The sequence below is a fragment of the Manihot esculenta genome, chromosome 18 (assembly GCF_001659605.2).
Source record: "Manihot esculenta cultivar AM560-2 chromosome 18, M.esculenta_v8, whole genome shotgun sequence".
Lineage (NCBI taxonomy): Eukaryota > Viridiplantae > Streptophyta > Magnoliopsida > Malpighiales > Euphorbiaceae > Manihot > Manihot esculenta.
The window spans coordinates 3,672,278-3,816,456 of NC_035178.2; the positions used below are offsets into that span (position 1 = coordinate 3,672,278).

Here is a 144,179-nt window from a genome sequence, read left to right on the forward strand (position 1 = left end):
GGATGAAATTATTATTTATATAATAAATTTATTATAATGATTGAAATTATTATGTGAAATTTATTAAGTATGATTGACTTATATTGTCTAAATAATTTAACATTGCATCTAACGGTGAAGGTGCATCAGAGGGCTGTGCAAGTGCAACGCAGCCATCCATCCATCTAACCCGCGTCGCGCCTGCCTCTCCCTGAAAAAAGTTTTAGAGTACCCCGCCAAAATAATTTACAAAGAAAATAAAACAAATTAAAAAAAAAAAAAAAAGAATATCTGGCGTATGGTCCGCTCACACAAGAAAAGCCAAGGCGAGTACTTATATTACTCTCCCTTCCTTCTCGACATATTTTAATTTCCTCAATCTTAACGGTTCAAGGTAATTATGTTGAGAAGCGAAACAGAGATCCCCCGTTGAAATTCAATTGTGGGGTCCTGAAAATCCCTCGTACAAATGTCACGTGTTCAGTTATTGAGCTGCATGGCCCATGATTCACCCTCTGCGACGAGCGATAGACCCTTCTTTTCTTTCTTTTCTTTTTTTTTTTCTTTTTTCTTTAACTAAAAAAAATAGACCCACCACCTCCAATCCCACAAATAAAAACACATCACATTCCTTGAGTTACTGGTCATTGCCTCTCTTCCTACTCTTTTCTTTCTTTCAGACAGAAGGAGCGAGCAACAGAGTGATGGCTCAGGTTGAGTTTTTAGGTCTCTCTTTATTGTTTATCTTCTTCTCTGGCCTGTAATGCAACAAGATCTGAACCTGATCTTCTTCTTAGAAGAAGATGGCGAAACATTATCTTCACTCAAATGCACTGCAAGACCCACAATATCAACCAACCTCGACATTTCTTAACGATGTTCTCTACTGCTCGGAGGAGAATTGGGAGGAAGAAATTTCAGAGGACTATTTTCAAGAGGAAGAAAATGATAGGGATAGCTATTGCTGTAGTAACAATAAGAAACAAGACTGTTCTGTGGTCCTTTTAGAACAAGACTTGTACTGGGAAGACGAGGAGCTTTCCTCTTTGTTTTCCAAGCAAGAGCAAAACCAACTATACAGTAAACTAGAAAACAACCCATCTCTAGCTGAGACTCGCCGTGAGGCCGTCAACTGGATGCTCAACGTCAATGCACAATACTCTTTCACTGCTCTAACTGCAGTGTTGGCCGTTAACTATCTAGATAGGTTCCTGTGTAGCTTCCACTTTCAGTCAGAGAAGCCATGGATGACCCAACTCGCTGCCGTGGCTTGTCTTTCCCTTGCCGCCAAGGTGGAAGAGACCAAGGTGCCTCTTTTATTGGACCTTCAGGTACATAAATATCCATTTATTAAATATCGACCTTAATAATTGGCTCTTTGTTAGATTCTTATGACTAATTATGCTCGTCCGATTTGTTCATGAATGTTGGGTTCTTTGATTTGTCTAGGTGGAGGACAGTAGGTATGTGTTTGAGGCCAAAACCATACAGAGAATGGAGATTTTGGTGCTCTCTACTCTTCAATGGAGAATGAATCCTATAACTCCATTATCATTTCTTGATTTCATGACAAGAAGACTTGGATTAAAGGACTATCTTCGTTCTGAATTTGTCCGGAGATGTGAACGCATAGTTCTGTCTATCATCACAGGCAAGAAGATAATCAGCACCTTTTACATCCCTGGTTGACAAATTAGGCATTTTTTTTTCCATTCCAAATGATAAAATTAGAATTCTTACTATTTTGTTTTGGTGTTTGACCATTATGTTTCTTTAATGCATGCAGATTCTAGTTGTATGCCTTATCTCCCTTCTGTAATTGCTACTGCTACAATGCTGCACGTAATTAATGGTGTAGAGCCCTGTCTTGGAGCTGAATACGAAAGCCAGTTACTGGGTATTCTTGGAATAGACAAGGTGAGTTCCCCTTCCCATTCATTGAATTGAATTGCACTTTATCTGTGCATTTTGAACAAGAAAACCTCATTATATACTGGATCTTGAATTCGGACAACGTCCAAACAGGACAAGGTGGATGATTGCAGTCAGCTCATAATGGAAATTGCATCAAGAGACCCTGGCAGCCAATCAAACAAACGCAAGTTTAGTTCCATTCCAGGCAGCCCAAACGGCGTAATGGATGTGTCGTTTAGCTCAGATAGTTCAAACGATTCATGGGCAGTGGCACCATCAGTGTCTTCTTCACCAGAGCCTCTGTCCAAGAAGAGCAGGGCACTGCAGAGTTTAAACCATGCAACTGCAGATTCGCTGAGCATTCCTCGCTAATTCTAATCATAATTTCTCTCTTTTTCCTCCCTTTTATGGACTAGCTTTGTACGGTTAATAATTTTATGTTCCTTCTCATCATGTGGCAAGTTAAATTGCCTTCCATCTCTGCTTCACTCCACTCCCATATTCAAATTCGCAGAACCTGAACCACTCTTTTGAGTAATGGGAACTGGACGCAGAGATAGTTGGCAGTTTATCCGGAAGTAAAGACCATAAAAATTTCAAAAAAAACAAAGCGAAGGAGAGTCCTCTTGCAGTTATATTAGCTCTCATCCTCCTCCCCCACTCACTCCTCTAGGCCCCTCTTCTCTCGTATGCAGAAAAAAGAAAATATTTTGTATGATATTATATATTCTATGCTATACATAAAAGATCATATATGACCTTATTCTTTAAAATAATTCACATAGACCTACGGGGGTATGCATCTATAGAAGTGTTTGTCTGGTGTTTGGTTGCAAGAGTCCGATTCATGAGAAAAAAGAGAAGAAAATTAATGGGGTTATGGAAGGACAGATCCATCAGCAAGAACAAGACCATAGAAGAGGGAAAACGAAAATGAAAACACGAGCATATTTTTTGTTTGCATGTGAAGCGAGGAATGAGTTGTCGGCCACTGAAAAATATCGGGTCTTTTCTTTTTAATTTTTTGGGGACGAGAGATTTATTATTTTGGCGACATGGTTGGGAGAGGAAAAGACCATAGTAGTAAGTAGAAACCTACCTTTCTTGGGCTACGCCGTCCATTTTGATATATTTTATACTTGGCATATTTGCATTTTCATATATTATTCTATTACAAGGTTTTTAAATATGGTCTGATCTAAAAAGACATGAACTTAAAGTTTAATTATGTTTGAATTCAAATTTATTTGATATATAACTAATCAAATTTTAAATATTAAAAAATAACAAAATCTTAAAGTTTGAACGCAGAAGGTGAAGTACTTGAGCAACATGTTGAGATACTCAACAAATACATAAAAAAATTTCCAACATATTTATAAACTAAGTATATATGAAGAAGAAGAAGAAGAGAGCGATGGAATTTTTATGAAAAGTAAAAGATAGGTTTGCATGTGCTTTCTACTACTTTAAACTAAAGGGAATCATGAGCTGGCTTTATTCTTTCATCTTCAATATTTAACTGAGCCCCCCCTTTGATTCAGATTGATTTGTTACTAAATTTCATTAACCTAGCAAATAGCTATACTATGATTAAGTAAATTAATTATTCATTCCAAGTCTTTTTATTATATACCGTGAATGTCGGAGTCGGTATTTTTTATGTTTATAAATTTTTAGCATATTTTTGCTCATATTGACCAAATCTTGGATAGCTCTTCATTTGATAATTAAATTATATACATACATGAATCGATGAGAACTGCAAAAAACAAAAAAAAAAAGTGAAGGCCAAAAGAAAGTAGAATAATGGATTAAGCAGGTATAGGGAGAAGATCAGAAAGGGGATTTAGGTGGAATTACATCCACTAAAAACACAGCCACCAAAAGGGTAAAAGGATGAAAGTAAGAAAGAATGTTGAAATTGGGAGACGAAATCTTTTCTTTGCTTTTGGTAGTTGCTTCATCCAGCCATGGTTTGATTCAAAAAGAAACCAAATCAGTCCAATTTGCCATTAATTATAGTTCAATTGTTGAATTAACTAATCTAATTTGAAAATCCGATCAAGTTATTTCATAAAAGGAAAAGAAAACAAAGAACCAAATAATTTATTACAAAGTTCAAGTAGTTGGGAAAATTGTAGCGTATTTCAACAGATAAAGGGAGGAGAAGAAAAGGAAAGAAAATAAAAGAAAAGAAAATTTGAGGATGAGTTTTCTTTCTTTTCTTTTTGTGAGTAGTGTACCATCTTTAAACGCCTCAAAGGCAAAGTTTCATCCTTTTGACCTATTCAGCTGTGAGAGTGAGAGACTGTCAACATTAAACAAAGACCAATAGCTAAATAAAATCACATTGAAAATTCACTCACGTGACCAGGCATGTGAATGCGATCTGCATCATCCTGAATTTCAATGAACATTTTTTCAGGACTGGAATGGTAGATGATTGCTAAATTCATAAGTCGTAGTCCTTGCAAAATTGATTATGTATATTAATTTATATTTGATAATATAGCATCCTCAGTTACAAATTGACGGCCCATTAACAACTGCACTTTCAGTAATTTCCAACGGAATTATAATATCGACAGTGCCATACTAATTACCTGTTTTGTATAGGGTTAATAAAATATCGACAGTGCCTATTTGAAAATTGATTCAACCTTAAATTACAAACCCGAATCATCTTAACAAACGATGAAAGATACAACAATGAAATAATAAATAAAATTTTATATATTTTGACAGAGAGGACGATTTTTTTTTTTTCTTTTCGGCATCACAGGATGAGTATCCAATGGGCTGTGTGTTGGGCTGGGCTGGGTGTCAATATCTCTAAGATAATGCCAAAAATAGTATTGAGCCCCCTGCAGTGTGAAGACAGGTTCGCATTTAAGTTTGCTTTTTTTTTCTTTTTCTTTCATCCCATTTGGTTCATGTCAATGATGAGAGATGAGCTATGCGTTTCTATGGGGTCTATTATTATTTCTAGCAAAACCCAGATTCACGTGGTCCAATTGAGGACATCATTTGAAGCCATGGTCCTAAAGTTATAGGTGTAAATTTTAATAAAAATGAGAAGGGAATATCTTCAAACACATTACATAAAGGTAAAGAAAAGAAAAATAAAAGAGAGAGGTTGAATTAATGAGAGAAGAAACAGAAGCAGGAAACGAGCAAGAGAAAAGCCAAAAGAGGGCAGTTAATTGCAGAAACAACTGCAGTGCAATGGCCGAAGGGGAGGAGCAGAGTGGTCCAGAGCAGAGTGGGGACACTAACAGCTAATGTTATGCAGTTCAAATGATTTTCTAATTTTAGACCTCAAGTGTCCCTATTAACGGACAGTGAGAAAGGGACAATGCTAGAATTTTTGTGTTCCCAGGCAGGGATTGGCCGCAAACCATTTAAAATTGGCGGCAACTAACCCCTCCCATCTCATCTGTAGATATCTGGGTCTATTTGTTTTTTCAGCCTAGGACGTCCAACCCTATCAAATTTTCAGAGATTTTGTTTCTCTTCTTTTTGGACTTTAGGCCTTACTCAGATGATAAGGTTTTTACTCTAGTTAGATTTCAACCATATACGTGGGAGTGTGGAAGATAGACTTGGATAAGAGAGCTTCTATGGATCCCACCTTGAGCCATTAAATGGCTGGGCTAACAAGTTCCTAACCACACCCAGAAGATTAGAACCCGCCTGCCCCCTGGCTAATTGTTAGTATAGGCTGGGATGGGCTTGCATTTTAGCACTAGAATCACTAACCCATTTAGATCAGTTCCAAGCACATCAGTTCAAGAGCACAACGCCCATCTCTGGGTTCCAAATAAGACCAAATGTTTAACCCAATTGCGCCTTCTTCCAATTCACAGGCGTGAAGCAAATAGTCCCAAGTGGCTGAAAGTTATTAGTTATTAGTTATTAGTGATCAATATAAAATAGTAATTAAAATTTTAAAAATTTGAATTTATATCAGTAGAATACAATTTTAAAAATATTAAAATTATTTTAATATTTTATTTACAAATGGCTCAAAATTTAAGAGTTAAAAGCTTAAAATTGAAAAGGAAAAAAAAATCTCCTACCACTTTATTTAAATTTATAAACTGATGAAGCTAGTTTATGAGCTCTAAAAATATCTTTAATCAAATCATATTCTGACTAAATTTGCAAATAGTAGAAAATAAAAAATAATAATTTAAAAATAATTTCTCCAAAAAGAAATTTTATATATATATGGAGAGAGATACACAAAATAGTGTGATAGTGTAAAAGTTTTTCTAACATGTGATTTATCCTAAATGAAACCAATAAAATATAAAAAAATATATTATACCATCACATACCCAAATTTTTTGGAATAAAATGTGAATAATATGAATTTATTTTGTTTTAACATTTAAATTCTATTGATAAAAAACGGATGAAGAATTCAAATTTAAAATTTTTTTTCGATTTAAAAATTTTAACATCATATTTAAAAATCATTGTAAACCATGTATGTCAGGCATGCATCTCCACATCTTGGCCCTTGGCCCTTGGTGCCACTGAAGAGCTTCGCAATGGCAACCAGGCAGCCATGGCCCCAATATCATGCCCATGTTCGTTGTATTATAAATTGTTTTTAATTTAAAATTAATAAAAAATTCGGCACGTATAGTTGCTAATTAAATAAATATTTTGTACTCACATGCTTACATTAATAATAAATATATTTAAATAAATTTAAAAAAATTTAAATTTTATTCCTCCATTCTTAATTTTTAATTGAAAAAAATTAAATAAGTATTCTTGAAGCTTCGTTTTAATTAAAAAAAAAAAAAAGCAAAAGAAAAAGAGGCCGCAGACAGTGACCGATTTGATGGGGTTATCATTTCCTCGAAATTAAGAGAAAAGTTGATTTTACTTATAAATATTAATATTCATTCATTATTGGCCACAATAAAAGGCTTTATTATAATGATAACCATGTAGTATTGAATTTATAATTCTCAAATTAAAATATCCAAATAATTTGAATTATCGTTAGGCTTGTTGTGGGATGTGATATCAAACCAAATGGAAGTGGGCCTTTGAAATCTCACCACCATAATTAATCCTTCATAAATTATACACAAAAAGTAATGGGTTAATTTGTATAAACCAAAACCATGTGTTAGTTTATAGTTTTATTTAAAAATTAAAACATCATTTTGTAATTTTATAATTACTTATTTCAATAATAATGGTTTAAATAATATGGAAAAGAGAAAAACACTTGTTTATCAATTTAATTGAATACATAGTGCTATTACATTTTTTTTAAACTAAGCTTCTTATACAATAGGCAACTTGTGGGTTCATATGACGTTTGCATCATATAATATATGTATATAAATCATTGTTATTTCATTTTGGGAGAATAATCGGTTAATTTGATTTAAAGTTAAAATGAAATATGAATCTAATAAATTCAAAAATAATATTTTAATATTTATAAAAATTAAATTAAATTGAGTTTTAATATAAATTGATTTAAATCAAATCAATTTAATTCAATTCAATTTAATCAATTAAATTTTTTATATAATATTTTTAATATTATAAAATTTAATTAAAATATTTTTTTATATTATTAAAAATAATATATTATTAATATTAGTCGATTTGATAATGCTCAGCTGTAATTTTATATTGTCATAATTAATTATAATTAAATTATATATAAGTTTAAAACAAATACCCTAACACATCAAATTTTTTAATGGTATTTGATATGTTAAGCAACTAATTTGTAATTTTAATCGATAACTATAGAGGTAATTTATTATTAGTAGATGTAATTTTTTTTAAATAAAATTAAAAAAATTAAAATTAAAATCTCTTAAATTTAATAAAATATATTTCGTGTTTAAATGTTAGTAGGTGTATTTTAAAATTGAAATAAATAATAAAATATAATCTACTAATGCATTTTGCTTAATATTGGATGCAAGAAGACAAGAAACAAGCGGGAGATACGTAGTGATAACGGCGCGTGATGCGAATCCTGAGATGCTCCAGACAAAAGTGTCGTTATATATGGAGAGAAATAAAAAATATATAGAGAGAGAGAGAAATAAACAGAAAGAGAGAGTATCTTCAAAGATTCCACCCAATTTGTGGGGAGGGGGATGTGTGATAGATACCCTTCCTTTTCTCACTTTCCCAGAATATGATTGGATTGTTTGAAGACGTTAGCTGCATCATCATCCATTTCAACTCCACTTCCTTTTCCCCTTACTTTCCTTCTCTTCTTGACGACCTAAATTATATATATAATTTTCAAAAATTGATAATTTAGTATTTATATTTTGTTTCAACACAGATAAAAGTAACTTCATTTAATTCATTTCTTTACAAAAAAATTATTAAATTAATTATAATTTATTATTTAATTTCTATATTATAGAAAAAAATTATTTTTTAATTTTAAAAAATATTTTAAAAACTATTAATTAATTTTTCTTTTAATTTTATCTATTAAATATTTTATTATTTAATTTTTATAATTTATTAATTAATCTCTTAATTTTATAAAAAAATTTACTAATTAATTTCTTTATATTAAATAGATTTTAAATTTTTTTATAATATTTAACAGAAAAAATTAATAAATAAACTAATTAGTATATTTTTAAAATATTAAAAATATTTTAATATATTTTTTAAAAATTGATGAATTAATTAATAATTTTTTTATATTATAAAAATTAAATAATAATTTTTTATATATTAATTATTTTATCTGCTTCATAATTTTATCTATTTTATTTTTATATATATTAATAACTTATAGTTATTTTAATTAAAGATAATTTTTTTAATTACTTTTTAATTATATTTATTTTTAATATAAAATGATAATATTAAATTTTATTAAATATTAAAAATGAGAATACTTATTTATAATAATAAATAATTAATAAAATATTATATTAAAAATAAACTAAATTTATATAAAATTATAATAATTAATTTGTGTGTTAAATATACAATAGAACTAAAAAATAAATAATATTTTTAAGATAAAATAAAAATTTTTAATATATTTTTTCTATCGTATAATTTTATTTACCTTACTTTATCAGATATATAATTTATTTATTAATTTTTAAGTATATATGTTTTAAATATATTAAATTTTATTAAATATTAAGAGTTTTTAAATATAAAATAAATATAATTATAATAATTAATTTATATGTTATTATAATAAAAATAAATAATAATTATGAGATAATTTAAAAAATATAAAAATTATAAATCGATGAGTATTAAATAAAAATATTTATTTTTTTGAGATGGAATGAATATTTATTAATTATCGGTTATAGTCCTGTTGGGACCCACTCTAAGCCGCCACTTGATCGGCAAGCAGTGTCATACTCTTCAAACGCACTAAGCCCCGGGCCCCCAACCTTTTCTTGCTTTGGTTTTGCTGCTGGAATCCATTAGATTTCCTCAATGCAACCACCAATGGGATCCATTCCTTTTTCTAGCAACATTTTTATATTCCTCAATCACCCTTGAGTGAAATTCTCCGAAATAACTCAAATTCCACACCAAAAACATTTTGTTCTTTAATCTCAATCCACTCAACATAAATAAAATAATACCTATAATTACTATCTTATTAATTTCTTTTTGATAATACACTAACTTATTATACATATATTTATATATTTTATATATGTATATACACATTTAATCATAATATTTTATTTTTCTAAATAAAGCTTATATTATTAACGAATAAGAAAATCGAAACAACTTTCCTATCAATCTCAACAGGATTAGAAATAGTTGCTCATACATAAATTAAATTTACATTCGATCAGGTAATATTAGTATATATTATTATATATTGTTATAACTTAAAAGAAAAAAAGCAATTTTCTTTTTTATGTTTTTTTTTTTGAAAAAAAAAGAAAAGAAAAAAGCCAATAAATTAGATTTATTACTCCAGAACTTATCTAATTCAATTATGACTATAAGATATTCAATTAAAATCTTTTAACACCATAATCAATCCTTCAAATCAACATAAATTTAATCCAAGAGGTAGTGGTTTACTTGTATTGTATAAGCCCAGTGGTCATCATCATATTACGCTGTTAAGACTCTGCTATGACCTTGGAGTTGGACCACATGGTGATAGGACCTTGAAAAGCCTTTATTCATAAGTGTTATATAAAAAATATTAATTGATCCTTATTCAAGTTTTTCTCCTCTTTTAAACTATTTTTCATTAGCTGCTTTACAAATTTATAAAATTTTATTAATTTGTTTTAAAAAAATATCATTATTGGGTTAAATAAATGTGATGTTGATTTAAACATTATTAATGAATATTTTAAAAAAAATTCCTTATTCTACTTTAAATTATAGTTTTCATAGCTCAAAGAAAAATTAGTAAAACAGAAAATTATAAATAAAAATGCAGAGAGAGAGAGGGTTTCCAAATTCTTCCAGAAGTGGGTAGAAAAGTAGATGCATAAAGACTGATCATAAGTGCACGTTTATAAATTCACTTTAATAAATTATAAATCTCACTAATCCAACTCACGCAGATTAAAATATTTTGACATTACAAACAATAAATTTTCAAGTGTATTAAGCTATTTAAAATTTAATTGATAATAAAATTTATAAAAAATTAATAGAAAATTTAAAATTTATAAATACTTTTATTTAATTTTAAAATGCGTAAATTTTAAAAAAAATTTATAACATAAAAAAAATTTACATTATAAGAAAATATATATAAATAAATTTTAGAAATTTCAAATTTTACATTTCAATTTTCATTTAAAATGTGTAAATTTTAAAAATTTTTTATAACGCAAAAGAAAAATTGACGTTGCAAGCAAGTGCTCGAAGTAATTAATGGAATGCGAAGAGGTGAGCTGTGTAATTTTGAACTATGAAATAAATAAAAAATAAAAAAAATTACAAATGCATGTTGCTTGATAGTGGACGCAAGAAAACAACAAAGCGGGAGAGGTGGAGATACCTCGTGGAAGTGGCACGTGACGCGAATCTTTTGGAAATAAGACAAAAAATGTGTTGCCATTAATAGAGAGAGAGAGATGAAGAGTATCTTCAAAGATTCCACCCGATTTGTGGGGAGAGAGATTGATTGCTACAGTTCCTTTTCCTTTCCTCACTTCCCCAGAAGCTAATCGGATTGTTTGGAAATGCTGTCTCCGTTATCATCATCTTAACTCCCTTTCTCTCCCCCCTACCATCCTTTTCTTCTAAAGCCTCATTTTTAAAAAAAAAAAAATTATTTAGTAGTTAATGTAATATAAAAAAAATTTATTAATTAATTTTTAAATTTAAAAAATTATTATAATATTTATAAGTTTTTAAAAATTATATTAATTAGTTATTCTTTTTAATTTTAATTATTAAATATAGTGTAAAAATTTTATAATATCTTTAATACTAAAAAATTAAATAATAAATAATTTTATAAAAATAGAGGATCAACCATCTAATTTTATTGTATCATTAAAATTATCAAAATTATTAATTATTAAATTTTTTAAATATTAAAAATATTTTAATATATTTTTTAAAATAATAAATTAATTTTAAAATAAAAATTAAATAATGAGTTTCTTTATATTATATTAATTAAATATATATATATTTTTTTACAGATGAACTCAAAATATCACTCACCTCCAAAAGTGAGGTAATATTTAATAAGAATCAAATAATTACATAATTCAAAAACAGGTATGAAAAAAAACTTAACATACAAATTCAACCAAATTCACTAATTTGACTATGTCTACTGCAATTAAAGTTTTCGTATTTTTTTATGAGTTTTTAATAAAATATAGTAGGAGAATATTACATATTTATATATTTAAAAAAATATAAAAAAAATAAAATAACACTTAAAAAAATTCATCTCGGAGGCTTTCACCTTCACATCCCAGCCAACTCAGCACGGAATTGGATCTGCGACCGTGGAGTATGATGTACGGTCCATAATATATTATTAGGCTCTATATCTTAACAATTCTCCCACTTTGAGACTAATCCAGTCAACTCAACTATTTTCATTCTTCATATAGCCACAAACATCTTCCATACTACTGTAGAAGACCAACTGAGACCTTGCACAACCCTCAACACCTTTAGTCAATATGTTTGTTGAATTCTTAATACTTTCAATTTTCTTCAAACACATCTCACCTTCTTTCACCAGACTGCGAGTGAAGTGGTACCTACATCAGATGTGTTTTATTCTGAAGTGATACACTGAGTTATTCACCAACTGTATAGCACTCTGACTATCAATGAAAAGAACCTTGTCAAGCTGCTTCTTGCCCAATTATTCCAAGTAATCAGTCAACCATATTATCTCCATATCAGTTTTAGCAATTGCAACACATCAGTCTCTGTAGATGACATAAAGACACACTTCTAAAATTTAGATATCTAGCTCATTGTTGTTCCATCTATAGTATAGACATACCTAGATGTGCTTTTGCTTGTATTCACACCTCCATTAAGATCAGCATCAACAAAACTTTCAAATACTATATTGTCATTCCCATAACAAAGTAATGTACTAGCTGTTCCTTTCAAGTATCTCAGAAGCCACTTCACAGCTTTCCAATGCTCTTTCCCTTGATCTGACATATATCTGCTTACAGCTTCTACTGCATATGCTACATCAGGTCTAGTACAGACCATAGCATACATCAAACTCCCAATTGCAAAAGTATAAGGTACTTTTGCCATGTGATCACGCTTCATAGCTATCTTGGGTGATTGCTCATTTGATAATTTGATATGGTTAGCCAAAGGCGTGCTCCTGGGCTTAGCATCATCAACTCTGAACCTGGACAACACCTTCTTAACGTATTGCTCTCGGACAAATTTAGAATTCCTGCAAACCTATCCCGGAAAATCTTCATCCCTAGAATCTACTTTGCTGCACTCAAATCTTTCATCTCAAACTCTAAGGACAATCTCCCCTTAAGATTATTGATCTCGTCCATACTTGACTCTGCAATTAACATATTATCCATATACAGGAGTAAAATAACAAAGAAGTGAGTAGACTTCTTAATATAACAACACTGATCCTTTTCACTATTGTGAAAATCATTTATGCATATGAAATAGTCAAACTTCTTATACCACTGTCTTGGATCCTGCTTCAACCCATGCAAACTCCTCTTGAGCTTGCACACCATGTGTTCCTTACCAGGAACCTCATATCCCTATGGTTGCTGCATGTAGATCTCTTCCTCCATATCCTCATGTAAAAATGTTATTTTTACATCCATCTCCTCAAGGTGCAAGTTTTCTGCTACAGTAATACTCAGTAAAATTCTGATTATGGTTAGCTTCACAGCAAGAGAGAATATTTCAATGTAATCAATACATTTTCTTTGTAAATACCCCTTAACCACCAATAGAGCCTTAAACCTAATTTTACTACAGTTTCATTCTTGATCCTATAAACCCACTTATTCAACAAAGCTTTCTTCCATGCAGGCAACTCAGTTAATCCCCAAGTGTCATTCTTCTCAAGTGACCATATCTCATCACCCATAGTTTGCTCCCACTTGATTGATTCTTTCACCTGTAAAACATCATCAAAGGATTCTAGTTCTCTCAATCAGTCAATAACAAATAATATAAGGAAGGTGAATACATTTCTGGTGACTTGGTAGCCCTGGTAGATCTTCTCAATACTGGTGCAGGTGTGACTGGCTGCTATTCTGGTTCTGCAACAATATTCTATGGATTTTCCTGTGATCTTACTGCAATATTACTAGGTGAAATTTTTTGCAACTCAACCTCAGCTCCCATTTCTTCTATATTTCAGATTGCACCGCCAAACTTATCCTTATACAGGACATTCTCATCAAATGTTACATTACAATGTCTCAAGATCTTTTTGTTCCTGTCATCCAAAAATCTGTACCCAAAATCGATGCAAACCATATCCAATAAAATAACACTTCAAAGTCTTTGCAAACCTCAACTCCCATTTTTTAAGTATCTTCAGATTGCACCCCAGACTTGTCCTTATACAGGATATTCTCATCAAATGTCACATTATAATGTCTCAAGATCTTTTTGTTCTTATCATCCAAAAATCTGTACCCAAACCGATCCAAACCATACCCAATGAAATAACACTTCAAAACCTTCACATTAAGCTTATCTCTCTTTTATGGATCAATGTGAACATAGGCAACACACCCAAAAGTCCGCACGTGAGTAAACTTGACCTCCTTATCCAACCAAACTTCTTTTGGAATCTTGAAATCCAAAGGAACTGAAGGTCCTCTATCTATCAAATATGCTGTTGTGCTCACTGCATGGGCCCAAAACATTTTTGGTAGCCCAACATGTAGCCTCATGCTTCTTGCTCGCTCATTCAACATTCTGTTCATCCTTTCAGCAATCACATTCTGTCTTTCCTTGCCAGGAATTGTCCTGGTGCAAATGACTCCCTCATCAACACAAAACTTCTCAAATTCTGTAGAATCATACTCTCCTCCATTATCAGACCTTAGGCATTTGATCTTCAACCCAGTTTGATTTTCAACTTTAGCCTTCCATCTCTTAGAAGTGGCAAACACATTTGATTTGTATTTCAGAAAGTAAACTCATACCCTCCTACTAAAGTCATCAATGAAGGTAATATAGTATCTCGAATCAATAAGAGAGGAAACTCGGGATCACCCTCACACGTCTGTATGTACTAGTCCTAACCGTTCTGCCTTTGGTTCTCTGATAGCCTTTGTGAAATTGACACATTTCTGCTTTCCTATAATACAACTCTCACGTAAACCCATATCAACATATTTCAACCATTGCAAACACCCTTTCGAAGTTGACATTTTCATCCCCTTCTCGCTCATATGTCCAAACATGTTGTGCCATAAACTTGAATTTGATGTACTGTCAATCATAATAATCATGTCCGAACACTCTACAATAGTGTATAATTTTCTTGGGACATGCAAAGGTTTTACTGGTTTCGTTATGTTGATTTGATTGTTACTGTGGTCTTATCGTTGGCGGCGTTCGGCGGTGGTTGGAGATACATCAGGTCTTCCAAATTTTTCTAATTTGCATGGATTTTTTTGCTACCTTGTGGATAGGTGTTGGTTTTTTTTTTTTTTTTTTTTGTATTTTGTTTGAACTTATATTCTTAATCTAATGGGATTTATAGAAATGCAATCTTTCTTGCCTTAATAAAAAAAAAGGTCATGTAAATTATTTTTTCATTTTTAAATTTTAAAAAATTAAATAACTTGATGTTATATTGTAATTTTATCAACATGAAGGTCACTTTACATGATTTTATTATTGATAAAACTCTCAAAATAAATATTATTTATTTTTTAAATTACATTAAAACTAAAATATATATTTACCAACTTTAAAAAAAATAATTAAATTAAAAAATTACGTAACTTAAACAAAATATTATTTCTAAATATACATATATAAAAGAATTTTATTTTATTAAAATAAAAATATATAAATTAAATCGTTAATAATTTACTCTTCGATGATTGCACGCAAATACGTTCTTGCAAATTTTCTTTCCAATTGATAACTCTTTCAATGAGTTTGTTTTGGAATTGGATAGGTTATTGACATTGACAATAACTTAGCATCTAATCTTTCCCCTGCATTATTGTGGTAAAAATATAACCGGTAAAAATATTGGATCCAACCAGACAACAATCAGTATCTGATGGGAAAGGATGCAATGTACACAATCCACACGTTTAAAAAAACAAAAAAAAGAAAGTTTCCTGTTTCGTCTTGGGGCGGCACTGAACGTAAAAGAATAGCTGTGTGTCCATGTTTATTGATTATTTTGCAAGTTTGAATAATTTTATGCAAATCCAGTGGCTAGCGCATCGCTTGCTCATCATCCTAACCAATCACCAATCCTTATCAGTTATCACTTCCAATTGCTTTGGGACCCACCCCATGCCGCCTACCTTCATATTTTCAAACCCACCACGCCTCTGCTTTCCTGCTGGATCCCATTAGATTCCTCAGTCTTCTAAAAACTTCATTTTCAAGCAGCAGTTCTCAGATTCTTCATGTATCTCTTTGTCAATTGCTCATTTAAACCAAATTACCAAACACAGTCTTACTAAACAACTAATTGTATTCTATTTTTATATACTTATTTTTTTGATTTCCTGTTGCAGCTTTCAAGGGATAGAAAATGGGAACTCATAAAACAATATTATCAGGATGAAGGGGCGTCCCATTTTTTTATACACATGGGAGAGCGGCGGATTCTTCATTCTTGAAGGTTGAACCAGCCAGGGCTTCGAAAAAAAATTAAAATAGAAACAACTAGGGAGGGCGAGGGCTTGAGAAATATTGGCCTCACGCTGGATTCAATAGCTGCTTTGTTTTGGTTTGGAAGTATTAAATTGGCTTTCTATTTTAAAAATAAATAATTATTTCAATTTGCATGTAATTTTTTTTACTTAGTAAAAATAACTTTTTATAATATTAATATTTTCAAGATATTTTTTTGGGTACCAAAAAAAATCATAATAACATTAGGATGGCATAATAATTTAAATAGTTTTTGTTTTATAAATTTAAATAGTTTAAGCCATCATACTAAAAACCATATTTGTTCAATATTAAATTTTCTTTTTCTAAATTTAAATAGTGGAACCCATAACTCATTTAAAATTATATTTTTCTAATTTAAAATTTATTTTTTTCTATATTTAAATAACTTTACATTATCCATGAAATCCATATTTTTCTACAACTAAAACTTTTTTTCTAATTTAAACAATATAATCATGAGATAGGAAAGTCGTTTCTTAAATTTAAAGTTTATTTTTCTTACATCTAAATAATAAAAACGATATTTTAAATTAAATATCTTAAATAGATTTTCAATAAAATGAAAAAAAAAATCTTTTAAGATAACGAGAAAATAAAACATAGAAGTTGTTTATTATAATTATATTATAACAGATTATTAACTTTTTGTAAGAGGTTCTTTTAATATATATTATTTTCATAAATCATATATTAAATTTAGATTATCCAAGTTAAATTGTTGCGTCCGCTAACAAGTGGAACACTGCTTTTTTTTTTATATATTTATATATACTTTGATTTTTATTCTGAATGTGTAACCGGCGGAATTGAAACTTGATATGCCTGCATCGTCATGTCCTGTTCATCGTGGTTACCTCCCAAATATTATTTCATTTTGTTTGAAACCCAACAGTAAGGGTAAGACCGTAACTTCCTGTCTTTCAATTTCATTCTGAAATTAGAGAGCAAGTTCATGTAACGCAGGGAAAATTATAGGATACCATACCCCTGCTGTGTCCGCCAAGCTAATAAAAAATTAATCTGCAAGTAAATACAATTATTTAAAAAATCAATGTCAAATAATTATTTTTTATTTTTAAATATATTTTATTTACATTTTTTTAATAAATTGTGTAGAACTTTTTAATCTATTTTAAAATTGTCCAGAACCCAGACCCAAAACCGAATTTGTTGTCCATTTTTTTTTTCCTAAAATAATAATCCTGAAACTGAAATTATAAAATCCAACTCAAAGACATGTGGAGTCCGCAAACTGCCTATATAAAGTGGCAACCAAATCCTCTGCGGGCATAGAGGCCTCAACGCATACACTTTCGAAAGCAATCCAGAGAAGGAGAGAGCCAAAGGGATAAATGGGGAGGTGGGCGATAGCGGTGCATGGTGGCGCTGGTGTGGACCCAAATCTCCCACAGCAGCGTCAGGAGGAGGCTAAACAACTCCTCACTCGCTGCCTCAATCTAGGCATCTCCGCTCTTCGCTCTAATCTTCCTGCCATTGATGTCGTTGAACTCGTTGTACGCTTCTCCCCTATTTTCATTCTTTCTTCAGGCATTTCTTTCATTGCGAATCCGTTATCCCGAACCATTTTAATTATCAACTTATTCCATATATAAAAGAGATATCTTTTACCTTTACCACCTTACAAGGTTTTCGTTTATTTTCTTATGATTTTACGATAAAGAAACGGGCATGAATGAAAATTTCATGATCGGTACCTCTTATGTGCTTTGTTTTGGGGTCCATCTGATGTCCCTGTTTAGCCTGAAACGTCTTCTATCTCGATCGGTCTTGTAATGAGGCTTTTTCGATCTACTCGTTGAATAAATAAACTTTTGTGTTGGTTTGGTTTGTGATAAAGATACCGTTTATGCGTCTAATAAATTTTCCTTCTGTTGTTCGTTGTTAAAGGTCAGAGAACTGGAAAGCGATCCTCTGTTTAATTCTGGGCGAGGATCTGCCCTAACTGAAAAAGGAACGGTGGAGATGGAAGCCAGCATTATGGATGGACCCAATAGAAGATGCGGTGCCGTATCTGGCTTAACCACTGTTAAAAACCCAATTTCCCTTGCCAGACTTGTGATGGAGAAATCTCCCCATTCGTATCTCGCCTTCTCTGGTGCAGAGGAATTCGCCAGAAAACAGGTTTACATGTCTTCTCCAATTTCTACTTCTCTGGTTTAAGTTATCTAACGTGTCAAAAAGAAAAACAACGAAACAGTTTTTAATTCAATGAAGGGAGAGATTTCATTCTCTGGACCTTGTTTTGCCATGTCAAAAGAGAATTAGTGACGAATCAGATTATTACACGTGCAAATGATTACGTTCAAACGCGTCCAACTGGTCATATACTTAATAGTAATAAAATATTAAATATGGTCTAATTCGTATATAATATGCAACTGAGAACAGGGCGTGGAATTGGAGCAAAATGATTACTTCATCACCGAGGATAACGTGGGGATGCTGAAATTGGCAAAGGAGGCCAATTCCATCCTGGTATGTCCAATCTGCCACTTGGAGTATTTATATGCATATTAAAACCAAAAAATGGTGGACCCCAATAATTAATTCGTCCTCTTGCCCGAATCTAGTTTGATTACAGGATTCCTCTGAAGACATGCAGCGCCGGCGCTGCTGCGGCCATGGAGAGTCCCTTGCAAATGAACGGTCTTCCAATCAGCGTGTACGCACCGGAGACTGTTGGTTGTGTGGCCGTGGACATGGAGGGCCGTTGTGCTGCTGCGACCTCAACAGGTGGGCTAATGAACAAAATGACCGGTCGCATAGGTGACTCGCCCCTGATTGGGTCTGGGACCTACGCGTGTGATCTCTGCGGGGTTTCATGCACAGGGGAGGGTGAAGCCATCATCCGTGCGACTCTAGCCCGAGATGTAGCGGCTGTGATGGAGTACAAAGGGTTGGGGTTGCAAGAGGCAGTGAATTTTGTGATAAATGAGAGGCTTGATGGAGGGAAGGCAGGGTTAATAGCGGTGTCTAGAAATGGAGAGGTGGCTTGTAGGTTTAACACTAATGGGATGTTCAGGGGATGTGCTACTGAAGATGGGTTCATGGAGGTTGGCATCTGGGACTAAGTTTAAGTTTGCTTTTTGCTTTTTGCTTTTTGCTTTTGCTTTTGTTTTGGCGTGTGTTTGTGGGGGTAAAGCACTCTTCTGTGCTCATTTAGCGAAACCACAAATAAAATTAGCAGTAACCAGAAAAGAAGCTTTTTGAAATAAGTTTGTCCTGTATCACACTTGATCCAATCGAAGATATTCATATCTTGCTTTGGTTATTAATATTTGGTCAAACTCAGAGAGACAAAGCTCCACATACTTGAAATACCTCCCTTATATTAGTCTAAAATACCTCACTCGGAAATTGTCTTAAATTTGGGCAAATGTTGCAACCATAAGAAGATTATAATTTTCAGCTGATCGATCTTCAGATGGGAACTTAAACAGAAGCACATAAATTTATTTTTTGATTATTGCTCTGTCAATATTTCACATACGTATAAAGAAAATATACTATCGGCTACCCTAGATTTAGTTGGAGGTGTTACTCTTGCCCCGGCCCACGATGGCATCCTTAGCAGACTTGATGGTATTTGTCACAGCAGCAGCTGTTCTAGCCATGATTCCATCTCCGGTACCAGACTCTTTGTTCTTGCGAGTCAGATGAACCACCCCAACATGCTCCTTCGTGGGTTCTTCATGCCCTGCTGGTGATCGGAAATCTGCTGTCTCCACCTTTGTTTCTATTGCTCCTCCGTTTACCCTTTCAGTTCCCTGCGCAATAAGATAAAATCAAACCAGCGAACGAATACAAAGCAAATTTAGAAAATGAACCAAGTTAAATACTTGTGTGTCCATGTTGTTGGAGTTTCAGATGCTGTTGAACACAAGTCTCGATTCTGTACTCTTTTGAGACCAAAATAATACAGTAATAAGTATCATTCGCTTCATTTCGGTTGTAACAGGAGGTAAGGACACGTACTAATGTGTGGTGGCTGCTTTTCGGGTTGCTTCATGGTTGAGAGTCTCAGGCAGACGGACACGTGATCGATTGAGTTCCAAAACTGCCAAATAATGAGAAGTCATTGATTTTTTTTTAAGAGAAAAACCCATTTCATTTCACTGGAAACAGTTCAGAATACATGCTCAAATTTAAGACTACATATCCAACCCAATAACCAAGCCCAAGCGTAAAATCAAGCCATTACCGTCCGCAGAGTCGCCTCTATGTTCTCTGTTCACCGCTTGCCAATAAAAAATAAAAATAGTTTATTTTGTATTAATAAAAATGAAATAAAACAATTGCATTACAGGTAATCCAGATATGCCAAAAAATTTATTTTTATCTGTCGCAAATAATAAAGTTAGGTTTGAAAGTTTTAATATTATTGATTAATAATGCTAAACTTTGTAATCTAATTTTAATATAACATTTCCTTACCAAATATATGACATTTTACACTAAAAATAAAATATTAGCATTAGCATAAGTCAATATACTAATACACAATATAAAGTAATGAATGTGAAAAAATAATGCAAAATTAGTACAATAGCAAAATTAAAATTTTCAAATAAACATATTAATAAAATATTAAATAATTTGAATTAATTATTTTTAAATAAGTAAAAAATTTATTTAATTTAATTTTAATGAGATAATTACATAAATAAGATGGGGAAAAAAGTTACCTTACTTTTTAAACAATTAAATTTTATTTTATCCTTAATTGGTAAATAATTTAGATCATTAACCCCTTCTTTCTCAACCATTGTTCAATGTTTTCTTTCAAAATGAAATGAAGATGAAATGCAAATAGCGATATATCTGTTTTATGATGTGCATCACAACTTCATCTACATGGGACCGTTTTAATTCTTTTTTATTAAAAATATAACATAAAACCTTATAATTTACTAAGCTATTCATTGATCTTCCTTTTAATTGACTATCAATTTCTTTTCCGTTTCTTAGTAAAATATAAACATTTAATTATGTATGAATTCATTACAACTAATGCTTTTTCTTTTTTTCACAAATGAATAAGAGCAACTCTAGGCAATCAAAATGCAACTCATTATGCAGCTTTTTACTGCTGGATTTACAACTCCATTCTTTTCTTGCAGTAAAGCCGTCCTGTTGCTCTTGAATTGATTTACAGTTTTATACATCATGCTAACATGGTACATTAATGGGTCTGAGGACATAATGAACGAGCTTGCTTCTGAAAAGTTTGATTTCGACTCCATAAGCCTTGTGTATCATTGGAGCATATAACCAAAAGAAGTAATATAGGCATTAGCAAACTTGAGACCAAGTTGAACCTCAGCCATGGTAGTAAGATGGAGGTGATCTTTTTTGAGTGCCAATCCCTTGGCATCTATGCATTTCACATTTGGTAGCTTGATTGCTAGCTGAGCTTCTCTCACCAATTCTACGAATTTGCCTTCTCCTGAAGCAAGCGCCACCTATGCACAAGAACACCGAGTCTCTTTATATCAATCAATCAATTGAACTGACTCACTTTTAACTTCCATATTCTAATCTTTCCCTCTGTCTTATGTTTGTTTGGCGTTGCTGTTAAAACTGCAGTGAGAATCAAAAATACCAACCTGGATTACGGGAATATCTGAAATGTTAAGATCATAACGCAAGCTCCGAATGAGACTTTCCATGTTCCCCTTGTAAGCCTCAGCATCCTTTTTGCGACCCGTATCACTCTCTCCCTGAAACCACAAAATCGCTCTAATTATTCCACCATACCTCACTGACTCTTTAGCTCGATTCACCAACTCCTTATACAACCTCGTTCCTCGAGCCCACTCGCTTATTGCAGTCCCACCAATGGCACATGGGACCAGACCCACCACGCCAATCCTCGACTCATTAGCTTTGACCGCATTGGCAAATGCCATCCCAGGACCAATCCCGCAAGTTTTTTCCAAATCGATGTCTACATGGAGTGGCTCCCGCGCCTCTTCCCATTTGAGTTGAGCACTAAGCCTAAGTATGGAGGGATTGGAGCTGCATTGAGTCGGGATAAAGCCATTCCATGTGACGTTATCGACACCGCCTCGGCCGGCCATGTTGCTTTGGCCTGCTAAAATAAAGATATCCGTAGGATGAAGATCGGCAGCTAAACTGGAATGGAATATTTGCGATGCGAGGACTAACCATAACAGCTTGGAAGTAACCATGATTTTTATTGAGCAATTACAGAAAAAAACAACAACAAAAAAAAAAAAAAATTCTTATTTGTTGATTGCTGGGTGATATGCAAAGGCTCCGGTGCGCTGCTTTGCAGGTTTTTGCGGTGAATGATGTGATAGAAGAAATATGAATGTGCATAAAGGTTGGAGGGGTTGTTAAATAAGAGCTTATTTTATCATTTACTAAACACAGATAAGATTGATTTTACCTTCAAAATCAGCTTTGAGCTGAAATAGGCCATGCCAGTTTTCTTCCTTTTTACAGACTTTTTTTAACTCCAATTTTAGTTTAAAGCTGTCACGACTAGTCAATTTCTTCCCTTTTTTTTTAAAAATATATATATATATATATATATATATATATATATATATATATATATACTTTTAATATATTCAAATATGACTCTAAAATATCTACTTTTCGTTTTAGTTCTCTTATTTTGTATTTTTTTTCTTTATTCAAATATTAATTTTCAAAAGTTATTGATTAATTAAAAGAGTAACAATTATATTTATATTTTTATTAAAAAATATTGAAAAAATTAAAAATCATTGCGGAGTGAATCTTATAAGATATTTATCTTATTTTATGATATATAATTATAATTTTCTTAATATGAATATCACAATACATATAGATTAAATAATCACAATTCAAAATAGATTTCCTTAATATATTATAGATTAAATACTAAATTATCTAAATTTGAAAGCAACACAAAATAAAAATTAATGATCACTACCATCAGCCATTCCTTAATTATCCTTTCAAGAAGAACCCAACTGGCTTTTATTTATTTATTTTTTTTCTTCCCTCCCTTAAAAGGAGCCTTGGACTATTCAAAGACGAAGTGCTTGCCACAAAAAAAGAAGAAGAAATTGATAATGGTTTGGAGTTTGGAAAGAAGGAATCCTATCCATATGCCCAATAAATACAAGCCAGTTTCTTTTAGGCCCATCAGGATTCAGGAATCATTTTGCTTTGGCTGGAGCTTTTTCTTTTGGGCCACAATTTTAGACCAACTGCAATTTCCTCCACAGTGTCCAAGTTTCAAAATTTAATTCAAGTGTTGATAATTCCAAACTATTCCAATACAGAGATGTTATGAAAAGCTTATGAGATGCTTGAGTTTGTGATATCAAACTTGTCCTGCTTTGATTCTTCAACTTCACACCAAAATTCTTTCCCCACTTTGAAAAATAAATAGCTTGATGGATATGGTTAAGTTTACACTATTCTATGCAGTTCCGTAATTATTTTAAATACTAAAAAGATGTACCTTTATTTAGAATAAACTTTTTTTTTATAAAAATTCAATGTAATTTATTTATTTTTAACTTGAAAAGTTTTTTTTTCATATTATAACCTATGATGTTCAATTTTGATTCTAGTCCTGATATAGGTCTAGCTAATAACCACAAACAAATCAAATTTTGATTCCAATTATTATACAAGAAATTCTTTACTAATTTTTTTTCTTTTGCTTTTGTAATTTGAATATTGGTTGTGATGGAGACCCATTAGACTTTTGTAGTTGATTTCAGCAAATCATTAACTAAATTAAACGTATACTGAGAAATGAAAGTAACATCAAGCATGTTAGTTGTAATCCACTTTGCCGAATTAATATAATAGTACGTAATAAAGTTGTTCTTCCAATAAGACAAAAAACATAATAATCATGATTATCTCTAATAATAATAATAATAATAATTAGTGGAGACAAATTAGGGTTTCACATCAACAACTTGGATAGGACCCATTGGTTTTGCATCAGTCCATTCAGAGATAGGTCTCTTGACTTTATTTAGCTAGTCAATTCCTCAATGGGCCCCCCCCCCCTCCTCCTTTCCTCTAATTGGATTAAAAATTCAAGCACGAGAACCATGATCTGTAATTCTTCTTTTTCTTTTTCTTCCGCTAACTGATTGTGCCATGCTCTCAATTCTAATCTTATCATATAAGTAGGCACTAACTAGCGCCGATGAAAACTATTACAATTTTCTGGATTTTTTAGTGTAAAAAATTTAGCTTAATTATTTTTTAAAATTAATTTAATTATTCAAATTGAATAGTTAAAGATTTCTATTTCATTAATGCATATTCATTTTTACCTATTATTTGAAATTGTGTTTTTTTAAATAATAAAATTTATTGATCCGAGTAAGGATTACAAGGCCCAAGATTTCATCCATTAGTGTTAAAAAAAAATTCATTAGTGTATCATTTTTACTTATTATTTGAAATGGTGTCTTTTTTAAATAATAAAATTTCAAATCAAAGTTCCACACCGGTACCTGCCATAGAAGTATTAAAAAAAAAAATGGATATAACCCTAAAGTCTCAAAATTCTATATTTTAGTAGCTGAGTCTCTAACTCAAAGAGAATAAGACTCTCAATTGGAAAAGGACGATGGAGCGCAGCTTTTGATATAGCGAAATATTTGATACATCAAAATACAATCATCATATAAAGATAGTCGATTCAACCATTAAAACATAAAAATATAAATAATTAAAATCTTGCATGATTTCAAAAATTCAACCAGCCTAAATATTATCTCTTCACAAAATAAACACCTTTACAATTATGTCTTCAATTAGAAAAGAAGAAAATCGAAATAGAAGAGACAGAGGTCAAAAGTGAAAAAGGCTCATCGACGACTCTTTCACGTCTTATGGATGGCAATTTTTGACTCTATCTAGTGATTTCACACATTTTTTACTATCAAAATAATTTTTGATATTACAAATATACAAATTAAGCATTCAGAAAAATGACAACCGCTTATCAAAAAATCATTCATGCACTCCCATATTCAATAGAAAAGGTAGAACAACCATAAAAATCTTAAAAACATAAAATAAAACTAAAACTGAAAATTGAAAATACATTAAGTAGCTCTAAGAGAAACACACTCACAAGTAATGCTTTAGCTATCAAAACAATAGGATAAAAAGATATTCACATCCCAACTAAGTGGTGGAAAGGAGAACCACAGCTGAGCTAGGGGAAGAATAAGGCATGAGAAGCAGATGGAAAGTAACAGAAAAGAGGGTTTTAGAACTCCACAGAAAGGGGCACTAAATGAGACAAAAATATCTTTCTATGCGCGAAGAGATTTTTTAATTTACTACCTTAATACTCTATTCTTCTAAATTTGAATTATTTTAAAAAAATTTCACAAGAATTAAAGAATATTAAATAACATAATTAATTTTCAAAGTTTGACTCCATGGAATGAGAATTAATTTTCTCCTCTATTCTCAAAGTTGTGAGGACGTGTCAATGTTTTTTGTTTGGGTTATGAAGTGAAGGATGAAAATGGATTTTGTTGTTATTTGCTTCAATGGAATTATATAGGGAAAAAGTGGCATAACCCTAGAGATTACCCATTACATAAATACTATTGAATTACAGTTGGCTGAGCTTCCTCTATGTTCAATTGTTTTAAGTGGGAGGTTGAATCTCTTGACTCCTCCATTATTGCTTTGAAATATCTCTCCCAAATATTAGTTGGTAGTTGGAGAGTTGAGTATTTTGGACACAGCAGTACCCTTGCCCATTAAACTCAATCACTAGACTTCTTGTTTGGGTTTATAACCAACTACAAAAGCCAGTCAGGTAAATTGGACTTTTTTCCCCTTATTATTAGCATTGACCTTTGGGACAGTCAGCCTTTCAGTTATATTATTGTTGAAATTGTTATTGGAAATACTTATTTAATTCTATAAATAAATTTATTTATTATATTATTGTTGAAATTGTTATTGGAAATACTTATTTAATTCTATAAATAAATTTATTTATTAAATTTGATATCATATTTTGGTTCTGAAAATTTTGATAATGCATAAAATTATATCTTTTTAACAACTACTTTTTATATTACAGTCTCAACTGATCTTATGTAATGTAACTGAAAATTGCATGCTTTATTATTGGGTGGTTGGCATCCCACACCGACAGGGCACCGTCCCCCAAACGCACCCCGGTCTTGCGTATCATGGGAATTTTCTTCTTTGTTTTTTTTTTAACAAAAAAAAACTTGAAATTTTGATGAAAAACTTGAAAATGATCCGTACGATAAATCCGCATGCTTTATGAAACGTCAGGTGCTCACGATACGCATCGTAAGATGGAGAGTGCAGCAGCAGCGGAAAATCATGGTAAGCGGACCCCACTCTACGGACAAATAATTGAATGCTTCCCACACTACACTCTCACCTTTGCGAATCCCGAGAGTATGATTCTCTTGGAACTCGGGGAATGGATTAAGTGGGTTCTAGCTGGCTTGCTATTGACGTGGCAACAGTTTTTCTTGTACTGCGGTTAGGTCCGTTACAGTCTTTGGCCCCACCACTCTCCAACTCACTCACATACGACAAATTAGCCACCGCCCCTCGTCTCTAACAGTTCACACTTACATATACATGGCAGTTCAAGCTACATGATTTAAGGATATAACATGTCGGACGTTTGGTTATCATTGATTTGTCTACGTGGTCTGCGCTGGGTTCCACTCAACTACGCAATTTATTTTGCACAGCTGTGGACGAAAACTATAGGACTTGACTACGGACACAGCTTCCTTTGGTTTTACTACGTGTGCCAATCTAGGCCAAATTTAACCCACCAACTCAAAATTTCTCAGCTCCCAATCTTCAAAAGATATTTTGTGTGGAGATGCTTTATGCACCAATGAGTGTGCGGGTCTATGTTTTGGGCCATGACCAATGAACCTGGTGAGCGCGGCGTTTGTTTATTTTATAATCCGATGGTCCCATTCTTCGCATATATTGTGATATATGCGTTCAAGAATCTAAGCATTTTATTGTCTATTGTGGTTAACTAGTAATTAAAACGAAGCAGCGCCTACAGTTTGTTTATATATTATTCTCTGCTCACATGGTTTCGATCTGGTGGGGATCTTTTTCTTCCAAGTGTTTTGTTAATTTAAGCAAATTGCTGGTGTGGATTCAAGCAACGCAGCAGCTTCCACTTGCACTAAATTAATAATATCCAAATTTCCGTTTATTGGGACTAGGAATGGGAACTTTGATTTACATTGGGTATACAAATGTTTAAATTAAGCCCCATAAGGAATACTTAATCAATAAACTTCAGTGAAAAGGAAACATCCTCCCTCTTTCTTAGACCATGTGGGTGATTCACCTACCCAACCCCTTAAATCATATTCTCTAATTGGGAATTAATCCGTATTTTTGTAGTACTTAAAGTTACCACTTTCTAATGGACTGACACCATCCCCCTTTGTCCCTTGAGAAAAAAAAAAAAAAAAATTCTGTTGCATATGGAAGCATGAGAGAATCCAAGGCATTATAGTTGTTGCAAAAAGGCAAGCCACAGGCATGCCCACCTTTGGGACCAATCTCTGCCCTCTAACCAATCCTAATAATGTTGCAGTGCAATGTGACTAATTTTAATGTCCCCCAGACCTTACTTAATTTCATTTATATATATATATATAATTAATTTATGGCGCCCTTCATAAATAATACAAGGCAGATATTTTCCAGTTCAAACTTTGTCTTGGATTTCACTCGTTGCCAAATTACCATTTTCAAAAAGAATCTTTTTTTTTTTTAACAATGGAATACAAGATATGAAAATATAATGATGGAGTTATTTTCTTTAAAAAATAGGGAAACTTATATATATATTAGTTAACATAAGTTTTTATTTTGTAAATGGATATCATAAGAAAGGAATTTAAATTGAGGAATAAATAAAAGAAAATTTATTATTTAATTTTTATAATATGCAAAAAATTTATTAATTAATTTTTTAATTTTAAAAAATATAAGAAATGTCTGTAATATTTTAAAAATACTATTAATTAATTTATTCATTAATTTTGCTATTTTTATATTTAATATTTAATTTTTGTAATCTTAAAAAAATTATCAATTTCTTAAATTTCTAAAAATTTATTAATTATTTTTTATTGTCAAAATTATTTTAAAATTTTTATAATACTTTACTGTTAAAATTAATTAAAAAAATAATTAATAGAATTTTTAAAATATTAAAGATATATTAATGTATTTTATAAAATTAAAATATTAAATAATCAATTTTTTCTTATGGAGATTATATAATTTTTTTTTTAAATAAAATGAGAGGCAGGCAAGTGAGTTAAAGGAGCGTGAAAATCACTCGTGTGGAAGGGAGTCACGTGGAAGTAGGGGTAGTGGAAAGGGTTAGGTAGAGGATGGGTGCGCGTGGAAAGTGAGAGTGGTTGTGTATGGCAGGGAGGTGTTATAGGCAGCTGTCTGCCGCGTAACGACTGCATGTTTTTTTTGAGAGGCAACGTAACGATTGCATGTTGAAGACACTCTCTTTCTCTGCTTTCAGTTTTTGTTGCTGTTTCTCACCCCTTCTCTCCCCCACCCCCCCCCCCCTCTTCCGTTATTTTCTTTGTTTGTTTGTTTTTTTTTTAAAAAAAATCTCTATACCCATAAGACCGTTTCCAAATATAATTAAAACTAACAAATTAGAAGTAGGTTTAGATGATATAAAAACTATTAATTAAATTTATTCTGATTCCTATATATATTTTTTATTCTAAAGAATAAAATTAAAAACTTTAATTATTTAATTTAATAAAAATCCAATCAAATTAATATTGATTTTATTTTTTTAGCGAATATATGATTTTAATTAATTCATACCATATGTGTGACTATTTATTGCTATACACACGGTGCAGAGTCAGATTTTTTTTTTTTAAAGAATTTAATACTATGTAATGAAATTAATTTCAAATTTATTAATTACAGGAGTTAATATTATACATCGAAAAATATCAAAATAGGATATATTTAAGTTCAAAATCTTTTTGAGGATGTCAATAATATGAAAAATTATTAATATATAATAAGAAATAAATAATCCTCATATTCACATTATTGTATAATAATAAAACTGTAAAAATTATTTTTAGAGGGCTAATTACTAAAATAAATATTTCCTTATATATATATATGTAAGAAGGGATTTTTAATAATAAAATAGTAGGACAACAATAAAAGAAGAATAACTTTATAAAAGATGCAACATCATACTGAGGCAGCGGTTTGTCTCTTAATTTGAATTCAAAGCAAAATGAAGCAACCCACGAAGCTTCACAAAAGTAAAACCATGAGGGAGAGAGAGAGAGAGAGTGGTGCATTTTAATTTAAAAACTTTTAAATCATGCAAGTAAGACGGTGGAGTCGGTTTTGGCAGTTCAGAAAGAGGATGGGAGCGTGACCGGCACGTGGAGGTGTTGTGTGGTGAGTAGTAGTAGGCCGTTAAGAGGGTGGGTAATTCAGTGGGGCTCACTTAACAGCCTGGACTGACATAATTGTAGTACCGTTTTCCCCGATTCTGCTTCTCAACTTTTGTCGTTTTCTTTGCCAGCTCATCACCATCCGTGCGTCCTTTTCTCTCATCCCTCTTTTCATTTCTTTTTTTTATTATTAGTATTATTTAAATAAAAATCCCTCACGTAAATGCTCTCCAGCCTGGCTCGGTCAAAGTCATCCCCGCTCCCATCCACCTCCACCCGTACACTTGTTTTTGAACTTTGGATAAGAACCTCATTTTTCATAATTTATTTATGTATTTATTTATTAATCTCCATGTTTTTGTTTGAATTTTGAAAACCAAATAACTAAAACTTAAAACCCAACCATGCCCTTTATAACTTCCAAAAACGGTCGTTTAACTTTTAATTACCGATATTTTCTACATGAGTTGGCTTCCGTTCCATTCCTTTTTAAGTTTTAACCGCCTCACTTGGGTTAATTAATTGGACACGTGCCATGTCATTCAATCAAGACCGTCCATCACTGGTAATGGCTTCCGTGATGCAGTGTGAACCTGACAAGTCGTATTGCAGAAAACTGCAGATAAAAATCCATTATTTTTTAGAGTGGGGAGCGAGTGATTATGCGTGTAAGCTGGAGGTACCATTAGTCGACGCGTGTCAATTTGACAGCTGTTTACTGGTAACTGTCTTGCCTGGAAGAATCCCCCACCATAACGGATAGACCGGTTACTATAACCGGCTTAACAAGTCATCCTTATCCCTTCCATATATATACCAATCTCTACTCTAATCACTCCGTTCTTTAATAAAAACCGAAGGAGGCTTCCCTTCACCCCCGCCCCTACCACCACCATCAAGAAACTCTCCCCCACACAAAATAGCAAATTGATTTTCAGTTCCTATTTTATTTAGATTCAAATCTTTTTCCTTATTAATTTTGAATAGGGATACAATCCATCCATGGCTTCTACGGCGAGAAAAGACGTTGATCGGATCAAAGGTCCATGGAGTCCCGAAGAAGACGAGGCGTTACAGAGATTGGTCCAAAACTATGGCCCCAGAAACTGGTCTTTGATAAGCAAATCGATTCCTGGTCGATCTGGCAAGTCGTGCCGGTTACGATGGTGTAACCAGCTCTCCCCTGAGGTCGAGCACAGGCCCTTTTCTCCTGAAGAAGATGAGACCATTGTCAAGGCCCATGCTCGTTTTGGTAACAAGTGGGCCACCATAGCTCGCCTCCTCAATGGCCGCACCGATAACGCCATAAAAAACCACTGGAACTCCACCCTCAAGCGGAAATGCTCTTCCCTGAGTGACGATTTAAGCGACGATGGAAATGCCCAGCAACCTCTAAAAAGATCCGCCAGTGTTGGTGCGGGCACAAACATTTCGGGTCTTCAACTGAATCCGAACAGCCCATCCGGATCCGACGTCAGTGATTCAAGCCTGCCTGGCATGCCTTCTTCTCCAGTTTACAGACCCATTGCGAAAGCGGGCTCCCTTGTCTCTCCCGGCCTTTTAATAGATGCTGTCTCATCCACTACGGATCCGCCAACATCTTTGAGCCTCTCCCTTCCTGGATCCGATTCTTGCGAAGCCTCAAATCCAATATCTATTTCCGGGTCAGGATCCGGATTCAATCAAGCAGTAAACCCGATACAAGATGTACATACACCGGTGGCACAGCCAGCTGCTGGGGCAGTGCAGCAAGCTCCAGCTGGACAATATAAGGGAATTGGGTATGAGAAGCAGTTTTTCAGTCCTGAGTTTTTGGCAGTGATGCAAGAAATGATACGGAAGGAAGTGAGAAATTATATGTCTGGTATTGAGCAGAATGGGCTGTGCTTGCAAACTGAAGCCATAAGAAATGCCGTTGTTAAGCGTATTGGGATTAGTAGAATCGAGTAGACAAACAGAGTAGTGTCTAGTGATCAATCAAAGATTATCCAGCTGAGCCGACTCAGCAAGAATCGGATAGAGAGAGAGAGAGAGAGAGGATTAAAAAAAAAAAAGAAGGAAGATCTGGAAGGGGAAAACGATCTTTGTTTACTTAAGTTGCTTTAATCGTTTCTTTATACAGAAGTAATAATTTTGGTAGTGTACAGAAGAAAAAATTGGTATCTTAGAGTGCTCTGTTTATGGCAGAAGCAGAGGATGTATGATAAGGGAATGGTGGAGGAAAAGAGAAATTCTTGAATATGAACTTCAAAAAAGGAGAGAAAAATCTATCAATGTTTTTAATATACATTATTTCTTTCTCCTTTTATGACCCTAGATATTTAAGGAATTTTTTTTTTTTTCCAAACAAAAAAAATCAAAGGCAAGGATTCTTATTATTTCGAAAAGGGCTCATATGCCCATAAACACAGCCTAAATACAAAATGTCCACAGCTCAAAGCAATAGAAACTCTAAACTCCAGTTAGAGATGGATGTGCCACATAACGTCAGTGGGGAGGCTTCCAAGCCGCCGAACTACAGAATGAAGGCAGCTGAAAACTTCAACAACCTTTCGCATGAATAATTTTAGGAAACAACAGGTCTTAAATGAATAATTTTAGGTATTGTCTAGTTAGGTAACGTGTTAACTTTAAATTAAATGAGTATATATACTCTGTTACATAGAAAAAATTCATATGGAGTGGGTATTGCAAAATTTGAGGCATGTGCCAAAAAAACTGATGATGTAACTTGGAAGTTTCCTTTCGGACTGTTTCAGCGTCTGAACCATACCGTTCTCCATATGGTCCCAACTGCTTCTTTTCCGTTCCGACAAGGGATAAGGTGATGGCCAGTTATTTTAGATCAAAACAGTTATACGGGACTATAATTGTGTTGATGATGGTAATTATGCCAAAGATTATAAATCCATAAAAAATCATTTCGAATTATTCATTTGAAAATACTTTATAATACAATAAATATTTACTCCGATATTGTAGATAAAATAGATAATATAGTTAATTACAATTTCATGCACAGTTCCAAGAGGATTACACTTTATTTGATTAGGGTTAAGTTAACTCATTAATTTTAAAAACTCCCAAAATTGATATATATAACTTATTTAGTTAACTTTTTTTTTTTTCAATTTTCTATAAATTTAAAAAACTATAATTCCGTTTCAAGGCAAATAACTTTGCACCATATATATATGTATATATATAGTGAAAAGGTTTATTTGGTTAATTTATTTTAAACAATTTGAATGATTTAATTAAATTTCTTAGAAAATAAAATTGATATTTGAAGGGCAATTTGGCTTGGAGAAGAAAAGGAAATGATAAAAAGACAAAAGAAGTGTGACAACCCTAGGAAGGACAGCTGGGAGAGACTATAAATACGAGAGTGGTGGCCCTATTCAGCCTAGCCTACTCCACTCTTTTACTTTTTATTGATTGCGTTGCCTTTAAATGTTTGCATATATATTAGCCATTTTTTGTCAAGCATTAATTTCACCTATATTCACGTAAATGGGACCCAAAAAACTTAAAAAAAAAAACAAAAAGAGCAAAGCTCAAAAGTTATCCGGTGCTAACATGGAACGTCCAACAACATCTTTAACAAGTAATGGAATAAGATCTATCAGCGGAATGCTCAGCGCCTGCAATCTTGGAGCACTTGTAAATTCTACAGAGGCCAGCCCACTGATTAACTTTCCTTGTAATATGCGTGGATTTAAGATAAAAATGCATTTAAAACATATTGAACTTGGATTAAAATTTCATTTTATCCCTATATTTATATTTATCGGAGAACTTAAAATTGATCATATTTTCAATTCTTTTTTTATCTAAATTAGTTTAAAAAATTTCAAATTAACCAAAAATTAAAGACTTTCTTAACTTTTGATATAAGTCAATAAATAAAAAATACTGGACAAAAAAGTTTCATTTTTTAAATTAAATTGAACCTAAATTGAAACTTTCAGTAGATAAAAAAGTTAAAATGGGTGGAATTTAACTTTTCCAACAAGTACAGGTGGGAAATTGAGCATTTAGCGGATGAAACTCTGGCAACACCTAAACAGAAATGTGATGCACACTTCAGCATGATTGCCAGAAGCAAGCCCAGCCCAGCTAGCTAGCTGCTTCGCCAATTGGTTCTGGTCCAAACACTGTAACTTGTATTGCCAGAATCATGGCCTCTCCTGGGCTTCTGGCCTCCGATGGGAATGTATACATGATATACAACTATAAAATAGAAATGGAATTGTAATTGAATTTTGCAGTTACAAAATCAAATATCTTCTTAGCTTAGAAGCATTTCAACTACTCAGCCATGGGCGAATTAACATTGAGGGCAACTGGTCACTTGCCCTACTTTCTCAATAAAATTTCGATAAGGACATTTTTCTAAATTTTCTTTTTACCCGTATTCAAAAAGAGAATCTCAGCTATTATCTTTCACAGTAACTTTTTTCAAGTAGTTTTCTTACTCAAATAATATTTTAATTACTACACTATAATTTTATAACTAATTTCATGATTGTTTTATAATAAAATTCTCTCCCAATTTTCAAATTATATCCAAATAATTACATCCAAACAAATTACTCAAATTACATCCAAACATTTACTCAAATTATATCCAAATCAATAAAATTCTTTAGATTGATTTAATTTATCATGGATCAAATTAGTTTTAAGGGATAAATATGTGAATTTTATTTTATTTTATTTTATTTTATTTTATTTTATTTTATAGAAATCCACTTGTACTTTATAAATTCATAGTGGAATACAATGATTGGCATTATTGTTTAATCGAAAAATTTATTAAACTGAATTAATTTAAAATTATAATTTATTTGATTTTTAATTTTAAAAATTTTAGTTATTTTAATTCGATTTAATTTTATTTAATAAATATTTAAAAAATTGAACCGACTCAATTAATTATAATAATATATTATTTTTGATAATATAGAAAAATTTCTATTTAAAAAAGAAGATAATAGAGAGAAATTAGTTGAAATATTTCAATTAAATTTTAGAATATTAAAAATAAAAAATTTATTAAAAGGTTTAAAAAATCAAATTGAATTGAATCAAATCAAATCGATTTGATTTAGTTTAATTTCTACTCAAAATCAATTTAATTATTCGATTTTAATTTTTTAAAACTATAATTTTAATTTTTAAAATTAAAAATCTAAATATGTGAAGTTCATATTCTGCATCGTTGAATATAAAAAAAAAAAATAATGAATTTATATAAAAGTTATTGAATAATTTAGATGAATTATTTTAGATAGTTTAAAAAATTATTTAGGTTAATTTATTTTTAAAAGAAATAAATTCGTACCATGAGTATGGCCGTTAGGAACTTAATTGAGCATTTATTGAAGTACTCTATTATAAATCTAAAGTCACCCTATGTAAGCTCTACTTTTTTATTAATATATTTTATTTGTCAATTATTTCCTATATGATTATGGATTTAATAAGTATTAAATTAAAATTTATGTAAAAAGTAATTAAAGTGTACATAACAAATATACATATAAATATTAATTTAATGATTATTAAATTTAATTTTGTATGAATTCAAGCTTTCTACTCCTTTAATAAATTTTATTATTTTAAAATTATTCTAAACATTTGAATTTTTATTATAAAAAGGAAAAGCATTCATAAAACCAATCATTTAATGTACATCTGAGATACATTGGCCACTGTTGCTTCATATACAGATACTGCATCATCCAGGCAAAAGAGACGGCAAACTATGTTTAAGATAGGCCGACACTAGAGAAACTAGCAGAAGGAAGGCCTTCGTAATTACAAGCTAAGGATGATTTTCATCACGCAAAAGCATCTCAACTACTTGGCCCATGGTGGGTCTTGCATCTCTGTCTTCCTCCACGCACTGCAGAGCTACTTCAGCTAGAATTTCTAATTTATCCATCTCATAATCATTTCCCATTACGGGATCTATTATCTCTCTAACCCAATGTCCTTTTGCAGCAGTTCCAGATTTTTTCTCCCTCACCCATGATACTAATGTCTTTTGTTCTAAGTTCTGGCCATCGTCAACATGTTGAACATCCGTTGCTGGGCTCTTTCCTGTAACCATTTCCAGAACAACAATCCCATAGCTATAGACATCCACTTTAGAGGTGATGGGCAGATTGAAAATCCACTCAGGGGCCATGTAACCTCTCGTTCCTCTCAATTTTGAGAATCCTGATGAATTCTCACTTTTAACTCTGCTCAACAACCGAGATAGACCGAAGTCTGACACCTTTGGCTGGTAATCAGAGCCCAAAAGAATGTTTTGTGGCTTTACATCACAGTGCAGTACCCACTCTAAGCATTCTTCATGCAAATAAGCCAATCCTTTAGCAGTGCTTACGGCAATTTCAAATATCTTCTTCCAATCAAGTGCTTTGGTAGAGAGATTTTCTGCCAAGGATCCATGCTCCATATACTCGTAAACCAAAAGCCTATGCTTCCCGTCGGCACAATATCCCCACAAGTCTATTAGGTTCATGTGATTAAGCTTCCCAATGGTGCTTACTTCTGCTAGAAATTCAGCTTCTCCTTGGTGAGCTTCATTTAATCGCTTAATTGCTGCAACTCGATTATCGGATAATTTGCCTTTATACACGATTCCTCCTGCTCCTCTTCCAATTTCTTCTTTGAAATTTCGCGTTGCCTTCTTCATTTCTGCATAGCTAAACCTTTTGAAACCAGTCGCAGCTTGAATGTAGCCTTGCGAGAATGCGCCTCTGTTCTGCGGGTTTTTTAGCAACAAAGCCCACACCAAAATTACGCCAAAAATCTCGAAAAATCCAGCTCCAATTGTAAACCAAAGCAAGAACTTCACAGACCAAACCCCATGATTTATCACATACTTTCTTCCCAGCTCGATAGCATTTTGGGTACTGTTACTACAAGTATCCCAGCTGAATTCGTCAACGGTCCAGTCGCCGGAGAGCTGTCTTTCCTTAGGCACTCTCAAATATAGATCTCCTTGAAAGTTGGGCGAACGCTGTCCATTTAGCAACAGCGTCTTGGCGAAACAATATGGAACATCACTAGGATGGTCGTGCTTGATAAATTTAAATTGGAAACCTTTGCAATCGCATCTCTGCAAGCATTTGTTTTTACAATCGTCGAAGGTTGTATTAGGATAGAAACCAAAATCATACCCATAAAATTCAACATGACGGAGTTTAAGGAAAGTAGCCTCGCTACTGGAACATGAGAGGCTAAAATCTCGTTCACAACCATAAGACCAGTCCGAATGGTTTGCCATTTTATGCCCTGGAATGCAAGAACACGTCCTACCAAAACGATGATCATGGGAACAAACACTATTGGGTCCGCAGATTCCATGAACAGTGCATGGCTGAGAAGTGAGCTGCCATGAAACAACCCAAGATCCATTTTCCTCTTCTCGACTGTACAAGCGAAAATTACCGTCGAAATCAAGCTTAAGCCTTCTCTGGAGCTTCTTTCCGTAATCAGCAGAGAAAAAAGTGAAATTATCAGTAGAAGAAAATTGACCCAATGCATCGAGTATGGCAATTCTACTGCTGTTGTACGTAGACCTCTGCTCTTCCCAGGGCAAAGACCCAGGATCCGGCCAAAAAACGCTTGATATCTCAGGCCCATCATAAAGAAGACGGAGAACATTATCGTTGTCGAAATAAAACTTGTAGAACCCAGTAGACAAGTTCCAACCGCTTCTTGAAGAAACAAGCTGAGTGTTTTTGGTGAAGTTTTGTTCTGGAAGCAGAGTATCAGTAGGTGAATCAAAGCTTTGCCATGAAATCTTACCTTTCAAGTCATGTAGAACAAGATTGCCAGTGTCGTATAGGCTCAACTGCAATGAAGAGAGCGAAGCAGTATTGGTGACGATCCAAACGGGTGATCGACCAGCATCAGTGAGGACAAGATTACCATTTTTTAGAAGGGAGAGCTTTGAACGTCTTCCATTAACTGGGACGTCACGGTTCGCCATCCAAATTAGAGTACAATCACTATTCCTATAGCACGAAGGTTGGGTGAACCATATGGCAAAGCAGTAAGCATTTTTTCCAACAGGATAAAAGCCGGCAGAGAATTTTCCTTGTGGTGAAATCAACAAGTGATCTGAATCCTCCACAGAGAGGGACGAGCCTATGCTCAAAGTGTTTTGAGATGTTGGTGAACATGGAAGTGGAGGAGACATAGTCAGCATCAGAAGAAGCAAGGATAAAATGGAAACCATTTGCAACTCTTCAAAGCTCAGAGCCTCAAACAGAGACTTTATGAATGGTCGGCTATGAGCACTGCAGAATTTAGATCCAACTTACACATACTTATGCAAACATTGATATACGGATACAAGACACAATACATATGACCAGAGGAACTATTAAATACACAAGTCTTCGTATATTTATATATTAAATTTATAATATTATACATTTTCTCCCAATTATAATATTTTTTTATATATATATGTTAAAAAATATATTTTTATTAATTTTTTAATTATATTCATATCAAATTTATTTTTTAAAAATAAAATAAAATAATAATAATTAATTTCTATATTATTATAGTTTTTTTTAAAAATAATTTTAGAAAATTAAAATAAAAAGATAAAACGGAAAAAGTAATATAACCACTGTTATAAAAAAGTAATTAAAATATAATTTGCTTTATTTTTTATGCTACCCTTAATTTCCTATCTCTATTTTTTTTTCTCGAAACAAAACAACGGTAAAAAGTTTGTACTAAAATAAATAAATGAAACTCTATTTATCTTTTCTTTATTTTTTAATTCTCAGTTTCTTTCTTTACTTGTTTTTTTAACTCTTAAGAGATTTTTTCCCAAAATAAATAAATAATCAAACATAGTTAGGAATGAAAAATTATGAATGCTTTCGGATAAAAGAATTTAATTTAATTAATTCTAACAAGATAAATTTAGATGATATATATATTATTTTATAAAATTAATAAGTGAATTAATAAATTTTTTCATAAGTAAATTTATTATTAATTGATGATTTTTCCACATTTTCACCCGTGGAAAAATTTATATCACGTCGTGTTCAACCTCAAATCTGTGGCGACTCACGAGAAAGAAAATATCCATTAAGAGTCTCTCCTGGTCTTTCTCCCTTGGAATTTTTCCACCTCCTCCCCTCTCTTAATTTTTTCTTTATTAATTTAAATCAATGCAGTCGCATGTAATTTTCTTTTACTGATCATTAACCTTAAAAATAATTTAAAATTATATTTATTACACATTGTATATTAGTGATTGGAGTCCAAGTACTTATAAATAAGCAATTACCCTGCTTTTGGGTAAAAAAATTTAAAATTAGCAATTTAAATTTCATAAAACTATAGTTTTTTTTCCAACTAATTCGAGTTATTATTTTATATTAACTAGACTGATAAATGTAAAGAACATTTTATTTAAGGGTGAATTTTCATTAATTTTATAAAATAATGTTGTTTGAAATACATTCTGAGAAAACAATTTTAAGTGATATAATTTTATAAATAATTAAATAATCCATTCATCTCTAAATTAAAGTATTCATTTTAAAACAATTTCTGAAATTATAAATTCAAAAGCTGAAATTTAATTAAATGTTAATCAGTAGCTTTTTTTTTTGTTTTACAAAAATCCATCAATCTTATTTAAAAAAATCCATTAATTTTTGTAAATGGATAAATATTCAATTTCACTTTTTTTTTTATTTACGGTAAAATTTTAATTTAGTTTATTTTCATAGCTCAAAAAATTCAATTTAAACTTAATTTAGTCTAAAATTAAAAATTTATACTCTACATTGATTTATTGACTCAAATTAAAAAAAAAAAACTAATTTCATAATTTTTAAATTTAATTTTTTTATTAAGTTCAAAAGTGGAAAAGGTCTATTTATAGATTTTATTGAATTTTGAGCTAAATTAAGATTAAATTGCAAGTTTGAAATTAATTTTTAAAAAAAAGTTAAAAATAAACTACATTAAACTTTCTTAATGCATAAATGAAATTTGATCCGCATGTTAAATATTGAATTTTAAAAGTCTGTTTAATATTTAGTTTGATGCTCATAAAAAAAAGATGAAGCAATTTTAAAGAAAAATTATTTTATTATTTTTATTTTGATTTTTGATATTTTATGTCTAAATTATATTAAAAATAAATTTAAATTACTTTTTAATAAAATATTTTTCTCGTCAATAATTTTAATAGTAATGCGAAATAGTCACAAGTTGTTTTCGGATGGAGAGGGGTTCCTCTTTTCCTTGAGCACATGTATGGTGGGTCCATCTTGTGTTGCCCACTACAAAGACAAAACCCTCAATGGTCAACAAGTCAACACGCAACAGGACGCGGACAAATTTACCTCATGAAAAAGCCACTGATGTTTTCTTCCTTTTTTAATTTTAACTGGGGAAATTTTAGTCGGCTATTTTGAAATTATTATAACTAAATATTTAATTTTTTATTTTACTGAAAATAACTTGAATTTGTATTTTTTTTAAATAAATTTTTTTAAAAAAATATAAAATTAGTTTTATAAAAATGATATAATTTTCTTTTATTAAAAAAGTACTTTGTAATATTTTGAATGAAAATAATAATAATAATAATTAAAATCTTACTGTTTTACAGTAGTGTTATAAAAAACAAAAAGGCACAATATGTATTATTAAAATAAAGAGATAATTATTAAAATAATATTTTTTTCAAAAATTATTTATCAATTTAATGTGAAATCAAAATAATTTATAAAAGTAATATTTGCTCTAGAAAATGTCAATCAAATTTATGTTTTTGAGAAATATTAAAAACTTCAATTATATTGGCATTTTCACAAGTCCTATTTTTTATTATTTTATAAATAAAAAATTTAATATTTATAAAAATATCAATAAAAGCGTTTTTCAATGGCACTGAAAATAGCAGTGATCTCAGCGTTTTAGTGAGGAATAATTTTGTTAAAAAATTATTATTAGGTTATTGTATATATTAAAATTAATTGAATATTTCTTATTTATTTAAATGTCAATCAAAATTTTTAGTATTTTATAAAATTAAAAATTTTAATTATTGTAATTCTCGAACGGTAATAGTATTAAATTGAAATAATATTGAAAATTAATTTTATAAAATTATATAAAATTAATTGTAATATTTTAAATTGTAATTGAACTAAATTGAAATGATACTAAAAATTAATTTTATATAATTATATAAAATTAATTATAATTCTTTAAACTATAATTATATAAAACTGAAATGGTATAAAAAATTAATTTTATAAAATTATATTAAATTAATTGTAGTTTTTAATTTTATTAAAATAAAATGGTATCGAAAATTAATTTTATAAAATTATATAAAATTAATTATAATTTTTCTAAACTGAAATGGTATGGAAAATTAATTTTATATATACTTATTTTTAGTTCTGCAAACTATAATTGTTTTAAATGGGAGCGATACTAAAAAATTAATTTTATATAATAACTAAATTAGAATTGTATTAAAAAATTAATTTTTATAAATTATATATAATTAATTTTATTTCTCTTAACTGCAATTGTACGAAATTAGAATGGTATTCAAAAATTATTTTTATATAATTGTATAAAATTAATTGTAGTTCTCTAAAGTGTAATTGTACTAAATTGAAACAATATTAATTGTAATTTTCTAAACTGTAATTGTACTACATTTTAATGGTACCAAAAATTAATTTTGTACTACACTATAATAGTATCAAAAATTAATTTTATATAATTATATATAATTAATTGTAATTCTCCAAACTGTAATGGTACTAAAAATTAATTTTATATAATTATATAAAATTAATTAAACTGTAAATAAGGTTTAAATAAATAAGGACTAGTAAAATAATTTTAGTGCTTTTTTCAAATAACCGTTGATAATTTTTAGTGCCATTGAAAACGGGTCTTCATGAGCATTAATTTTTTTTTTTAATTATAAAATAGTAGTGGATGGGAAGTGCATGTGAAAACGGCGACTTGAATTGCGTTTTCAATGTGTTTTAAAAAAGCCAACTTAATTTACGTTTTCTAGAGCAAAATATTACTTTTACAAATTGTTTTGATTTTACACTAGGTTGATAAATAATTTTTTATTTTAATAATTATTCTTAAAATAAATTCATGATTTTTATTATTGATATTGTTTGCCTCGTAATAAGATGAGATTTAATATTTTTACTCATATAAAATAAAATCACATTAGGTATAGTTAACAAAAAGAATATTATTTAATACAAAATTAATTAATTTATAGTTAAATAAATTATATCAATTAAAAAAAAACTAAAAAATACTAAATAAGAGCATGGAGCATATGAGAATATCCTACCAACTCATTTTGGACCGAATCTAACTCCAAGCATCCACTCAGAAAATTACCGATCATTCTTGCAGTGCTTCTTCAGCGGGAAGGCCAAAACCTTGAACTCAAAAGAAATCTAATTTCTTCAAAGATCAATTCAGGAGGTCAATTTCTAACCAGAAGAAAGATTGTTATGTACAGTATATGCCGTACACTGCAAAACTAAGTTGACATCAAATTCATATTTGAATTAGAATACAAGTAGATTGGTACCTTTATTCGAGACGGTGAAATTTCATACTTAGCCATTTTGTAAAATTAGAATTGGGACTATTTTTATTTTTGAATTTAGGGTTGAAAAGATTTTATTTGTGATTTTGGAGTTAGCTACCACACTGGCGCCTCACAGGCGCCAGAGCCTGCGCCTGACAATTTTTTTTTTTAATTTTTTTTATTTTTAATTATTAATATATTATAATAAAATATTTATATTATATTAATTTTTTTATTTATATTATATTTTTATAATAATAAATATTTTTTATAATTTTAATATATTAATATTTAAAAAATTTTATTATTAATATTTAAATAAAAAATTACTGAAATTATATTTCAGAATTATAAAATTAATATTATGTTGCATTTAGATGGATAATTTTTTTATTATTTTAATATATTAATACAGTAATTATGTAATTAAATAATATCAATATTTTTATACACGTTTAATATTATTTCATAATTTTATAAAATACTAAGATTAGTTATAAATAATTATTATATTTTATAAAAATATTTTTAATATGTAAGAATACTATAAAAATTAATAGTAAAGTGATTCCACACAAAAATATTTAGAATTATAATATTATACTACTATTAAATCTGTATAAGATAGTTTTATTGAATTAATTACTTAATTTAGTTATTTTTTATTTTTAATAAATTATAAACAATTCGTATAAAATATTAAAAATTATTATATTATCTTATTATTAAATGTTATATGAGAACTGAGTTGTTTATAATTTATAAAAAAATAAATTATTTAATTAATTTAATCGTAAAATAAATTAATTAGATATATTATATTTAATAAATTATAAATAATCAAGTGATCGTATATAATATTTAATTATTATTTTTTATTAATTATTTAAATTACATTATTGTTTATAATTATAAAAATAAATAAATAAATATTAATATTTAAAATTATAAAAATTAAATTTACTTTTTATTAACTGCTCTTTAGAATTATAGAATATTATTATAGGCCACTTAAATGTTGCATGCCATCACCTGATTGTTTATAATTTATCAAATATAATAAATTTAATTAATTTACTTTGAATTAGATTAATTAATTATTTTTTTAATAAATTATAAATAACTCAATTCTCATATAACATCTAATCGTAAGATAATATAATAATTATTTATAACTACGCTTAGTATTTTGTAAAGTTATAAAATAACATTAAACGTTTATACTATTTAATTGCAGAATTAATGTATTAATATATTAAAATAATAAAAAAATTTATCTCTCGATAAATGTATACGATATAATTAAATTATTTTTATACATCTAATCGCACATAATATCAATTTTATAATCTTAAAATATAATTTCAGTAATTTTTTATTTAAATATTAATAATAAAATTTTTTAAATATTAATATATTAAAATTATAAAAAATATTTATTATTATAAAAATATAATATAAATAAAAAATTAATATAATATAAATATTTTATTATAATATATTAATAATTAAAAAATAAAAAAAAAACAATTTAAAAAAAAATGTCTGGCGCTACTTAAAATGGCGCGAGACCACAAAGCTTGACACCACTTAAAGCGGCGCCAAACTCTAGTGTCTGTCAAAGAGGCGCTAGGCGTCTTTTTCGGCTTTCACGTGGCAGTCAAACCCCAAAATCATAAATAAAATCTTTCCAACTATAAATTCAGAAATAAAAGTAGCACGCACTTAATTTTGCAAAAAGCCCTCCATACTTTGGATATAACAGTTCTATAGTTTTTAGGAGAAAAAAGCTTCCCAACCAAAATTTTCTTCTGAAGCTGTTGACCCTTGTATAAAATTTTCTTTATTTTACTACAGTAAAACAACAATTTATGAGAGGATAGAGTGGGTCCCGTCCTGACATGCGAAAGAGTGGTCATCATGTAATTATCAATTCCATAAACTGACGTCATTATCCAAGTGGAATATGAGGTCGTGCTTTCCGAATGGAACGTATGACGAAGGGAATGGTCAAATTTCCACAAGAAGATAAACCCAAGTGCATCATGACGTCGTTTTTGACGAAGGAACGACACAAATCACAAATCCGTAAATACTAGCAAAATAGAATAACTAAAAAAAATCAAACTTTATCAATTCTAATAATTTTATTTTATTTCTTTTAATAATTACATCTATGTTTTTTTATCAACAGTATAGCATAATTATATAAAAGAAGACGTTCAAAAAAAAATAAAATTTAAAATATTTTGTTGATTGTTCCTTAAAATTATATATTCATCTTTATTTTCTTATCATTATCCCTTAAAATTATAAATTTATTTTAATTTTTATGCTATTTATTTTGAGTTCATGGTTGTATTTATTTATTTTTTAAATAACAATTCATACGTGTATAAAAAATTCGTTAATAAGTTTTTATTTTATCCTTATATTTTTCCTTCTTTCGTAAATAAGAAAATCGTGTTCATTTTTAAGCTAATTTTCACAACATTGAAATGCCTTTTTAAATATAATAATTTTTAAAATTTCAAAGTAAAAGTTTTAATTTTGTTTAAGGAAAAAATGAAATAAATGAAAAGATGTATATAATATTTTTCTTATTTTTGTTTAGATAAATAATAATAATAGGGGTGAAAAAAAAGAGAGTAAAAAAAGATTGCGATGAATTTACACTTTCAAAAAAATTGAAAAAAAAAAATCAAACTTTCATAAATTTAGAACTTTTATGCTTTGTTTAGTTTAATTTCTTTTTTTTTTGAAAGTAATTTTTTAAGAAGTAATTTATCTCTAAATAAATAAATTACTTTAAAAAATAAATTTTTTAAATTTTTAAAAATTAAAAAAATGATAATAAAACAAACTAAATATATCAATTTTTCAAAAACTTGAAGTTTCTTAATTAATTTAACCCCAATCAAATAAAATCTTAATTCAAATCACATTGCAATTAAAAGAAAATAAAATTTCCACAATTTAAAAAATATATACAATTTTAAGAAAAATTCAAAAAGGTATTATTAAAAATATTTTATATAAAAAAAAATTTCTATAGAATATACTGTTTTATATACAAATTATTTTACCAAAAAAATTTTAAATATATTTTATTTTAAATAATTTATTTCAGATGAAGTCTAAAGATATTTCTTTATTTTGATCTGATGTGACATTGGAGAGACTGGCGTTTGGCCCAAATGACAAAAGATCCCAACCGAAAGTTTTATTGCAGAATTTTGCCCACATCATATAAGATGTTAGGACTATGCCTAACTCAATCAAGAATTAAAGGAAAGGGGAAAAGGAAATAGAGGAAAGAGGAGAGGTATAGAAGGAAGCCAGAATAGAGAAAAAGAAGAAGGAAGAAGAAGAGAGAGGATTGAGTGAGAGACAAAATGGTTGTATTATTTGATTGATATCCCATTTACAGTTCAATTCGGTATTTATACCAACTATAACAACCCTAACATTTCTCACTTCTTTGAGAACATCCTTGTCCTTGAGGATGAAGCTGCAGATGCTCACAAACTATTGAGGATCTATGTATCTAATTGTTATACTAATCACAAGTGGAGACAATTGCTAAGATAAGATCGTACATAGAATTCCCTATAGCTAATTCTATGCAAACTTGGACGATTTTCTTCAATTGATTCATTGGTGTTGGGTGATGAAAGCATGTAAATGTGGAGCCAACATTTGAATAAAATCCTTCTCAACTATTATAAAGTTCTCTTTAAGGCATTTCCACAAACATGTGTTGTGCACCACGACATTATTGAAAAAAAGAATATATTCATTTTATTTTTTTCCTTCTCCACATCTCAAATCCATTTTCTTTGAGAATATTGGTACCTGATGTCTAAGATCCAGTAAAGGGTAGACTTAAAGTGTATTTTGATAAATTTAGTCTAATTTGTTTTACGGTACTTCCTTATTTTCTTTTTTTTTTTCTTTATTCTCTAGTAACGAGTAACCGTCGTCCTGTACCTGTACTTCCTGCCATAGTCACGCTTAGCCATACATATGGACGTACTGCACTCTTTTCTATCGTCAGACGATCATTTAATTCTATTCGGCACTGTGTACATAACCCCAGATGTTACGGGGTTTATTGCCCTACAGGTTTAGCAGGTTAATCGAGTTGGGCCTCCCATATGTAGGTACGAGCCCAGTCCGATCCGTTAAAGCAAGTCCTTGGCTTATATGTGAAGCAGACCTATGTATTGGACCTTAATAGAGTAAAGGCCTTATCTTTCCAGCACGAGCTCAGCCATGGCCAGGGTGTTTAGGACTCGGTTATCATCAAGTGTTCTTTTACTCACTCATTAAGTATTCCATGATTAATGAGGGGTAAATTCTGAAACTCTAATTATTACTACGCGGCTCTAAGAGAGTTATTGTCAAAACGTATCCTCTTCGTCTTTACCCATTTCAAACTTATGCTTTTGATTTCACTTGCTGCTCTGCCTCTTGCACTGCTTCTGCTATCTTGCCCTTTCTTTTCTCTGTGATTCCTGCCTTTCTAATCTGAAGTACGCCCTACACTTCTTATGGCTTCTGTTAGGATTCTCGATAGTGGGTTTGGTGTTCTCTATCACCTCTTCCTCCTTTTCTCGTTATTTTTTCAACGACTATTCTGACACCACCATTTATAAGATTAGAGCACTCTTACCTAATGAGAGGATTGTTCTCCTCTATCCACTGCCAGCGTGTCTGATAGACACCCAATAAACGTGTAACATGGTTTTTTTTTGGTTAAATAACATGATTTTGGACTGACCTTCCCTTTTACCCATTTTTTCACTAAATTCGGCAATGCATTATTCTACTCTTTCTTATTCGAGCTGAAGGAGCATTCAGTTATAAAGTCGGCTAAGGCTTGAATTTGATTGCTATCCGAGATTGATAAATGAGACAGTATGGGCTGATTTCTATCGACCATACTAGCATCCGTCCTGAAGTTTTATGCCTGTGTAAGATTTTTGGGTGAAATGAGGATAAGAACTCCGGTGATGAAAAGATCTTTTTCATTCCTACAGACGGTGCTAATTGATGTTTGATATCCAGTAAAGGGTAGGCTTAAGGTGTATTTTGGTAAGTTTGGTCTGCTTTGTCTCTCCTCTGATTCCTTTATTCCTTTTTCTCTTTATCCTCTAGTGATGCATAACCGTCATTCTGTATCCGTACCTTATGCCATAGTCACGCTTGGTCGTATGTATGGACGTACTGCGCTCTTTTCCATCGTTACTGTTTACTTTCATCTGGCACCATGTAGACACGATTCCAGATATTATAGGGTCTGTTGCCCCATGGGTTCAATAGTAAGTCCTCAATTTATATGTGAAGCAGACCTATATATTGGATTTTAATAGAGTTAAGTGCTGACCTTTCCAGCACGACTCAGCCATGACCAGCATATTCAGGATGCATATTCAGGATCCGGTTACCATCATTACCTTTAGATTCCACTAGACAATCAAAGCACCCATAAAACTTGAACCTTCCGATAAGAGCCACATCTTTTATAAACTCTGTATCTTCTTCCTTCAATTTGGAATATTCAAAAGGCTTCAAGTTTAGTTGGCACTTACGTTGCACATTCTTGTCAACCGAAGGAACAATTTCTTGGATCGGATTATTAAATCTTTCATGATGTCTTGTTATATTATCATCTTGATTTGAAAATTCTATTTCTTTAGAATACTTCTGAAAAGAAGAATTCAATTTGAGGCTAAGAACTTAATCCTCATTGCCTTCACATTCTTGATCTTCTTTTTTAAGATGGAAACAACCAAAATTTTTGGCACCTTCTTTGTTAACCACGGGACCATTATCACCATGAAAATTTTGATATTCTTCTTCAAGATTGGAAAAATCTAAATGCTTACACCTTTCTTTATCGGGCAGCAATGGTCATGCCCAATTCTTGAGCTAGTAATTCTAATAATTGATCCAGTTTCTGTATTAAGGTTTGATGAGTTTGTTCCATTCTATGTTGAATCTGCATGAAATTTCTGTTTCCCAAAGGTTTGATTACCTTGAAGCTTCTAATTTCCACCCATGGCTTTCGAAGTACAAAGAGAAGAAAAAAGAAAAAGAATTCAGAATCAAAGAAGAGTAAGAAATAGGAAGCTGTCCTAGAATTATGCTGCTCTGATACCAATTCTTAGGATTCTGCCTAACTCAATCAAAAAATAGAGGAAAGGGAAAAACGAAATAGAGGAAAGGGGAGAGGTATAGAAAGGTAGAATAGAAAAAAAAGTAAGAAAAAAGAAGAGAGATCGAGAGGGAGAGGGAGAAGAAGAGAAAGAGAGAGAGAAAATGATTATATTATTTGATTGATATCCCATTTACAGCTTAATTCAGTATTTATACCAACTATAACAACCCTAACAGAACAAAATCAGACATCAGAGGGAGTTGTAAGTTCATGGGCTACGAATTATGAAAAAGGCATCTCCAGAGTTGTAAGCTCTTTGAAACCGACTGCGTTTTATTTAAAGGTGCAAGTTTAAATAAAAAAGAACAACAATTACAGACATGTTTTTGTGTAATCTCATTAATTTTAGAAAAGTAAAATTAACTAATTATTTCTTATATTTTAAAAAATATATTATAAATTTTTTATAATTTTAAAAATTTAAATTCAATAAATTTTAATTTTATTATCGTTTCCTTATATAGTAAAAGATAAGAGATAAATTAATCGTAACAGTGTTAATCTAATACTGCAAAATAAGAAAAACTAACAAATATAGTGCATGTCAAAATCCATGAAGACTAATCAATGAAAAACTCAAATTAAGAAAACTCAATTCGTCTGATCGATTTAATTTCTTTAAATTCCCTTGTTTTGACATTAAATAAATGAGGAACAAAATTGAAAAATGCTATTCCCAAATTTTTATAATTACCTCGAAATATTTATCTAATAAGTTATTCATATAAAAATACTCATATTTTAAAATCATATCCATTTTAATTTTTAGAGTATAATAGTTATTTTATATATTATTATTTTCTTTCTATTTTAGTAATCTATCCAAATATTCAATATTCTCCGAATTCCAGAGTGTGGATTGTAAAATTGTAAAAACTTAATGCACCATTAATATCGTTATGATTGGCTCTGGATCAAAGGTTATATTCTTATTTTCCAAAGAAAAATATTTGATTGCTACAAACATTAAATACCAATTAATTAGTAGGAAGATGATATATATATATATATTATAGAAGTATGGAAAATATCTATGTGCTGATGGCATTGGCATTTTCCAAGTTTTAGTTCCAAAAGAGGTTAGGCATGCTGGCTGCTGGCTGCTGGCTGCTGGCTGCTGGCTGCTGGCTGCTGGCTGCATCTTCCAAAGTCATTAAGTCTAAATTCAATCATGCTTAGAATATTAGCATACGTTAATAACAAGTTTAATTACCACTTAATTACAATCATATAAAACAAATAACAAAAACCAATAGAAAATCTTGTAATCAACCTTAAGAATCCTACTGTTTTAAAATTGTCGATTGAATTAATTAATTCCTTAAACTTGCTGGTTAATTACGTGGTACCTACACAAACTGAATCATAATTGGTCCAAGAAAAGAAAATACTTAGACGGAAGTGGAAAATTTATATCATAGCGATTATTAAAAAACCCTAGGCCCCACGCCCAAAACGGTCAAAGGAAAAGGTTAAAATTTCCAGTTGTCACTTTTTTGTTGACGTTGTATGGAAAAACCTCCTGTTTCCTTGTTATTTAGACGCCATTTTTATGGACAAAATATGAATATAATGATATAATATTAATAATCAGACAAGTAGAAGCTTCTCAACCACGGTGCTCATGGTAGGTCTGGCATCTTTGTCTTCCTCCACACATTGCAGGGCTACTGAAACCAAAGCTTCCATCTTTGCTTGGTCATAGTTACCTTTCAACTTAGGGTCTATGATCTCTTTAATCCATGATGTTACTCCATTATTAGCTATGATCATCTCGTCCCTCGCCAGTTTCACCAAACTTTTGTGCTCATCTATTGCTCCATTTGTTTCTATGCCATCACTTCCTGCTGCTGCTGCACTTTTCCCGGTCACCATCTCCAACACCACTACCCCGTAGCTGTAAACATCTACTTTGGATGTGATGGGCATATTAAAAAGCCACTCCGGAGCCATGTACCCTCTAGTTCCTCTTATCTTTGAGAAGCTTGAGTGATTCAAATCGCCTCTACTTAGTAGCTTGGATAAGCCAAAATCCGATACCTTTGGCTGGTAGTTTGAGTCCAGGAGTATATTTTGAGGTTTTACGTCGCAGTGCAAGACCCACTCTAAGCACTCTTCATGCAGATAGGCAAGTCCTCTTGCAGTGCCTAGTGCGATCTCAAACCGCTTTTGCCAATCAAGGGTGTCTGCAGAGAGGTTTTTCGACAAGGAACCATGCTCCATGTACTGGTACACCAAAAGCCTGTGCTTTCCTTCTGCACAATAGCCCCATATTTCTATCAAGTTCATGTGATTAAGCTTTCCAATGGTGCTGATTTCTGCTAAAAATTCCGCTTCTCCTTGGTTAGCTACATTGAGGCGCTTGATTGCTGCAATTCGATTGTCAGAAAGCGTTCCTTTGTATACGATTCCTCCTGCTCCTCTTCCAATTTCCAGGCTGAAGTTTTGGGCTGCCTTTTTAAGCTCAGAATAAGTGAATCTTTTAAATCCAGTTGCTGCAGGGTGGTAGTTCTGTGTAGCTTCATTGGAATCCTTCTGCGACTTGTTCAAGAAACACCAGACGAGAAGGATGGCTACAATCTCAACCCCCCCAAGCCCATAGGTGAACAAAAGCATGAACTTCAAGGTCCCATTTTCAGGGCTTCTTGCGTAAACTCTGTTCAAGGCCCAAGTCTTAGAATGTTCGGAGGAGCATATATTTAATCCAGATCCTGATGCAACCTGATTACCCGATAATAGGCTTGTTTTAGGAACTTTGAGATAGAAGTCTCCACCGAAGCTTGGTGTATATTGCCCATTTAACAATAACATCTTAGGGTAACAGTAAGGGACTATAGTGTCCCCAATATACCTGTACTGGAATCCTTCACAATCACACGATTCTAAACATAATTTCTTGCACATCTCTAAGCTGACATTTGGATAGAAATTGCCATCATTGCCATAAAACTCAACATGTCTGAGTTGAATGAAATCGATCTCCGCATGGTTGCTACACGAGAGGTCGAATTCCGGTTCACAACCATAAGACCAATCACCAATTTCCTTCATCTTATATCCCGGAAGGCAAGAGCATTTGCTACCAGAAAGTGGATTGTAGCTGCATGTACTGTTAGGACCGCAAATTCCATGTATCTCACATACTTGAGATTTCGCTTGCCATGTAACAACCCACGTCGCGCTCCCCTCTTCTCGGCTATACAGTCGAGCATTACCATCAAAATCTAGTGTTAGTCTTCGCTGGAGGCTCACTCCATAATCCGATGATATGAAAGCAAAATTATCTGATGAGGTAAATTTTCCCAACGAATCAAGTGAAGCAATTCTACTACTGTTGTACGGGAACCTCCCTCCTTCCCAGTCTTTAAGCCATGGATATGGCCAGTAAACACTTGAAACCTCATCAGGACCCTCATAGAGAAGACGAAGAAGATTTTTATCATCGAAAATTAGCCTGTAGAAACCGCTAGAAAAATTAGTGTGGCTTCTTGATGAGACAAGCTGCGTATGTTTTGTGAGAGGTTGCAAAGGAAGAAGGGTATCAGTTGGCGAACCAAAGCTTTGCCATAGAACATCACCCTCCATATTCTGCAGAACAAGATTACCAGTATCACGAAGGCGTAATTCTACTGGGTTTGGAAGAGCATCTGTTGACCAAACAGTGGTCTTACCGGCATCTGTTAAGACAAGATTTCCGGTTTTCAGCAGCAAGAGCTCTGAGCGTTTTCCATTAACCGGGAAATCACGGTTTGCCATCCAAACAGCAGTGCAGTTGTTACTGCAAGATGGTATGCTGAACCATATAGCAAAGCAATAAGCATTATCGCCAACGGGGTAAAAGCCGGCAGAGAAACCTCCCCTTGGTGAAATCAGAACGTCCCCCTGATTCTCCACAGAGAGATACGAACCTCCTCTTAGAACAGAATAAGCTGCAGAAAAAAGAGGTGATATAATCAAAGCAAACACAAGGAAGAAAAAATAGGTATGCATATTGGAGTTGTTCATAGCGAATAAGGTTGTTCCGAGTTAGCCTGGAGTGGGGCACTTAAATATACGATTAGTCGAATAAGGTTTTTCCATGAAACTAATAAATATGAATCCAAAGAAGACACCTTCCGAATCTACCAATGGAAAATTCAAACTTGATACAGAAGACTCTTGGCCGTGGTTATTTGTGTTTATGGTTTTTTTTTTCTCTGTGTTGTTTTCTACTAACATGGTAAGCAAAGCGAAATAGAACTTGTGTTCTGGTTTGCTCTGCAAAGTCTCGTTGGTTTGGACTTTGCTTAAAAATTAGTGAAGCACGACGGGTAAGTCAAAGTCAAAGTCTCTATTGAGGGAAAATTTTGGCATAAATTTAATCTATCGCACATTTCATCACATGATACTCCAAACCAATATAATTAATTATTGGACTTTTTTTTTTTTTAAGTGAATCTAAATAGCATACATAATTTGAAAAGTTCTTTCTCACTCTTAATTCTCTCCTTTCAAATGCAACCTAACCATTCCTAAGCCTATAAAGGCAGCGTACTCTTCTCGCCGGCTACAAGAAGATGCACCTTAGTTTCATTATTGAAGGTCTTTGAAAAAGTCCAAATTCTTATAATTCAACATGGAAATTCTGATTTAAAGTGGGTCCATGTGAATATAATGTAAAATAGCATAAAACCCACATAAAAACCGATATATTTACATATCATCCATCCAAAAACGACAACACTTTTAAGCTTAACTTTCTTTAAGAGAAGAGCAATATTGCAATAGCTTTGGACAGTTTTTTCGTTTACATGGAAATTCTCAATTACAAATGGAGAGTATTGCAACCTCCTTTAAGCCTATCAAGCTTTCATACTAGTGAGTCGAGATGGCTATCCTACGATATTTAAATTTTTATCTTTTTCTTTTTTTGCATATTAATTTATATATTTAGGTAATAGTTTTTAATTAATTAATTAATTTCAACTTTCTTCCTAATCCTCCCAAAAATTAAAAGGCAGTTTAATTCAATAATATTAAACTCATTTATTAAAATTTTTATAACTTTAATTGAATCTCAATTAAAAGTAGAAAAAACCCATGTTACAAGAATGCTTCACCTTGGAATTCCTCAAAATACCATTTTCAGCCATCAAATTAAAATTGGAATTTACTTGTTTTAAGATTGGGCTTTAATTGTACCAAGATCAAAAAGATTGAGCTATTTATAAGATCTTATTGGGCCAATTAGACTTGAAAGTCCAATTAATATCTAAGGGGAAAAAATATTCTAAATTCAATTTTTATCTATGGCTAAAGCAAAGAATAATACAACAGTCAGCATGTAAAACTCTTAACTAATTAAGCTACCTGCAGAAAAGAGGAGACAAAAATACAGAAAATGTTGAGCTGATCATGGTTAGAAAGTTAATGGTCAGTTGTGAACAATCCCGGTGTGAGTGTGGGCAGAATACGGTAGAGATACGTGGCCGATTCCTCCTCTACTGGGACCAGAATAATCTAGAGCGATCTTCTGTGAGTTGGTAGAAGGAAGCCGATACCCGAGAGGCCTGGAGCCCTCCACCTTGGCGGTACCCGAGAGAAGAAGAAGAAGCAACATAATAATGGAGCTGATCAGTAAAAGTAAAATATGAGGAATACGCTTCATTGTTGCTTTGGTACCTCAGGGGTGGTGGTGGGAAAGATGCAGTGAGAAGAATGGGCTGTTTTGGTGGGTATATATATGGGAGGAGATGAAGCAGCGAGAGACATATGTGTTGTTGACCTTGCAGAAGGAAGAATTTTAAGATTCATGGACTCTCATGGCACAGATTTTACAATAAAAAACTCGGGGAAGGATTACCTTCAAGCAGATGCTAATATTAAAACCAAGTTGTTTAGCATTAAGCTTTATTTATTTTGCATCAGTTTGAGTTTGATTCACGCGTCTTATTGGTGTTCATCATTAGAGTCGCCGTGCAGTTCTAGGCTAAATCGGTGTATTATTTAAAAAAAATATATTTAATTTAAAATTCAATCGTAATTAGCTAGAAATAGAATTATTAATTTACAACTATAACCCATGAGGTTAGGCTATATATATTGCGGAATGTATGGTTCATACACCATTTGGGCTACAGAATCAAGGTCAAAATGATAATACAAGTGGAATTAATGTGCCAAAATTCACAATTCCTAAAGCAGATTTCCTTTGAAAAATTGGCTACTGCTAGTGTTTTTCCAGCCCGTGAATAATATCAACCCCCATGCACAGGTCCCAGCTGCGAATTTGAAACCATAATACGAGTGAGGATGTTTGTCAAACTGACAAGTTTCGGCTTCGTTGGGATCCTGCCGCCCACACGGTGGCCCAGATTTTCTCACCAAATCTCCTTTAAAATTGCGGGAAAGAATGATTGCTGTCATGGAGTGCCTTATAGGAATGTTGAGCATAATATTTTAGACAAAACTGCAGCCTTCCTTGTCTGTTTTCGTCCTTTTCAGTTTTCTTTGTTGAAGTGTATTAATCTCTGGTGTCATTTTTTAGATTTGTACATTGAAGAATATACTATCTTATTTAATTTTAAAAAAAATTGATGTGTTTACAATTTACGTTAATTTTTCTGCTCATGATCCACAAGGGTCTTGGGATAGAATTTTATAAGCTATGAAGACTAATCAATATCACGTATTATACCATCATATGTCTCACGAGGCACTGGCCATTGCCCAATTGAAATTAAATTGTTTGGTATATGGTAATCCGATAAAATTAAATAAATATGGAGTAGTCGCCTGTAATTAAACTACTCGGAATTTAAATATAAATTTGTGTGGAATTGGATTTCGTAGTTGGAATTATTAATAAATGCCATCGCATGTGATAGAAAAAAAAAATTAAATTAATTTTTCAAACTTTATTCTTTGTCTGTATTATTCTTTATGCATTTGTCTCTTCTCGTATTAACAATAAATATAATTATAAGGACACTTAGCTCGCTCACTCAATTATCATTTGAAGTTTTCATACGATTAATTAAGAATATAATTAAATTATATATTAATTTTTATTTTCACTAAATTACTCTTTAGTTTTCTTAATTATTCAAATTTCAGTAGTTTTCTATAGCTTGTAATTGTAGAAATAGTTGTTGTATTTTAGTAAAGATATGGGTAAAATTAGGAAAACATAATTAATCATTTCTCAAGCCTATTTTAAACAAAATAACTTATAAAAGATAATAAAAATTATTATCTAATCATTTTTTTTAATTTTTATAAAAAATTAAGTAACGTTGGGATTTATAAAAAAAATAATAAAAATTATTATTTTCATCACATATTTTTTTATCTATTTTACTTTTTTACGTATATTAATTAAAAATTATTTTTTTTATTAATTTTTCAATTATATTTTTTAAAAAAAATAAAATATTCTTAAATACTAAAAGATATTTTAAAAAAATTTTAAAAATAAAATAAAATAAATTAGAGTTATAATAATCTATTTATATTTATATGTTATTATAATTTTTATATAATAATTTCAGCCTAATGTTTTTTTTTATGACTTCTTACTAATATTTCAATCTCTTGAAATGAAACTGATATTATTCATATATAAGACTTTTACAAGATATTTTTTTTTCATAATTTTTATTTATTTTTTTAATTATTCTAAAATAATTAATGGATAAGAAAAGTAATGAAATCGAAGACATGTATTGTGGAGGGGATTAAGGTATATAAACATAATCAAATCGAGATTCGAGGGGATTTTTCTACGAAATTAATATATATGCTTGTAAACTACACACGAGCGTATGGATTCATGTGAATAAGGGGCGACGACTTCTTGAAACAATTGCAAGCTTGCACATATCACCCAAAAAGGTAAAAATAAAGCAAATGGCTTAGTGAATGTAAGGTAAAAACCTGCATGAATGCAATTTTGCTTGGAAATGGATTGGGTTTCATGCGAATATTAGTTTGCAAATCCAGTTTTGGTCATTAATATAGATATAATAATTGAATCCATGAAGTGGGTCAGTTGCATTTACTCAGAAGAGATAGTGTATTGAAAATGTTGAGCATATAGGCATGCTCCTTCCTTTGACAAATATAACTTCCATCTGCATTTCAACCAGATGTATACTGTATATGCCTTCAATTTTCAAAAGTCTCTAACAGCGACAGCTAATCTATCTTTGGGCTTTTTTGCAGCAATTGTAAACGTTAGAATGCGGTCTAGCTAGCTTTATCCTCCTCCTCCCTTTTTTTAAATAGTACTAATAATATATAAGATTCAAAGCCAACGCATGCATAATCATACATCCCGTACTACGTCCTTTTTGTATCCCTTCCCCACCACCCACCGTCACCGTCTTGTGGTCGGAGAGGTGGTCAGGATAATCAGGAAAACAGTTTAACAAAACAAAATTTCCCTTTTCAAAATGAAACCCAAATTCAAATTGACGCGTGGCATCTCCATAAATATATGTCACCTTCTGAGTGGTGGTGATCAAATTTTCCCAAAAATAAAAGGAGGAAAAAGGGGCACCGCATCATACATATACAGATGTAAACACGCTTTTAAACCGTGTGAAACCATGCAAGAATAAGATACGTAGATTAGTGAGGCTTCTTCCTGACGAGTTATGACTTCCGTAAAGAGGCTGTTTATACAAAGTCAAATTGTAACAGCACAACCAACCATTTCAAAATAATACCATTCCTCTCTCTATTCCTCTTCTCAACTGCTAATTTTGTCGCCACAACAGGAAAAATGAGAAACGAGAGAAACATGCCAAGTCAAATAATCTTGTAATGGCCCCCACCCCCTCTTCCTACAAAGCCCTTCACATCACCGTCCTCAACCAACAAATTCCTTATATAAATGTTGCTTTGGCTTAGCCACCCCATCACCAACCTTGATTACAATATTCTTGCATTGTTGCTATTGCTATACCTCTATTGCGCCTTCTGCGACTAACATCTTCGGTTTCTGAAACTTACTCCAATTTAATTTACATTTCAATGACGACAGCAGCATCTATGAAGCGTCACTGCTTTGTTTCATCAGGTTTATTGCTACTTGTGGTACTACTGTTATTCACACAGATCAGCGTTGTCCATTGCAGAGCTCTTCGTTCACCAACCAGTGGATCGACTCAGCAGCGAGAAGATGTAGCTCATCAATCAGCTGGTGGAGCAGCTTCATTGCCTGTTTCTTCGAATAACTCCAGCGTTGGTGACACTGGCACTTCTGTGAGAAGCTTGGTGTTTACATTGGCTTCTGGACCAAGCAAAAAAGGCCCCGGCCACTAAATATACACTACTCTCTCAGAAGATTAACTCATTTCTATACTCTTCTACATATATCATTTTTTTATCTTGAATGTCTACTAGAGACAGTTGTGAATCTTGTTTACTTTCAATTTTGTCTTCTAGGAATCATGAATCTCGTAGATATATACATGTAATTTGTTAGTCCAAATGAAAATGGACAGTAGCGATACAGTTTTGATGCAATTTGGCCAATTTTCGCGTGTCCTTCGTCATCTCTAAATTGAGGACATCAGTTTCTTGTAAATTCCAGCCACGAACATCTTGTCAATATTCAAATAAATCAATATCATAGTCTCCCTTCCAAAAAAAAAACAAAGAAAAAGTTCCATAGGCTCTCTACCTAACATCTGAATTCCCTGGCCTTTCTCCTTTTTACTATTTATTATTTATATAACGTCATACGTTTGAACTTTAAACTAAATGATTATGAATTAAATTAAGTAATAATGCATGCATACTCAAAATGAAATGCTTCTAATTAGGTTTTTTTCCTTGTGTTGCAATTTTGCATCTGTCAATAATAGAACAGAATTGCAGGAGAGACAAAAAGAAAAGTGTCGGATCTTTTAAACACAGCATGGTATGAACTTGACTAAGAATAGTAGATCGTACAGAACATACAAGCAGCGACTCTTCTTTTGTCCTTTTTCAGGGATCAACTTCTATTTTCCACCCATCAAAACATCAGACACCTAAAATTTCATCTAGCCTTAACCACATGTGTACATATTTTACTTGTGTACTTGTATCCGCTTTAAGAAAATGACTATTAAGAATTCATAATGGAAGACTAATGCAACAAATGATTAATTACAGTGTCGAATTCAAAGAAATATGGGATAATTAAGCAGCAATACTTGGTAAAAACTTCTGGTCAAAGATACTGGTGCGGTGCGGACTTTAGATGAAAAGGCCATGTGCCCAAATTACAACTTTAAGAAGTTGATGGGATTCCTCAGAGTTGACATCTCAGCTTGTCACGGGTTTTCCTCTCCGAACTCTGCTTTGCACTGTAAAGGCAGCACCCAGATTAAAATCCAAAATTATTTCACCATGCTGTTATATTCATGTTGTAGCAATGGTATTCTAAAAATATTGAATGATTTTTTTTAAATATAATATTTAAAATTAAATTAATCAAAAAGTCTATATAAAAATCGCATTTTTATATAATAAGCCTTAGATGGATTGCATGGTTAAACCTAACAATTTGTTCTCAAATCAATAACCTTATTAATTTTCACTATTCATCCTACCTAGATCGATTTTGGGTAGTTCTTCTCTTAATACGCCTGATATTTATTTATTACAAAAATTAATTTAATTTTTATATACAATTTGAACAAAAATGACATCTATATTATTATAATTACTTTTAAATTTATATTTCTAATATATAATTTATTATTTTTAATAAATAAATTTATATTTTTATATTGATAAGTAAAATTAAAAAAAAAAATTATGGAAAAGCTATCCTTGCCCCACAGCTCTCCCAAATCTCAACGAGGCAGGTATAAAGTGAGAGTGATCCTCGCCCCCACACTGTTGTCATTCCTAATTGAAATAGTGAACAACGTGACGTCCTCCAAATAAAAGGTGGAACTTAAAAAAGGTGTACCCATTCATATGATAAAAATTCAAATATATACTACGCTTGCTATGATGCACCGTCTACAGATATGTCCATTGGAGCTGCGATCATTAACTAGAAAGAAAATGAATCAAAAGCGAATCTATGTCAAACACTTTTAAGATGGTCCAGACCCTAATTTTATTGCTTTAAGCTAAAGATTTGAAGTTATTTAATCAAGTTTGTCAGCAGTCTGATTTAGTTCGGTCCGCATCGAGTTCCATAATTCAAATTAATGGGGTAAATTGTTTCATAACCTTTCACTAAGCTAAGGCTAAGTTTGAATTTGAGCTGGACAAAGCCGGTTTGATTTAGAACCTGAACCAATCCCATGTCGAACCTGACAGTCTATAAGCAGCGTCCTCACAAGCCTTAATGGCGCATGAAGAATACTCTCGAACAGTGCAATCTCTGTCTCCTTTCTTCCCGCCGAGATTTTACATTAAAAGGGCATTTTCTAATTAGAAAAGGGTAATCCAGGGTCAACACTGGTTTTGAACCAAAATTACTGTTCAATTCGAACAATCAAATTAACAAACAACTTTTACAGGATTTTAACATTTTAACCATGAAACATGCAGCACCAATAACTACTCATCGTATTGTATATTCCTCGTAAAAGCCATTGATACGTCCAATGAATCAGGCCTAACTCTCCCAAATTTCATCAAGGAAAACAAAATGTCATACAAATAAAATAGTTATCCGAATACCTTTTAGCTCCCCAATTATATATAGCTTCTACAACGTGAGACTGAATTTTAAGGAAACTTCATCCGGATAATTTTCAATAAATTTATCTAAACACCTGGATATTGAGGCACAACAATTATTTCCGTGTTAAAAGTAATTCTTTAGGAGGGATCAGATATGAGAATTAAATGCTTCTTCCTCCGCCCCTTCCAACCAACAAAATGTACACGTCTGTTTTCTTACATGCCACAAACCTATTTTAATTTAAGGGCAAAATGGTTCCTCCTCCACCCCTTCCAACTAACAAAATTTATATGTTTGTTCTTACTTGCCACAAACCTATTTTAATTTAAGGACAAGAAATAGTTACTTTGATGATGATGATGCATCAACGGATGCTTAGAAATACCAATAACATGTCTGCATATGGAAATTTCATCATTCAAGAACAACAATATTCACATGTAATGAATGTAACAAGATCCAAGCATTTAACCAGACTTTCATTTCCCAAAATATAATTGTAAGAAGAGTAATATTTGTTATCTATATTACAATAGATTACAACATGTATGAAAAACCTTATTTAGAAAAGAAAAAGAATTATTTTATCAAGACTATAATCATTTAATCCCTAAGATTAAGGGACTAACACATCTATTAATATTTACTTCTTACAACACTCCCTTCAAGTTCGAAATATAGATATTAATCATGTCCAATTTATTATGTGTAATCAACCCGAATCTCATTTAGAATTTTAGTGAAAATATTTCCTAATTGTTCTCTAATTCTGATATGTCCCATTAAGATTATTTTTTGTTAGATATTTTCACTCTTAATTAGATATTTTCACAAATAAAATGACAGTAAATCTCAATATGTTTAGTCATCTCATAAAATACTGAATTAGAGGTAATATGGATAGCTGCTTGATTATCACACTACAACTTAGAGAGGCATTAAATTTGTGAACCCAACATCTTCCAACAGTTGACGCACTTGCAAGACTTCACATACGGCTTGTTAGGGGTGAGCATTCGGTCGGTTCGGTTCAAAACCGAACCGAACCGAATAAACCGAAAATCAAAATTTTAGTGTTTATGAAAACCGAACCGAACCGATTTTGATCAGACACCGAATCGAACCAAACCGATCTGATTCAGTTCGATTCGGTTTGGTTTGATCGGTTTCGATTTTTAATAATTTTTTTATTTTTTACACTTTATTTTTAATATTTTAAAATTTAATTAAAATATTTTAATTTTAATATGATTTAATTTCTATATATTATTGAAAAAATATATTATTATCACTAATCGGTTCGGTTTGGTTTTTTCAGTTTTTTTCTGATCAAAACCGAACCGAACCGAAATAACCAAAATTTCTGAAATTAAAAATCGAACCAAACCGAAATGTATAAAAAACCGAATCAAAATTTTAAATCGGTTCGGTTCGGTCGGTTTTTTCGGTTTGAACCGAATACTGCTCACGCCTACGGCTTGTGTCATGGCTCTATATACAGATTCAGTATGAGAACGAGAGACTACATTTTGCTTCTTATTTCTCCATGAGACCATGTTATCTCCCATAAAAACACAATATTCAGTGGTTGACCTCCTAACCTTCGAACCTGCCTAATCAACATTACAAAAACATTCAATGTTTGAATGTCCATGGTTAGCATAGCAGAGGCCACGTCCTGGAGTCCCTCTCGAGTAGCAAAAAATATGTCCCACAACATCCCACTAAGCAATAGTAGGAAAAGTCATAAACTAACTAACCACGCTCACTGAATATACAATATCAAGAGATGAAGAAACTGGTAGTAGAGTGGAATCAAAGTTCTCTAAGCGTCTGGAATAAACATGAAAAATGGGAGGGCAACCTGCCACATTAGTGGAAGGTGCAAGAATATTCTGAGGATGAGACAAAGAGTGAACAGTGTATGCCAAAAGGTCATCTTCCTCCCTCTGTATGTCATAAACAGATGACGGTGGAAATAATATAATGGACTAAAAAAATATTACATCAATAGACATAAGGTACCGAATAAAATCAGGAGAAAAACAATGATACCTTTTTTGAAATCGAGAGTAGCAAAAAAAGACACATTTGAGTAATTTGAGATCCATTTTAGTAATTTGTGGACGAACATTACAAACAAAATAAGTATAATTAAAAATACGTGGTTCAATAGAAAACAAAGATTTAGTGGAAAATAAAATGTTTTAAAAGATATCACTATGAAAAACAGAGGTCATACGATTGATAAAAATACAAGCAATGGACACAGTATTAGCCCAAAAGCATTTAGAGATTTTCATTTGGAATAAGACAACTCTGACTACTTTGAAAAGATGTCGATTTTTTCATTCAGCAACTCCACTTTATGAAGGAGCGTCAACCCATGAAAACCGCTGAAATTCTCATAAAAAATATTTTTTAACATTATCACTCTACAATATTCAAATAGTAATATTAAATTGAGTTTGAATTTCTGCACTAGAACTAGAGACCATGATTAGGAACTGCTTCCCCAGAACGCTGCGATTCTTTATCACCATTAACACTGCCCATGTTTCCACTTCTGTTATTCTGTCTGTCACTGTCATTGTGGTTAATAAGATCACTAGTGGTGTATGAAGAAAATGGAGAAGAAGATTCTGTACGCAACACCCTAGTAAAAACATCATGTGTAACGATAATATTTCAGAGTCAGAAAGAATCTGAAATTTAACTATCTCAAACTCTGGAAAGAGACTTGCAAGGAAGCTCATAACGACCATTTACTCTCGTTGAACTTGTTGAGTTTTCACATCTGTGCTAAAAAGCATCAACACATTAAGTTCCTCATACACTCTTTTAAAATTCATAAAATATGAGGTCTGAGTTTTATCATATTTCTAAACTCGATAAAATGCCTTACACACATCATAAATGCAAGAAATATTTCCTCTTCCAAAATATAAAAACTCCAAATAATCCATTAATTTTTTAACAAGTTCACAGTGATTAATAAAATTGATTATCTCCCTATGAATTGAATTTTGGATCCGCAAAAAATCGAGCGTTATCCCTTAACCAATCTTTCTTAATGTCATCAGTTGGAGGATCCTTGACAAGATGATCATCCGTTCCAATACTTCGTAAATAAATACGGGTAGTCTTATTTCAATCTAGAAAATTAGATCCATTTAATTTGTGTTCCATGATTTTAGTCATCACAAGAATCACATCAGCTATAGTGTTTTTAATTTCAGCAATGAAAACAATCCGCCCAAAGCAATGGCATTGGAAGGCACAAGAAAAAAAAGTGAACACCACCAAAATACGTGAATAGTAACAAAAAATGCAATAAAAAAAAAACCACCACAAAACACTCAAACGACAAACTGACCACATAACTGAAGAGTACTTCAAAGCGACTCCGACAATGGTGATCAGAGCAAAAACGAACACGCGACGCACCTCCACGCACTGGCGAGAAGGACGACGTCAAAAGCTTGTTGTAGTGCGTGAAGGCCACTCACCGATCGGACAACCATCGGCTCTTCAGGGCAGTGTCGTCGGCTCTCCAACGTCCTTCCTAGGTGGGCGCTGAGAAATAAATATCACCCTATATGGTAATCTAAAAAAAACAACATAAATGGAGCACTAAGTCTCCAAACATAACAAAAGAAAGAGAAAAAAAAATTCAAATCTTTTGTATAGAGGATCGATACTATGTAGAAGAGTAATCTTTCTTGTGTATATTAAAATAGATATTACAACATATTTATACATGAAAAACCTTACTTTCCTTTTATCAAGCCTATGATCATTCAATCTATAAGATTAAGCCACTAACGATAACAAAATGACTGAATTTCTAATGCTTGAAAAGGGGAAGTAAAAAAGCTAACATAGCACTGCAAAGAATGCCAATCATATTCATCTCCATAGATGCCATTACAGTTGCAATCCTGTAAAAACTGTCATGCAACCTAATGAAATCAGTCCTCACTCCTAAAAAAAAACATTGGAAGAGAGAGAAAACAAGCTGGAACATGGTATTCATGAATATTCATGTACTTGAAAGTTAATATTCAAGATGATACATGCCTGAAACCTATAATACGAAGGTTCATGTTAATGATATGGCTCACAATACAGAATGCCCACATAATTATGCATTTGTGATGTTGAATACCATTACAAAGCATATGAAAGACGATTTCAACCTGATGATTAAGCTTGACTACAGACATATGCTAAATCCATATGCATTACAGCAGGCAAAATTTAATGCTGCATGTAAAGGTTGGAATTGCATCAAACTGCAAAACACAAGGCTACCATGATAGAGCACTTCAGTTAAGCATCCTGTTATAGAAACACATACAGGACAAGCAGAAAAAAGGAGAAAAAAAAAACATCCACCCAAGTAAAATGAATTGTGAATATTTTTTCTTTTTTTGGAAAAAGAACATATATCAACAAAAGGGCTGCAGGCATGCCCCAGCTTTCACTAACCCTTTATGAGCTAGGGAATATTTAGCTTAAAATGGTTGGGCAAAATTGTTATCAAACAGTTTACACAGTAGTATCAACAAATTAAACTGTCAAACAAATGCAAAGAGATCATATGACAGTAACATGCACTTGCCTTCACATAAATGATGGTAGTTGTTGACTTGTTGCTCAGTTTGTGCTGAAACAAATGTCAAATTCATATTGCTTACATGGAATGGTAGAAGCTGCAGGAATCAGAATAATACGAGTCAACCAAGGAGATAGAAAGCTACCGCATTCTAAATGCTACCACTACTCTATATAACTTCTAAGATTCTACTAATAGTTAGCACAGGCTAGGAAATGCCATAAACGCCACAAGGAGCTCCACAGTTGTGTCCATCAATCCAAGCCTGGATATTGGAATCAGAAAAGGAAAAAAAAAAACAAAGATCTGACAGTGTACTAAATCTAAAAGCATAGATTGGAGAGAGGACAACTCTGTGTTGGTTGAATGCAAGTATAGATCTTGGGGTACGTTGAAATATATGAGGACTTAATTAGCAATAAACATGCCATCCCACTTGGGAGGAAAGGAAACAACTTTCCTTTGGTATCCCATAATTAGTAATGATCAATAGAGCATGTGCCTTTCATCAAGTAGTGAGCTACAATGGAGCGTCCATAACTTTTACTGGTGAAATCAACAAATACTTTTCTTTATACATGGAAAAGAGAATAACATACATGAATATTCAAGAATGCATTTTCACATAATAAATTCTTTTTGTACTTCTTGATGCAATCAGACAGCTTTCACATTATATTCTACCTCAAACTAAGCATAGCATGATGAGAGAAATTCAATTTATGTACCACTCTCCTGGTGATCTGGTGCTTTAGGAAAGCAGTGCCCAGTTTAAATTCATCTATACTCCTGAAAGGATTTTGTAGAGAAATGGGGGGAAGTGCCCCATTGCGACCCTGCCCCTCTATAGATCTGCCATAGGGATCTCAAGACTTGAGAATACAGGATCTCCCACAGATGATCTGAAGACTCAGGAGTACAGGATGTATATAGGTGATCTCAAGACTCATGAGGACAAGGCAACTTAATTTCAAATTTAGGACAATCAATAATATGTCCAGTAGCAAATTGTTGACTACCAAATACTCAGGCTTAATGACCTTGTGTTCCAGCACTTTCCTCCAACCCTTGTTTTCTCTCATACTAATCCAATTACCCAAGTTCTCAATCACATTCAACTTCCCATTTTAGCAGAGTGACTATCACAATATATTACAATGATCAATTTTAATTCAAGCAAGTGATTGAGAGCAAAACAGAATTACCATCAACGGAAGAGAGTGAACGATAAAGAAACCAAATTACATGCAGAAAAATAACAACAGGCCAGGTTCAAATAAAAACCGAAGAAAACAGACGAAATACTCGCAGATATACAGGTTAAAAAGATAAAAACTTGCTCGAATAAAACTCATCAATAAAATAGGAGACCACAAGTCGCAAAACAAAGATTCCCGGATATTATATAATATTACCAAATAGATAAGGAAGACGAAACAAATGCTGAAACAGTTCCCGCAGTAATATAAGAGTCAGAATAGAAACAAACCCTAGATAATAATGTGACAAAATTATTATCATGTAATCATGTCCATAATTTAGTACAAACGGTAATCGAGATAATAAAAACGAAAAAGAAAATCCTAAAACATACCAATATGAAGCTAAAAAAACCTAATAATATCAGGCCGCAGTCCCAATGGAACTCGAAATTTCCTCACTGGGCGCCTCCACCGATGCCACATCAGTATTGACAGCAGAATCCGACCTGGGCCGACCCTTGACAGTCTCTAGCATACGCTTGCTGATCTCTTTGGAATAAAGCTGGAGGATCTCAAGGCCATCGTCCTCGGCAGAAGTAGCTTGGTTAGCCACGGAGAAGGCCTCGTCCTCAATTCGGCGGGCAGCGGCATCTGCCTCATCGTGGGGTATCGTACCGTAGCGCTTGGAAAGAACAGAAGGAGTAGACAAGGTCTCGATTAAACGGGCGATGACGGCATCTCGAGTGCGCTGAGTCGGAGGCCAAATACTCAGCGAAATACCGCTGCTGCTGAGCTTCTTGGGCTCTTCTTGCTGTTGCTGAGATTCAGCAGAAGCTGACTTGTTTTCCGGCGGTGGGGGAGTGGTGGCGGAGGTGTTGTCGGAGTCGGTCATTATCGCGAAAGAAGTGGGGAGTCTTTTAGATTTGGAAGGGTCTGAGGAGATCGAGAGTATTGAATGGCTGTTTTAAGCGTTAACTAAGAAGTGAGAAGAGCGTTATGGTGGGGTCCTCCGTGGGTGAGGTATAATGACCGGTTACCTTAGATCTAATTCTCTTTCTTCTGTGGTTTTACCCCTCGTTTTTTAAAATTCATATATTTTACCTTTTCAGTTTTGTAATTATCCCCAAAATTTATAAACAATAGAATAATTAATCCTTAAAAATTAAGTTAATTACACTATGGAATTTTTCCAATATCGGAGATCATTACAATATTAATTACCTAAATTCTATTAATAGAAGAGTTATAGTATCATAATATATTATTTTTTTAATAGATTTGTTTCTTATAAATATTTTATTTATGTTTTTTAAGGCATTAGTAGTTAGCTGCCACGACTTGCTATATTAGTCATTGTAAATGTGGAAATTATGGATAACTCAATCCATATCAATATAGAGAAAAAGGAATTTGTCAGTTAAAACGTGAAATAATAATGTTTTAAGTGATAAAATATATTTTGACATGTGTAATGGAAATTATTTAAATCCACATGGTTGGAAAATCTTAAAAAAAAAAAGAAACATTTTTATTAGTAAAGAGATTTAACTTGTTAAAAAATGGGATAAAGTTAACTTGGCGTTCAAGCGTTGCTATTTGACTATTTTTGTTTTATTAAATTTGAAGTTTTAACACAAATTCACCAAAGTCCCCATGTTTTAGTCTTCATTTTGTTTAAAATCCTAATTTCACCATCAGAATCAATTCTCTGAAATGCCTATGCTTCGTAGATTTACCAAATTCATTTATAAAAAAATTTTACTTTTTTTTTTCACTTATTTCTATTCAACTTAAGAAAGCCTCATAAATGAATCCAACTAGAGAGATAGGGATACTTGACTTGAAAGAAAATATAACACCCCACAATCTAGAATTTGCATAGATCATGGTTGTGTGTCCACAAATAACCATGTCCAAATATTGGTGGTGTTACATCTATAAAGATTCAAGCAAAGATTTCTAACCAAAATCAGCAAATGCAGATACAGACAGAAGGTTAAAAAAACCAAAAGGGAGAAAACATCATTATTAGGCAAGTCCCCACAACATACCTCACTAATGGAAAACTATTAAAGGCCATAATTAGGTCAAGCCTCCCACTATTAAGATCACACAAGTGAAACATACTAATAAGACAATTATTTTGGATAACAATTATTATAATACAATCATTTATTTTGTTTCTCATAATTATTTTTAAAAAAATGGTAATTAAGTATTAATCATAGCTCCTTTAGGACATTAATCATGGACTCACGTGCTTTGTATATGGCTTCCAATAGTTTTGCTTTAGGCATGGTGAATCCTGTCCCTTCAGACATGTCCACTGGCTCTTCACTAAGTCTCTCCCGCTCAAAGCATTGGATTAATGAAGCCGAGGTAGCCCACAACTCTATGTGCCAACCCAGCTCCAGGACATGCCGTCCTCCCTAACCCAAATGGAATCAATTTATATAATTGACCATCTAAACCTTCAAATCTCTCTGGCCTGAAACTTGTTGGGTCCTCCCACGTATTAAGATCCCTGTGAATAGCCCAAGCATTGACTAGTACCATTGTGTCTCGCGGAACATCATAACCTCCAATAATGCAGTCATCGGATGATTGATGGGGCACTAGAAGTGGTGCTGCTGGCTTTAATCGCATTGATTCATTTATGATGCTTTGCAAGTATGGCAAATTGGGACAATCAGATTCGTTTACCAATCGGTGTTGGCCAACAATTTCGTCCACTTCGGCTCTTGCCTTCTCTAGCACCTCAGGATGGTTAAGCAAAAGCGATATAGTCCATTGATTGTTGCCGATGATGTATCCGTGCCTGCAGCTATAATTATCTACATGAACAGATAATACGTTAATGTTCTCAATTTAAAAAATGGATGGTTACCCTTAACTAGATGATGGAAGATATTGCATACCAATCAGAGGTCTTTGATGATTTCATGAGAATAGTTCTCAGGTTCTGGTTCCTGTAAACAGAACATACTGTCTATCATTGTCTTTGTCCTTCCTTGTTCTTGTGGACCAGATTCCTTATTATTACGACTCTCACCTATCAAACCTTGAGCAAATTCATCTGATTCTATCAAAATCTCAGCATATTTTTCTCTACTCCTTGGAAATCAAACCATTGTAAGATTGGAAGAAAGTCCACTAGATTTGATGATCCACTCACTTGAGCAATCTCACTTATAATTTTGCGAAAGCGTTAAGCTTCCTCAAAATTTTCCACTTCAACTCCAAAATATCGCTTCCTGAAATCATCCTCATTATAATGTTAAAGGACAGCTCTGAAATCCTCGACTTCATCTCCACTTTTGCGAAACTTGTGCCCAAACTTTCAAATAGACCTTTAATTTCCATTTATCTTTGAAAAAGAGGGTTAAAAAAAATAAAGAAAAGAGGAGGAGTTGGTGTGTTTTGTTTACTCTCTCGTTTGAGAAGCATAGGCTTGTATTATTCCAAGATTTTATTGGCTATTGTCCATAGTACAGCGTCTTTCACTTGGAGAAATTATAGAGAACTATATATATACAGGGGTATGAATACTTGAGCAAAGCAAGAACTCCGTTTTCCTTGCTTGCATGCTGAGAAAATTCTTCATTACAGTTTACAAGGCCGAGAGGAGATTGATTACTGCTTGGCGAGGCTTACACAGAGCCTCCAAGGGCTCAGCTTTGGGCATGGAAAGTCCTGTTCCTTCCGTCAGGTCAATCTCTTCATCGCCAATCCTGCCCCATTCAAAGGCCTGAATTAGAGCACCCAATCCTAGTCCTATCACTTGTCTCGCAAGAGCAGCTCCAGGACAAGCCCTCCTTCCAGCACCAAATGGAATTAGCTTATACCCTTCAATCTCTCCACTTTCAAATCTCTCTGGCATGAAGGCAGTTGGCTCTGACCATAGCTTAGGGTCTCTGTGAATGGTCCATAGATTGACCAGCAACATTGTGCCTTGTGGCACATCAAAGCCACAGACTTTACAGTCATTGGAAGATTCATGTGGCAACAGAAGGGGAAGTACTGGATACAATCGAAATGCCTCATGGATTACATTTTGCAGGTAATTCAGCTTTGATAGGTCTGCTTCAACTAGTAGACGGTCTATTCCAACAACGGTGTCTATCTCAGCCACTGCCTTTTTCAATGCTTCTGGATGGTTGAGGAGGAGTGACATCGCCCATTCCATGGTAGTTGCTGAAGTTTCTGATCCGGCAACCAGCATAGTCTGCAACCATGTTCGTATTATAGAAATTCAGGAAATTCCTAGAAAATACTGAAAAACTGAAGTTTGAATAATTGGGAAATTGTAAACATAGCTTCGAGGAACAAAAGGTGGGCTAATCATACATCTTGCAAGGTAACAATTTCGGGTCCAATCAATTTTATTCAAATTTTCATAATTAGGAATTAGCCACATCTGGTACCAGGAAGTATTTTATTTTTTCCTTTACAAGAAAAAGAGAAGAAATTACGGTTCTTGTTGTTGTTGATAGTGTTTCATACGAACATGTTAAAGTCTATTGGAGGACTTAAGGCCAAAACTTATATTCCTACGTGTGTGTGTGGACACTCAAGCTCCCCAGTTCATATATGCACGATATAATTACTTGACATGAAAAGAAGAAAAAACAAGGCAAAGTTAAAATCCAGGAACTAGCTGTGAAGGTGTGTGTACGTAAGTATATTTACCAGGACAACAGCTTTGATATTCAAATCAGTATAGAGTTCTGGTTGTGTCTCTTGCAGTGATATCATGACATCAATCAATGTCATCTTCCTTCCGCCTGATGACACCAAGGACGCTTCATTCCTCATTTTCTTGTGCTCATCAACCAGGTACTGCAAAAAGGTATCCATTTTCTTCATCAATCTTTTCATTCTTCTCTCCACGCCTTGAAAATCAACCCATTGCAGCACTGGGAAAAGATCATTCAAATTCATGGTCCCATGGATTTCTACAAATTCTCTCATAATATCCCGAAATTCAATTGCTTCTTTATCTACTACATCCTTCCCATAATACCGTTTTCCTGCCACCATCCTCATCATAACATTGAAAGCAAGATCAACAAACTTGGATGACAGCTTCATTTTAACCTCTTTTTCACTTGAGTCCTGGAATAATTGCTTTGTCAGTAGCAGGACCTCTTCTTGCCTAATATTGGTAAACATGGCAAGACGAGCAGTAGAGAAAAGCTCCAAGAACGCTAGCCGTCTAAGGTTGCGCCACTGTTCTCCATAGGAGGACAATCCTATTGTCCTGTAGTTGTAATTCAGGTGTTTTCCAGCAATCAAGCGCGGGCGATTTGCGAAGATGATATCATTAGTTGTGAAGCACTCCTCAACTGCAGCTGGCGAAGAAACTACTAGGACTTTACGACTCCCAAATCGGAGAAGCAACACAAGCCCATATTTTGCAGATAGCTCATCAAGTGTTCGATGAAATGGTTCCTTCAGCAAATGGAGATGCCCAATAATTGGTAGAGAAGGGGGACTGGGAGGGTAATTTTTATTGTTTCGATGTTTTTGTACAAACAATTTTGACACAAAAACAAGGATTAAGAGGATTGCCAAGCTCAACCAGGAACCTACTTCCATTCTTTTTCCCCTCTAATTTGGGTGCTGCTTCTTGTTCTCAGTCCTCTGTTTAGCACTGCAGATATAGAGTTCCCATACGGCTTCCGAGTCAAAGCCCAAAGGGAGGAACTTTTCCGATAATTGTCTGAAATAATCGTCCTTGCATGTGGCATTTAATCTTTTCTGATAAAGATCAAATCGTACGAATTTGTGACTTTTTCACAAATACCACAAATTTCTATCAATCGGAATTATTGATTTTTTCTTTTGTTGAGATGAAAAGCGGAATACGAGGAAAAACAATATTTTAATTCAAGAAAAATTAAATTTTAATTTACTGAAAATTTGAAATATGAGGTTTGATTTTGATAAATATATATTTTATTTAATTTAATTTATTAGAGTGATGAATAAATATTAGAGTGATATCACTAATTTTAGTTACTTATGAATATGTAAACAAAATAATTTTAAATTTAATAAAATAAATAAGAAAAAAAGCAAAATGGAATGGAACATCGTAGAACAAGATGGAGAGGAAAAAAATATAATTTATGTCTAATTTTAAATTGTGTGATAAAAAGTATTAGATTAACTTATATTTATTGCACTTACCGATAACACTTATATAAGAGAAATACTGCAATATAAAACAACTTTAACAACACCAACTGCACTCTAAGTGCCAGATCAGCATATCAACTAATACATTTGCACATAAGAACTGTCGGGCAAGTTTGATATTCACTAACATGACACTTAAAGTGTTAAATAAACATTTTTAATAATATGACTGTCCAACAAATTTATTTAAAACTTATATATATATTTTTTTTCTTTTTGTGCATATTTTGAAAAAAAAAACTCCATAGCTGCCACCCTCGCATTGAATTTACATGGATCTAAAGTTTGGTGAGAAGTTCAAGCGATTCTTGGCGAGGACTGCAAGATGCTATCAAAGGATTAGCTTTGGACAGAGACATCCCAAAACTTTGGCTCATCTCAACTTCCTGCAACCCATCATTTTCCCATTCAAAGCACTGAATAAGCAAACCCAGTGCTAATGAAACCATACGTACTCCCATGCTAGAACCTGGACATTATTAAGGATAAAGACTAACTATAACAGTTTTATCTATTTTTAGTATTTGAGTTATAGCTGTATACTTATTTTTAGTATTTGAGTTATAGCTGTATACTTATATTGTATTTAGTTAGAGACATTATATAAGCTTCTGTAATACGTTCAGTAAATAATACAAAAACCCTTTTCTCTATATGGTATCAGAGCCGCAATCTGCTCTCACGAGTTTTCTGATCCAATTTTCTTAAACTTTAATTAATGGCTTCGTCATCTATTACTATTATTCAATTAAATGCTCCAACGCATTTTCCTATTAAACTTACTCAGGAGAATTTTCCTGTTTGGAGAAAACAGATCCAATCAACCTTAATTGGTCTTGATTTACTTGATTTTATTGATGGTTCACGGGTTGCACCATCACAATTTCTTTCTGAAAAAGACAAAACAACCAACCCAGCTTTCGCCTTATGGTTTCGACAAGATCAAATCTTGATCAATGCTCTTTTAGGAAGTTGTTCCGATACTATTCAACCCTTGATTTCTTCAGCCAATACTGCCAAAGAAGCATGGGATCGGCTTTATCAGAGTTTTGCTAATGTTTCTCGTTCTAGAATTTTGTCCTTAAAGACTAAATTAGCACAGAACTCTAAGGGAACCAAACCGATTGTTGTTTTTCTCAATGAGATGAGGGCTATTGCAGATGAGCTTGCTCTTACCCAGAATCCGGTGAGTGATGATGATTTAATTGTTTATATTATCACGCGATTGGGAGATGATTACAGTCTCATAGTTGCTGCGTTAAAAGTTCGTGAAACCCCAATAACCTTTTCTGATCTCTTTGAAAAACTTACTGATCATGAACTGTAACGACCCCAAAATGGACCGTCACCGGCGCTAGGATTCAGGTCGGCTTAAGGCCGCCAGAACCCGTAGCAAGCCTGCTATACTCTCTGTGTACCTGTAAACCTCATACATGATCATACATTTTCTGTGAACATGAAACTCTTTTCTGAACCAAGGCTTAACCTGTGCATGCACTATCTCTGTACTCTGTACTCATGTACTCTGTACTCTGTATCCCTGACTAGAGCTTGCTCTAGATGGGTTAACTCATACCTGTTAAGCCTGGATTTCACATACAGGAAAACATATATACATATACAGATCATGTACAATACATACATCACTAGGTCAAGCAACAACTATTACATCTCTTTAATATTACATGTCCACTCTAAGCTATTACAGATTTCTTTACTTTTCTTGTACTCTGCTGGACTGTCCCTGTACACTGTACACTGAACCTGCAAAACTGGGGTTAAGGGAGTGGGATGAGCTCTATAGCCCAGTGAGTAGAACAGTAAAACATTTCAGTAACATATGATCTCATGGAATGCACCATATCACAGACAAGCCACATCAAGAGTAAACCTGTCACCACATAGTCCCAGTAACTCTGTGCCAGGGCGTAGTCAAAGGCTCCTGGACTTCCTGTCATATATGTATATGTGTATATAACACCATTTTACTTACCATTGCCAGGGCGTAGTCAAAGGCTCCTGGTCTTTACTATATACCTGCCAGGGCGTAGTCAAAGGCTCCTGGTCTTTGCTATACTTGCCAGGGCGTAGTCAAAGGCTCCTGGTCTTTGCTATACTTGCCAGGGCGTAGTCAAAGGCTCCTGGACTTCCTGTCTGAGACTATTGGATCATTCAGCATTCACTCACATCACCAAATAACGATGCAATGCAACATATTCGTGAATACTAATGCAATCAACCTATGGCATAAACATGATGCATGAGATATGCTAAAAGCAGTTTATGGTTCAATTAAAAGTCATCAGTTTAGTTCCACTCACCTCTGGCTATCTGGACTGACTGACTCTGCAGGTTCTGAACCTCTGGAGCAGTACTCACTGCTGCTCTCTCTGGTTCCTCTGGTCTGTATAAGCACATAAAGACTCAAATGAGGGACCAAACAAGCGTAGAACTAACTCTCTTAAACGTCCCCAAGAAACCCCTTAAACTCACTTTAAAACTCATGCAAAGCATGCAAAAGAAAGCTGGACAGAACACTTTCGGCGGCAGGTTCGGCGGCCGAATGTCCTCTCCAGAGACGAAACTCAAGCACCTTCGGCGGCCGAATCCCCCATACAGAGCCGAACATGCAAAACTCGCGGGGGCAAACTGTGGCAGCCTAAGCCACCATGCAAGAGGTTCGGCGGCCGAATGCACCTTCGGCTGCCGAACCTGAGTTCATCCAGAACTCAGCTTCAACGGCAAACCATCTCCTCCTTCCCTTCACCAACTCCAAACATGCATATACCAACTCCTCAACACACATATACATAAGTATATGATCACAGGGGTCCAAAACTATCTACTAACCTCAAACAACAAATCAAACATAACACATAAACATGTATACATGCATAACTCATCAAAACTATCATTAAGAACCTAAACATGCATCTCCTTTCACAACTCCCCCTAAAACCTTCAGAAAACATATTCAAGAACATCACTTACCTCCTGTAGTAAGAAGCTACACACTCGAAAACGGATCACCTCCTCTCACACTCTCAAACTCTCTCAATCTCACTTTTTGCTTCACAACCTTCAAAACGTGGTAAACGAGCAAACTCCTGCATGAGCTGCTCAAACTCAGCAAATAAACCAAGGGAGACGTGGCCAACTTCTGGCAACAAGTTGGACATAACACCTGTCCACAATGCTGACTAAGGATGGCTCAAAAGCTGGCTGACCAACACAGCTTCGGCTGCCGAATCGCATGCAAAACCATGCAACATTCGGGGGCCGAACCTGAACTTCGGAAGCCAAACATTGGGCACTTTCGGCGGCCGAACTTATCTTCGGCGGCCGAACTTGGCTCCTCTGCCTTGGTTCATTTCAACTCAAAACTCAAAACTAAAGAACTGTAAAACCAGAAAACACCTCATAATACTGAGAAAACATAACTCCTACCCTTATATAGAATCCCAACACCCCGGATTCCACCAGACAATAGGAATTCTGGTGCCGGATTCTAGCCGGGTATTACATTCTCCCCTCCTTAAGAACATTCGTCCTCGAATGTTCCTAAAACATACAATGAACACATGAAATGGAGAAAACTAACCTCAAAACAAATATGGATACTGCTGGAGCATAGACTCCCGCGTTTCCCACGTGCACTCTTCTAGATTATGGTGGTTCCACAACACTTTCACCATCGGAATCTCCTTGTTCCTTAGCTGTCTGATCTGCGTGTCCAGAATCCGCACTGGCTGCTCTATATAGGTGAGATCCGTATGAATCTCCACCTCAGGCTCACTCAGAACCTGATTCGGATCTGACACAAACTGTCGTAGCATAGAAACATGAAATACCGGGTGAATTCTCTCCATAGACGCAGGTAAATCCAGCTTATACGACACATTTCCGATCCTCTGCAACACCTCAAAGGGTCCAATGTACCGTGGAGCCAATTTACCTTTCTTTCCAAAACGAACCACTCCTTTCATTGGAGACACTTTTAGCAATACCCAATTACCCTCTTGAAACTCTAACTGCTTCCTGCGAACGTCTGCATAACTTTTCTGCCTACTCTGAGCTGTTCTGATTCTCTCTCTGATCATGGGCACCATTCTACTGGTAATGTCTACTAACTCTGGCCCTGCAAGAGCCTTCTCTCCTACCTCTTCCCAGCAAACAGGGGATCTGCATTTCCTCCCATACAAAGCTTCGTACGGAGCCATCCCGATGCTCGCATGATGGCTGTTATTGTAGGCAAACTCCACCAAAGGTAGATGCTGCCTCCAAGAATCGCCAAAGTCTAACACACATAGGCGAAGCATATCCTCTATGGTCTGGATGGTCCTTTCTGACTGTCCATCAGTCTGTGGGTGGAAAGCAGTACTAAAATCTAATCTCGTGCCCATCGCACTTTGCAGACTCCGCCAAAAGCGGGAGGTAAACTGAGGTCCTCTGTCTGAAACTATAGACACTGGAACTCCATGTAATCTCACGATCTCATCCAGATAGACCTGTGCCAACTTATCCACAGAATAGTTACTCCGTACTGGAAGAAAATGAGCAGATTTCGTGAGTCTGTCCACAATCACCCATATCGAGTCTATCTTGTTGGACGCTACTGGTAAACCCACTACAAAATCCATGGCTATGTTCTCCCATTTCCACTCTGGAATCGGTAATGGGTTAAGCATTCCGGCTGGTTTCTGATGCTCTAATTTCACCCTCTGACAAACCTCACAGGCTGTCACGAATTGCGCCACTTCCTTCTTCATGGCTGGCCACCAATAGACCCTTTTCAGATCCTGATACATCTTGGTAGCTCCTGGGTGAACATTATACCTCGCATTATGCGCTTCCCTCATAATGTCTTCCTTCACACTGCCCCTATCTGGTACACAAAGTCGACTCCCATAGCGAAGGATCCCTTTGCTGTCAAATCTGAACTCTACACTATTGCCTGACTGAACAGTCCTGGCAATTTTCATCAACTCAGGGTCCTCATGCTGTCTCTGAGCTATCTGCTCCAGAAACACAGGTGTCACCCTCATCTGTGCTATCAATGCACCTGTACCAGACAACTCTAACTGTAATCCCTCGGCAAAGAGCTTATAAAGCTCCATCACAACCGGTCTCCGCTCTGCTGCTATATGGGATAAACTGCCCAGTGACTTCCGGCTTAGGGCGTCTGCGACAACATTCGCCTTACCCGGATGATACTGGATCTTACAATCATAATCACTGAGCAATTCGACCCATCTTCTTTGCCGCAAATTCAGCTCTCTCTGACTTAAGATGTACTGTAAACTCTTGTGATCGGTGAAGATCTCGCATTTCACTCCGTAGAGGTAATGCCGCCACATCTTAAGTGCAAAGATAACTGCTGCCATCTCTAGGTCATGGGTAGGGTAATTCAACTCGTGCTTCTTCAACTGTCTAGAAGCATAAGCTATTACTCTATCACTCTGCATCAAGACACAACCCAATCCCACTCGAGATGCATCACAGAACACTGTGAACTCTTCATTACTGACAGGCAGAGCTAACACTGGTGCTGTTGTCAATCTCCTCTTGAGCTCCTCAAAGCTCTCTTCACACTGGTTTGACCAGATAAACTTCTGGTTCTTCTGAGTCAATTTGGTCATAGGAGCTGCTATCTTTGAGAAGTTCTGAACGAACCTCCTGTAGTAACCTGCCAGTCCCAGAAAGCTTTTAATCTCAGTCACTGTCATGGGTCTGGGCCAGTTAGCTACAGCCTCTATCTTCTTGGGATCGACCTCAATACCCTCTGCTGATACCACATGTCCCAAGAAGGCAATGCTCCGTAACCAAAACTCACACTTCGAGAACTTGGCATATAAACCATGCTCTCTCAGTGTCTGCAAAACAATCCTCAGATGCTGGGCATGCTCCTCTGCATCTCTGGAATACACTAAGATATCATCGATAAACACAATGACAAAGTGATCCAGAAACTCACTGAATACCCTGTTCATGAGATCCATAAATGCTGCAGGGGCGTTAGTCAACCCGAACGGCATCACTAAGAACTCATAATGCCCATATCTCGTCCGGAAAGCTGTCTTAGGCACATCTGCCTCTCTGACTCTCAACTGATGATACCCGGATCTCAGATCTATTTTCGAGAACCAACCTGCTCCAGCTAGCTGGTCAAATAGATCATCAATCCGAGGTAAGGGATACCTATTCTTGATAGTGACCTTGTTCAACTGTCTGTAGTCGATACAAAGTCTGAGGGATCCATCCTTCTTTCTGACAAAGAGAACTGGAGCACCCCAAGGTGAGGTACTAGGGCGGATGAAACCCTTATCTACCAAGTCCTGCAACTGTTCTTTCAACTCTGTTAACTCAGCTGGCGCCATCCTGTAGGGAGGTATAGAGATAGGTCTGGTACCTGGCAATAATTCAATGTCAAACCCTATCTCCCTATCAGGTGGTAGTCCTGGCAAATCGTCTGGGAACACATCGAGAAACTCGCGAACTACTGGTACTGTGGCTGGTTCCCTCACCTGACTGTCTAGCTCTCTCACATGAGCTAGAAACCCCTGACAATCCCTCCTAAGCAAACGACGAGCCTGAAGGGCTGAAATCATACCTCTGGGTGTACCTCTCCTGTCTCCTCTGAAGACACACTCTGACCCATCCTGGTCTCTGAGACTCATTAACTTCTCTCGACAGTCCAACGTAGCACTATATGTAGATAACCAATCCATCCCTAGAATGACATCAAAATCTGTCAAGTCTAGAACCACAAGGTCAGCTGGAAGGCATCTACCCTCTATAAACACTGGACTGAAACGACAGACTGACACTGCCACTGATGGGTCACATCTAGGTCCACTGACCCAGAGAGGATACTCTAACTCAGAACTGATCAAACCCAATCGCTCTATGGCTCTCGAAGCAATAAAGGAATGAGAAGCACCGGGGTCCATCAAAGCATACACATCTGAACACCCAATGATGAGATTACCTGACACCACTGTGTTCGACGTGTTAGCCTCCTCCTGTGTCACTGTGAAAATCCGTGCTGGGGCTACCGGATTTCCACCTCGGGAACCTGCTGCTGAAGTAGAGGCTACCCCTCTCCCTCTACCTCTGCCACTAGTCTGAGGCATGACTGGAGCTGCTGGCCGTACAACTGGCTGTACCACACTGCCTGAACTCATCTGCTGGGATGGTGCAAAAGTCATCTGCGGACAATCCCGAGCAATATGCCCTTCCTGTCCACATCGAAAACAAGCTGTAGATCCCAACCGACAAACTCCTCCATGTGGTTTTCCGCATCGTCTGCAGACTGGAGCTGTGCCAGAGCTTGAGCCACTACCTATTCCCAGACCTGACTTGACTTTATTCCAGAACTTACTCTTTGTTCCTTTTGCTCTGTCCCATCTTTTACTGCTTGGTGTGGGGGCTTTAGAACCCGAAGCCTGTGCCTGTGACTGTTGCTGAATATTGGCACTAGCTTCCATTTTCCTGGCTGCGTCTATTATGGTATGGAAACTCTCCTTTTCTGCTGGCAGAATCAAGGAAGCATACCTAGGATGCAGTCTCATAGTATATCTCCTTGCTTTCTTCTGATCAGTATCATAGGCTTGACCCACGTACTGAAGCAGATCCAGGAACTTATCGGTGAATTCATCAACACTCATCTCATCTGTCTGTCTCAGCTGTTCAAATTCAATTACTTTCATCTCCCTCGAACTGTCAGGAAAAGCCCACCCTGCAAACTCATTGGCGAACTCTCCCCATGACATACTGTCCATTTTAGGCTCCACATAATGCTTAAACCATTCTCTGGCTTTCTTGCATTTTATTGTGAAACCTGCCATCTCAATGGCTCTCCTATCATCTGCTCCCAATTCACTGGTGATCATCCTAACTGCTCTGAGGTAATCAAATGGATCATCTCCCGTGTTGTATTTAGGAGCATCTAATTTCAAGTATTCCGTCATTTGGACTTTACCTCCAGATGAGCTAGGTTCATGTCTGTCAATACCAGGGGCTACTGGTTCTGGTGGTAGTACTGGTTCATTTGGCTCTAGGTGTGCTGCACTTGGATGTATAGGGGAGGGTGGATACATAGGATATGGTGGATATGATGGGTAATACTGCGGATATGGCATATATGGCATGTATGTAGGATATGGGTCAAATCGAGAGTACTCCGACATCCCCTCCATCGGATACTCTGGCTCCTGAAACAAGGATGGGTAGCCAAAACCTGAGGCCTGAGCACCTCCCTGCGACTCTCCCATACCTTCCTCAAAACTGCCTATACCCATGCTGTCATCTCTAGACTGATCAATCTCCATAGCTTCCCTCCTTTCCTCTGATCCTCCCCTAGCTGTTCCTCTTCTGCTCTCGTCGACAGACCGTCTAGGGTCTATTGACGTACCTTCCCTGCTAGATCTCTGAGACCTTGCCCTTGGCAATGCAGGAGGACGAGCAGCTGGTCTCTCATTCTCTGGTGGGACTCCAGTCAATCGAGCTGATCGACGAGTTCCTCGCATCTTGACTCTGGAAACACAACATATAACATAGCACTTTAGCACATAAACATCACATAGCACTCATACACATGCAACACTCATGGCAAATTATAACAGATAGGACTCAAGACCCTATCCTAATAGACATGATTTCCTATTGTGCTTGACCACTTCTAACCTGTCTGAGCCCAACAATGTCTCTATAGGTCCGATCATGTGAACCTAGGGCTCTGATACCAATCTGTAACGACCCCAAAATGGACCGTCACCGGCGCTAGGATTCAGGTCGGCTTAAGGCCGCCAGAACCCGTAGCAAGCCTGCTATACTCTCTGTGTACCTGTAAACCTCATACATGATCATACATTTTCTGTGAACATGAAACTCTGTTCTGAACCAAGGCTTAACCTGTGCATGCACTATCTCTGTACTCTGTACTCATGTACTCTGTACTCTGTATCCCTGACTAGAGCTTGCTCTAGATGGGTTAACTCATACCTGTTAAGCCTGGATTTCACATACAGGAAAACATATATACATATACAGATCATGTACAATACATACATCACTAGGTCAAGCAACAACTATTACATCTCTTTAATATTACATGTCCACTCTAAGCTATTACAGATTTCTTTACTTTTCTTGTACTCTGCTGGACTGTCCCTGTACACTGTACACTGAACCTGCAAAACTGGGGTTAAGGGAGTGGGATGAGCTCTATAGCCCAGTGAGTAGAACAGTAAAACATTTCAGTAACATATGATCTCATGGAATGCACCATATCACAGACAAGCCACATCAAGAGTAAACCTGTCACCACATAGTCCCAGTAACTCTGTGCCAGGGCGTAGTCAAAGGCTCCTGGACTTCCTGTCATATATGTATATGTGTATATAACACCATTTTACTTACCATTGCCAGGGCGTAGTCAAAGGCTCCTGGTCTTTACTATATACCTGCCAGGGCGTAGTCAAAGGCTCCTGGTCTTTGCTATACTTGCCAGGGCGTAGTCAAAGGCTCCTGGTCTTTGCTATACTTGCCAGGGCGTAGTCAAAGGCTCCTGGACTTCCTGTCTGAGACTATTGGATCATTCAGCATTCACTCACATCACCAAATAACGATGCAATGCAACATATTCGTGAATACTAATGCAATCAACCTATGGCATAAACATGATGCATGAGATATGCTAAAAGCAGTTTATGGTTCAATTAAAAGTCATCAGTTTAGTTCCACTCACCTCTGGCTATCTGGACTGACTGACTCTGCAGGTTCTGAACCTCTGGAGCAGTACTCACTGCTGCTCTCTCTGGTTCCTCTGGTCTGTATAAGCACATAAAGACTCAAATGAGGGACCAAACAAGCGTAGAACTAACTCTCTTAAACGTCCCCAAGAAACCCCTTAAACTCACTTTAAAACTCATGCAAAGCATGCAAAAGAAAGCTGGACAGAACACTTTCGGCGGCAGGTTCGGCGGCCGAATGTCCTCTCCAGAGACGAAACTCAAGCACCTTCGGCGGCACCTTCGGCGGCCGAATCCCCCATACAGAGCCGAACATGCAAAACTCGCGGGGGCAAACTGTGGCAGCCTAAGCCACCATGCAAGAGGTTCGGCGGCCGAATGCACCTTCGGCTGCCGAACCTGAGTTCATCCAGAACTCAGCTTCAACGGCAAACCATCTCCTCCTTCCCTTCACCAACTCCAAACATGCATATACCAACTCCTCAACACACATATACATAAGTATATGATCACAGGGGTCCAAAACTATCTACTAACCTCAAACAACAAATCAAACATAACACATAAACATGTATACATGCATAACTCATCAAAACTATCATTAAGAACCTAAACATGCATCTCCTTTCACAACTCCCCCTAAAACCTTCAGAAAACATATTCAAGAACATCACTTACCTCCTGTAGTAAGAAGCTACACACTCGAAAACGGATCACCTCCTCTCACACTCTCAAACTCTCTCAATCTCACTTTTTGCTTCACAACCTTCAAAACGTGGTAAACGAGCAAACTCCTGCATGAGCTGCTCAAACTCAGCAAATAAACCAAGGGAGACGTGGCCAACTTCTGGCAACAAGTTGGACATAACACCTGTCCACAATGCTGACTAAGGATGGCTCAAAAGTTGGCTGACCAACACAGCTTCGGCTGCCGAATCGCATGCAAAACCATGCAACATTCGGGGGCCGAACCTGAACTTCGGAAGCCAAACATTGGGCACTTTCGGCGGCCGAACTTATCTTCGGCGGCCGAACTTGGCTCCTCTGCCTTGGTTCATTTCAACTCAAAACTCAAAACTAAAGAACTGTAAAACCAGAAAACACCTCATAATACTGAGAAAACATAACTCCTACCCTTATATAGAATCCCAACACCCCGGATTCCACCAGACAATAGGAATTCCGGTGCCGGATTCTAGCCGGGTATTACATGAACGATCCTTACAAGAAAAAGATTCCACAACTGTTTCAGCTACGTCACAAGTGATTGCTACTGTCAATTACACTCAACGTTCTAGAGGGCGTTCACAAAATCAGAATGGCAATTATAATCGATCTCCACAAAACTACAATTATTCTGAAAATCGACGTGGTGGTCGTGGTTCTTACTCTGGTGGTCGAGGTCGAGGTTCTTATCGACCTGATGTGGTATGTCAATTTTGTGAATATACTGGGCATACTACTGCTGAATGTCGCAAATTGGCTCGCTTTCTTAAGGAGAATAATATGTCTTTGAAGACTGATACCTCTCATTCTTTAGCACCGATACCTGCAGTTAATGTTACTTCTGCTATGGCTGCTTCTTCTCCACAACAATGGTTATTTGATAGCGGAGCTTCTCATCATGTTGTGTCGAATCCAGCTTCTTTGCAAAGCTATTCTGACTATGGAGGTCCTGAGGAAGTACAACTTGGTGATGGTAAAACGCTTGCTGTATCACATACTGGTTTTGTGCAAATTCCTGCTTACTCTAAGAATTTATCATTGCCTAATGTGTTATGTGTGCCTAATCTGCGCAAGAATTTGGTTTCAATTGCTAAGTTATGTCGTACTAATCATGTTTCTGTGGAATTTTTTCCATCTTATTTTGTTGTGAAGGATCTGTACACGGGGGCGTCTCTGCTACGGGGAGAGAACATTGATGATATATACTGTGCAAGTTTTTCCAGAGTTAATTCTCAACGTCCTCAGCTGAATGTTACTACTCGGTGTCTGTCTTTACTTTCTGAATGGCATCACAAGCTTGGTCATCCCAACAATAAAGTCTTTTTGTTAGTACTTCGAAATATTGGTCTTCAGTCTATGTCTAACTATGTTTCTAGTTTTCATTGTACTTCCTGCTCTATGAGCAAGAGTCATAAATTACCATTTTCTGAGAATTCTCTTGTTAGTAATAAGCCTTTGCAACTTGTTTATTCCGATGTTTGGGGTCCTACACAAAAATCTATTGATGGCTATGAGTATTACGTTACATTTATTGATCACTATTCTAAGTATGTTTGGCTATATCCCATGAAGAAGAAATCTGATACTCATGATTTGTTTATCCACTTTCAGAAATTGGTTGAAAATTATTTTCACACTAAAATTGTTTCTGTATTTACTGATAATGGTGGGGAGTATCAAAAGCTTAAGCATCATTTTTTGTCTTGTGGTATTTCACATTATACAACACCTCCACATACGCCAGAGCATAATGGTACTGCTGAACGTCGTCATCGCTCAATAGTTGAAACAGGTCTTGCTATGTTACAATTTTCGTCTTTACCTTCTAATTATTGGTCTCATGCTTTCCAGGCTGCTGTTTATTTGCTCAATCGGTTGCCTTCGTCCGCTATTTCGTTTCAAACACCTTTCTCTAGATTGTTTGGTATGTCTCATAATTTTAAGCGATTAAAATCTTTTGGTTGTCTTTGTTTTCCATGGCTAAGGCCATATAATAATTCTAAACTTCAGTGTCGTTCATTGCCTTGTATTTTTCTTGGATATTCTCCAACTCAATCTGCATATAAATGTTATGATCCAAAGGCTAATCGTTTGTATTTGTCTCGTCATGTTCAATTTGTTGAGCATATTTTTCCATCTGAAACTTGCACTAGTTCTCATCAATTTACAGATTATTTTCGAGATGCTTCTTGTACAGGTTCGGCACAACAACAAAATTCATCACCTGTTGCACCAACTGCAGTTGCTTCGGTTCCATTGGCAATTTCTATTCCAAGTGATTCTGATTTGTTGGTTTCGAGTACTGGTTCGGAATCTATTACAGCATTATCAGCAGAATCTGATCAATCTGCCATGCCATTAATTAGTACTGAGACTCAACAAGTTGAACCTTTGATGACTGAATCTTCTACTGATGATTTAGATTTGCCACTACCGATTGTTTCACAAGACTCAGTTCCAGCTCCTGTACAATGGCAGCAGCGACAAAGGAAGCCTAACTCAAAGTATTTTAATTCTTCCTTTGTTAATCTTACAACTAAATATCCTTTACAGGATACACTTGAGCCAAGAACAGTTAAACAAGCTCTGGCAAGTTCACTTTGGCGGCAGGCGATGGATTCAGAGTACAATGCTCTTTTGCAAAATAAAACTTGGGAGCTGGTTCCGAGAGACAAACATCATCTTATTAGTTGCAAATGGGTGTTTCGGATTAAGCGTAAACCGGATGGTACTATTGATAAGTACAAGGCACGTTTGGTTGCCAAAGGATTTCTTCAGGAACCTGGGCGTGATTATTTTGATACATTTAGTCTGGTTACAAAACCGGTCACAATTCGGGTAGTTCTTACTCTTGCAATTTCTAAAGGATGGCAGTTAAGGCAATTGGATGTAAATAATGCCTTTTTACATGGCACACTTTATGAAGATGTCTACATGCAGCAATGATAGAGCATAAATTAGTCCATTTTATATTAATATTATTGATAAATATTTACATGATTTCTGCTTAATTTATTGCTTTTAATATTATTTTGCAGAAAATGGTGTAAAAGGACAATTTGGAGAAAATTCCCCTAAAACCGCATTATTTGGAGCAAAAGAGAGAAAGTCTGCCAAATTGGATTCAAGACAAGCTGAGTGGGAAAAATATTTTAAAGCTTAAATATTGAAGCACTTGGGCCAAAGAATTCACGCAAATGGGCCGATCACCAGCACGTGGACCAAGCCCTTCGCGAGGACCCAGCTCGTATGGCCTGCATTCAACGCGAATTCCACCTTTCGCATGGGCCATGCACAGCACACTTCCGCACGTGACTTGCACATGGGCCGCACTTCACACATCCACGCACGTGGGCCCCGCCTTCACCATTCACAAACCGCTTCAACGCCAATCCCTCCAGTGGGCCAAGCCGAGCGCATGGACTCCACTTGCATGGGACCAAAGCAGCACTCCAATTCACTTCATCAAAGCGCGCGCACATGGGCTCCACCAAAGTGCTCCAGCAACTCACGCTTCACGCTCATGACCGCAGCACTTCCCATTTTCACGCGCTCCACACCCCAGCTTCACGTGGACATTCGCGCACTCGATTCACTCCCAGGCAAGCAATTTTCCTAAATAGCACACCTCCTCTGCACTTATAAATAGAGCCTTCAGTGGCCGAATTGAGGGGGACGGACACTCTCTTCCATTCCGCAATTCCGCAAGCTCCACCGCCTTCGGGTTCTTTTTCTTTTCTTTTTCTTTTTTTTATTTTATTTTTCTGTTTTCAATTCAGTCAATGAGTGGCTGATTTTCCATCTAGTTGAATATTGGTTGAAACTTTAGTTATTTAATGGGTTGTGAGACTTGATCAAATATTATTTAATTTTGGGGATTCAATATTCATACAATTTTATATTTAATTCTCATATTATTTTGTTATTGAAATCTACGTTGATTTTTTATTGCAAAATAATTATTTGTTAGTTTGAATAATTTAAGTCCGTAATTGCTTGGGTTATTCTTACATGAGAACACTTGGGACAAAACCCAAGGAAATTGCATGATCTAGCGTTATCTCCATACGTTTGGGTAGCTAGGATTGGATCTCTCTATTTCTTAATGCAATTGACAATTGTTTTGATGCCTAAGGCCCAAGGACGTTCCTTGGCAATTTGTTGATTAGTAATTAATTAGAGAGATCATAAGGAGAGATAATGGTGGTGAGAAGCGTCTTCCATCTCCATAAACTAATCTATTGAATCAACCCAAAAGAACAAAGTGTCTGTGATCAATTCCAATGACTAAAGTGGATCCAATACTTCAACTAGAGCTTTCTTATTATTTATTTCTCTTTTATTTTATCATTCGTTTATTTTAATTGCTTTTAGTAGTTTATTAATCAAATCAATCTCAAACCCCCCATTTTACTTTAATTGCAATTTATTTTTATCTCATTTTTGGTTTATCTCATTTGATCCCACTTTCAGTGTTTATCTCATTTTTTAGTTTATTATTATTCCAGTTAATTCTCTTGGTCTTGTTGAGAAAAATAAATAGGTAATCAACTCTCTGTGGATTCGATCCTTTCACCACTATCTGCAGTTGTAAATTGTTGATAACCAGAAAGGTTATTTTTGGCCGGCTTCGACAACCGCGAGTCAAGCAACCTCCAGGATATGTGCAACCTGAGTTTTCTGATTATGTTTGCAAACTGAAGAAGTCTCTTTATGGTTTGAAACAGGCTCCACGAGCTTGGTATCTTGAACTTACTTCTTTTTTGCTCAAACTTGGTTTTCGCAAATCAAATGCTGATGCGTCCTTGTTTATTTTTTCCTCCAATGGGATTACTGCATATTTTCTAGTATATGTTGATGATATTGTACTTACAGGTAATAACAATCATTTTCTGAATACCTGTGTACAGAAGCTCTCTGCTCAGTTCTCTATCAAAGATTTGGGAATATTAAATCATTTTTTGGGGGTTGAAGTAATTTCTACAGCTGTAGGATTATTTCTTTCACAACATCGACATATTGCTAATTTGTTAGACCGATTTGATATGGCTGGAGCTAAAGAGGTGAATACTCCTATGTCTACAGGAGACAAGCTGATCTTAAATGATGGTTCTAGTTCGACTGATTCCACCGTATATCGCCAAATTGTTGGATCTCTTCAATATTTGGCAATTACGCGTCCTGATGTTTCTTTTGCAGTGAATCGGCTGTCACAGTTTATGCATGCACCGACGCAAACTCATCTTCAAGCACTGAAACGTGTTTTGCGATATCTCAAAGGAACCATACATTATGGCTTATTTCTCAATCGAAATTCCACTCATACTCTGTCTGCCTTCTCTGATTCTGATTGGGGTGGTGCCCTTGATAATGGGAGGTCTACAACTGCTTATGTTCTATATCTTGGTTCTAATATTATCTCTTGGAAATCTAGTCGGCAAAAGACTGTCTCACGATCTTCTACAGAGGCTGAGTACAAAGCCTTAGCCAATGCTGCAGCAGAGGTATTTTGGGTTCAAAGTTTATTACAAGATTTGGGAGCACCAATATCACAACCACCAGTCCTTCATTGTGATAATCTTGGTGCGACTTACTTCTGCGCCAATCCAATTTATCATACTAGGATGAAACATCTTGCACTGGATTACCATTTTGTTCGCGAGAAAATTAATGCTGGACAGTTAAGGGTTCTTCACATAAGTTCAAAAGATCAAGTTGCTGATGTGCTTACAAAGGCTTTGGGAAGAACTCAGTTTTGTTACTTTAGAACCAAGATTGGAGTCTCCAATGGCGCCTCAATCTTGCGGGGGCGTATTAAGGATAAAGACTAACTATAACAGTTTTATCTATTTTTAGTATTTGAGTTATAACTGTATACTTATTTTTAGTATTTGAGTTATAGCTGTATACTTATATTGTATTTAGTTAGAGACATTATATAAGCTTCTGTAATACGTTCAGTAAATAATACAAAAACTCTTTTCTCTATAGACATGCTCTCCTCCCAACACCAAAAGGAATAAACTTGTAGCCATGTTGTTCCCCTAAATCGCCTTCAAATCTTTCTGGCCTGAACTCATTGGGATCTTCCCAGTTTTTGGGATCTCTATGCATGGCCCAGACATTCACCAACAGAGTTGTCCCCTTTGGTATCTCAAATCCTCCGACTGTGCAATTTTCAGATGAGAGATGAGGTAGCAGAAGGGGTCCTGGAGGATATAATCTAAGTGTCTCATTTATGACACACCTGAGGTAGGGAAGCTTGACAATATCCAAATCATTCAGCAAATGCCCATGTCCAACATGGTGATCAATCTCAGCTTTCAATTTCTGTAATGCTTCTGGATTATTCAATAGGAGTGACATTGCCCATTCCAAAGTGATTGCTGATGTTTCTGCTCCGGCGATCAACATCATCTGAAGCGTATAAATTGATTTTAGAACGTTAGAGCTAAGACCTTGTCTACCACTTCTACTACTTTTACAAAAATATTTTTTACTTCAGATATTCAAACAAGAAGAAGAACAAACACTGGTTCGCCTTAAGTTTGAAGATCTGGGAGAATAAAATTATAATATTTATAAGATATTCTAATTCATGCACAATTATATTTTATTTAATCACGAGAACTCCAATATTATTTAATATCATGCTTTTTCAGAAACTAGTAGAATTTAACCCCACCGTGTGAGCCAATATCCCAACTCATTTGGATTTGGCTGCTAAATTGGGAATGAATTCCACTGATCTCCAAGGAAATTTCCCAAAAACTTGCTTTCAGACCCCAAAACCATTGCATAATGAGCCCTTGACAGGCATTTCTAGTTTTCTTGAATCAATAGACATGCATATTTGATTGATGAGATATGGTAAGATTGTTCATGGGTTCATGGGTAATAATCCAAATGCCTAATGATGCTAAAATAGAAAGTGGAGAGGGCATGTAATTATTACTCACCACTATAATACTTTTGATAACTTTGTCACTGTAAAATTCAGGTTCTATTTCTTGCATGGAGAGCAGAGTTTCAGCCACCGACCTTTTCTCTTTTGAATCCATTCTCTTCAATTTAATTTCATCTAACAATTTTTGCAAAAACTCATCCCTCATGTTATTCATCTTTATCATGCTCTTCTCTATCCCTTTGAAACCAATCACCCTCAAGACTGGGATAAAATCACAGATATTCAAGGAGAGGCTTGGAAAGAACGTCTCCTTGAATTCTTCAAATAATTGCTTCTCCAACTCTGAATCTTCAGCCTCCATTTCCACACAACGTTTTCCAATACTCATTCTCATCATTACATTGCAGGTTAGAAGAGAAAACAGAAACTTCAAGTTCACCTTTTGCTTGCCAGGGCCACCAGCTGAGATCTTAAACAGTCGGCAGAGTAGGGTACGAACTTCCTCCTCACGGATGGCACAAGTTTTCTGGAGGCTCTTTGAAGAGAATATTTCAACAACGCTAAGTCGGCGTAGTGTCCGCCAATGATCACCATAAGGTGCCGAAACAAAGGAAGTATAGTTGTAGGTTAAATGATCCCCAGCCATGGAAGGGGGTCGGTTTGCAAATATTACATCATTCTTGTTTAAGCATTCTTCAACTGCAGATGGTGAAGAAACTACAAGAACAGACCGGGAACCAAATTTTAGGGATAGAATTGGACCATACTGTGAAAGGAGAGTCTCTAGTGCCAGGGGAAGTGGCTTGCGGATGAGGTGGAGGTGGCCAAGAACTGGAAGAGCACGTGGACTAGGAGGTAAATTTTGCTTCTGATGAAACAAGACCCTTTTAAGAAAGCAGATGAAGAGAATGAGAACAAGGCAATAGTGTATGCTTTCCATTGAAAAGCAGAAAAAGGAGAGATTTCTTAAGTTTTAGTCAATCTAACCCGCAAGGAGGACATTTCTTAAATAGCAGATGAATAGTTAAATAGGTGGGGGATTTTGCCGTGCCTTTTTTTGATAATTTAGGTTTTAAAATATGCTTTTTTGATAAAAGTTTTTTTTTTTTTTTTTCAAATATGTGCGACATTTTAATTTTGTCCTGGCGCGGACTGTACTCTTTTTATTTTTTTTTTAATTATTAATATATTAAAATAATATATTTATATTATATTAATCTGATAATATTATTTATAATGTAATTTTTTATTTTTAATATATTACTATAATAATATTATAATTAAATAATATTAATTATAAATTTATTGATATGTAATTATTATATTTTATTATTTTTAATATATAAAAGTATTATAAAAATTAATAACAAATGAAACTATAAAAAAAATATTTAGAATAATATTACAAATAAAATTATTAAAAAAATATTTGAAATTATAATATTATTCTGTTATTCAACGTATATATTATTTAAATAATTTATAAAAAATTAATTAATTAATATAAATATTTAAAATTATAAAAATTAAATTTATATTTTATTAAATTGGTTTTTAACACACAGAATAATATTAATTTTATGGTATTAGAATTATATAATATTAATAATATTTGTAATTTAAATGTTAATAATAAAATATATTAAATATTAATATGTAAAATATATTAATATTTAGAGTTATAGATGGATTTATATTGTGATTAGATGTGTCCGATATTTATTTATTTCTCCTTCATGAATATAAACAACTCAATAATTTTTTACACATTTAATAGCGAGATAATCTCATAATTTTAAATACTTTTATACATTTTTTTATCAATTTTTATATATTAAAAAAATAAAATATACAAAATATAATAACTATATATTAATAAATTTATAACCTATTATTATAATAATATATTAAAAATAGTACTTCCATTACTTATACTATTTAAATTAATAATTATTTTTAATTGGTACCATTTAATAAATTTAATTTTTTAAAAATAATTATTATATTTTTATTTTTTAATTATTATTATATTATAATAATATATTTATATTTATATTATATTAATTTAATAATATTATTTATAATATAATTTTGTAATAATAAGTATTTTTTTAATATATTAATGTAATAATACTGTAATTAAATAATATAGTTATAAATTTATAGATAATCGTTGCAGGAGAGTAATTTAATAAAAATTAAATTTTATTTTTATACTATTAAATATTTATATTTTTTAATTTTTTTAAATTATAAATAATTCAATAATATTAGATAAAATTTAAATAATTAATATGAATATTTAAAGTTATGCAAATTAAATTTGAAGTATTTTAATATTATTTTTACTATATAATTGTAATAACATCATAATTAATTATAATTTTATTGATATATAATTATTCTTAATATATAAAGGTATTATAAAAGTCGTATCAAACCATTTAGAGTTGATTTGATTAAATATGTATCAAATCAATGGTATTATTTAATTATATTAATATATTAAAAATAATTAAAAATTATTATCACTGGATAGATCTATACTGAATTATTTTTACATCATTTAATCGCAACTAATCCAACGTATGACACTAAAATTATATAGCATAGGTAATTTTTTTATTTAAAATACTAATATATTATTATTATTATAAAAAATATAATATAAATAATATTATTAATAATTAAAAAAATACACCACTCAGAGTGACGCTATACCAAAATTAAAATATATATTTGTAAATTGCGCCATAAGTGTGATGTGAGTTTCAAATTGATAATTAAATTCTTTTGGAATATAAATTATGGAATCTAACTCTATATAATTTAAAGTAAAGTATCCAACTAATTCAAATCAATAAATTTAATTTAATTGTTATGTTGGATTAGTTTATATTTATCTAGCTTATTTTTATTATTTAACCAATAAATAATCATTTTATATTCAATTATTTTTTCTAAATTCTAACTTTATTGTTAGTGAATATACTACTAATTATATTTTTTATTTCTATTATTATTATGAATATAATATCTTAATTCAATTAATTTTTTTTAATCTTTAAAAATTAGTCATTTTTTTACACCTATGATATATTTTACAAATACATTATTTTATTTTTCTACAATTATTTAAAATGTAATCATTTTTTAATTTTATAAAAAAAATTAAATTAATATATATAAATTATTTTAATTTTCAATTTGTGTAAAATTTAAAAGTAGTAATGTTTCTAAAAAAGAGTTAAAATATCAAAATATATTTTATTTTTAATTTTTATAAAATTAAATTAGTAACGTATTTGAAATGTAATATTTTATTTTTATTTAATTTTTTATGATATTTTTAATTATGCTTTTATTATATTAGCACAGTTAAAAATAGAATGATTTTTTATTATATTTTATAATTAATAAATTAATTTTAATAGTTGATAAAATATAAAATTAATTAATAAAAAAAATATATGATTTAAATTGAATTCGATTATAAAATCAACTAACTGTATATTATGATTGATGAAAATGACTTAAAAGATTTAAATTTAGTTCAAATAAAGTATTTAACACTAGTGGGCATTTGTTTCTTTTTTTAGTAAATTCTGACATAATAGTGTCATGTGCTTTTAAATGTGGGCTAGGCTTATTATTGATCACCTTGGAATTTGGTCTACCAGACTATTTCAAGCCTCTGCGGCTTTTTGATTTATTGGGTAACCTATGTTTTGGTGGGAGGCGGCGATGTTTAGGTTGGATTAGGTTTTTTTCTTAATTGGGTCTGCCTCCAATTCTAAATTTCAGATGTTCTTCCGTTCCATTCAATTTTAGACCTTAATTTGCTTTGATTTTTTATATACGAATCTTCCTATAATTTAACTTTTGTTGAATGAACGGTATCTTTCCATAAAGAAAAAAAAAGAATCATTAATGGTTCCTGACCTTACATCGGATAAGGGCCACAGATGGATGAACAAGTTGTGCTAATTTTAGCCATACCTTAGAATTGTGGTCCATATTAAACTCAAATGGTCCATATTAATAATCTAAAACCACATGACTCATTTAATACTAATTATTCAATACTCCTGCAATACCACGTAACATGAACAACATGAGAATGGTAAGAGAAAAATATAGATTAGGCTTTGGTCGGCCACATGGCCCAGTACCAAGCCCTTTCAGCCCAAACCCAATTGAAAATCTATCATGTGGCGGTTTTTAGGGAAATATATATATATATATATATTTTTTCAATAGTTACCTTTAAATTAATTGATAAAATCAAATATGCATGTGAACATTATAACGTATAAAATATATAAATAAAAATCAAGTTTAGTAGAAAACATTTTATTCATATATTACAATTCTTTTATGATTATTAGCATTCTTTGATTTTATGTATATATTGCAGGAGGTATACACTTGTCACATGTATTATAATTATTTTTATATGCAATTTTAAAATAATTAAAATAATTTTATTACTTACTTTATAAATGTTAACACTAATTAATAGAAATTTTTCTCTCAAAACAAGTAGACTAATAGGATATAACTCCAGAAATTAGACTCTCGTTTATTTTTTTATATTTTTTAGCCTTTGGGATATTTAAAATTTAATTAATAAAAGATATTTTTATGATTAAATAAAAAATAAATTATTTTAAGAAAAATAACTTTATTTTTTAAAGAAAAAATTATTTTTTTATATTTTAATATTTTTATTAAAATCTCTATATATAAATTTTTCAATAAATTTTATTTTTAAAATTAAAATTAAATAATTAAAAATAAATTATGTTATTAAATAAAAATATTTTTCTTATAAAATATTTTTTATAAAAAATATTTTTCAAATACAAATTATTTTTTATAAATAAATGAAGGCTTTAAAGTAATAATTTAAATCAAAAATTTTGAAATACCTTACAGTCTAGTCCTAAAAAATTCATAAAAATAAATTAAAAAAACGTTAAATTTCAACGGGATATACTTCAATTCTTTTTTAAAATAAAACCTTCTCGAAAAGGTATAGTTTGTCATTTTAGTTATTTTTTTTAACAATACAACGCCCTTACATCTACCAAAATTTAGGAGGCTAGAACAAAGAGCATTGGAATTCAAACCACAAAACTTAAAGAGAACAAATTAAATTATTTCAATAAAACAAAACTCAAAATACAAACTCTATAATTAAAAGCTCAAATTTATAATTCATGATCCAAACTCGAGCAGAGCATATTAGTATCACAAATTTGTATCCAATTATTTTTCATCTCTTGAAATATAAATTAAATTAGAAGTAGAAAAGAGCGCACCAATAAATTATTGATATTAAATCTGGATAAAAATGATGGCAATATTTAGAAGAAATAAACGATTACATGAAATAAATTTCAAAAAATAATTTATAAATTAAAAATTTTTGTCAGTTAAGGAGGACGGAAGCGATCCTTACCCAAAATTTTAAAAAAAATATAAACAAAGTAAAAAATAATTAAAGAGAAAATAAAAATAAAATAAAAATAAAAAACTATTTTTAGCCCTTTTTCAGGACTTTTTTTTCTTTTTATTTTTTCTCTTTAAAATTCTAGTCTTATTTTTTTTAATTATAAATCTAAATTTTTTACGACTTTAAAAGTAATGTTTTTTATTAAAAAAAATAAATTTGTAATTTATCAAAGTAAAATTGATTTTTATTAAATTATATATAAAATAGATTAAAAAGTAAACGTATATCTTTTAGTTATTTTTTTCAGAAAAAAAAAAACAATCTAATTTTTTTACAACTTTTTTTTTTGAAATGGAATTTTTTTTTACAAATTTAAAAGCAACTCCTTTATTTAAAAAATTAAATTTCTGATCTCCAATAATGATTTTAGTTTTCTTATAAAATTTTATTATATTTATATTAATTATTACATGCAATTGGTATAAAGAAGTTTATGGATCATTAAAATAAGTCCTAAAGCAAGAACTTCAAAAACATGAACGCATAAATTTCCGCAAGTTGAAAAATTGCGACCTTACAAGAAAACAACCATCACCATCGTTGACAAAAAGTAGACAAAGTGGACTAGCCTACGCCATTTGGTGATCAAAGTCTCCCTTTCACACATTCTATAGCTCTGCTTGGTTCAATTTGCCAGAATTACCAACAAAATTAATCTTCAAGGCACTAGTTTTTCGTCTGAATATGTTCTTTTGCTTGAAAAAAACACATCAGATGAAAGCCTCGAGTGTTGATGTTGCTGCTTGTCTTGACAATACCAACAGCCATCATCATGCATTCACATTGAATTTCATGCTTAATGTCAGGGTCATAGAGTTTTAGGGACCAAAATTATAATTTTTTAATATTGAAATTCTTAGAAAACAATATTGGGATAAATTACAGAAAATTAGTAGGAAGAAAAGGGTTGTGTCAGTTTCTTGTAATTTCTTTTTATTTATTTATAAAAAGGGGTGTCACCTTAGACATATTGATATCTCCTCCCACCATAGTTCTACTTGTTCTTAAGGCTCTTTAGGGGGAGTGACTAGTTGGCCACCAGCAAGGGTTGGCCCGACTGGCTACCGTAGGCTTGTTAAGTCCCTGGATAGTGCCTTCTCTTCTTGCAGGCATTTCCCCCTGTCTGCAAGTTGGGAATGGATCGTTGACATGACTGTGTAATGACTATTTTACCCTTGGGATAAAATAAGTAGCCCATTCAATAAATCTATGTGCTTGGTTGCTTGTTGATGTGCTTGTGTTGCTATAATTATCCGATCATGATATTTTCATATGATAACTGTGGTATTCCCCGTTTTTACGAGAATGGGGCATGAGGTCCTAACCTTTACGTTCCTTTGTTCAGGTGAACGCGTAGAGAGCTTGACTGACTTGGCTTAAAAAGAGTTCAAACCAAGTGCCACACGGCTCCAGGCCAGTGTCAAAATCTGAAACCGTGACAATTGGTATCAGAGTCAGAACGATCGAGAATAGTGTGGAGGTATGACAAAATCTACCACACACATCGATGCCCTTGAGAGAAGGGTTGAGAACATTGTTGCTCTATTGAGTGACTATGCCACCCAAGAGGGGATGGTATTGGAGTTTGATTCTGCTTATAAGCGTATTGAGGCGCTAGAGAAAGAAAATGAACGGCGATTGGCTAAGAGGGCTAAATCGCCTAGAGGTGAGGGTGAGCCAATAGAGCTTGAGGCCACCCAAAATCCTTTTCAAGCGAATGACACCCGGTGGGGTGATCTGGAGTCCAAAATGACAGAATGGGAGGCAGTGGCCTCTCAAGTGGGAGGCATAATGGAAAGTCTCAAATCTATTTCTGATGCTCATACCTCTTTGGTAGGGGTTGTCGAAGAGATTAGAGATGGTGCTAAAGAGACCATCGATACAGTCAATGATAATGTCAAAGAGATGATGAACACGTTCCAAGGTAAACCGAAAGAGCTTGATGCGAGGGTGAACACAATTATGAAAGTTACGGGGAGCAATGACATGAAAACTTGTGGGGCAGAGAGGAAAAAGGTCCCGGAGCCGAAAGCTTTCGGCGGAGCAAGGGATGCAAAAGAAGTAGACAATTTTCTTTTTGATAAGTAAGAGTCCGAGGAGGACAAGCTATTGATCTTACCCTTGTACTTGGTTGATGATGCTAAATTGTGGTGGCGTAATAAAATACTGAGAGCGGGGCCGGGGGCAAACCAAGTTAAATAGTGGGACATGTTCGCCAAGGAGTTAAGAGCTCAATTTTGTCCGGAGAATGTGGCATATGATGCACGGTGCAAGTTAGGAGAGCTACAACAAACAGGTTCGGTTCGAGATTACGTGAGGGACTTCTCACATCTCATGCTAAACATAGAGAACATGCTGGAGGAGGATCGGTTTTACAACTTTATGAAAGGATTGAAACCTTGGGCTAAGAATGAATTAAGGAGACAGAAGGTGTAACGACCCGAAAATCGGACCGCTACCGGCGCTAGGATCCGGGTCGACTTAAGGCCGCCGGGACCCGTAGCAAGCCTGACATGCATCCTGAAAACCTGCTTAATCCCATACATGATCAACAACATACATAAAATTTAAAACTTTTCTTTCCATGAACATCAACCAAACTCAACCTGTGCATAAACATTAACATAACATTGATCCCTCTGTGGGATCTCATCAGTGTCCCCAATGGGTGACATAACATATGCTGAGTTGGTTTACATAAACATTATAAAAATCTCTAAGATCATGTAATAAAAGAGATACACAGATGTCGATGCAGCTATAGCGGCAGCTGAGGGCCTAGAGGATTATTCCAACTCGTTTGCTAAGCGGAAGCTTAATTCTACTATGGGGCAAGATCCTCGCCCTAACAAGTGGGTGAAGGCTCAAAGTGGGGTAGCTAATCGACTGAATCACACTACTGAAGGGGTAGAAGGAAGGAAATGGAGTGGTAATGTGAACTCGAAACCTTATTTTCAAGGAAGGGAATTGAGCTCTATAGGATCACAGGGTAGTCGACCCCAAGGATCAAGTTCGTTCTCATTGCCAAGACTTAAGGTAAAGTGCTTCTTATGTCTTGGACCCTATCGAATGGTAGATTGCCCTCATAAAGGGGCGTTGAATTCCTTACGAACTCTACAAAAGGAAGAGAAGGGAAATGAAGAGGAAGAACATAAAGAAGTGGACAATGATCAATCTATGGTAGGGGCTCTCCGTTTTCTAGTAGCTATGGAAAAGCAAAGAGCCAACAAATCTTCTGAGAGGGGATTAATATATGTGGATTTGACTATCAACGGGAAGTTGGCTAGAGCCTTAGTTGATACGGGAGCTACTGACAACTTTATAGCGGATTCGTTAGTTTCTCATTTTAAACTGAAGATCAAAGCGGACAAGGGGAAGATAAAAGCAGTTAATTCCAAGGCACAAAATACGGTAGGCGTGGCTCAATCAGTAGTTTGTGCAATGGGACCTTGGAGAGGAGAGGTGAACTTCACAGTAACGCCATTAGATGACTTTGATGTAATGATCAGAATGGAATTTCTTAAGACAGCACGGGCAGTGCCGATTCCCTCAGAGGACTGTCTTCTCCTTATGGGAGACAGTCCGTGAGTGGTACCTATCACTTTTAGTCCGATTTGTGAGAAGAAGTCACTACAAAAAAACAGTGATTTAGCGACCAAAATTTTGGTCGCTAAAAGGCAAAATTTGATCGCTATTATGAAATAGCGACCATTTAGCGACCAAAATGAAATGGTCGGTGTTTGGCCAGTTGCTAAATTTTTGGCGACAATCTGAAAATTGGTCGCTAAAATAGCGACCAATCAGCGACCATTTTTTGGTCGCTAATTTGGTGTCAGGGCAAATTAAATATTATAAAAAAGCGACCAATCAGCGACCATTTTTTGGTCGCTAATTTGGTGTCATGGCAAATTAAGTATTACAAAATAGCGACCAATCAGCGATCATTTTTTGGTCGCTAATTTGGTGTCATGGCAAATTAAATATTACAAAATAGTGACCAATCAACGACCATTTTTTGATCACTAAATTTTAATCGCGAAATGATTGCTGTTTTGATCGCTATTTCATTATTATTTGATCGCCTCAAAAAAGAGCATTTGGTTGTTATTTTGTTGCAAATTAATAGTAAAATCAAAAAAATATTTGTTATTTAATTTGCTTTTATGGCTAATTAGTCACTAATATTGATCCAAACTTCCCATTGAAAGTTTTAATAATACTATTGACCCAAAAAGTTTCACAGCTTCACTTTTTTTTTTTGTCGAATTCACAGCTTGACTAAATTCCACAACAATAAGATAATCAATAAAACAGTACAAATGGACCTTAATCAGTTCTCTGAGAGGGCCAATAAAAAAACCTAACTCTATTGCTTAATGTTGACTAGATCCTAAGGTATCATCATGTCCTGAACCAACCAATCAAATCCCTCAAGCAACCCCTCCCCTGTGTATGCGCTACAGCCCACGATTTTCCAGTGCCTGGTTTTGTCCATATTCTCCAGGTTTAGTACCTGCAGAAGTTTTGCAAACTCCATTTTAGAATTTCAAAAGACGAAAGCAAGGCTATAAATCAGACATAATAACTTTGGAAGAAAAGAAAATGGAAACCAAAAAATTATATATATATATATATATATAGTAGCTTAACCATTTTGAACCATGCTTCTTTCATTGCCCAAATACTGGAAAGTTATAGATATTTAAAAATATATGCATATCAAGTCGACTTCCGTAATCATTAAACCATGAAATGTTCTTTGCCCCGTTCTAATCAAATATAATAGGATTTAAAGTAGAATAGAAAGAAACAGAATACACGTGCCTAACATCATTAATAGCTGCTGAAACAAACACACCTGATGACATAATTGAGAAAGCAAGATTCACAAGTTGACACACATGCTCAAATATCAAATTAAAGTTCACAACTACACCGGGAGAGTGAATATTCCAGGACAATGAGCAGCACAGTAATAACATGGAAAAAGGACAACAAACTTCAAGTTGGTCCAAGAAAGAAAAATAACCTACAAATTACAATATTTAAATCAATACCTTAGCAATTTCATCTGGTGTAAGAGCACCTTTTAGGTCTTGCTTATTTGCTAGTATTAGCAAAGATGCTCCAGAAAGCCTCCGTAAGATGATGTTCAATTAGGATAAAAAACTATAATAGCTTCGAATTGAGCTCTTGATGCCAGATAATATCAATATGGTTGTTTCTTATGTTAAGGAGAAATTCTATCAGCTTCTTAGGTTATTCAATCCCACCAAAGACAACTGGGTGCTCATGTTTCGATTTGGCATAAGTAGACCTTTACATAATTCAAGATTGAGCAATTGAGCCTCGTTTTGTCCAAATTAGAGCATATGCATCATTTAAACAGACCTATGTTAGCCTGGTATAATCAATAATGTATGTTTCCTAAAACATGCACTATGGTGAAATGAAAATCCCCAACACCTTAGCTTTCGTTTTATTAAAATGGAAAGAGGATGCAAGAAAAGGTGAGAAAAAAATAAAACATGAAAAGGGGGGATAGAATTGAATTATAACTCGGAAGAGAAAAGAAAAATCAGCTCATGACAACCATTCTCAATTGCAAATATCAAGAATTACATAGTCAATGATATGGGCATATGGCAATTAAAAATTACAATGGAAAAAATTAATTTGAAGGCAAATGTGCTTAATGCAGCTAATAACAGTTCTTATTAAAAACTACCAGCAGTTGAATGAGAAATAAGTTTCGAACTCAAAAAAAAAATAATTTCTTTTTTTTTCAGCATAGCTGGGAGCTTTCTTTGTTTAGCATGAGCAAGAATGAGAGTGTTAAGATGAACAGACAGAAAAGAAAAAGAAAAACACAAAGAAATAGATAAGGAATTAACATATTAATAGGAAGATGGAAGTGATACTTAATACAGAAAAAAAGTTAAGAGAAAGAAAACAGGAATTATAGACCAGCAAATACACCCGCTAACAAGGAATTACTTGGATTTAATCAGCTGGCAATTCAATTCATATTGGATAGAGTAGCAGAAACTATTAGAAGCACTTACGTATTTTTCAAGTTCCTGAATTTTTTTCTGAAGTTCAGTCCTTAATCGCATATTCTCCTCTACCTGGGAGTGCAATGCACAATGTTATCAGCAGAGCTGTATTGCTTTACATGACAAAATCAACAAAATAAAACCTATAAATTGAAGAAATCTGGACAAAAAGTTGGCTATGACCCATTAAGACTACTAGTTGCGAATCTCAAATCAAAGAGAAGAATCCAGAGATAGGAGAACAAGGTGGAGGTGGGAGAGTTCAGCTAGTTCTGGATTGGTGGTTTTATTAAATGAGGATAAACAAGTGAAGATTTTGAAGGAGAAGCATAGTTTTAAAATTTGAAATTGTACTCTCTTTTAACTGATTGACTATAAAATTCCTCACAAAAGAACCAAATAAAAAAACATTTTAATTAACTTTAAAATTATATGTTATAGTAAATTTCCCAAAGGATGTCAAATGAATTCAGTATAGTATCAGACATATTAAGCAGCAGAAGCAGAACATCAACCATATAATATAAATTGATATTGCTTATCATAAACCAATACATCAATTCCCAACTATGGATAGCATGTGCCCACTGATAGAGCCAAATTTAGACCCATTTTCCATATTAATATTTATGTTAATTTACACATTTTCTACCTAATTTTGTGGTTTTAACCTTATTTTGCAGAAAATGGAGTAAAATGGTAATTTGGTGAAAATGGCCTTAAATCTGCCCAAAAGAGAGCAAAATTGCACAAGCATGGTTTGCCCATATTGTTTGCCCAAACCAAAGTTGAAGCTGAAATGGAAGAGGAACAATCTGTTGTTTGACCAGACTGTTTGCCCAAACAGACTGGGCAAACAGACCAGCAGGGCAGAAGCAGAGCACAGACAACTGGAAAACCAGACTGTTTGCCCGAGCTGTTTGCCCAAACAACCCGGGCAAACAGCACCAGCAACCAGCAGACAGTAAATTGCGGGAAAATCAAAATTCAAATGCTCAAGAAGTGTTTTCCCTCCCAAACACGTGTGGACAGCTCAGCAAACCCTAAAGACACCTCAGCACTCAATCCCACATATTTAGGAAGGCAAATCTCATCAAAATACAATTACCTTCCAAGAATTCAACTCCAATTGGGAAAAGGAGTCCCATCTCAATAAGGAAACCTAGGGCAGCCTCTTCAGCTATAAAAGGGCATGCAAACCAGCAGATCAAGGATCCTTGAATCATCTTTGGATCAACTCATCCTCGGCAGGACCACTCCAGCAGCTGCGCGCCCCTTGCGCCAGCCCTTCTCCATCTCTTTTTGTTTTCTTTCTTTATTTTCATGTTAGTTTCAGCCATGAGTGGCTGAAACCCTTTTTCTAGTTGAAGAATAAGGTGAAATTTTGGTTGTTTATGGATTGGGAGATCTGAACCTTTATGTTATTCTTTTATTAATCAGTATTTATGCAATTTTGTGCTTAATTCATTGTTGCTTTGTTGTTTTGATCAAATTGGCCACTTGATTCTTGATTGCAAAGTAATTCTTTGTTAGTTTGGATAATTTTTAGTCCGTAATTGCTGGAATTATTCAAACACAAGTAACCCTTGGTGTAAAAACCTAGGAAATTGCATAATCTAGCAATATCACCATACGTTTGGGTAGCTAGAATTAGGTCTCTCTATTTCTTAATGCAATTAACAGTTGTTAGATGCCAAAGGCCCAAGGACGTTCCTTGGCAACTTGTTAATTAGTGATTAATTAGAGGACGTTCCCTAAATAATCTATGCTTAAGGAGGGATATGGTTGGTGAGAAGCGTCTTCCACCTCCATAACTAATTTATTGAGTTAAATAAGAGAATATAAGTTTCAATGATCAATCCCAACAACTAAAGTGGATCCAACTCTTCAACTAGGCCTTTCTCATTATTGAATTTCTCTACTTTAATTATTTGCTTTTCTTTATTGCTTTCAATATTAGTTTAGTTTATCAAACCTCAAAACCCCCATTTTACTTTTATTGTTTGTTTCTTTACTTGGTCTTGACAAGGAAAATAAGTAAGTATCAATTCCCTGTGGATTCGACCCTATTGCCACTATCTGCAAGTTTATTGTTGATTGTTTAATAGGTTTATTTTTGACGGCTTCGACAACCGCTATCACCCACAATTTCCAATCACAATGATTTACACCTTGTAGGTCCAACTACAAAAAAGAATTGCATCTTATTATCAATTACAATCACAAAAAACTAGTTCAACAAGTTTCAAGATAATGAAAGGCAAAGTTAGTTAAATCACCTTTCGAAGAGTTAATTCTGAAGAGACTATGAAGATAACAATAAAAGATTCGTGAATTCTCGAGAAGTCCTTGCAAACTCAGATTCTTTTACAGTATTAAAAATTAACAAAGTGAGAAAGAAGGCGTTGACATTAAGCCACCAATTAGCAATTGCATTAGTGTTATTAATTAGGGTTTTGTTCCATAAAATTAAAGGGATGACAAAAATTGATTCTAAACCCATCTCTATCATCAATCACATGGAAACCTCATGCTTTGGTCGGCTGTTTAGTTTAATTTATTACCTAATTATTCACTAATCAACTCTTTCCAATTGGGCCTTACTTACATGGAAGATCTATGAAAATGGGTGCAACTATCTCATCTAAAAGAGAACATACAGTAAGAGACCTGGCTGCTGTCCGCAAATCGAACCAACATCAGCCGTGAACTCAATTTCTAGTTGGTTATTTTAGCTTGTCCTAAGGATGGCAGAAGTACCTTTGTATGAATCTTCTGGCGACAGTCTCAAAGTAATCATGCAATGTGAGGAAATTCTTCTGTGGAAAGCCAGTCAAGTAATTGCTGCCATGGCATGTAGTTGTGGTTTCTTAATGTGTGTTCTAATAACTTCTGCACGTGGAATCAAATTAATCTTTAAGTTTTGTGAAATTCAAAGGAAGGCAGAATTATAAAACAATAATAATCATAAAAATAAGATGGAAAGAACTTAGAAGCATGACCTGCCAAGCATCCTCCATATTTACAAATCTTTATGTAAGTTCAAGGTTTCAAGCCTTCTCCATCCAGAAGGTGCAGAAGGAATCAGTTAAAAGGCAGGGGCAACATACAAGGGTGTCAAGCCATAAAAAAATAAATAAAAAATATTAAAAGAAAAAATACAGCTAATACTTTGATGACTTGTATAGTTGTATTACCTTCCTGTGCCTTACTAGCTTGCTCCATGGACTGAACAACATCTTCAAGCAGTGGGACTCCCATTCGATAGTTTATTGATTTACCATAACCCTTCAATATAAACACCTCCAAGTCATCTGTCCACTCCAGCAAAGCCACCTATGCGTTGAATGTTTTGCAAGTCAATATCCATACAAGAACGAAAATGAGTATAATTCTTTAACTTGAATTTTCTGAATAGTATTCCTGTCTTCCCTAATAAATCATCTATCACAAACTACCAAATATCTCATTTCTTTAAGCTTATCAACAATCTTTTAACCTTTTCTTTTTCCATCCAGTATAAAGCGCCAAAATTACAAAGGAATAAACTGATCATACTCAAAAAAATTTCCTGACTTATTGGCATGCACAGCGTATTGACAGATTAGTCATCAGAATCATGCATAAATAAGAAGAAAAATTAGTAAAATCACAAATAAGTTATATCCAACAAGGATGCTTCCTGCCAAATTGAAAAGTCAAGAAGACAGTGATGAGTGAGAGAGAGAGAGGAAAAGTCCACTTAAAAGCCATAACTAAATTAATCAAATCTGAAAACTGCTAAAAGAAAGGAATTTGTTTTACAAAGACAACTGCTAAAAGGAAGGATTTGTTTCATGATGAGAACCGCAAATATTGCAAAATTAAATGAGAATTTAATCACCTGCTTACAGAGAAACCACAGAGAAGCAGTGTCCTGTCTTGTAAAATTAAGCTCAAAACGGCTCACTAGTGCAGCTGTAATCTCATCTAAAATGGGCTCCTTGAGCTTATTAACAGCTGGCTCTTGGCTCCCCATAAAAGCCTGCAACCATAAGCATTTAAAAGAAATCAAATGACAAAAGATTCATGCACCAGGGATGTAAATTGCCAAATCCCCCAATCTTTCCCACTTCAATAACTTAAAAAATGATTGGAAAAAATAAGAAGTGAATCTCAAAAGCATCTGTTAAAGGAAGAACCACCTGCAAAGCAACTTCCTGAATAAAAAGAAAGTGCATCCCTTAGAATTCAGAACTACATTGCCCATCATCCTATATTTAGAAATATAAAATAAGCATGCATATCTAGTACCAGAAGATCATTGTGGTCATTCATTAAAGAGTTCAAGCACCAAAATTAAATGAGAATTTTTAAAGCTCATCATCTTAGGATCTCACAATTGTGTATTTGAATCCAAACACATTCAACCATGACAACTAAAAAGCAAAACCATTTTATTATAAAGCAAATAAATTTTATTATTGACCTTGATTGTAAAGAAATAATGACAAAAGGATACTTACGAACTCAAAAGCAATACAGTGCTCATTTTGGAAGAAACACATCCAACAGTTGAAAACTTATCCTTCATTGATCTGTGTAAATAGAATCATAGAGTGAAGATTTTCTCATATAAGTTCAATTTGCAAATTCAAAAGAAAAAGCACCAACTTACCGAAGCTTCATCATCCAGTAGATACCGGCCCTCCTATTGAATTGTTTGTCTATCAACTTCAATATTTTGGATGTGTGAAATGAATTCCCAATCCTCACCCTTTTTATTTCCACTTCTCTTCTTCAATTGGGGACAGTCCCGGATATCCAACATTCGTAAAGAGGTGAGGGAATGCAATCTTGAGGCAGACACTTCAATGCCGGGCAAGACCAAAAACTTAATTCTTGAAGACAAGTGAGATTCCGCAGTCCATCTGGAGGTAGGGATTCGAGCTCTTCAATGTTCACAATCCAAAGGTGCTTCAATTTAGAGAGAGGAGGAAGATTGACGAAGAAGAAGAGATTGATGGTGTGAATATTTGGTGCACAACTTGTGGGCTTGCTTTCTGCAAATGTAGTGATTGATCGAGAGATGGAAACTGAGGGATGGAGGTCAAATTCGGGCAGTTATTACAATAGAAATTTGAAAGACAAGGAAATTGGAGTAGCTCAAGTGCTGTCGAATCATCCCTCTTCTTCTGCCATCCTTTAAGCTTAGGACAAGCCGAAGATGGTGGAGATTCACTAAGTAATTACTAGCTTAATTATATGATAAAATAAAATACCTCTTCCTTCAAAAGATTATCGTGCAGTGACTGAGGGCGCGGCGAGGAGCAGCACCCGACGGTAAGATTGGAGTAGAGGAAGCGGCGGAGAAGAGCAAAGAAGCAAGCAGACCAGCGGACGCAGGAACCGATCGTAGAACGACGTTGACAGTGTGGAGCAGAGGAACGATCGGCGGGAGGCGCACGGCTGTACCAGACGAGTGACGGAGAGGCCGAATGGGAGAAGGGAGGGCGGCAGTAGACTTGAGAGTTGAGAGATTTAGGGTTGGGATTTAAGGGTTATTTTGATATGAGGTTTGTTTATTTTTTATCTTTCAATTAAGATTTTATTTTTATAATTTATATTATTTAAATAATTAATCTAATATAAAAAAATATATTTTATAATAATATTTATAAATTTTTTTATATATTTTTATTTAAAAATTTAAATTTAAATATTCTTTAGAAATATTATATTTTTTATATGAAAATTATTAATGAAAAATATTTTTTATATAAATTATTAATTAAAATATATAAGATTAAACGGGTTCGGGTTTTATTCGGATAATAATAATCGGGTTTAGGACGGATTCGAATAGTTTAAATTAATTTTTAATCGGGTTCGGAACGGGTTCGGATATTACTAATATAAATCGGGTTCGGATTCAGATAGTTTAATTTTCACGGGTACCCTACCCGTTTACATCCCTAGATTAGAGCATCCCTTAAATTATCAAAACGACGTCGTTTTATATACCGAATTGAAATTACTTAATTTAAAATTTTAAATAAAATAAAATTTAATTAAAAATTAAATTAAAATTTTAAAAATAAAATGGTCGCTGATTGGTCGCTATTTAGCGACTAATTATTTTAGTCGCTAAATATCCCCGCCCAAAAAGTTGTCGCAATTTCGTCGCAAATATGGTCGCTAATAACTCGCGCCATTAATTCCCGCTAAATTAGCGACCATTTTATATTTGGTCGCTAAATAGCGACCAATTAACGACAAAAATTGGTCGTTAAGCTTTTTGTTAAATAAAAATATTATTTCATTCATTCAGTCGCAGAATGGTCGCTGATTGGTAGCTATATAGCGACCAAAAAATTTGGTCGCTAATTTTGATCGCAATTTCACAGTTTTTTTGTAGTGAGTTGATTTCAGCGTTACAGTAAGAAGGGAGTGAGGCGCAAGGAGCCGACATATGTGGTGGTTCCAATTATGAAGGAAGAGGGGGAGGTGTCTACATACCCCCCTTGAGATCAGGGATGTGATGCTGAGATACAAGGATATTATGCTAGAGAAGTTGCCGCCTGTTCTGCCACCCCGTCGAAGTATTGATCACGACATCAAGTTGTTACCGGGCACAAGGGCTCCAGCGAAAGCGCCTTACCGGATGGCACCCCAGAATTGGCAAAATTGAGAAAACAATTGGATGAGTTACTAGAAGCTGGGTTTATACGACTAGCAAAAGCGCCCTTTAGGGCTCCTGTGCTTTTTCAAAAGAAACAAGATGGAAGCCTAAGGTTGTGTGTGGATTATCGGGCTCTGAATAAGGTGACAGTACGTAATAAGTATCCTATCCCCTTAATAGCAGATTTGTTCGACCAGTTGGGTCAGGCAAAGTTCTTTACCAAGTTGGATCTTCGATCAAGGTATCATCAGGTTCGAATTAAAGAGGGGGACGAGCCCAAAACAACATGTGTGACACGGTATGGTGCTTTTGAGTTTCTAGTTATGCCTTTTGGACTAACAAATGCTCCTGCTACTTTTTGCACTTTGATGAACCAAGTTTTTCATGAATATCTTGACAAATTTGTAGTAGTCTATCTTGATGATATTGTGGTATATAGCTCTTCGCTGAAAGAACATAGGGAGCATCTTAGTTTGGTATTCGAGAAATTAAGGGAGAATAGGCTCTTCGTGAAGAAAGAGAAATGTTTGTTTGCTCAAACCAGAATTAAATTTTTGCGTCCTGTGGTCGAGCAGGGAAAAATAAGCATGGATCAGGGTAAGGTAAAAGCCATTCGAGATTGGAAAGTACCCCAGGGTGTAACAGAGTTGAGATCCTTCTTGGGGTTGGCAAACTATTACAAGCGATTTGTGAGGGCATATTCCCAAAAGGTGTGCCCCCTCACAGAGCTCCTAAAGAAGGGAAACAAGTGGCAGTGGACGGACGAGTGCCAAGCAGCTTTTGATGAGGTGAAAAATGTGATGATGGCCGAACCAGTATTAGCTCTTCCTGACATGAGCAAACCTTTTGAAGTGCAGACAGATGCTTCCAATATGGCACTAGGGCGAGTACTCATGCAAGAAGGACATCCGGTAGCATTTGAGAGCCGAAAGTTGAAGGAGGCGGAAGTTCGATACACAGCTCAAGAGAATGAGTTGTTAGCAGTGATTCATTGTCTAAGAACGTGGGGACATTACTTACTAGGGTCGAAGTTTGTAGTCAAGACAGACAACACGGATGTCAGCCATTTCTTTTCTCAGCCGAAATTAACACCTAAGCAAGCAAGGTGGCACGAATGTTTATCTGAGTTTGATTTCCAGTTTGTATACAACTCGAGAAGTTCTAATAAGGTGGCTGATGCTTTAAGCAGAAAACTTGAGATAGCAACCCTGAAGCAGATAGCTCAATTGTCCCAGAGCGTAGCAAAGTCAACGTTGAAAGAAAGGATTCGAGAAGAGTTACAAAAGGATCCCCAAGCCATGGCCTTGAGGAATGATCAAGCATAATTTAGCCACATTTTTATGATCTTTATTATTGTTTATTTACACATTATTTAGCTTAATTTATGGTTTTTACCTTGTTTTTACAGAAAAGGAAGAAATTGGAAAAATGGAGAAAAAGTGCAGAAAATGACAGAAAAGTGATTGGGTCAGTAATTTGCCCAAATCACTGCCCAAATCAAGCTGAAGCAGAAACCTGGAGGCAACAGGCAGAAATGATATGGGCAAGTGATTTGCCCAAATCACTCGTAGAAACTGGTCAAATCACTCGCAGAGACAGAGAGACAGAAACTGTACTGAATCCTAGAGAGCGATTGGGGCAGATTGGGCAAGTGATTTGCCCAAATCACTCGCAGAAACGGCCCAAATCACCTTGACAGCATAAATTGACAGCAGAGGCGGGAAAACAGCAGGGAACCAAATTTCGAATTTTCAGAAGTCCAAATCCAACTCAATCACTACCAACACAATTCCAAGAGCCACGAAAGAGTTTCTCACCTAAGGAATTCCAGTTGCAATTGAATTCAACATCAAAAGAGGAATCACAAGCCAAATTAAAAAGGAATTTCAAAACCCTAGAAGGATGGAATTCTTCAGCTATAAAAGGGCAGCCTCCAAACCAGCAAGGGGCATCTTCTGATCAGCTACTCAGCATCTTCTCCCCTCGCTAGAAACTCTGCAGCCTCTTTCCTTTTTCCTTTCTTTTCATCTTTTTGTATTTAGTCCACCATGAGTGGCTAAATTCCTTCTTTTCTAGTTGAACTTGAGGAAATTCAGTTTTGTGATGAATTGGGAGATTTAAAACTCCATTGTTAAACTCTTATTTACTTTCAATATTTATACAATTTGAGCTTTCCATAATTATTACTTTGCTTTTAGAATCAATAAGGACCCATTGATTTTAAATTGCTTAAGTAATATTGTTTGAATGATTTAGGTCCGTAATTGCTTAGATTGTTCAAATACACATTCAATCAAATTGCATAATCTAAACTTGACCACGCGGTTGGCAATGATAGAATTGGGTTTCTCTAAGTCTTAATGCAGTCAGCAGTTGTTTGATGCTACAATGCCCCAAGGACGTTCCTTGGCAACTTGTTGATTAGTGTTTGATTAGCGAACGTTTCCTAATCAAACTAGAACTAAGGAGGAATTTGGTTGTGAGAAGCGTCTTCCATAACCAAAACTAATTTATTGAAATAAAATAGGAGTCATAAATAATCAATGATCAATTCTGAACAAACTGAATAGATTCATACTTCAACTAGAATCCTTTTCCCATTGAAATTCTCATCTCTTTAAATTATTGCTTTCTTTTACTATTTAGTTTTAATTCATCAAATCAAACCCCCCTCTTTTATTTACTTGTTATTTACTTGACCTAGTCATTATTAGGAAAATCATTGGTGTCAATTCTCTGTGGTTCGACCCTATTGCCACTATCTATAAGTTTATTGTTGATTGTTTAATAGGTTTATTTTTTACGGCTTCGACAACCGCTTATCAAAAATTGGCGCCGTTGCCGGGGATTTGATTTAAACTAACGTATTTCCCTTTATGACCAGGTCTGGCCGTAAAGACACTCTTCTTTACGACCCTGAGATTGAGAAAACTGCCAAGCACTTAAGGAAGCAAGCAAATTTGAGGAACCAAGCCTCAAAAGCATCTTCATCAGCAACACCATCTCACAGAGCTGTTGTTATACCTGCTGATTTTTCTGCACCAGCAAATTCACCTACCTCTGCACCAGTTGAAGCACTTGCTGTCACATCTGCTCCTGCTGCAGAAATTTTTGCACCAGCAGACTCCTACAGCCACTACTGCATTTGAACCTGATACCCGATTCCAGGTTATGGCAGAAAATCCAGCAATGGCGCAACAACCTGCTGTCCGTGAGGAAGCGGAACTTCAAGCTGGAAATTTGCTTATCCCTGTCCAAGCACCACAGCCACAGCTACGGGAAAGAACTCTCGGAGAGCTAGCTGAACCAGCAAGAGACCAAGCACCCTTATGTATTGAATATCCCCCTTTGACAGCACCATTTGAGTTAAAGACAGGCCTAATCCATCTCCTTTCCAAATTTAGAGGCCTAGAAAATGAGGATCCTCACAAGCACTTGAAGGAATTCCACATTGTGTGCTCCTCCATGAGACCTCAAGGTATTACTGAAGAGCATGTCAAGCTTAGAGCCTTCCCTTTTTCCCTTGATGACTATGCCAAGGAATGGCTATTCTACTTACCACCCGGATCCATCACATCATGGGCTGGTATGGTGAGAGCATTCTTGAGAAAATTCTTCCCTACCTCAAAAGCCATAGGCATCCGTCGAGAGATAAGTGGGATAAAGCAAAAGCACTCTGAAGGCTTGTATGAGTACTGGGAGAGGTTCAAAAAGTTGTGCACAAGCTGCCCTCAGCATGATATTTCTGACCAATCTCTCATTGAGTATTTCTATGGAGGTCTGATACCCGCAGAGAGAAAATTTATTGATGCAGCCTGTGGAGGATCCATTGAGAAAAAGTCACCTAGAGAGATGAGGGAATTAATTTCCACCATGGCTGCAGCTTCTCAACAATTTGGAGACCAAGAGCCACCATCAAGGAGTGTAAATGAGGTGAGTACATCCATTCTAACATCCCAAATTTCTGATCTCACCAATGCTGTCCGTAGCCTTGTTGTGGGTCAAACCCAACAAGTCCAGCAGATTCAGCAGCCCAAGTCATGTGGAATATGTGCCAACAACCACCCAACTGATCTATGTCCTTCCCTTCAAGAGGAGGACCAACAAGTCAATGCTGTTAGAGGTTTCAATGGGTAAAGAAGGTATGATCCCTATGCAAATACTTATAATCCAGGTTGGAGGGACCATCCAAATTTCAGCTATGCAAGGGGAAATCAATATCCAAGCTACCAGCAAAGGAATCAAGCTCAAGCTGCACCTCAGAACTCCAAAGCACCTCTTGAAGAGATTGTGCAGAATTTAGTAAATACTGTGCAAAGTCTTGAGAAACAAGTGACTCAAATGGCCTCTTCAATGAGCAAATATGAGTCTCAAGGGAAGCTATCTTTCCAAACTGAGATAAATCCAAGACAAAATGTTAGTGCCATCACATTGAGGAGTGGAAAAGAGCTGCAAGATAATAGGGCTGAAAAATTGCAAAAACAGGCCATTGAAAAAAATCTGCCAGAAAGTGATCAGGGCAGTCGATTTGCCCAAATCACTGACCCAATCGCTAGGCAAACTGAGCTGTCCAACAGTGATTTGCCCAAATCACCAGAGAAGGCAGAGATCGATTTGCCCAAATCAACAGATCAGGCAGAGTCCAGCCAAAAGTAGAAAATACAGCAACCAGCAGAAAAATTCAAGGTACCTTACCCTTTTCCCAAAAGATTTGCAAGATCTCAAAAAGAAAAAGAGGAGAAAGAGATACTTGAGACACTCCGCAAGGTGGAAATCAATATACCTCTACTTGATGCTATCAAACAAATACCAAGGTATGCTAAATTTCTCAAAGAGCTATGCACCAATAGGAGGAAACTTGCTGAACATGAAAAGATAAGTGTGGGGGAGTGTGTCTCAGCTGTCATTCAAAGGAAACTTCCCACCAAATGCAAGGATAGAGGAATGTTCGCGGTTTTATGCAAAATAGGCAATGTGGGAATAAAGAAGGCCATGTGTGACCTTGGGACTTCAATCAATGTCATGCCCCTTTCCATTTTTAACTTGTTGAATGCAGGTACACTCAAGGGCACTAGCATTGTGATCCAATTGGCTGACCGATCCGTCGTCCATCCCAAGGGAGTGCTAGAAGATGTGTTGGTACAAATTGACCAACTAGTCTTCCCAGCAGATTTTTATGTGATTGACATGGAGGAGGATAAGGGCAAAATCACCTCTGACATCCTACTTGGGAGACCATTCTTGAGCACAGCCAGAACAAAAATTGATGTGCATGATGGCACACTAACCATGGAGTTTGAAGGGAAATTATCAAATTTAATGTTTATGATGCCATGAAATTTCCCAATGATGTTTCTCATGTTTATGGCCTTGATGTTATTGATTATTTAAGTCAAGAAATTTTTTATTATGATCAAGAAAACTTACTTTATGAAGGTCTTTGTAGGAGGAAAGAAATGGACAGCAACACTGATACAGACCAGATGGAGTATTGTTCACAGCTGGTGGCGGGTGATTTGCCCAAATCACCAAACGATCTGTAACAGCCCGGAAACCGATACCCCTCTGTAACGGCTCCAAACTGCTCGGCGCTAGGATCCAGATCGGCTTAAGACCGCCTAGACCCGTAGCAAGCCTGCTACTGAACTCTGTGTACCTGATTAATCCCATACATGATCCAACTAGAACGCTAGCTTTTAACAACTTTTCTGAAAACCTACTAGGCGTAACCTTAAAACCACAGCCGTCAAGGCCTACACCAGTGATCAACTACTAAACTGAAAACATAGAACCCACTCTTAGGGTTCGCATATGACAGGCTAGCCTTGGTTTCTGTTTTGGGTCAAGGGATTTACCCTTTCTTCCCTCTCTCAAATGGGTCAAGGGGTTTTATACCCTTTCTTCCCTGATCACTGGAGTTTTATAAACATATCATATGTTAAGCCTAGCTTGACACATTTCTCATCAAGAAACGTAACACAGGATACATGCATACACTAGGGATTAAGCAAACACTGGGCAAAGCACAACTCTAGACATTATCTCAGAATACTCTATCTCTTTACAGCATGCTCTTTCCATCATAACCTGTATATACATCATGCTCACATATCATGTCCATACACCATGTCCACTACTATACGATACAAACAAACATAACAAATAAACATAACATAACCCAGCTTCGGCCGCCGAAGGTGTTGAGGAGGTGGTTTTGGCTGCCTAAACCTACCCCCGAAGGATTGGACTTTCGTCTCTGGAGGGGAGGTTCGACCGCCGAAGGTTAGAGACTTTCATCTCTGGAGTGTGTTTTGGCCCCCGAACCTTGCCCCCGAAGGCTTCGGCCGCCGAAAGAGGAGATTCGGCCGCCGAAAGTAGGCGAGTTTCATCTCTGGACAGGACATTCGGCCGCCGAACCTGCCGCCGAAAGTGTCCTGTCCAGCCTTCTTTTGCATGCCTTGTGTGTTTGTTCTAGGATCTTTTAGGGGGTTTTGGGGAGTTGTTTAAGAGATGTGTGAGAGTTCTATTAGCGTTGTTTGGCACCTCATGTGAGTCCACCTGTGTAGGATCGGACCTGAGGCGAGGTGTTTAGCTCCAGTGTGAGAGTTGGCCCAGAGGTAACTACAGCTTGGCTTCAGGTGAGTAGAACTAACTATACACGTTTTACAGTTAAGGTTTACAGAGCATGACAGTATGAGCATGAGACACGCATCATGGATGCCATGTGATACTAGGTTGTATTGCATTAGAGATCACGAATATGCTGCATTGCATTATTCTTGTTTATGGGATGGACCAAGGCGATCTCAGTAGCCCGCAACCTGTTGTGTCTAGATAAGACCTTTGGGAGCTCCGCAGTTAGGGGCCGAGCTCTAGTACATGTAGTGTCTTGAGAGTCCGTATGGACCGGGCACCGACAGAGGGAGTTCTGGGATCATGTCTAATCCGAGATGTGAAATGTTTGTGTTGTGACACATTCCATGAAAGCATGTAATAAATGAACTGTTTTATGGCTTCTACTCACTGGGCTCTAGTAGCTCACCCCATTCCCTTAACCCCAGTTTTGCAGGGCCAGAGTTCAACAGAGTGAGCTATGGGAAAAGCAGAGTGGTTTGAGCATGGGTTGTCGTGTTTGGCTGTAATAGTATAGCTAGGTGTTGATAGAGTGGCATGTATATGTATGAGAGGCTTGATGTATGTTTATGCAAGATGATGTAAAGATTTAAAGGATGTTATGTTATGTTTATTTGTTATGTTTGTTTGTATCGTATAGTAGTGGACATGGTGTATGGACATGATATGTGAGCATGATGTATATACAGGTTATGATGGAAAGAGCATGATGTAAAGAGATAGAGTATTCTGAGATAATGTCTAGAGTTGTGCTTTGCCCAGTGTTTGCTTAATCCCTAGTGTATGCATGTATCATGTTTTACGTTTCTTGATGAGAAATGTGTCAAGCTAGGCTTAACATATGATATGTTTATAAAACTCCAGTGATCAGGGAAGAAAGGGTATAAAACCCCTTGACCCATTTGAGAGAGGGAAGAAAGGGTAAATCCCTTGACCCAAAACAGAAACCAAGGCTAGCATGTCATATGCGAACCCTAAGAGTGGGTTTTATGTTTTCAGTTTAGTAGTTGATCACTGGTGTAGGCCTTGACGGCTGTGGTTTTAAGGTTACGCCTAGTAGGTTTTCAGAAAAGTTGTTAAAAGCTAGCGTTCTAGTTGGATCATGTATGAGATTAATCAGGTACACAGAGTTCAGTAGCAGGCTTGCTACGGGTCTAGGCGGCTTTAAGCCGATCTGGATCCTAGCGCCGAGCAGTTTGGAGCCGTTACAGAGGGGTATCGGTTTCCGGGCTGTTACAGATGGTATCAGAGCTTAGGGCCTCTTGAGTACGGTGTAATGAGCAAAGATGCTCAGGGATGAGAGATATCTCACATCGAAAAGAGGTTGTGTCTTTAGGAGGGCAAGCACAATAAGAACGATCGAGAGAAAGATCATGTCCACTAGGATAGGATGCGGAGTCATGTCTTGCTTGATGATGTATAATGCCATGTTTGATGCATGTGCATTTCTGTTGGTATTATGGCTGTTGACTGATCCCTTAGTCCTCGATATGCTATGTTAGGATATCAGATGAGTTGAGAGACCAGGTATGGCCTTTGGCACAGTTGGTCATGGCATGTTATGCTAGATTGAGGGCTTTTGGTGACAGGGCTGGTGTGATCCTAGCTTCAAAACATGGAGAAACCAAGCTCCTAAAGCTTCAAGCTCCACAACTTGCTCTTTTGACTCAAAACCTTCAAAACCAAGTGAAAACTCATGAAAACCTTGCAATAGTTGAGGAAACATCATGAAAACATCCAAGGAGAGCATAAACCCCACCTTTGACCACCAAGAGAGCTTCCAACACCCTCCATAGCCGGTCAAAGGGGTTTAAATAGGTGGCCAACCGCCTTTCCTTCGGCTGCCGAAACTACATGCAAAACCATGCATCGTTCGACGGCCGAACTTGGAATTTCGGAAGCCAAACCTAAGGCACTTTCGGCGGCCGAACTTTCCCTTCGGCGGCCGAACCTGCATTTTTGCCTCCTTGGTCTTTTCTCTTCTTCGAAAACCTTCAGGTTACCCTTGCAATACCCCTCAAAACGAATCCGACATCCGAGATTCCACCGGACGGTAGGAATTCCGATGCCTGACCGAGCCGGGTATTACACGATCTGCCCAAATCACTGGGGCAGACAGGCACAACAGAGAGTGATTTGCCCAAATCACCAGATAATCTGCCCAAATCACAGCCCAAATCAAACAGCAAACAGTAGAAATCAGAACAGGCAGCAGATACACCAGATCTGAAACCCTTGCCCAGCCATATCAAATATGCCTTTTTAGGGGCTGAAAATACACTTACAGTAATTATTTCTAACCAGCCCAGCCAAGAAGAAGAGAAAAAGCTCATTGATGTGTTGAGGAAGCACAAGAAAGCAATTGGATGGACCTTGGAGGACATAAAAGGCACCTCTAGACCATTCGGTGGAGGCTCAAGACAGGATGCAGCACATGGAAAGCATGTTGCAGCTGCTAGTTCAACACTTTCTGCCCACAGACCATGATAGCCAGTGATTTGGCCGGGTGATTTGCCCAAATCACCTGCTCAAATCACCCACATCCCAGGCAGTCCATTTCCTTCTCCTTATTAATTTTTTCATATTTATGTTTAAACATTGAGAACAATGTTTGGGATAGGTGTGGGGGTATTTACTGTTAGGTTTAGGTTATATTTTTTCTGTTTACATTATCTTTTTGCTTTCTTTTTGTTTCTTTTTGCATCTTTTTGCCCCATAAACACACACCAAAATTTTTTTCACACATTTTTCACTTTTTACACACACAGAATTTTGACTTAGCTTTTGCTCTACTCAGCATAGATAACAAGATAAAAAAAAAAAGCTTCCTATCTCATGACCCCATTGATTTTTCACCCCTTTAAGCCTAAATTGAATCAATTATAGTGTGCTACCTTCACTTTGGAAGTTTTTTTCTTGAATTGAATCTCTAAATTTCCATTGGTCAAAGGAAATAAAAATATAAATACATGCAAATAAAAAGTTAGTGTAACTCCCTATGAGGTGATTTGCCCAAACTGTCATGAAAAGAAAAGAAAAAGAAAAACCAGCACAAAGCACAAATCATAAAACATGTTCCTATGGCCAAATAAGCTATGAACAGAGCTAGTAGCCACTTGAACAAGTAACTAACTGAGTAACCGGGGGTGGGTATCACCAATATGCACCTTCGCGTAAAAATGTTAGTGACTTTTTCAGGTAAGAATAAAAAAAGTGCTACTGAATAAAATAAAATAAAATGCTCAAAGAAGGGCAAGTCACTCTTAGAGGTTGCATTGAGCTTATACAAAAAGAATAAGCATGAATGAATCAAAAACCTTTCCTTTGACCATGATAGGTAAGGGGAAACAAGGAAAAGAGAAGAACAACCTTGGTGCATGTATTCTATACTGTGATACTTCAATTTAGGAGTCTAGGGGGGCTGATTAAGTGGTACTTAGGCTCAAAAGAAAAAGGAGTTTGATTGACTAAGTTATTTATTGCTTGAGAACAAGCAAAAAGCTAGGTGTGGAGGTATTTAATCAAGCATAATTTAGCCACATTTTTATGATCTTTATTATTATTTATTTACACATTATTTAGCTTAATTTATGGTTTTTACCTTATTTTTACAGAAAAGGAAGAAATTGGAAAAATAGAGAAAAAGTGCAGAAAATGACAGAAAAGTGATTGAGTCAGTAATTTACCCAAATCACTGCCCAAATCAAGCTGAAGCAGAAACCTAGAGGCAATAGGCAGAAATGATATGGGCAAGTGATTTGCCCAAATCACTCGTAGAAACTGGTCAAATCACTCGCAGAGACAGAGAGACAGAAACTGGACTGAATCCCAGAGAGCGATTAGGGCAGATTGGGCAAGTGATTTGCCCAAATCACTCGCAAAAACTGCCCAAATCACCTTGACAGCAGAAATTGACAGCAGAGGCGGGAAAACAGCAGGGAACCAAATTTCGAATTTTCAGAAGTCCAAATCCAACTCAATCACTACCAACACAATTCCAAGAGCCACGAAAGAGTTTCTCACCTAAGGAATTCCAGTTGCAATCGAATTCAACATCAAAAGAGGAATCACAAGCCAAATTAAAAAGGGATTTCAAAACCCTAGAATGATGGAATTCTTCAGCTATAAAAGGGCAGCCTTCAAACCAGCAAGGGGCATCTTCTGATCAGCTACTCAGCATCTTCTCCCCTCGCTAGAAACTCTGCAGCCTCTTTCCTTTTTCCTTTCTTTTCATCTTTTTGTATTTAGTCCACCATGAGTGGCTAAATTCCTTCTTTTCTAGTTGAACTTGAGGAAATTCAGTTTTGTGATAAATTGGGAGATTTAAAACTCCATTGTTAAACTCTTATTACTTTCAATATTTATGCAATTTGAGTTTTCCATAATTATTACTTTGCTTTTAGAATCAATAAGGGCCCATTGCTTTTAAATTGCTTAAGTAATATTGTTTGAATGATTTAGGTCCGTAATTGCTTAGGTTGTTCAAATACACATTTAATCAAATTGCATAATCTAAACTTGACCACGCGGTTGGCAAGGATAGAATTGGGTTTCTCTAAGTCTTAATGCAATCAGCAGTTGTTCGATGCTACAATGCCCCAAGGACGTTCCTTGACAACTTGTTGATTAGTGTTTAATTAGCGAACGTTTCCTAATCAAACTAGAAATAAGGAAGAATTTGGTTGTGAGAAGCGTCTTCCATAACCAAAACTAATTTATTGAAATAAAATAGGAGTCCTAAATAATCAATGATCAATTCTGAACAAACTGAATAGATTCATACTTCAACTAGAATCCTTTTCCCATTGAAATTCTCATCTCTTTAAATTATTGCTTTCTTTTACTATTTAGTTTTAATTCATCAAATCAAACCCCCCTCTTTTATTTACTTGTTATTTACTTAACCTAGTCATTATTAGGAAAATCATTGGTGTCAATTCTCTGTGGTTCGACCCTATTGCCACTATCTACAAGTTTATTGTTTATTGTTTAATAGGTTTATTTTTTACGACTTCGACAACCGCTTATCAAGGAAACTAGTGGACAACGGCAAAACTAGGCAATTTTGGTTAGAAGTGGACTTGATCATGACAAGAGGGAACAGAGTCTATGTTCCCAAAGCAGGGGGACTTAGAAGTTTGTTATTAAAGGAATGTCATGACACTAGGTGGGCTGGTCATTCAGGGTGGCAGCGTACTTTAGCACTTTTGAAGCAAGGGTACTTTTGGCCAAAAATGGCGAATGACGTCCAAGAGTATACAAAGATTTGTTTAGTTTGTCAACAGAATAAGGCGGACAGATAGAAACCAGCAGAGTTGTTACAGCCATTACCAATGCCGAGTAGGCCATGGGGAAGTGTTTCCATTGACTTTATCATTGGACTCCCGTGAGTGGGGGAAGTTAATCACATTTTGGTGGTTGTCGACAGGTTTTCCAAATATGCCACGTTCGTGCCGGTGTCAAAATATTGTTCGGCAGAGGAGACTGCTAAAGTATTTTTCAAGCATGTTGTAAAATACTGGGGAATCCCAAAGAACATAGTTAGTGACTGTGATGCAAGATTTACAGGGTCATTTTGGTCGGAGTTGTTCAAGCTGTTGGGCACCAACCTGGCGATGTCCTCAAGTTACCATCCTCAAACGGATGGATAAACAGAGAGAGTTAATGGAATGTTGGAGGAGTACCTGCGACACTTTGTTAGTGCCAGCCAGAAGAATTGGGTTTCCCTCCTTGATGTTGCTCAATTTTGTTTTAATTCTTTACAGAGCTCTACTACTAACAAAAGTCCTTTTGAGATTGTGACAGGTCAACAACCGTTGGTACCTTATAATGTAGATGTGCCTTATTTAGATCGCAATCCGAAAGCATTCCAATTCAGCAAGAAGTGGAGATAAAATGTCGAGCTTGCCCGCGCTCAGTTGGAGAAAGCCAAGAGTCATATGAAGAAATGGGCGTATGAGAACCGGCGGCCGTAGGAGTTCACAGTCGGTGACTTAGTGATGGTGAAGCTATTGCCAGAGCAGCTGAGATTCCTCCGCAACCGTGACAAAAGATTAGTTCGGAAGTATGAAGGACCAGTACCAGTAGTTGCCAAGATTGGACCAGCTGCTTACAGGATCAAACCTCCGAAGTGGATGACAGTCCACCCAGTATTTCACGTCAGCAAATTGAAGCCATATTATGCCAATGAGTCAAATGCAAGCCGTAACACGACATCACGACCAGCAGTAACCCGCGCACCACCTGTCAATCAAGGAGCTGAAGAAATCTTAGCGGAATGAATCGTCAAGTCCACCAGGCGCCCACCACACAAAGAGTACCTTGTCAAGTGAAACGGCCTTGGTGTTGAAGAAACCAGTTGGGAGAAGGAGTCAAGTCTACAAGCATATGCACACAAGATAGTGGACTTCATTAACGCTCAGTCCTCTCAGTCGACGAGGACGTCGACCATTTAAGTGGGGGAGTGTCAGGATCATAGAGTTTCAGGGACCAAAATTGTAATTTTTCAATATTGAAATTCTTAGAAAACAATATTGGGATAAATTACAGGAAATTAATAGAAAGAAAAGGGCCGTGTCAGTTTCTTGTAATTCCTTTTTATTTATTTATAAAAGGGGGTGTCACCTCAGATATATTGATGTCTCCTCCCATCATAGTTCTACTTGTTTTTAAGGCTCTTTAGGGGGGAGTGACTAGTTGGCCACCAGCAAGGGCTGACCCGACTGGCCCGACTGGCCACCGTAGGCTTGTTGAGTCCCTGGATTGTGCCTTCTCTTCTTGCAAGCGTTCCCCCTATCTGCAAGTTGGGAATAGATCGTTGACATAACTGTGTAGTGACTATTTTGCTTCTGGAATAAAATAAGTAGCCCATTCAATAAATCTCTGTGCTTGGTTGCTTGTTGATGTGTTTGTGTTGCTATAATTATCCGATCATGATATTTTCATATGATAACTGTAGTATTTCCCGTTTTTACAAGAATGGGGCAGGAGGTCCTAACCTTTACGTTCCTTTGTCCAAGTGAACGCGTAGAGAGCTTGACTGACTTGGCTTGAAAAGAGTTCAAACCAAGTGCCACACGATTCCAGGCCAGTGTGAAAATCTGAAACCGTGACACTTAACACTTACATCACTGAAATCTCTAGGACCCTAAGCCCAAATAGACCTGCAAGATTTCGGGGTTGGTCATGGAAGAAGCTTATTCCTTGCCAGCAAACAAGTAGATATTTTGATAGATACATGTGATTAAACAGAATGAAAATTTGCAAGCGTTCATAGTTTCACTCAGCAAGCACCATCCAAAGTAATAGTAGAAACAGTGGATTCTTCACATGAATCAGTATGCTATCACTGTCACAAAATAAACAGGGAGGCAAATTCAAGTCCACAGGGACTAAATTTGGGAGATAAGTTCAACCGACTCTTGGCGTGGACTGCACAATGCTACCAAAGGCTTAGCCCTGGATAGAGAGAGTCCAAAACTTTGGCTCATGTCAACTTTCTCCAACCCATCCTTTTCCCATTCAAAGCACTGAATAAGCAAACCCAGTGCTAATGAAACCATACGTATGCCCATGGCAGCACCGGGACATGCTCTCCTCCCAACACCAAAAGGAATAAACTTGTAGCCATGTTGTTCCCCTAAATCGCCTTCAAATCTTTCTGGCTTAAACTCATTGGGATCTTCCCAATTTTTGGGATCCCTATGCATGGCCAAGACATTCACCAACAGCATTGTGTCCTTTGGTATCTCAAATCCTCCGACTGTGCAATTTTCAGATGACAAATGAGGCAACACAAGGGGTGCTACAGGGTATAATCGAAGTGTCTCGTTTATGACACACCTGAGGTAGGGAAGCTTGACAAGATCCAAATCATTCAGCAAATTCCCATGTCCAACATGGTGGTCAATCTCAGCTTTCAATTTCTGTAATGCTTCTGGATTATTCAGTAGGAGTGACATTGCCCATTCCAATGTGACCGCTGATGTTTCTGCTCCGGCAATCAACATTATCTGAACCATATAAATTGGTTTAGAATGTTAGAGCTAAGACCTTGATTACCAGTCCTACTATTTTCACAAATACACATGCTTGAATTCAGAAGCTCTTTGAGACCAAAATTGTAATTTTAAAAAAGATATGCTAATTCATGCACAAGTATGACATAATTCTTCACTGGTTTAACAGAACAAATACTTGCTTAAACAACTTTTTTATAAATTAGTTTCAAAAATCAGCTTTTTTTCCTGAAAATCAGTTTTGGCCATGAAACCATAATCCCAAACAGGCAATTCTAGCTTTCTTGAATCAATAACAAAAGAATGCATATTTAATTGATGAGATATGGTAAGACTATTCTTCGGATCAAGTGTAATAATGCAAAGCCTAAAGATGCTAAAACAGCAAGTGGGGAGGGTATGTTATTACTTACCACCATAGTACTTTTGATAACTTCGTCTGTGTAAAATTCAGGTTCTAATTCTTGCAGGGAGAGCAGAGTTTCAACCACCGATCTTTTCTCTTTCTCATCTGATGTTTTGGAATTGATTCTCTTCAATTTAAGTTCATCTAACCAATTTTGCAAAAATTCATTTCTCACGTCATTCAATTTTATCATGCTCTTCTCTATCCCTTTGAAACCAATCACCCTCAAGACTGGGATAAAATCACAGATGTTCAAGGAGATGATTGGAAAGAAAATCTCCTTGAATTCTTGAAATAATTGATTCTCCAACTCTGAATCCTCAGCCTCCACTTCCACACAGCGTTTTCCAACAGTCGTTCTCATCATGATATTGCAGGTTAGAAGAGAAAACAGAAACTTCAAATTCACCTGTTTCTTGGCACCAGCTGAGATCTTAAACAGTCGGCAGAGCAGGATACGAACTTCCTCCTCACGGATGGCACAAGTTTTCTGGAGGCTCTTCGAAGAGAATATTTCAACAACGGAAAGACGACGTAGGATCCTCCAAAAATCACCATAAGGTGCCCAAACAAAGGAAGAATAGTTGTAAGTGAAATGATCCCCGGCCATGGAACGGGGTCGGTTTGCAAATATTATATCATTCCTGGTTAAGCACTCTTCAACTGCAGATGGTGAAGAAACTATAAGAACAGACCTGGAACCAAATTTTAGGGATAGAACTGGACCGTACTGTGAAAGGAGAGTCTCCAGTGCCAGGGGAAGCGGCTTCCGGATGAGGTGGAGGTGGCCGAGAACTGGAAGAGCACGTGGACTAGGAGGTAAATTTTGCTTCTGACGGAACAAGACTCTTTTAAGCAAGAAGATGAAGAGCAAGAGAGCAAGGTAATAGTGTATGCTTTCCATTGAAAAGCAGAAAAGGGAGAGATTCAGAGAGGATAGGTAAGTGCATCCAAATCAAATCCAACTCTCCAAGACTTTTTGCCCTAAGCTATGATTGTTTTTTTTTTGTTTTGTTTTTTTTTCCGTGTCTAAGCTACGAGTTGAAGATGTCAGAAAAATCAAAGAATCATTAATGGATAATAGAAGGACCAAAAAATCATTTTTTTGAAAAAAAAAAATTATAGTCCCCATGCTCGAAAAAAGAAATCATACCCATGGCCATAGGTCCCAGTTAGAGATGGCAACGGTTAGGGTACCCGCAAAATTGGGAGTATTCGAACCTGATTATATATAAAATTTTTAAATCCGTTCCAAATCCGTTTAGTGTTTTAATTTTACTATCCGTACCCATTTTAAATCCGTTTAGTAATACCCGAACCCGATCGACTTGTAAAACCATTCTTCTCAGCAGTAGGGTCAACCAGATTCAATGGTTTATGAGAATGACGCAATCTGATATTAGTGGAGTCACCACCTGATGGAACGATCAAGGGTGCCAAAAGATGTGTTACTTTACTACTAAACTAGCAGTTCCGAAAATAGATAGCTACTGACTACAACAAGCATGTCAGCCAGAACCCCCAGTGTGCAGTATAATATTCAAAACAATATTGACAAATGCCAAGCATCCAAAAAAACCACAATAGAAGATGACAACAGCAAAAAGAAAGGTTAGGAAAACCCCTGATAAAAGATGCTCAAAAAATCAATCCATGAGACTAAGATATATCAATGTGCCAAAAGATGTAAAGTTTATCTGCATAACATTTAAACTGGAAAATATATTAACTTGGTAAGTGAAGAGTTGTCTCTGACTGGAAAGTGGGAGATGTCACCACACTGGAGAGAGAGAAGGAGATATCGCTGACCGGAGAGAGAAAAGATTTATCGTCAACTGGGGAGAGAAAGGAGACGTTGCCGGTGCCGACTGAGCTGCCGGCACTCGTCAAGTGAAGTGGGGAAGAGATGCGTTAACTGGGAAGTGGGAGATATCGCCGACTGGAGAGAGAGAAGGAGATATCGCTAGGGGTGAGCATTCAGTCGGTTCGGTTCAAAACCGAACCGAACCGAATAAACCGAAAACCGAAATTTTAGTTTTTATGAAAACCAAACCGAACCGATTTTTGTCAGAAACCGAATCGAATCGAACCGGTCTGATTCGGTTCGGTTCGGTTCAGTTTGATCGATTTCGATTTTTAATATTTTTTTAATTTTTTACTCTTTATTTTTAGTATTTTAAAATTTAATTAAAATATTTTAATTTTAATATAATTTAATTTCTCTATATTATTGAAAAAATATATTATTATCCCTAATCGGTTCGGTTCAGTTTTTTCGGTTTTTTTCTGATCAAAACCGAACCGAACCGAAATAACCGAAATTTCTGAAATTTAAATCGAACCGAACCGAAATGTATAAAAAACCGAACCAAATTTTCAAATCGGTTCGGTTCGGTCGGTTTTTTCGGTTTGAACCGGATTCTGCTCAGCCTTAGATATCGCTGACTGGGGAGAGGAAGCAGATGTCGCCGGTGCCGACTGGGCTTCCGGCAGTCGTCAGTGAAATGGGAGAGAGGCGTCGATTGGAAATTATGGGAAGGGAAGGGGGGAGAGAGGCGCCGACAGAGAGAGAAGCTCGAGTAAAATGAGAAAATGAATTAGGGATAAGGAATTAGGGTTAGTATAGCTAAACGGGTTCGGATAACGGGTATCCGATCACCTAATCCCGAATCCTACCCGAATCCGAGACGGGTAAAATTTTTCAAACCCGAATCCGCCCAAATCCGTTTTGTAAATACCAAAATCCGTCCTAATAGGGTTTGGGCGGATCGGGTACCTGTGAAAATCCACCCGCCTGCCATCCCTAGTCCCAGTGAGATCCATTAGAACATCACTGTAGCGGCATCATTGTTAGTATTTATATATTTACACTTATGAAAAAAACAAGAAAAAAATTATTTTTTATATAATTTTAAAAATAATTTTATTAGTTAATTTATACACATTAAAATTTCGTTTATTTATATTTAAAAATATTTTTTATAAAATAACTTATTTTTCATTAAATAATGGTACTCTTAATAACAATTAACTAACTAGATAAAAACATAAAACTCATTGATCATGAGATAACTCTAAATCTAAATCTTGGCCTTTTTTTCCTAAAATAAAAGGTAAAATTAGATCAAAACATAATAATTAGTTTCTTCAAAATAATAAAAAATTAATAATTTTCATATTTAACATATCCAAATCTTCTATCCATGTAGTCTTTCATTTTTCTTTTCAATTTGCATACTTCTGCTTTTACTTTATTTATTTATTAAATTAGTTATTTAAAAAAATTATTTATTTTTTAATTTATAAAATTTTTATTTAAAAAAATAAATTATATATAATTTTATTCGAGTTCATTTAATTTTTTCTTAAAAAATAAATTATGTCAATTAAAAGGTTAATTAAGATTACAAATATATATTATATGACTTTCTAAATTATTAATAGAATTATATTACAAAATGATGAGCTGAGATTTAGATAATAGGGTTTTTACAAGAATTCTGTAAAACTGGAAAAACTTAGACTTAGAGGAGAGTATTTCTCCTTTTATATGTTTCTTTTTGTCCGCTAGTGATGTGTAACAGAATGTATGTCATTGGACCACCTGTCCCTGTCACGTTGATATGGACGTACGAGGAAATCAGATCGCTGCCCCATGCGTAACGGCCCCCTGATTCTCCCGGACGCGCGTACGGGTGGTCCAACAAAGCAAATGGGCTGAATTCCTTCCCGGTTCCGAGCTGGACCGAAAGATAAGGTTAAGCCTAGGCCCAGAGGGAGTCTGTTCATTCGGCCGGGAGAGCTGGACCGGACTGTGTGAAGAAACTGACTGGAACCCGGTCTTTGAGCTGAGTGGGCTGGACCTAGTTCTTGGAGGAGGCTTTTAGAAGCCTTCATATTATGGGCTGCCCTAAGGGGCCTGGCCTTAGACCGAGGCGAAGAAATCCAGCGGTCATCAATTGCCCATTTACCTTCTCGTCAGTTATTGCCTCAACTGATGAGGGGGTAAATCCCAAGAATCATTATGACCGCGCCTGTTTATGTACTGCTTCCCTCATAACACCCTTTCATCTTTTTGTCATTTCGACTTTCGAATCCCCTCTGCCTTTTTCCACTTCTGGCTTTCCTCTGTTCTTCGTGCACACTGCCATCTCCACTTCCCTGCCTTTATTTTCAAGGTACGATTTCCTTCCTTCCCCATGAATATCTTTTAAGGATCCTGGCGCCGCTGGCCTAGAGTCTAGCATCATCCCGTCCAGCATAAAAACCTCATTCTTGGGGTATATCTTGATATCACCCCTGTTGCCACCTTCAGGACCCTCACCGGAATGAAACGATCTTTCTTTTCGATCCGCATACTTCTGGTATAATCTATCTTCAGAAAGATGTGAGCTTAGTCTTCTTTGTTAAACAGTATCTTTTCCCTTAACTTTTTTCTTCCACGGGGTTTTCTAGTATTTCGAGATTGCTTCTCGAACGCTGACCCATAATTTCATTCTCTTCATGTCTTCTTTCGAATCTGTTTGTCTGAGCAAAGGTTTTACATCCACAGAGCGTCTGTTCGATACCCCTCTTTTTGATGGTTGAGGCGAGCCAAAAATTTTATTACTTTGTCTCTCATGGAGGTCTGTTTTAATCTTGCTTTTGTGATTTTTATTGAGAGTTGTTCTGACCTGCCCCGATTCTGGATTTTTGCAGCTTCTAAGATGAAGATTGATCAGATTAAGCCCCCTAAAATTCTTACGCTGCCTAAGGGGAGCCTGAACGTTGCCTCGGACGCCCTCCTAGTAGGACGATTGGCGGGAGGGTTTACCCAACAAGTGGCCGAAGTCATATCGTTCAGGTCATCCAGCCGCCTCCTCCTCCTGATCCTACCCGAGCTCCGGAATCGAGCTTTCGAGGTGTCGAATCTTCGAGGCTGCCAAGTATCGATAGGTCGGTCTCAGCCGCTCTAGCTGTTCGAGCTTTCAGGTCCCCTTGGACTTCAAGGCCGAGCGAGAACTCTGGGTTGACGAGAGCGAAGCCTGCCCCGCCTTTTGGCGATGCTTCTGGAGAGAGGCTTGAGGCCTCCATAGCTAAGATGGGGACCCTTGCAAGCAGGGCTACGATCGCCTCTGTGAGGAATGTCCATGGGGTCCTTTCTGAGGTTGGCCCAACTATCGAGGATAGGTATAATACCCGGCTAGACTCCGGTATCAGAATTCCTACCGTCCAGTGGAATCTCGAATGTCAGAAACCTCTAGAAGGGTAAAATCATGTTTTCATAAAATGTTTTAATGTATTTTATGATTTTAAGTAAGAAAGGAACTGAGTTTTGAATGAAAAAGACCATGGAGGCATTTTCAGGTTCGGCCGCCGAACATGGGATAGTTTAGGGGGGCAAGTTAGGCTTCTGAAAGTGGCCCAGGTTCGGCCGCCGAACCTCATGTTCGGCCGCCGAACTTGCATGAGTTTTGGAGGCACTTTAGGCTTCCGAAGGTGGTCTGGAGCAAGCCTGCTAAACACTCTGTGTCCTGATAAATCCCATACATGATCAACATTTTCCATAAAACTTTGAACTTTTCATTCACTTTAAAACTTTTCTCTATATACCAAGCTTAATCTAAGCATCTGAACCTTCTCTGTACGACCGATGTGGGATACCTCAGATCCCTGAGCGTCTTCGCTCAACACACCGTTCTCAAGAGACAAACCCCTTACTGGAGCCCTCAAAAATGCTCCAGTTAGGTTAACATACTATACGTTCAGCCTGGACCAAGCTTGACTTGTGCATGCACTATCTCTGTGATCTCTGGGATCATAAACCCACATACTAGAGCTCTCATCATATGCTTTAGATGGGCAACATTACATATCAAGCTTGGTTCTCATAAAACATCATAAAACATAAAAAGATCCATGTACAAAGGGATTATCCATACACTAGGGCCAAGCACAATATTATAACTCTGTATACATTACATGCCATAACATGTCTGTACAACACACAACTTTACTTACATCATGTCCACTAAACTTCTATTACAAAAACATACCCAAAGCCATGCTCTTACTCTACTCTTGCTGACTCTGACTTCTCTGGCCCTGAAAACATGGGGTTAGGGAATGGGGTGAGCTATAAAGCCCAGTGAGCAGAACACATAAAAACATTCAAAACATATGCCATCATGGAATGCATCACGTCACAATAAATCACATCAAGGATGGACTGACTCAAAACTCCCTCTACTCTGTGTCCGGCCCTCGAAGGAGCTCCTCAGGACTTCTGTTACATACATAGCTCTGTGCCCGGCCCTCAAGGGGCTCCTCAGGACTTCTGTTACATGCAATATACTAGAGGGCTAATGAGTCGTCCTGTTGTCCATCTACATCCACAATAAACAATGCAATGCGTCATCTTCGTGGTTACTAATGCAATGCAATACAATCTAATATAGCATTTATGATGCATGGAAACATGCTAAAACATTCATTACTTTAAAAACATAGTTCAGTTCTACTTACCTCTAGCAACTGCTGGGCTAACTCTGGACTCACTTTGAAGCAGCTAACACTGCTAAACACCTCGATTCCTCAGGTCCGATCCTACACAGGTGGACTCAAATGAGGGATCAAACAACTCTAACATAGCTCTTAACATTCCCCCAAAAATCCCTCTAAAACACCTTAGGCATGCATGGAAAAACAAGCAAAGAAAGGTTGGACAGGGCACCTTCGGCTGCCGAACCCCCTCTCTAGATCCGACAGGCAGGCACCTTCGGCGGCACCTTCGGCAGCTGAACCCCCTCTCCAAATCCGAAAGGCAGGCATCTTCAGCGGTCGAACCTTCCTTCGGCGGCCGAAAGTCTGCTTCCAAGCCGAAACTCAACTTTCGGGGGCAAGGTTACGTGGCCAAACCATGCATCCACATGCAGCTTCGGCGGCCGAACCTGAGTTCGTCCAGAACTCAGCCTCGCATGCATACAAGCCTCCCAAACCTTCCAAACACCCAAAACATGCATCCAACCTCTCCAAAACATGCATAAACCCTTAACCATGCAAAAAGGAGCTTAAATCAAGCTTAAACTCCCACAAACATCAACATAAAGCATACATAGGCAATAAGGGTACATAAACCCTATCATGCACAACCATGCAAAACCATGCAATCCTAACCCTTTTCCCTTCATAAAACTCACTTAAAACATCATAAAAGCCAAGGATCTACACTTACCTCTTGAAGATCAAGAGTTGGTGCGACCCAAACTTGAAGATCTGGAGATCCAAGCTCCAAAAGTCTCCAAGCTCTCCACCTCCTTGCTCCAAGCTCACAACTCTTCAACACAAGGAGAAAACTCATGAAAACCTTGAAGGATTTGAAGAAAAACCATGAAAACAACCCATGGAGAGCATGAACTCACCTTAGCCCAAGAATGGAGAGAAAACTCCCCCTTTTTTCGGACAATGGGCCTTTTATAGGTGGCTTGGTCAACCATTTCCGGCGGCCAACCCTGCATGCAAACCTCTACCATGTTCGGTGGCCGAACATGGACTTTGGACGCAGCAAAACCATGCAACGTTCAGAGGCCGAACTTCACTTTCGGCGGCCGAACCTGGCAAATGCCTCCTTGGTCTTTTCTCTTCAAAACTCAAATCATTTGCATTCAAAACCATAAAACACTTAAAAATCTTTTAGAAAACCTTTCTCTTTTACCCTTCTAGGAACCTCCGACATCCTCGAATTCCATATTTCAACGGAAATCCCGCCGGAAAGTAAGAATTCTGATGCCGGCGTCTAGCCGGGTATTACAATTAATATCAGGGAGGGGATAACAATCTTTAGGACAAGCCTGATTTAGGTCAGTAAAATCTATGCACATCCTATATTTGCCATTGGCTTTTTTGACTAATACAGGATTTGCTAACCACTGCGGGTACATGACTTCCCTAATAAAGCCTGCCTCTTCTAATTTCTGTACTTCCTCCCGGGTGGCCTGTTGCTTCTCCTTTCCTACCACTCTCTTCTTCTGCTGTATCGGTCTAGCGTCGGGGAGGACGTTCAGCTTATGAGTCATCACCTCAGGGTCAATCCCAGGCATGTCAGAGGGCTTCCAGGCGAAGCTCGATGCGTGACCTCGGATCAGGATCATGACTTCAGTTTTTTGTTCTTCAGTAAGGCCGGCATTGAGACTGAAGACCTTATCTGTCTCTGCCTCTAATAAAGGAAAAGTCTCCAACTCTCCGACTGGCTCTGTTCTGGCCTCTTTCTTCTCATCCCTGACCTCTAGCACTTCTGAGTCAAGCCTCTCTGCTGCCAAGCTTGGTTTTGCCACTGTGGCTAAGTACACTGCTCTTGCCTTTTCTTGGCTTCCCCGGACTACTCCTACTCCTGCCTCTGTTGGGAACTTCAACGCCAGGTATCTGATACTAGGGACGGCCTCAAAGTCAAACAGTGCAGGTCTCCCCAGGATCGCGTTGTAGCTCAACGGGAGTTTGACCACTAAGAACACCGCATAATGGGTGCGAGTTCTTGGCGCTTCGCCTAAGGTGAGGGCCAGCTTCACTTTCCCCTCTACGGGTACTGGTACTCCTCCAATCCCCCTGACTGGTGCCTGATCCCAGACTAGCTGTTCCTCGGGAATTCCCATCTGGTGGAAAACCCGGTAGGATAATAGGTTCACCTTGCTCCCATCATCCACTAAAATCTTCTTGACTCGGTAGTTGTGAATGACGGCTTCAACGATAAGGGCGTCATCATGGGGCATCTGAACACCCTGGGCATCCTCCGGAGAGAAGGTGATGGCCACTGGAGTGTGCTCGACGACCTGCATGACCTCGGCGCTGTTGCTTTCCCCCTCTCGACTCCTCTTCTTTCCCCTACGGCTCATCCGACCTCCTGTTCCCCCGACAATCATGTTCATGGTCCCACTGGACCCATCATTCACTGGTCCAGTTCCTGCTCTCCTTGGTACTTGGGCTGCCGGATTGGGCTGAGGCCTCTGTCCCTCCGGTTTCCTCACGAAGTTCTTGAGGTACCCTCTTTTTATCAGCCTCTCGATCTCTGTGATCAACTGGAAGCAGTTATTGGTGTCGTGGTCGTGCGTGCAATGGCACTGACAATATTTGTTTGGGTCTCGCTGGTTTGCTTCCGTTTTCATAGGCCTGGGCCATTGGAGGAACTCCTTGCCCTGGACGGCCATGAGCACTTCGGCTCTAGAGGCATTGAGTGGGGTCGGCGTCTCTGGAACCCACGGAGGGAGTGGCCTCTGTTCTGAGACCCGAGGAGGGTGAGGTCTTTGGTCCCTTCGCTCCCAGGGTTGTCTGTAAGGCTCGGGCCTCTTGCCATGCTTTTTCTCGTGCCTCTCCGGCCTCCCTTCCTCCGGTACTTTCCCCTTATCTGTCGCTCCTTTGGCGAACCTGCTTGTCACCAAGGCATCATCCTGTCTTATGTATTTTTCAGCCCGCTTCATCAGCTCGGCCAGTGAGGTCGGAGGCTTCCTGCTTAATGAGCCAAAGAATTCGGCCGAGGTCGTCCCCTTCTGCATGGCTTCTACAGCCCTTTCCTCATCGAGCTCAGGGATTTGCAGGGCCTCCGTAATGAAACGAGCGACGTATTCCCTGAGCGATTCGTCTCTCCTCTGTCTGACCGTCTCCAGGTAACTCGTCTTCCTATCTGCGGGCACCCCGGCGATAAACCGGCTGATGAAGCGAGTGGCCAGATCTCCAAAACTGCTGATACTTCCGGCTTCAAGGCTGTTGAACCACGCCCGTGCTGGCCCTGAGAGCGTCGTAGGGAATACCTTACACATCAAGGCATCCGAAAGAGTCTGCAGTTCCATGAAAGTCTTGTAGTTTAATACGTGCTCCCGGGGGTTCCCAGCTCCGTCGTACGCAGCCATAGGCAGCATCATAAACTTCTTAGGAACAGTCTCCTGTTGCACCCACTTCGAGAAGGGTAAAGAGGCGGGCAGGAGAGCATGGTTCTAATCCCTCGTTCCCAGCTCGGCCAAGAGTTGCTCTCTCATCTTTTGCAACTTCTGGTCTACACTCTCCGCTTCCTGCCTGGGCTTCCTCTCCTGGCGGCACTCCTCCTCACACATCTCGCTCCCCATCTTTCTGGTGGTTCTGGCGGAATAACTATCAACTTCATCGTTCTCAATCATCTCTCTCACCCTCCTTCCATGAACTCTAGCCTCCGGTTCTTCCTCTTCCTCGGCTCTTCTCCCCCTTTCTCCGGTTTCGCGACTAACTGTTTGGGGATGGTTGAGAGTAGGTTGAGGTTCATTGGTCTGGGGCTCTTCTACCACTGGCAATACGTTTGCTGGGGTGCTAAGGCCCCATTGCTGCATCATCTGCCCTAGCGAGTGGGCGGTGCTTTGTAGTTGGAGGGCCATGGTTTGAAGGTCCTGGTTGGACAAGATAGCGACGGAAGCATTTCCTGCCAAGCTTGGCGAGGGATTAAAAAGAGTGGGTGGTTGATTGTTTGGGGTTGTAGGACTGGAAAAGGAGAACTGTTGCCCCTCTTGGGCGGAGCTCAGGTCATTTGGAATGACGTTGTTTTCGTTGTAGTTAGCCATTGTGGATCTCAGTGGGTATTGTAAGAGTGGAACTCTGGCGATAAAAAGATCTCCTTCGTTTCCCACAGACGGCGCCAGTTGATGAACTGAGATCCAGATAATAGGGTTTTTACAAGGGTTCTATAAAACTGGAAAAGCTTAGACCTAGAGGAGAGTATTTCTCCTTTTATATGTTTCCTTTTGTCCGCTAGTGACGTGTAACAGAATGTATGTCATTGGGCCACCTGTCCCTGTCACGTTGATATGGACGTACGAGGAAATCAAATCGCTGCCCCATGCGTAACGGCCCCCTGATTCACCCGGACGCCCGTACGGGTGGTCCAACAAAGCGAATGGGCTGAATTCCTTCCTGGTTCCGAGCTGGACCGGAAGATAAGGTTAAGATTAGGCCCAGATGGAGTCTGTTCATTGGGCCGGGAGAGCTGGGCCGGACTGTGTGAAGAAACTGACTGGAACCCGGTCTTTGAGCTGAGTGGGCTGGACCTGGTTCTTGGAGGAGACTTTTAGAAGCCTTCAGATTATGGGCTACCTTAAGGGGCCTGGCCTTAGATCGGGGCAAAGAAACCCAACGGTCATCACAAAACAAACTTTTACCTCCTATAAACTTCTACCTTCTTTTTTATTTTTTTTTAATTTTAGAATATTTTTATTTTACTTAAAATCAATTAACTGTACTTATTCCTATAAAATAGATAATATTAAGAATTTTAATTTTATATAAATCTAGAATGAATTTAAGTAATAAAAATATAACTATAAATAATATAAAGGATTTAATAGTGTTTTTGCAAGCTTTTGTTTTTTTTGTCAAAAACCATTATTAACTTATACAAAATTTAAACTTGTTATCAATTTTTTCAGTGTGAATTCTTTTAGGCTCTGTTGTTTTTGGCAGAATTCTATTATGTTCAGGAAAAAGAGGTTAGGGGAAAAGGGATGCATGGACTACTATTTCCATGATTCTTTTGCTACCATTTATTTAAGTTTTCAAAGTTAAACTTACCTAAATTTATTAGATATAAGTATTTATTACTAACGATTTATTATACGTATTACATATAAATTAATATTAAATTTAACTAAATTTAATAAATTCTATGTATTTTAAATTATATATAATAAACTTAAATTGTATATATTTTATGTATTTTAATTTATAGAATATTAATATTAATATTATTGAGTTTTAAAAATTTTGAACTCATACCATTTTTTGAAACAGGGGCTAAACCATAACTGTTTGAAACAATGACCCTGAAATCGTGTCTAATTGCAACTGGTTTGAACTGTAAAGCTTGACAAACTGTCAATTTCAGCAAGAAAATTGGCCACGATTTGGTTCTAACTATGAACTGGACTAGTCAAACTCATGACAGCTATGATCAAACGATTCTAGTTTTCATACCAAACCATTTATTATGAGATTAATTATGGGCCTCACTTGAAACATGATTGAAACCGGTTCAAAATGGCTTATTTGAGTGGACTAGCCTACGCCATTTGGTGATCAAAGTCTCCCTTTCACACATTCTATAGCTCTGCCTTGGTTCAATTTGCCAGAACTAGCAACAAAATTAATCTTCAAGGCACTAGTTTTTCGTCTGAATTTGTTCTTTTGCTTGAAAAAACACATCAGATGAAAGCCTCGAGTGTTGATGTTGCTGCTTGTCTTGACAATACCAACAGCCATCATCATGTACTCACATTGAATTTCATGCTTAATGTCAGGGTCATAGAGTTTCAGGGACCAAAACTATAATTTTTCAATATTAGAATTCTTAAAAAATAATATTGGGATAAATTACAGAAAATTAGTAGGAAGAAAATGGTCGTATCAATTTCTTGTAATTCCTTTTTATTTATTTATAAAAGGGGGATGTCACCTCAGACATATTGATGTCTCCTCCCACCATAGTTCTACTTGTTCTTAAGGCTCTTTAAGGGGGAGTGACTAGTTGGCCACCAGCAAGGGCTGGCCCGACTGGCCACCGTAGGCTTGTTGAGTCCCTGGATTGTGCCTTCTCTTCTTGCAGGCATTCCCCCCAGTCTGCAAGTTGGGAATGGATCGTTGACATGACTGTGTAATGACTATTTTGTCCCTAGAATAAAATAAGTAGCTCATTCAATAAATCTCTGTGCTTGGTTGCTTGTTGATGTGCTTGTGTTGCTATAATTATCCGATCATGATATTTTCATATGATAACTGTGGTATTCCCCATTTTTACCAGAATGGGGCAGGAGGTCCTAACCTTTACGTTCCTTTGTCCAGGTGAACGCGTAGAGAGCTTGGCTGACTTGGCTTGAAAAGAGTTCAAACCAAGTGCCACACGGCTCCAGGCCAGTGTCAAAATCTGAAACCGTGACAATTAGTATCAGAGTCAGAACGATCGAGAATAGTGTGGAGGTATGACAAAATCTACCACACGCATCGATGCCCTTGAGAGAAGGGTTGAGAACATTGTTGCTCTATTGAGTGACTATGCCACCCAAGAGGGGATGGTATTGGAGTTCGATTCTGCTTATAAGCGCATTGAGGCGCTAGAGAAAGAAAATGAACGGCAATTGGCTAAGAGGGCTAAATCGCCTAGAGGTGAGGGTGAGCCAATAGAGTTTGAGGCCACCCAAAATCCTTTTCAAGCGATGGACACCCGGTGGGGTGATCTGGAGTCCAAAATGACAGAATGGGAGGCAGTGGCCTCTCAAGTGGGAGGCATAATGGAAAGTCTCCAATCTGTTTCTGATGCTCATACCTCTTTGGTAGGGGTTGTCGAAGAGATGAGAGATGGTGCTAAAGAGACCATCGATACGGTCAATGATAATGTCAAAGAGATGATGAACACATTCCAAGGTAAACCGGAAGAGCTTGATGCGAGAGTGAACACAATTATGAAAGTTACGGGGAGCAATGACATGAAAACTTGTGCGGCAGAGAGGACAAAGGTCCCGAAGCCGAAAGCTTTCGGTGGAGCAAGGGATGCAAAAGAAGTAGACAATTTTCTTTTTGACATGGAGTTGTTCTTTAGAGTTACCAAGCGAGAGTCCGAGGAGGACAAGCTGTTGATCTTACCCTTGTACTTGGTTGATGATGCTAAATTGTGGTGGCGTAATAAAATAGTGAGAGCGGGGCCGGAGGCAAACCAAGTTATATCGTGGGACATGTTCGCTAAGGAGTTAAGAGCTCAATTTTGTCCGGAGAATGTGGCATATGATGCACGGTGCAAGTTGGGAGAGCTACAGCAAACAGGTTCGGTTCAAGATTACGTGAGGGACTTCTCACATCTCATGCTAAACATAGAGAACATGCTGGAGGAGGATCGGTTTTACAACTTTATGAAAGGGTTGAAACCTTGGGCTAAGAATGAATTAAGGAGACAGAAGGTGATAGATGTCTATGCAGCTATAGTGGCAGCTGAGGGCCTAGAGGATTATTCCAACTAGTCTGCTAAGCGGAAGCTCAATTCTACTATGGGGTAAGACCCTCGCCCTAACAAGTGGGTGAAGGCTCAAAGTGGGGGAGCAAATCGACTGAATCACACTACTGGAGGGGTAGAAAGAAGGAACTGGAGTGGTAATGTGAACTCGAAACCTTATTTTCAAGGAAGGGAATTGAGCTCCACAGGATCACAGGATAGTCGACCCCAAGGATCAAGTTCGTTCTCATTGCCAAGACTTAAGGTAAAGTGCTTCTTATGTCTTGGACCCCATCGAATGGTAGATTGCCCTCATAAAGGGGCATTGAATTCCTTACGAACTCTACAAGAGGAAGAGAAGGGAAATGAAGAGGAAGAACATAAAGAAGTGGACAATGATCAATCTATGGTAGGGGCTCTCCGTTTTCTAGGAGCTATGGAAAAGCAAAGAGCCAGCAAATCCTCTGAGAGGGGATTAATGTATGTGGATTTGACTATCAACGGGAAGTTGGCCAGAGCCTTAGTTGATACGGGAGCTACTGACAATTTTATAGTGGATTCGTTAGTTTCTCGTTTTAAACTGAAGATCAAAGCGGACAAGGGGAAGATAAAAGCAGTTAATTCCAAGGCACAAAATATGGTAGGTGTGGCTCAATCAATAGCTTGTGCAATGGGACTTTGGAGAGGAGAGGTGAACTTCACAGTAACGCCATTAGATGACTTTGATGTAGTGATCGGAATGGAATTTCTTAAGACAGCACGGGCAGTGCCGATTCCCTCAGCGGACTGCCTTCTCCTTATGGGAGATAGTCCGTGCGTGGTACCTACCACTTTTAGTCCGATTTATGAGAAGAAGTTGATTTCAGCGTTACAGCTTAAGAAGGGAGTGAAGCGTAAGGAGCCGACATATGTGGTGGTTCCAATTATGAAGGAAAAGGGGGAGGTGTCTACATACCCCCTTGAGATCAGGGATGTGATGCTAAGATACAAGGATATTATGCTAGAGAAGTTGCCATCTGTTCTGCCATCCTGTCGAAGTATTGATCACGAAATTGAGTTGTTATCGGGCACAAGGGCTCCAGCGAAAGCGCCTTACCGGATGGCACCCTCAGAACTGGCAGAATTGAGAAAACAGTTGGATGAGTTACTAGAAGCTGGGTTTATACGACCAATAAAAGCACCCTTTGGGGCTCCTGTGCTTTTTCAAAAGAAACAAGATGGAAGCCTAAGGTTGTGTGTGGATTATCGGGCTCTAAATAAGGTGACAGTACGTAATAAGTACCCTATCCCCTTAATAGCAGATTTGTTCGACCAGTTGGGTCAGGCAAAGTTCTTTACCAAGTTGGATCTTCGATCAGTGTATCATCAGGTTCGAATTAAAGAGGGGGACGAGCCCAAAACAACATGTGTGACATGGTATGGTGCTTTTGAGTTTCTAGTTATGCCTTTTGGACTAACAAATGCTCCTGCTACTTTTTGCACTTTGATGAACCAAGTTTTTCACGAATATCTTGATAAATTTGTAGTGGTCTATTTTGATGATATTGTGGTATATAGCTCTTCGCTGAAAGAACATAGGGAGCATCTTAGTTTGGTATTCGAGAAATTAAGGGAGAATAAGCTCTTCGTGAAGAAAGAGAAATGTGTGTTTGCTCAAACCAGAATTAAATTTTTGGGTCATGTGGTCGAGCAGGGAAAAATAAGCATGGATCAGGGTAAGGTAAAAGCCATTCGAGATTGGAAGGTACCCCGAGGTGTAACAGAGTTGAGATCCTTCTTGGGGTTGGCAAACTATTACAGGCGATTTGTGAGGGCATATTCCCAAAAGGTGTGCCCCCTCACAGAGCTCCTAAAGAAGGGAAACAAGTGGCAGTGGACGGACGAGTGCCAAGCAGCTTTTGATGAGGTGAAAAATGCGATGATGGCCGAACCAGTATTAGCTCTTCCTGACACGAGCAAACCTTTTGAGGTGCAAACAGATGCTTCCAACATGGCACTAGGGAGAGTACTCATGCAAGAAGGACATCCGGTAGCATTTGAGAGCCGAAAGTTGAAAGAGGCGGAAGTTCGATACACAGCTCAAGAGAAGGAGTTGTTAGCAGTGATTCATTGTCTAAGAACGTGGAGACATTACTTACTAGGGTCGAAGTTTGTAGTCAAGACAGACAACACGGGTGTCAGCCATTTCTTTTCTCAGCCGAGATTAACACCTAAGTAAGTAAGGTGGCACGAATGTTTATCTGAGTTTGATTTCCAGTTTGTATACAACCCGGGAAGTTCTAATAGGGTGGCCGATACTTTAAGCAGAAAACTTGAAATAGCAACCCTGAAGCAGATAGCTCAATTGTCCCAGAGCGTAGCAAAATCAACGTTAAAAGAAATTATTCGAGAAGAGTTACAAAAGGATCCCCAAGCCATGGCCTTAAGGAAACTAGTGGACAACAAAACTAGACAATTTTGGTTAGAAGCGGACTTGATCATGACAAGAGGGAACAGAATCTATGTTCCCAAAGCAGGGGGACTTAGAAGTTTGTTATTAAAGGAATGTCATGACACTAGGTGGGCTGGCCATTCAGGGTGGCAGCGTACTTTAGCATTTCTGAAGCAAGGATACTTTTGGCCAAAAATGGCAAATGACGTCCAAGAGTATACAAATACTTGTTTGGTTTGTCAATAGGATAAGGCGGACAGACAGAAACCAGCAGGGTTGTTACAGCCATTACTAATGCCGAGTAGGCCATTGGAAAGTGTTTTCATTGACTTTATCGATGGACTCCCACGAGTGGGGGAAGTTGATCACATTTTGGTGGTTGTCGACAGGTTTTCCAAATATGCCACGTTCGTGCCGGTGTCAAAATATTATTCGGCAGAGGAGACTGCTAAAGTATTTTTCAAGCATGTTGTAAAATACTGGAGAATCCCAAATAGCATAGTTAGTGACCGTGATGCAAGATTTACAGGGTCATTTTGATCGGAGTTGTTCAAGCTGTTGGGCACCAACCTGGCGATGTCCTCAAGTTACCATCCTCAAACGGAGAGAGTTAATAGAATGTTGGAGGAGTACCTGTGATACTTTGTTAGTGCCAGCCAGAAGAATTGGGTTTCCCTCCTTGATGTTGCTTAATTTTGTTTTAATTCTTTACAGAGCTCTACTACTAACAAAAGTCCTTTTGAGATTGTGACAGGTCAACAACCGTTGGCACCTTATAATGTAGATGGGCCTTATTCAGATCGCAATCCGAAAGCATTTCAATTCAGCAAGGAGTGGAGACAAAATATGGAGCTTGCCCGCGCTCAGTTGGAGAAAGCTAAGAGTCATATGAAGAAATGGGCATATGAGAACCGGCGCCCGCAAGAGTTCACAGTCGGTGACTTAGTGATGGTGAAGCTATTGCCAGAGCAACTAAGATTCCTCCGCAACCGTGACAAAAGATTAGTCCGAAAGTATGAAGGACCAGTACCAGTAGTTGCCAAGATTGGACCAGCTGCTTACAGGATCGAACCTCCGAAGTGGATGACAGTCCACCCAGTATTTCACGTCAGCAAATTGAAGCCATATTATGCCGATGAGTCAAATGCAAACCGTAACACAACATCACGACCAGCAGTAACCCGCGCACCACCTGTCAATCAAGGAGCTGAAGAAATATTAGCGGAACGAATCGTCAAGTCCACCAGGCGTCCACCACACAAAGAGTACCTTGTCAAGTGGAACGGCCTTGGTGTTAAAGAAACCAGTTGGGAGAAGGAGTAAAGTCTACAGGCATATGCACACAGGATAGTGGACTTCATTAACGCTCAGTCGACGAGGACGTCGACCATTTAAGTGGGGGAGTGTCAGGGTCATAGAGTTTCAGGAACCAAAACTGTAATTTTTCAATATTGGAATTCTTAGAAAACAATATTTGGATAAATTACAGGAAATTAGTAGGAAGAAAAAGGTCGTGTCAATTTCTTGTAATTCCTTTTTATTTATTTATAAAAAGGGGTGTCACCTCAGACATATTGATGTCTCCTCCCACCATAGTTCTACTTGTTTTTAAGGCTCTTTAGGGGGGAGCGACTAGTTAGCCACCAGCAAGGACTGGGCCCGACTGGCCACTGTAGGCTTGTTGAGTCCCTGGATTGTGCCTTCTCTTCTTGCAACGTTCCTCCTATCTGCAAGTTGGGAATGGATCGTTGACATGACTGTGTAATGACTATTTTGCCCCTGGAGTAAAATAAGTAGCTCATTCAATAAATTTCTGTGCTTGGTTGCTTGTTGATGTGCTTGTGTTGCTATAATTATCCGATCATGATATTTTCATATGATAACTGTGGTATTTCCCGTTTTTACGAGAATGGGGCAGGAGGTCCTAACCTTTACGTTCCTTTGTCCAGGTGAACGCGTAGAGAGCTTGGCTGACTTGGCTTAAAAAGAGTTCAAACCAAGTGCCACACGGTTCCAGACCAGTGTCAAAATTTAAAACCGTGACACTTAACACTTACATCACTGAAATCTCTAGGACCCTAAGCCAAATAGACCTGCAAGATTTCGGGGTTGGTCATGGAAGAAGCTTATTCCTTGTCAGCAAACAAGTAGATATTTTGATAGATACATGTGATTAAACAGAATGAAAATTTGCAAGCGTTCATAGTTTCACTCAGCAAGCACCATCCAAAGTAATAGTAGAAACAGTGGATTCTTCATATGAATCAGTATGCTATCACTGTCACAAAATAAACAGGGAGGCAAATTCAAGTCCACAGGGACTAAATTTGGGAGATAAGTTCAACCGACTCTTGGCGTGGACTGCACAATGCTACCAAAGGCTTAGCCCTGGATAGAGAGAGTCCAAAACTTTGGCTCATGTCAACTTTCTCCAACCCATCCTTTTCCCATTCAAAGCACTGAATAAGCAAACCCAGTGCTAATGAAACCATACGTATGCCCATGGCAGCACCGGGACATGCTCTCCTCCCAACACCAAAAGGAATAAACTTGTAGCCATGTTGTTCCCCTAAATCGCCTTCAAATCTTTCTGGCTTAAACTCATTGGGATCTTCCCAATTTTTGGGATCCCTATGCATGGCCAAGACATTCACCAACAGCATTGTGTCCTTTGGTATCTCAAATCCTCCGACTGTGCAATTTTCAGATGACAAATGAGGCAACATAAGGGGTGCTGCAGGATATAATCGAAGTGTCTCGTTTATGACACACCTGAGGTAGGGAAGCTTGACAAGATCCAAATCATTCAGCAAATTCCCATGTCCAACATGGTGGTCAATCTCAGCTTTCAATTTCTGTAATGCTTCTGGATTATTCAGTAGGAGTGACATTGCCCATTCCAATGTGACCGCTGATGTTTCTGCTCCGGCAATCAACATTATCTGAACCATATCAATTGGTTTAGAATGTTAGAGCTAAGACCTTGATTAACAGTCCTACTATTTTCACAAATACACATGCTTGAATTCAGAAGCTCTTTGAGACCAAAATTGTAATTTTAAAAAAGATATGCTAATTCATGCACAAGTATGACATAATTCTTCACTGGTTTAACAGAACAAATACTTGCTTAAACAACTTTTTTATAATTAGTTTCAAAAATCATCTTTTTTTTCCTGAAAACCAGTTTTGGCCATGAAACCATAATCCCAAACAGGCAATTCTAGCTTTCTTGAATCAATAACAAAAGAATGCATATTTAATTGATGAGATATGGTAAGACTATTCTTCGGATCAAGTGTAATAATGCAAAGCCTAAAGATGCTAAAACAGCAAGTGGGGAGGGTATGTTATTACTTACCACCATAGTACTTTTGATAACTTCGTCTGTGTAAAATTCAGGTTCTAATTCTTGCAGGGAGAGCAGAGTTTCAACCACCCATCTTTTCTCTTTCTCATCTGATGTTTTGGAATTGATTCTCTTCAATTTAAGTTCATCTAACAAATTTTGCAAAAATTCATTTCTCACGTCATTCAATTTTATCATGCTCTTCTCTATCCCTTTGAAACCAATCACCCTTAAGACTGGGATAAAATCACAGATGTTCAAGGAGATGCTTGGAAAGAAAATCTCCTTGAATTCTTGAAATAATTGCTTCTCCAACTCTGAACCCTCACCCTCCACTTCCACACAGCGTTTTCCAACAGTCATTCTCATCATGACATTGCAGGTTAGAAGAGAAAACAGAAACTTCAAATTCACCTGTTTCTTGGCACCAGCTGAGATCTTAAACAGTCGGCAGAGCAGGATACGAACTTCCTCCTCACGGATGGCACAAGTTTTCTGGAGGCTCTTCGAAGAGAATATTTCAACAACGGAAAGACGACGTAGGATCCGCCAAAAATCACCATAAGGTGCCCAAACAAAGGAAGAATAGTTGTAAGTGAAATGATCCCCGGCCATGGAACGGGGTCGGTTTGCAAATATTATATCATTCCTGGTTAAGCACTCTTCAACTGCAGATGGTGAAGAAACTACAAGAACAGACCTGGAACCAAATTTTAGGGATAGAACTGGACCGTACTGTGAAAGGAGAGTCTCCAGTGCCAGGGGAAGCGGCTTCCGGATGAGGTGGAGGTGGCCGAGAACTGGAAGAGCACGTGGACTAGGAGGTAAATTTTGCTTCTGACGGAACAAGACTCTTTTAAGCAAGAAGATGAAGAGCAAGAGAGCAAGGTAATAGTGTATGCTTTCCATTGAAAAGCAGAAAAGGGGGGAGATTCAGAGAGGATAGGTAAGTGCATCCAAATCAAATCCAACTCTCCAAGACTTTTTGCCCTAAGCTATGATTTTTTTTTTTTGTTTTGCTTTTTTTACCATGTCTAATCTACGAGTTGAAGATGTCAGAAAAATCAAAGAATCATTAATGGATAATAGAAGGACCAAAAAATCATGTTTTTGAAAAAAAAAAATTATAGTTCCCATGCTCGAAAAAAGAAATCATACCCATGGCCATAGGTCCCAGTGAGATCCATTAGAACATCACTGTAGCGGCATCATTGTTAGTATTTATATATTTACACTTATGAAAAAAACAAGAAAAAAATTATTTTTTATATAATTTTAAAAATAATTTTATTAGTTAATTTATACACATTAAAATTTCGTTTATTTATATTTAAAAATATTTTTTCTAAAATAACTTATTTTTCATTAAATAA

General features: G+C 35.9%; 12 protein-coding genes, 2 long non-coding RNA genes and 1 pseudogene across 19 annotated transcripts; 3 read left to right on the forward strand and 12 right to left on the reverse strand.

Annotated features, from left to right (window-relative positions):
• The first annotated feature begins 601 nt into the window (after window positions 1–601).
• LOC110606035 (cyclin-D3-1) lies at window positions 602–2,528 on the forward strand. Its single transcript, XM_021744761.2, has 4 exons — window positions 602–1,310; window positions 1,429–1,630; window positions 1,766–1,896; window positions 2,005–2,528. The coding sequence occupies exons 1-4, from the start codon at window positions 783–785 to the stop codon at window positions 2,263–2,265; spliced, it is 1,122 nt and encodes a 373-aa protein (XP_021600453.1). The 5' UTR covers window positions 602–782; the 3' UTR covers window positions 2,266–2,528.
• Window positions 2,529–17,562: 15,034 nt separating this feature from the next.
• On the forward strand, window positions 17,563–19,586 carry LOC110607040 (probable isoaspartyl peptidase/L-asparaginase 2). The gene is made up of 4 exons (XM_021746086.2): window positions 17,563–17,804; window positions 18,199–18,432; window positions 18,700–18,786; window positions 18,882–19,586. The coding sequence occupies exons 1-4, from the start codon at window positions 17,643–17,645 to the stop codon at window positions 19,380–19,382; spliced, it is 984 nt and encodes a 327-aa protein (XP_021601778.1). The 5' UTR covers window positions 17,563–17,642; the 3' UTR covers window positions 19,383–19,586.
• A 1,675-nt stretch (window positions 19,587–21,261) lies between these two features.
• Window positions 21,262–22,715, reverse strand: LOC110606941 (probable carbohydrate esterase At4g34215). The gene is made up of 2 exons (XM_021745957.2): window positions 21,918–22,715; window positions 21,262–21,773 (listed from the first exon to the last, which is right to left on the reverse strand). Exons 1-2 carry the CDS (start codon window positions 22,500–22,502, stop codon window positions 21,567–21,569), a joined length of 792 nt encoding a protein of 263 aa, XP_021601649.1. The 5' UTR covers window positions 22,503–22,715; the 3' UTR covers window positions 21,262–21,566.
• Window positions 22,716–30,646: 7,931 nt separating this feature from the next.
• LOC110606940 (transcription factor MYB44) lies at window positions 30,647–32,118 on the forward strand. The gene has a single exon (XM_021745956.2). It carries the CDS (start codon window positions 30,813–30,815, stop codon window positions 31,758–31,760), a length of 948 nt encoding a protein of 315 aa, XP_021601648.1. The 5' UTR covers window positions 30,647–30,812; the 3' UTR covers window positions 31,761–32,118.
• A 3,346-nt stretch (window positions 32,119–35,464) lies between these two features.
• Window positions 35,465–38,173, reverse strand: LOC110607014 (putative receptor protein kinase ZmPK1). The gene has a single exon (XM_021746059.2). It carries the CDS (start codon window positions 38,068–38,070, stop codon window positions 35,641–35,643), a length of 2,430 nt encoding a protein of 809 aa, XP_021601751.1. The 5' UTR covers window positions 38,071–38,173; the 3' UTR covers window positions 35,465–35,640.
• Window positions 38,174–49,970: 11,797 nt separating this feature from the next.
• LOC110606352 (putative receptor protein kinase ZmPK1) lies at window positions 49,971–52,975 on the reverse strand. Its single transcript, XM_021745120.2, has one exon. It carries the CDS (start codon window positions 52,688–52,690, stop codon window positions 50,276–50,278), a length of 2,415 nt encoding a protein of 804 aa, XP_021600812.1. The 5' UTR covers window positions 52,691–52,975; the 3' UTR covers window positions 49,971–50,275.
• Window positions 52,976–63,525: 10,550 nt separating this feature from the next.
• LOC110605851 (MFP1 attachment factor 1) lies at window positions 63,526–67,153 on the reverse strand. Of its 4 annotated transcripts, none has more exons than XR_006349488.1 (3): window positions 66,575–67,153; window positions 64,987–65,077; window positions 63,526–63,938 (listed from the first exon to the last, which is right to left on the reverse strand). XR_006349488.1 is itself a non-coding variant. In XM_043953652.1 (2 exons), exon 1 carries the CDS (start codon window positions 67,072–67,074, stop codon window positions 66,604–66,606), a length of 471 nt encoding a protein of 156 aa, XP_043809587.1. In that variant the 5' UTR covers window positions 67,075–67,153; the 3' UTR covers window positions 63,526–63,938; window positions 66,575–66,603. The 4 variants fall into 4 exon arrangements, 2 of the variants coding, with proteins under 2 accessions (XP_043809587.1, XP_021600205.1); XR_006349489.1 differs by lacking the exon at window positions 63,526–63,938 and adding an exon at window positions 64,247–64,312; XM_043953652.1 differs by lacking the exon at window positions 64,987–65,077.
• An 871-nt stretch (window positions 67,154–68,024) lies between these two features.
• LOC110606853 lies at window positions 68,025–69,591 on the reverse strand (annotated as a pseudogene).
• Window positions 69,592–69,617: 26 nt separating this feature from the next.
• LOC110605837 (cytochrome P450 81Q32) lies at window positions 69,618–72,030 on the reverse strand. The gene is made up of 2 exons (XM_021744495.2): window positions 70,872–72,030; window positions 69,618–70,407 (listed from the first exon to the last, which is right to left on the reverse strand). The coding sequence occupies exons 1-2, from the start codon at window positions 71,778–71,780 to the stop codon at window positions 69,793–69,795; spliced, it is 1,524 nt and encodes a 507-aa protein (XP_021600187.1). The 5' UTR covers window positions 71,781–72,030; the 3' UTR covers window positions 69,618–69,792.
• Window positions 72,031–88,846: 16,816 nt separating this feature from the next.
• LOC110607099 (cytochrome P450 81C13-like) lies at window positions 88,847–90,708 on the reverse strand. Its single transcript, XM_021746154.2, has 2 exons — window positions 89,821–90,708; window positions 88,847–89,278 (listed from the first exon to the last, which is right to left on the reverse strand). Exons 1-2 carry the CDS (start codon window positions 90,706–90,708, stop codon window positions 88,847–88,849), a joined length of 1,320 nt encoding a protein of 439 aa, XP_021601846.2.
• Window positions 90,709–99,481: 8,773 nt separating this feature from the next.
• LOC110606982 (ADP-ribosylation factor-like protein 2) lies at window positions 99,482–103,712 on the reverse strand. 3 transcript variants are annotated; one of them, XM_043952971.1, is made up of 4 exons: window positions 103,622–103,712; window positions 101,352–101,414; window positions 100,344–100,424; window positions 99,482–99,799 (listed from the first exon to the last, which is right to left on the reverse strand). In XM_043952971.1, exons 2-4 carry the CDS (start codon window positions 101,400–101,402, stop codon window positions 99,677–99,679), a joined length of 255 nt encoding a protein of 84 aa, XP_043808906.1. In that variant the 5' UTR covers window positions 101,403–101,414; window positions 103,622–103,712; the 3' UTR covers window positions 99,482–99,676. The 3 variants fall into 3 exon arrangements, 2 of the variants coding, with proteins under 2 accessions (XP_043808906.1, XP_043808905.1); XM_043952970.1 differs by lacking the exon at window positions 103,622–103,712 and having other exon boundaries at window positions 101,352–101,557; XR_006349347.1 differs by lacking the exons at window positions 100,344–100,424; window positions 103,622–103,712 and having other exon boundaries at window positions 101,284–101,602.
• Window positions 103,713–104,094: 382 nt separating this feature from the next.
• Window positions 104,095–105,316, reverse strand: LOC122722365. The gene is made up of 3 exons (XR_006349349.1): window positions 105,226–105,316; window positions 104,345–104,678; window positions 104,095–104,234 (listed from the first exon to the last, which is right to left on the reverse strand). It is a non-coding gene; the product is annotated as an uncharacterized LOC122722365 (long non-coding RNA).
• A 489-nt stretch (window positions 105,317–105,805) lies between these two features.
• On the reverse strand, window positions 105,806–106,855 carry LOC122722364. Its single transcript, XR_006349348.1, has 2 exons — window positions 106,000–106,855; window positions 105,806–105,919 (listed from the first exon to the last, which is right to left on the reverse strand). It is a non-coding gene; the product is annotated as an uncharacterized LOC122722364 (long non-coding RNA).
• Window positions 106,856–121,815: 14,960 nt separating this feature from the next.
• Window positions 121,816–124,086, reverse strand: LOC110606769 (cytochrome P450 81C13). The gene is made up of 2 exons (XM_021745750.2): window positions 123,068–124,086; window positions 121,816–122,648 (listed from the first exon to the last, which is right to left on the reverse strand). Exons 1-2 carry the CDS (start codon window positions 123,962–123,964, stop codon window positions 122,028–122,030), a joined length of 1,518 nt encoding a protein of 505 aa, XP_021601442.1. The 5' UTR covers window positions 123,965–124,086; the 3' UTR covers window positions 121,816–122,027.
• A 17,506-nt stretch (window positions 124,087–141,592) lies between these two features.
• LOC110606712 (cytochrome P450 81C13) lies at window positions 141,593–143,778 on the reverse strand. The gene is made up of 2 exons (XM_021745660.2): window positions 142,819–143,778; window positions 141,593–142,399 (listed from the first exon to the last, which is right to left on the reverse strand). The coding sequence occupies exons 1-2, from the start codon at window positions 143,713–143,715 to the stop codon at window positions 141,779–141,781; spliced, it is 1,518 nt and encodes a 505-aa protein (XP_021601352.1). The 5' UTR covers window positions 143,716–143,778; the 3' UTR covers window positions 141,593–141,778.
• Between the last annotated feature and the right edge of the window lie 401 nt (window positions 143,779–144,179).

Coding starts and splice junctions, on each gene's coding strand:
- LOC110606035 (XM_021744761.2), top strand. CDS start 783: ATGGCGAAACATTATCTTCACTCAAATGCACTGCAAGACCCACAATAT. Junction 1,311..1,428: donor CTCTTTTATTGGACCTTCAG/GTACATAAATAT, acceptor TGATTTGTCTAG/GTGGAGGACAGTAGGTATGT. Junction 1,631..1,765: donor AGTTCTGTCTATCATCACAG/GCAAGAAGATAA, acceptor TAATGCATGCAG/ATTCTAGTTGTATGCCTTAT.
- LOC110607040 (XM_021746086.2), top strand. CDS start 17,643: ATGGGGAGGTGGGCGATAGCGGTGCATGGTGGCGCTGGTGTGGACCCA. Junction 18,433..18,699: donor AGGAATTCGCCAGAAAACAG/GTTTACATGTCT, acceptor AACTGAGAACAG/GGCGTGGAATTGGAGCAAAA. Junction 18,787..18,881: donor AGGAGGCCAATTCCATCCTG/GTATGTCCAATC, acceptor GCCCGAATCTAG/TTTGATTACAGGATTCCTCT.
- LOC110606941 (XM_021745957.2), bottom strand. CDS start 22,502: ATGGTTACTTCCAAGCTGTTATGGTTAGTCCTCGCATCGCAAATATTC. Junction 21,774..21,917: donor CAGATATTCCCGTAATCCAG/GTTGGTATTTTT, acceptor TCTTGTGCATAG/GTGGCGCTTGCTTCAGGAGA.
- LOC110606940 (XM_021745956.2), top strand. CDS start 30,813: ATGGCTTCTACGGCGAGAAAAGACGTTGATCGGATCAAAGGTCCATGG.
- LOC110607014 (XM_021746059.2), bottom strand. CDS start 38,070: ATGGTTTCCATTTTATCCTTGCTTCTTCTGATGCTGACTATGTCTCCT.
- LOC110606352 (XM_021745120.2), bottom strand. CDS start 52,690: ATGAACAACTCCAATATGCATACCTATTTTTTCTTCCTTGTGTTTGCT.
- LOC110605851 (XM_043953652.1), bottom strand. CDS start 67,074: ATGACCGACTCCGACAACACCTCCGCCACCACTCCCCCACCGCCGGAA.
- LOC110605837 (XM_021744495.2), bottom strand. CDS start 71,780: ATGGAAGTAGGTTCCTGGTTGAGCTTGGCAATCCTCTTAATCCTTGTT. Junction 70,408..70,871: donor ATATCAAAGCTGTTGTCCTG/GTAAATATACTT, acceptor ACATGGTTGCAG/ACTATGCTGGTTGCCGGATC.
- LOC110607099 (XM_021746154.2), bottom strand. CDS start 90,708: ATGGAAAGCATACACTATTGCCTTGTTCTCATTCTCTTCATCTGCTTT. Junction 89,279..89,820: donor TTATCAAAAGTATTATAGTG/GTGAGTAATAAT, acceptor TATACGCTTCAG/ATGATGTTGATCGCCGGAGC.
- LOC110606982 (XM_043952971.1), bottom strand. CDS start 101,402: ATGCGATTAAGGACTGAACTTCAGAAAAAAATTCAGGAACTTGAAAAA. Junction 100,425..101,351: donor TTCAGGAACTTGAAAAATAC/GTAAGTGCTTCT, acceptor ATCATCTTACGG/AGGCTTTCTGGAGCATCTTT. Junction 99,800..100,343: donor CACCAGATGAAATTGCTAAG/GTATTGATTTAA, acceptor AAACTTCTGCAG/GTACTAAACCTGGAGAATAT.
- LOC110606769 (XM_021745750.2), bottom strand. CDS start 123,964: ATGGAAAGCATACACTATTACCTTGCTCTCTTGCTCTTCATCTTCTTG. Junction 122,649..123,067: donor TTATCAAAAGTACTATGGTG/GTAAGTAATAAC, acceptor TATATGGTTCAG/ATAATGTTGATTGCCGGAGC.
- LOC110606712 (XM_021745660.2), bottom strand. CDS start 143,715: ATGGAAAGCATACACTATTACCTTGCTCTCTTGCTCTTCATCTTCTTG. Junction 142,400..142,818: donor TTATCAAAAGTACTATGGTG/GTAAGTAATAAC, acceptor GATATGGTTCAG/ATAATGTTGATTGCCGGAGC.